We start from the raw sequence: 144,179 nt of genomic DNA on the forward strand, positions 1-144,179 counted from the left end.
AATAAATAAACACATATATACTGTATATATATATATATATATATATATATATATATATATATATATATATATATATATATATATATATAAATTCTACATGCATGAGTGTGAGTATCCGCCTACGTGTGAATCTATATACATTCAATTTGTGTATATACGTTTACTTTGGTATTTGCATCATCATTCCAAACTCTTTTCACTCCTGTGGCTAAGATAACGCTCCGTGTCATGCCCAATAGGATTGCTTATCGAAAGTGAGCTTGCTTCGTGTGACCAATCAGCGCGTGGAAGTTGGCGTTTGGCCCCGCCCCTCTGGCCCTATATAGCCTGCGTGTGCCGTTACCTTTCCCCTATTAAGCTTGAGAAAGTCGTCAGTAACGCTTCACGGGACACTGCAAGCACCTGCTTCATCCCGTCGCCTAACGAGAGCTCCGTCTAGCTCCAGAGGGAAGCAACACGTGATTCTGAGAATCAACAAGTGACTGGCGGGCGGAGACTCAGTCCCGTTTAGTGCCACTTTCGGTCTTACACTCTCGAGGAAACTTGACCAACTTTTTTATAGCCCTCTCCAACTCAGCTAAAAACAGGTAAGTGAATTTCAGCTGAATTCGCCTGTGGCGGGAATAGTCGTATTCTAATGTAATGCGCTTATGAATGATTGAACTTGTTGATATATTACCACCAAAACTTGAGAGAGTGTTAGATCTCTTAGGCTTATGTTACCATACGCTATTCGGATTGTTTCCTTTAGGGACGTGTATTTCGGGTGGTGGAATGCAAATGCCCCATTTGTAATGTACATGCACTGTATACTCTCCAAGGATTTATTTGTCATTAGAGATTTATAGACATTAAACATTTATTCAGAGACAATATTACTAATCTCGTTCATAGCAAATTCATCCGTTGCCTAAAGCCATTTCATACATTGTACAAAGCCGTTTCATTGTCGGTATCGTAATATAGTAAGCAAAGCTTTGCATGCTCCAACGGCAAGAGAGAGAGAGAGAGAGAGAGAGAGAGAGAGAGAGAGATAAAAGAAGCAGAGGGCAGAAAAAGAATGGGCGTGGAGGAGGGAGCGCGTTGAAATTTTCTAGCTTTCAGAAAACGAGATTAAGATAGAGCCAAAGCCAAGGAAATTCGATTACCCGAGATGCAATTGGGTCTTGATATGATTTGTGGTAACTCACCTAAAAGGAATAGCCCACAACAGTTCTGCGTGAAGATTAAAAAAGATCTCTCCCAATACGTTGGGGTTGCGAGTTCAGAGAGTAGAAGTAGCTAAAAACCGTTGTCTCGTTAACATACTTGTACAAATGCAAGGAAAGCAAAAATTTGACAGAACAGTAATAAATGGCAGGATGATTTATGTAAATTCCCTTGATTTTCATTATAGTGGAGAAAATCGATTGAAGGCTATAGTTTAGATTGTAATTTCTTTAGAGATTCTGCCTACTGAACTTGTGTTTTATGAAATGACTGAGAATGTAGTACCAGGAACCACATAGACGGTGTTTTTAAGCCTTCACGCCTCTCCATGTTAGTTTTTGTCGGTTAATTTAACGAGATCTTGCCATGAACTTAGTATAGCTTACGTAAGAGATGATACATAATGACACTCTTTTATGATACAAGTCAAGCAATAAATCAAATAGTTAGTTTGATTTGATCAGTATATCTCTTAAAGAAATGGAAAGGTTACGCTGTGAAGATAGCGATGTTCTGACGAGACTCAGATGAACAATGAGAGAGAGAGAGAGAGAGAGAGAGAGAGAGAGAGAGAGAGAGAGAGAGAGAGAGCAACTCCTGTATTTCCATTCCAGTACGCGCGATGACATTTTACTATCACAAAAATATGTATATTTTTGGCGCTCATAATTGAGAGCGTAGATACCAATGCTCGGTATAATTACCATCGTGAGATTCTAAAAACCCGTTACGCACTTCCATCGAGGTGTGAAGCACAGATGGAATAAATTGGCATCGTATTCAGAAGAAAGGGAAAGATGAAGAGAGAAATTAACAAAGGAAAATAATTTCATAAGTAAGCATAGCTACGCTGGATATTACTATCGAAATATAGACTATAAAACGATGTAGGAGAAAGCGATGTTTCCTCTCTGTAGTCACGACAAGAAGCTCTTTATCACAGGAAATGCCATGGACTGCCTTTCCCAAGTTTCCATGTTTTGCTTTCAGAACAACAACATATTCAGGTATTAATCAAGTGATAGGAAATGGTATACTTGTAGGGAGTCTACAGGTTACCAAATCGACGTTCAATTTCTTGCGAAGGAATACTTACTTAGCTTGTTGGAGAGAGAGAGAGAGAGAGAGAGATAAACAGTAATCGAATACCTAATGTCTTTTTTATCAGTTTCATTTTCCGTGTATAGATATATAGTTGTGCGCTGTAAAAGGAAGTTGCTGATGTCATCACGTACCGTTGACAGATTTCCGCTCTCTGATCAAAGCGAAAATAAGACGTGCTGCAAGAAATATACTTAGATAATAGAAACATAAAATAGGAATATTTAACAAAATTGTTTGGTGGTTTATTGCGAAACTCTTTTATGAAGATGTCATGAAGTATCTATTTGCAGAATACTAGTCAGTATTTTACGACACTGATTGGCTTAATCGTTTGAATGAAGAAATTTCAGTACAGAATTTCTTGTCCAAGAGCGGTAGTTGATAGCTGAAAATCCAGTTTAAGCAAGGTGTCCAAAAAGAAACGGTAAAAACGACATGAAATAAGGACGAAAGGACTTCCAGAACCCATAAAAAGCCGCAAGAAAAATCAGTTTCGAATTTTACCTGAGCAACAACTTTTCTCTTTATTGCAGTAATCAAAACCGTCTTCGATTTCCATATTTTTTGCAAGGTTCGGACACAATTTATTCATAGGACTTGGCTTCGTTCTAGAGAGGAGTATTTACTGTAGTGCAGAAGAGCGTCATTCAAAAATCTGTCACATACAGGATAAGTGCATTTGCTGCATTAACGACATTAGGCCGAATTCAATTGCCTCGCTTATCAAGTTTTACGAGATATAGCTCATGGATGAAAGCGCGTGCACTCTCGAACACACGCATAAGCAGTTTCTACAGACAGAGTAACATCCTTTATGTATTCTGAACCTGCCTTGTGTGTACCGTGCTCTTGTTTATTCAGTGGAGACTCCCACATCTTGAGACTAATGTGTGCACTGTAAAGCGCGCGAATATTTCAACTTGCATTGTATTTAAAAATTGTATTATTATAGTTAATAATTCGTGACTGTAATATCATGCAGTGTTTTTATTAAGGAAAATAGTTATTATTTATGCCAAAACGAACAGTTAGAAAAGTGGCAAAGGCAAAAATGAAATATTTTACTTCCAAAACCCGAGACTAATAACGACAATTACGTGACTCAAAAATTAGAGTTTTCATTACTAGTTTCTAGCCTGCCTCGCTCTCTCTCTCTCTCTCTCTCTCTCTCTCTCTCTCTCTCTCTCTCTCTCTCTCTCTCTCTCTCTCTCTCTGCCATTCCAATAGCTCTGCAAATGGATGGCGGGGTTGGTGTTATCTTTGGAGCTGCACTTCGTGGCTAACGGTCGACACCATCCTTCGATTATAGGAGGAGAGAAATCTTTCCGGACTTAGACGCGTCTTGTTGCGACAGTAGAAATGGAGTTTCTTCCTCATCCTGTCAAGAAAAATCTTTCTGAACGTCCGTAAATTTTCAAGAATCTTTTGTTCTTGAATTTCACACTTAATAGTGTGAAGTTCAAGAAAAAAACTGAGATGTAATATTAATTTAAATAGGGCGATTTCTGTGTTCACGGTCGTAGTGAGGTAACGTGCGTTACTTATACCGTAATGATGTAATGATGCATTCATATCTCTTATAAACAGCAACAATTGAACAAACTAAGCCGTTACAGTTTATTAAGATATCTTTGACCAAAAGTGAAACATCTGAATCGTTTTTGGAGTTAATAAACAAAAACGTAAATGGCTATGAATTCCGAGATAGTAGACTCTAATACATCAAATGACTTAATAGTTTTTTTATGACATCCTTAGGAAACATAGTGATAGAGACGGAACTCACGAGGAAAAAAAGATTCTTATCTTGAAATATATGGGGTAGAGAGAAATACTTTATATCTGTAATAAGTTTTAGTATCGATAAAATGGCCATTTTCTATAGCTACTCAATCGTCTTAAGTCATCACCATCATATTCATCATTTCAATAGTATTAAAGCGGTGTCTTTAACACACATTTTTAGTCTTCTGTAAAAGAAAACTATTGTGCCGGCTTTGTCTGTTTGTCCGCACTTTTTTCTGTCCGCCCTCAGATCTTAAAAACTACTGAGGCTAGAGGGCTGCAAAATGGTATGTTGATCATCCACCCTCCAATCATCACACATACCAAATTGCAGCCTTCTAGCCTCAGTAGTTTTTATTTTATTTAAGGGTAAAGTTAGCCATAATCGTGCTTCTGGCAACCATATAGGATATGCCACCACCGGGCCGTGGTTAAAGTTTCATGGGCCACGGCTCATACAGCATTATACCGAGACCACCGAAAGATAGATTTATTTTCGGCGGCCTTGATTATACGCTGTAACGGCTGTACAGAAAACTCGATTCGGCGCATTTTTTACTTGTTTCATAGTGTTCATAACTACACACATATATAAACTATATATATATATATATATATATATATATATATATATATATATATATATTATATATATATATATATATATATATATATATATATATATATATATATATATATATATATATATATATATATATATATATATATATATATATATACATATCATATATTCTTCCACGCCCAGTTCATAACGCTGACACTACGCCAGGTTTTTGGGATGATTTCTTTCAAACAAAACTCTGTCATTGCAAATTACTTTTTCCGGAAGATCTGAAACTTGTTAATGCTATGGCAACTTAGCTCACTAATAATCCCAACTGAAAAACCAAGAGTTTGGAGTGTTTCACCGTAAGGAAGAAGGGGCTAAAAGACGGTAGTATTGTCTTTGAAGCAAAAAAGACAAGTTGCTTTCTCAGTTTTTAATGTTGTTGGATTGTCATTTCATCGTCACTTTTATCCGTATTTCCCCGTAGAGGGGAAGTACCGTCAGTGCACCTCGCGCTGGGCACTGTAGGCATTACTTAAGGTTCTTTGCAGCGTCCTTCGGCCTCTGTCTGCAACCCCTCTCATTCCTTTTACTGTACCTCCGCTCATATTCTATTTCTTCCATCCAGCTTTCCAGCGTCTCCTAACAATTGCTTCACAGTGCAACTCGAGGTTTTCCTTCTGTTGCACCTTTAAACCCTTTTTGCTCCCAGTTTCCCTTTTAGAGCTGAATGACCTCTCACAGGTCCCAGCGCTTGGTCTTTCGCCTAAATTTGATATTCCATTCCATTTATCCATATTTTGCTAAAAATCCTTTTTTCTCACCCTGCTTTTCTTGCTGCCACGTTAATGGCCTTTGTTGGCTATTCAACATGACTGTTTGGAGATTCTGATTGATAATGATAACAATAATAACACAACAGTTCTTTTTCCTGGGAGGGAATAAGGTTGCAATGAATCTGCCTGCCATCAGGGCAAAGCGCATCTCTGTCAGATGAGAATGAGCTGGATGGTAAATAATTACGGAGAGACTCCTAAACCTTATGTGAGAGACCTAATATAAGTAATGTCACCATTTCTCACTAATCTTACGAAGGAGACATTGCGCTCCCTGACAATACCCTTGATTCATATTGGCCGTGGGATGATAATCTGCTCCGTAGCCAATTATAGGAGACTTCTGTAATCACAGGGACCTTTGCGTCTAATACACTAATACATAAATGCTTCATTTCTGTAAAGGCGTGTGTATTTGTAGACACGTAAATGATCATTCTCGTTAGTGCGCCAGCTTTCGTGCGTGTCAATATAACTGCGAGAGAGAGATTTATGAAAGTAAATCTATGGGAGTTTGAAAGTGACCTTTATACGTGTTGTTTTATGCCTTATGACATTTAGTGCTGCTTATATATATATATATATATATATATATATATATATATATATATATATATATATATATATATATATATATATATATATATATATATATATATTATATGTGTGTGTGTATATATATATATATATATATATATATATATATATATATATATATATATATATATATATACATATACACACATATGTATTGACAGCCGCAATGGACGTGACTACTTCGTGCCTTCGAAGAGTGCGGACCATGACGAAATGTGCTAAAATGATTCTCGTCTTGTCTCTTCCACAGATTTTGTTTGATTAAATAAAACTTCTCAATGTACGAAACTCGTAAAACGTGAATTTTGAATTAATTTTTTTTTTTACTAAATGCTCAGGATGACATACGAGTATATTCCAACCAAACGTCAAAAAGTTTTACTGAAAACTCTTGAGGAAAGCTCTTCAGAATATGACAATTAAAGCAAACATTTCTAGACGCAGGGCGAGTCATGACTAGAGCAGACGTGAGCAGTTGAGATCATATAATAAGTTTTGTATCGACGCTTTTGTTTCATTGCTGTTCCTGATGTGGAACTCTCCCCCTTCCTCAGTGTTCTCTATGAATTCGATGTCCCCATAAAAGGTTATTGGATACCATCATCGTTCTTGAAATAATAATGAATGAATGAACGGCTCCAACGAACATTACTGCTTATGGTGGGCGACGAGCGGCTTGGTCGGGTCAACTGGATTGAAGGGTTGATATCGTTTTTCTCCTGTAGCATAGGCGGTCAGACTAGGACCTGTCGCAGGCGCGCTTAGACAAGACCTACGGGAGTACGATCTTTAATTGAGAAGTGGGTCTAATTTCACCTCTGGCGTCTTTGGAAAACAGTCCTCTGATCTGAATGTTCTCGGCCATTTCGCATAAGCAGCAATACTTGAACATCATGAAATCTTTTTCTTCTTCTCCTCGGCTTAATCTTTTGAGTAAGACCTCTCCAGCTGTCTGTATCTTGTATGGCTCATTTCATAATTAGATACTTTACCGACGGATGCCCTTTCTGACTCCAGTCCCCCTTATTTATCGGGGCTTGGGACCACCACTGCGTTGCGGTGACTTGCCCCGAGTGGGTGGGATTTTTAAACATCCTGAAATACATTATTTTATTTTCAGTCTCTTTTTTTCTGGCTATTAAAACTTTAAAAAAAATGGCTGACCAGTTGGTACACTTTTCATAAGTCAGGTAATTACCCAGTTCATTAAGCTATTTTCAGATGAGCATTTCCATGCAATAACAGCATGTTTATAGAAAGATAAACGGTAAAAAAAGTATTGTATTATATTTCCCCAAAGATGAGATGAAATTTATCTTCCAGTTCCTCGACGGACTAAATGACCTGGAAGATGAAAACAGCTTCCGAGTTCTGTCATCGGAAAGGTAATTGCTCGCAGCGCAGATAAACGCGACAGTACGTTTGCAATTATACCTCAAATACCGTTGTAGCTCAATTGATTGCATCGCCATCTCTCTCTCTCTCTCTCTCTCTCTCTCTCTCTCTCTCTCTCTCTCTCTCTCTCTCTGTGCAAAGACCTAATGCCTTTACGAGCCCCAGCCAATTTGTTGGTCTGGGACACAGATAATGAAGTTCTTTTTTACTGGAGTACGAACAGAAAGAAAATAAACTACAGGTGCGTATCGGTTAATTGATTGCTTTGCATACGGTGGCGTCATAGATACGAATGGTTAGAGATGATCGAGAGAGTATCAAATAACGATATGATCTTTTGTTATCCGAAGCACAAAAAAAAAAAAAAAATATGAGTTAGTGAAGTAGACAAATATGCTGTGGGCGAATGCTACTGTATGTAGTTTACCAAAATCGGATTGCATGCAATACATCAAAGTAACCATTCATCGAATCAGTGTGTGATGAACTACCCCATACCATTGGTGAGAGAAGCGCTAGAAAATAATCTGTACCTTACAAAGGCCTTAATTACGTTCTATTTTATACTTTTACTAGTTGACTGGCGGTGACTGAAACGAGAAAAAAAAAATCAGCATAAGTACGTTTTAATTTTTGCGAATTAATAAACGACGACAAAAGTGAAATATTCTTTTTTTATATTTTAATTATCAGAGTTCACGTGACATTTTCTTTTTCTTTTACTCTTTATCGATCGGTTCTTAAGGGTCACCTTTCAGTAAAGGAGGTAGGAATGAAAACTCAGGCGAAAATGTCTCAGACAGGTTATTCATTTCCTCGAATGTACAACTGTTTCTGTTCACTCCTCCGTTCTCTCAAATTAAACATTTTTTTTTATCACGAATCTAATCTTTTTCCCTTGTATGGAAGGATGTCTAATTGTTTTTAAGTAATTCTCAGAATTCTAGAATTCAAAGGAAATCCCCGTAGTTTTTAACGTCTAGTTTTCTCGGCGATTGTGACGATCGAATTCAGATTTATTTGTACATCTGGTCTGTTTCAACGTAATTGTTATAGATAATCTTTTTACGTCTGATTATTTCAAATCATTTACATTGCAACTTTATTCCGATCAACAGCCTATTGTCGACATTTTCTTGTGATTTAGTTCGTATCTTTGAGACAGACACCATCAGTTAAGTCTCCAGTTAAAACTGGAAATTCTCTTTGTATTGAAATAATTTCTTGCTCCATTTACGGTAAAACAGCACGAGATCAAATCAAACCTCCAACACACATGGTTTAATTGGCTCTAGCTCCGCACAGACCTACTTTCAACAATCAGGTGTGAAACACTGCGCTTGCGATACACAACCATTAGAGACGTGATGGTTATTGCTCCCAAGCGTAGAGAAGCAAGTGACGAATGCATATTTAAAAGGTTACATTTCCTTTACAACACATCTAATGCATTTCGTGAAGTTGCCGTCTAGCCTCAAGAAAGGCGCGAATACCCTGTGAAAAGTTATGCGTGCCTTAGTTTAACCAGACCACTGAGCTGACTAACAGCTCTCCTAGGGCTGGCCCGAAGGATTAGACTTATTTTGCGTGGCTAAGAGCCAATTGGTTACCTAGCTACGGGGAGCTCTTCGTTGGGTGAGTCGGTAGAGCTGCGGACTGTCACTCGATGGGCCGGAGTTCAATTCCCTAGCCGGCTGATGAAGAGTTAGAGGGATTTATTTCTTGTGAAAGAAATTAATTTCTCGCTATAATGTGGTTCGGATTCCACAGTAAGCTGTAGGTCCCGTTGCTAAGTAACCAATTGGCTCTTAGCCACGTAAAGTAAGTCTAATCCTTCGGGCCAGCCCTAGGAGAGCTGTTAATCAGCTCAGTGGTCTGGTAAAACTAGGGTATACTTTTTTAACCTAGCTACGGGACCTACAGCTTATTGTGGAATCCGAACCACATTATAGCGAGAAGTGAATTTCTATCACCAGAAATAAATTCCTCTAATTCTTCATTGGCCGGCCGGAGACTCGAACGCGGGCCCAGCAGAATACCCTGTGACACATCCCTTGTGATACAACTGGAATTCTCGTTACCAGGAGGCGCCTCTCCTGATCCAACTTCCACGTAATTAGTATTTTCGTCCCTTCGATAACTTTTTGTCTTAACCTTTGAAGATTCCTTTCAGTAAACCGTGTTGAACTTCTTTATTACGATATGGTTTTTGGAGGGACCCTAGGCGATGTCTTTTCATTTACCCAATACGAGTAATTTTTCCTTTCTGGATTATTTGCGTCATGTTCCTTTGATGAGTTTCAAAAGTACCTCTTCTTTTACATTTTCGAAGTCCTTTGTTTAGGTTCGTTTTCTCTCTTTCTGATCATTTCTCGACTCCTTCCTTATTTCTTTGTTTAGACTGACGTTTCCTAGATTGAGAAAACCGCCTGAAAATGATTGACCTGTGGGAAAACTAATGAAAAGTAAAATCACAAAAGAACTGAAATAAAATGGTATTATAAAAAATTACTGTAACAATAACATTGGAGACACGGAGGGAGATAGAATGAGAAAAAAGCACTGCAGTGTACAGAGAACCTTAGGGGTCTGGGACCACAGGAGTGGCTTACGTATAGGCCAGAGAAGCCACCTCACAGAGTGAGTGACAACTAAATTAGTAACTATGCAGGATGTACGTGTCACTTCTCATTATATGAAACCACACAGGCATCTTGCTTTCTCGATTTTCTTAGACGTTGGATCCGAATGGCAAATATGTTAAAAAATTTTCACCTTTCCAAGCGGGATGCGAGCCCGCTTACTTTAGGTTAGAAATGTTGTATTAATACCCTTTTTTCACCTTACAGGGGATAGGGCCAGGAGGAGGTATTTTTCCGGTATTTAGCAATTCTTTTGAGATTCATTTGTTAAACTTATGCTCACTTTTTATTCAGTCATGCCTAGGTCAGCTAGTATGTATATATGTATATATATATATATATATATATATATATATATATATATATATATATATATATATATATATATATATATATATATATATATATATATATATATATATATATATATATATATATATATATATATACTTTTCACCTTCTTAAGACATCTCCAAGTTCTCAGGGCAAAATGAAAAACATCTTGAAGATAACATAACTTTACATCTTAACATCACGTTTTCCTATGGTTTCAAGCACGTATGTATGTATATACAACTTAAAAATACTATATGAGTTGGAACCAGTGAACCTTTGCCGGATGCACATTAATAGCTAAGAAAAAACCTTTTCTCTGTGAAGGATAATTTCTAGTTCTTCATTGGAGGGGTAGGTAGAGCTCTCGGCTAGCACGCTGTTGGCCCAGCGTTCGACTCTCCGACCGGCCAATGAAGAATTAGAGGAATTTATATCTGGTGATAGAAACTCATTTCTTGTCATAATGGGGTTCGGATTCCACAATAAGCTGTAGGTCCCGTTGCTAGGTAACCAGTTGGTTCTTAGCCACGTAAAATAAATCTAGTCCTTCGGGACAGCCCTAGGAGAGCTGTTAATCAGCTCAGTGGTCTGGTTAAACTAAGGGATACTTAACTTTTCTAAACTTGGAAACGGGAAATTCCAAAATACTTCATTGGATCCCAATTTCTTCAGTTAAAGAAAGTGAAAACACCAAAAGACTCAAAAAAAAAAAATAAATAAATAAAAGCCACTAATACCAACTAAAATAACCGAAGTGACTCAGCAACATTATAGAAAATCGCTTTAGTGTCTGTTATCAGATAATCGACATCACAATCGACATCACCTAGTAAATGACACTGTTCGAATTAAAACCCGAAATCGGCGGGCATTTGGCGAAGAAGATAATTCCAGGGACGATTCCGGAAGACTTCAGGGACGTGGACTAATTAATGCTGAAACAGAACGTGGCCGAATAGCGCCCAGAAAACACGGCAGGTCTAGAACTGCGAATAACGATAAATGGCCGAGTCATACTAACGCTTCGATGAAAAATAAGCATTGAGGAAAGACATCTAAAATGTAATGGAATTCTGATATTCAGTTCTTGATATCCGCCGTGGAACCATAGATTATTATATGAGAAAGAAGGAAAATTCTTCTTTGTGGATACGTGTATGCCAAATTAAAGAAGCAAATTAAAGAAGAAAATTAAAGAAGCAAATTAAATAATATAACTATAATATATATATATATATATATATATATATATATATATATATATATATAGATAGAGAGAGAGAGAGAGAGAGAGAGAGAGAGAGAGAGAGAGAGAGAGAGAGATACATTTATATACAATACAGACGTACATAAATGTGTGTGCACTGTAGCACAGTAATACAAATGTGATTAAGTGGTTGACCATGATGTTGAGGAATAAATTAATTTGTGTCTGAATGGCGGAAACTAACCAGAAAATTGATGAGGGATATAATAATCCCATTGTATGAGGGTAAAGGTGAAAGAGGAAACGAGGCGTTCTAGAGTCACATCAGTGGTCCTTTGTAGTGTATGTGGGGGGGGGGGGAATAAAGCAGTCTATGTTAGGAGATTCGCTGATAAAGTAAAAGAGATGACCGAAGGACTAACTGGGGAAGAACATTGTGGAAGAGATTGTGTGGCTCAAGGAATTTAAAAAAAAAATAATCTTGAGAGCAAAGAAAACCACGTAGGCTTTAGATAGGAACAGTTTTTATGCATATGAAGTAACAAGATAAAAATACTGTATATAGAAAAGTGTAGAGACGAAGAAATATCTTTTGATCCTTTTGAATAGGATTTACAATGTTAAAGAAGGCTTCCACACACACACATATATATATATATATATATATATATATATATATATATATATATATATATATATATATATATAATATATATATATATATATATATATATATATATATATATATATATAGAGAGAGAGAGAGAGAGAGAGAGCTCCATTCCAAATAAAAACGTAAATTAACTCAGCTCTAGCAACAAATGAATTTTATCGTGGTCCGCCGTCCCACGCAACACGGGCGGTGGAAGGGAAAAGCCAATCAAGAGAAGTAGAGGAAAACTGGAGCTCTAAGTCTAACTCGCAGATAAAAATGCTTATCAAGGAATTCGCTCGTAGCCTTTGCATTTTTGTAATTCAGTCGAGAACCCTCTTTGGAAATCACCCCCGTTCATTCTCAACCCTTTTTTCTCTGGTAAGTGATTCTCACATAAAAGGAGAGGTTTTCTATTGCTTGTCCTGCCGCCGTCAGTTGGTCACCGCAGATATTAACGAAGCAAGTCGGTCAGCTTAACAGCGCTGAAAAGCCCCGACGAAAAGCCCAAATCCCATGAGCTAAAAGTTTGAAGTTTCCAAAGGAAAGCAGAGCAAAGCGTTTCTCCCGGTGTATCGGAAGGCGCGTGCGGAATAAAATTTACATAAACTTGCTGTACGTTTACGAACTCTTGAAACTCTTTCGACAGACCAACTTACTCGAGTGTCCATTCCTTTCTCCGAGCTGACCAAAGATGTTCTCAAAGTCAATCACAAGAGCAACGGCAAAGGCTCTTAGATGTCTACAATCATTTTAGCTTTTAGATTACCTGACAAGAGTAGACGAAGTAACAGGGATCGAATGCTCTTAAAAGCTGAACATCTACCCATATCAAGGCTTCGAGACGAGACTGAATGACGTCCCACCTTTATCTGGAAAATTGGATGCCACTGATCTCCGCTTTGCCCAATTCAAGATACTTCTGACAAATTACTCGCGTGCTGTCTGACACCACCCCTTTTCGATCGGTTATATTAGTGTTTTGTCCTTACACGACTAACATCAGAGTAACTCAATAGAAGGCGCTTTTATGATTGATATGAACAGCAGTTTTTCATTTTTAGTTTTGTCGTTCTGAAAACGATCTTGGTATAGTTTTTTTTTTTTTTTTTTTGTCGAAGAAGGAAAATAAGTTTATGATTATTACCAGCAGTGCCTCAAAGCGATTCGCAAAGAGATTCCGGTGAGATGACAAGTATGGCTTTTATCTATCAAACATCGATAGTCAGTTCGATGCTACAATGTAAATATGGAATGAAACCTTTGAAAATTAGTTCATAATTTGAACACATGGCTACATCATGTAAGTCTAAGGGAAGCAGGAAATGGAATCTACACAGTTCCGAAGCCATACTTTTAAAAATACGGCACCAAATGAAAACAACAAAAGTGACTGAGTTGATAAGAGCAAACACGACCGCGGAAAACAGACCAATTTTTTTCTTCTGAAATACGGGGAGAGTTCCGGCCATGTAGAAGAAGAGATTTCCGATGTACATATCAAATCTAATAAGCTCTCGAATGCATTACTGCCTTCAAGCAGCAAGTGAAGAGGCTGATTTCCTCCCACGCACCTTGACTGGAGACACAACCCGTGTCCTCCTACAGACTGAGGCTGACCTCTCTCGCTTGCTACAGAGAGTTTCTGAATTCTGGAAATTCATCGCATTCCAGAAACGAGGCGAATACAGGCTTCTGGGAAGCGTGAATATGTAAAGAGAGAGAGGAGAATAAAGACAGGAAATGCCAGAATTTATATTTTAGGAGACAATTGTTTTCAAGGAACAAGTTAGAATTAATCCAGCCAGTAAACTTAAAATCTGGACAAGAGACAAAGATTGAGAGGGAAGGTTAGGATGTTCCACACGTGGAGTCAAACGCATTTATGCCCGTTTCCGCACAAGATAACTTGCTCCCACCAAACTCGATTAAGTTGCCCTTCGGAAACTTAGTGATTCTTGCCTCGCTCGACTTTAGCGGTTGGTGAGCGACCTGGGATGCCTTATGTGTGTGCTTGGATGTCACTGTTATATCCTGTTACTCTCTCTCTCTCTCTCTCTCTCGTCTCGTAGCTCAGTCTATCCCCGAATTGGGCGACCAGAATCCGACTCCCGAACCGGGCGGGGAGGGACGAATGAGTTCCCAAGAAAAAGGTTAGAAAGAAATTTGTACCTGTTTATTGGTCGACTGCCGCTGGTCGCAGCCAGGACGGAGACAGAGAAAGAGAGAGGAAGAGTGGTAAAACCAGACGTGAGTGTGTCTTGCTTCTTCTAAATGTATTCCATCAAAAACGAAGAGCCTCGGCGAGGTTGTCCTTACGCCGTCGGGGTGGAACCATTCATTAAATAAGATATTCAGATTTCCTCGTTTTAGATATTCTGTTCTTTTTTTCCATTAATAAAAATGCATCATTGCATTTGAATTTTGAAATCTCTCTCTCTCTCCCTCTATCTCTCTCTCTCTCTCTCTCTCTCTTCATTTATTCCTCATGCTCTTTTCATTGCGAGTATGACGTGCGTGCGAGCCTTTATCGAATTACTCATCCTTTCGCCACCTTTTCTTTCTACCCTTTTATTACCCTTCCCTGTGGTGACCCTTTCTCTGTCCCATAATCGTCAATTTTCCTCTTTCCTTTATCTTCGTCTATTTTTAAATCTCGGACAGGCCATATTATTTCTTCCTGAAACCAGCGTTCGCGGTTCTGGTGCCTGTTTAGCCCTCCGTCCTGGGGCCGTGTTTCTTTGGTGGGATTTTCCATTGCTCTTTTCTCAAATCATCCTGCTTCCTTATGTGCGTACTCACACGTAAATACATACACGCGCACACGCACACACTATATATATATATATATATATATATATATATATATATATATATATATATATATATATATATATATATTTATATTTATATTTATATATATACATACACACATATATATTATTAATTACATTAGCTTTACTGTGTTTTATTATACCCCTTCTGAAAATAATTTTCTCAGATAATGTCGCTATTTTTCCAACTGACTGCACGATAAGATCGAATAGGAATTTTTTCTTTAATTTCTCTTTTGCTTTTATGTTATAGCGACAGACAGATGTACAGAAATCGGCGTTCTCGAATAAAGGCGGCAAAGAAACTCGTGAAGAACGATAAGAACGGAGGCGCAAGAGCAAAATCCAATTCTCGGCTACACCAGATTTTTCTGGGGCTGTCACTCAGTGGATGATTAACACAAAAGGAAGGAACAAAAAATTTTTTTCAAAAGACGCAAAGAAAAATGTCGAATTTCCCCCAAGTCTTGTTTCAGTTCCTGTTTCAGTTTCCCAGAGTCGACGTCAGCCCGTTCGATCATCTGATATGACGTGCATTGCGCAAAATTTCGATACGTATCCGACTCTTACGTTGCATTTGCATGCATGCTTGCTCCCGTGTACTTAGGCTTTTGCATTCCCCAGAGGGATTTTAAGATGTATAAGGTGGCAGGGCACTCATGCATACATACATAAAACCGTTTATCGCTTAGCCTGAAAGTTGAGAATATTAAGCCCCGTATCTAATCCGCCCCTCCCGATAGTGCTTGAATATATTAATGCAATGCACTGACCTGAATAACAACGGCTCTTGCTTGCGTTGATGGTCTTCGAGATATTCAGGCAAATAGTTAAAGCTCCCAGCACACATACACGTTAAATAATCGCCTCTGAAACCGAGATGAAATAGAGCTCAGTTGTCCACGGTTGTCGTCATACCAGGTAGCCGAGGTGTGGGAAGCTGTGGCAAATTTCGAGCCGGTGGAAGCTAAAGTGAAAGCGAAGGATCGAAAACCAAATCAGACCATAAAAATCGAGGCACTCAGCGGCAATTGGGAGTGCCACTTCCCATTCATAGTTTCGAAATGATACGATCGCGTTGTGCGCTTGTTTTGCGTGGCAGTACACCTTGCTGACTTTATATATATATATATATATATATATATATATATATATATATATATATATATATATATATATATATATATATTGTAATGCTATATATATATATATAAATTGATATCAATATTACGTAAATTGATCAAGTTACGTTCGTGCTTCGCCTTACGTTTACATGGCGTACACGTGTAACCTCCTAAAACAGGCCGATTTATTTCAAATTATGAGAATTTCGCCTTTGAATTCAGGCAATTTGAGGAATGCTCGGCCGATATTGTTGCGCTCATTATGTTGTGGAACAATTCAGCTGTTGCTCAATTAGCAATGGGGGAATTGCCAATCAGAAGCGGCCTCTGAAATGAAGCACTTATGAGTTCTCAGGCGTTTCTGCTCATAAACACCGATATGTGAGTAAAAACGGCATTTGTTCCTTTCATCCAATATGCAAATGGATTGTAATATCGTAGTGCAGCGAAATTTTATAATGATTTTTAACTTCGTTTTGTATCGTTTGTTTTGGGATGTAATTATGTGGGGGCGAAATAAAGAGGAAGGCATTTTTTTCGGGCTGAATTACACAGTATGCTGGTGGAATGCCGCTTCCACAAGCAGTTCTGTTTTAGAAACGTTTCGTAATTGCGTGACGTCTATATAGTGCTCATTTTCCTTGTCGTTTCGCTTTAAACTACATGTCAAAATGTATTGATTTCATCTAAATGTGGTTATAAATCTAATCACAAATCCATGAAATTATCCGGGTACTTATGACGAAGGTGCATTTCTGTGTATAACAGATATGCTTTTCTCATTTCAGCCTTATTTCTTCGAGCTGATTTTTATTCTGAAATCACGGCTGTTTAATTACGCCATAATTTCGTTAATGATTTACTTATCTGTTTCTTATTTATAATAAAACTATTTTCCTTTCTTTACTCTATTTCATGCAAGCTTTTCATTTCATCAGAAGACATATTCTTTCTTTTCCTAGACGTAATCGCGTTTAATTGAAGTTTTCGTTTAGAAACCAAATTTGTCTAAACGCAAACATTGTTTCATTTTTTCCATTTGAAATCTCTCATTTAAGAAAAAAATTAAACATCACATGATTTCTCTTATTTTTTCACAATAAAGTATTTTACTTTCATTAAGTTGAAGGTCGTTCACTGATTATATATTTTTTCTTGCGCCACTTTTACTCACTCGCCTTACTTTTGAATTTTTAAAAATTTCTCAAGCTATTGTTAAGGAGATTACCCTTGCAAGAAGCTCTCGGGTAATCTCATGTAGTTAAATCTCCATTGCATAAAAAATCTGAGATGCCCATTAACTTCATCTAGGACACGTGCTTCATGGCTCTCTAGGAGTGAAAATTTCTTTGAAGACAGACAAATTAATATTGTACCTAAATTGGCAGGGAAAGGAGTAAAACTCCCCAGGAAAGACACATCGATATTTACCAAAACAAATTTTATAAACAGTCAAATTAATGTTTTATGCTGATTCAGAGACCATTTGGTTATTTATTCATTTACTTATTTCCTTTTGTGCTCTTCAGTGACTTAGGTGAAACTTTGGAAATTTCATTTCCCAGTCGTGGTTCTGGTGTTTTTTCAAGGTCGAGTCCATAGAAAAAGAACACTAAGAGCGTAATGAAATGCTTTACAAAGTGTGGAATCATGGTTAAGACAATTAAGAACAGTGCTTGTGTTTCTCTCTCTCTCTCTCTCTCTCTCTCTCTCTCTCTCTCTCTCTCTCTCTCTCTCATCGAGGTTATCAGAGCTGAAGATCTTAAATTGGCCAAATCACGAATGATGACATATACTGTACAGAGATGAAGTACCTTTCCTAAATACTCAAAGAGCTCGCGCGCTAATTGGTATTTATAGCCACTAACTTTAACAGCCGCCTTTGTTAGCCGAATAGAAATAGGGGTCAAGCTAAGGAGATGTTCTAGAATCCAGTGAAACTCGGGATGGTGCCAGTAAGGCATTATGATTTAAAATAAACATTTTTTTAAAGTTTGACATTCACCTTACCTGTTACGATTAATCTGCGAATTGCAAGGTAGATGGAATAGGGTTTGTTGGCAGCTACCAATTGCTTTTTCTTTTAGACATTGCTAATAAAGCAATGATCTATAAGTTTCTGGATGTAAAACCTATTAAAATATTAAAAACAGAATACTCTCTTTATGAAGGATTTAGTATTTTAAAAGCCAGTGACATCCAGTTGTGGTTGATACTTATTTTACTTGAAAAAAAAAACAGGTAAGCCAGTCCTAGCTACTCTGAATGACGAGTATTTATGTGGTAGGTACTGAAATAACGCTTAGGAAAGTAAATGATGTCATAAAATAATGAGGAAATAGAAGCACATGTATTGTGGGATAAGTTTTGTAACTGACAGCGAAAAAAGACTCCACTTTTAGAGAGCTCTGGTGGGACAACCAAGGAAAACGTTCTGCTTCAGCGGGTCTGCGAGGACCTCCAAGTATACTGACTGGTAGTGATCGTAGGAATATAATCATGCAGTTACCACAATAGTTCAGCAGCAATATTCCGTGAAGAGTGGATAGTTAGAAACAAAGCTGACATTTTAAGATTTTTTTTTTTTTGCTATCGTGATGGTTGTAGGATAATTGATACAAATAAAAGTGCCAAACACATATTAGTGCCTGGTTTCCTGCTTTCCATACTTATTAACTTGATACATTGAACGGGGTTCGTGTTGTTTCCAGAAATGATTGATTCTAAAAGAGAGTATTAAGTTCTTTTCCGGTTGTCATGAAAGACTGCAACACTCCGGTCAAATATAACTCGGGCTCCATGTTGACATCAAAAGAGTCCTTGTCCTATAAAAGCTGAGGGAACAATCTTCTCAGGTTACCTGAGAGGAAGTGAGCACAATTCGGATTCAAGAACGTTTCAAGCAGATCTGGTACGAGGTCAGTCTCTTGATTCCATATCCTAGCGCTGACGAAGGCACTGCAGGGAAATGTCTGTAATCTTTCATTTCCAACCGGTTCGACTTTCTGCAAGTTCTGGTTCGCCGTATTGAGTTTCAGTGCTGGAAAAACGAGTTCAAACTTAACTCTCCGTAGTCTGTCAAAGATAAGAAAAGAAAGGAAAAAGGACGATTGAATCTGTCGCGGTAAAATACGTTCATGCAACGTTGCACATTTCCCAGTGCTTCTGCCTGTAACTCCCGGAACAGCGTGGTCTCCTCCATTGTTGAAAAAGGTGGGCCAAAATCATTTCTTCCAGTTTCCCACTAAAGACGAGGAGAATAAAACAAAAATAACGAGGTCATTCCTTGTAACAAGAAAAAATTACAGTGCACGTATACTAATGCTTATTGCCCCGTCCTTTTACAACTGTAAGAACGCCATGTCAGCGCGTTAATTAGGTTAAAAGGAAGAAAGTAAAACAGAATGAGGTGTGTTTTATCATCCGTTGCTTACAGAAAATGGAAGTATCCAAATCTGACGAATTTTCTTACCTACTTTTTTTCAGGTAGCCTCCGAAAATGAGGGTATAGTCTAGTACCTTCTCTCTAGTAAAAGGTATCAGTCGCATACCTTGTTAAAATTGAGTTTTTCAAGTATTCCCGAAGATTATTTGCAGTGCGTAAGGAAACAGAAAACGTTGTTAAAAAGAACATAGTTTGGGGGTATTTTCACAAGATTTGCAAAGAAGGAAGATTAGCCTGTGAATCGCAAAACAATAAGACCTTCACTTTTAAGGACACGGAAACTTGACTCCTTAATGCTGTTCAGAAGACATTAGGTACACTACATATTCCGCATTATACAAATGAATGTACTTGAAGAAGCAGAGTGATGTTTAAATTGTCAATCCCACTGGAAAAACTTTCATGTTACTTTCGGAAGGCGATGGCTCTTGAAAACATATCTGGAATTCTTCATGACATTTGCCACTAGACGTCTCAAAATTATCAGGAATTTTATTTGCAATACACGTTCCAGTCTTCGAAAATGACCATTTGCAAAAATGAGAGCAAAGCAAAACCGAGAGGTTAAAACCCAACGAAAAACTTCTTGACTAAGAACACCCACACAGCACGCCCCAGCGTTCTTTCTCAACATCCAAGACCTCATTTTAGCTCCTCTAAGCTACAGAATATGAAACTTGGTAATTTCATAAACTTACCTTATCACGATGTAACAGGCGAGTGGTGGGTTCTCCTTTCAAAGGTACGATAACCGAGTGTTTTAGAATACCCTGCTCTTAACTAATGACGGTTCATTTGCAGCAAACTTTATGATTTTTGTTTATTGATAAGGACATAGACATCAACTTGCTGTTTTCGATAGTCTCGTATAGAGAATAGAACTTACTAGAACACCAAACAAATAGACAACCGGCATCAAGAACCTGAGGACTATGTCAGTACACGTTCACTTCGTGTATGTAGGTCGATGGGCCATCGCAAGTGACAGTGGAAATTATTGTCATCATGAGGCATCGCAATTAGTTAGAGCGCAAAATTGGAACACAAAAATAGAATCACATGCTGGAATTTCCAAACAGAATCAAACTTCGGCCATGACAGCAATGGCAATATATATTACTGACAGTGGGTAATGATCGCGTTTATCTATCTCTGAACTGTAAACAGCCTACGTCGCATGTGCGAAATCAATTAGAGGATGGAAAGTCGATGGCAAGAGAAGCTGGTGGCTGAGTGATACATAACCCAGTGCTCAGACCCTGGGGAAAGCACCTTCAACGAAAGGAAAAGATTTCCAAGGCTTCAGAAACAGCGGCATTTTGTAGAGCCGAGTTTCCTATAAAACTACTCGTAATGTTTTGCTCGATTTTAGAGACAGTCCAAGGTGGCCAAAACAACCAGCGAACAGTTACCTTTGATCTTGAAGCTTACTTAAGTCTCTCACTGAGGTTATAATTATGTTACCAATTTTTCTAGGAGAGAGGGAGAGAGAGAGAGAGAAGGAGAACAAGTGGAAGGAAGACAGAAGAAGAAAAATATAAATTTAAGCACTGATAGATATAAAGAAAGGGAGACAGAGAGAATCCGGAATAAGAGATGTAGTATACTCAAAATTAAAATCATTAGCACATTACAAGTACTCACACAGACACACTTACTTACGTAAAGGGTGGGGTGGTTGAGCGGGTAAAGAGCTCAGGCTGACGATCGGCCGGACAGAGTTCGCTCCCAGACTACAGCTCACAAGTCCACCCAACTGTAACTGGGTACCAGCATCAACTGTGGTAAAAAAAGAGAGACGTGAGACCTTAAGAGACATGCCAAAAAGACTGTTGAGTTACTAGAGCGCTGTAGAAGCCCGGGACATCCACTCCAAAAAGGGAAAGGCATATGCTTTCAAGAAATCCGTACATTCAGACAACCACATAAACGATCTCATGCCTAGATTTGCACTCTTAGACAGGCGAGTATGTATATAAGACTATCGTCATATGTATTTGTGTTCTCTTTATGTATGATGTACGTACGAATGTGGATGTGCGTGTGCGCGTGTGTGTGTGTGTGTGGGATCTATAAGTAGAGTCATCTGATCCGTGGCAGTACAGGGAGACAATGAAGGACGTCAAAAGCATCTTCCGAGAGTTTAAGCTTCGTCAAGTAAACTCGGGTGGCGGCATTGTTCTCTCAGGAGGGAAATTTCAAAAAGGCTCTCTTCGGGAGAGCCTTCGCTCACATAAGAATGATGAGACCCAACGCCTGCTCCCCTAAGGGAGGAGGCCGTCCGAAGCTATTTGCCCAATCTTCGACTGAAACAATTGCGGGAAAAATATTAACTGCATTCTTTGCAAGAGCGAAGTAACGTTTAATCGTTTTTTAATAATTTTTTTTTTATTTTTTGTTGATATTTTACCCCCTAAGTGACCTCTATACCTCGTGTGATTCAAGAAATATATTTAATAGACATATACAAATGAGATTTTTAAAATGGTTTTATTAGTTAACTTTTGAAGCAGGTCTTAAACCCCACTCCAGATAATCAAGTTATCTAAAACAGTTCCTGGACATTTTTAATCGTGTCTCTACACATACATCTGACCAGCCTGATCGAGGTATTCAGTAAGTAAAATGATGCATTTTCCCCTAAAAGCTTACAGTATTGGAAAGTCGAGGACGTAATGTTTCTGGTATTTCTAGAGTTTTTCAGTGTTTGAAAAAGTAGATGTCGTCGTCATACGAGCTTCCAGCGACAAGAAAAACCATCGCTTATTGATATTCTTCGAACCTATAAAAAGATCGAGAGCAGGACGATACCAAGAAAATAAGCCCCAAAAATTGGAATATTACTTTTTGACGTCATCAATTTGCACTGGCCTTTTAGGGCGATCTCTTTGTTAGCCTTAAAAAGGGAAGAAAAAGGACGAGTAGCAGAACGGGGAGGAAAGATTTGAAAGTTTTGGCCTCATCGAACCAATGGAAAGTACAATTTTCCTCTTCTACGTTGTGGAACTTTTTTTATATATATATCAAACTTCACCTTCAATCAAATGAAATCAGCGGAGCGTAGTGATGCAGATGGTGGAACGTCGCCAAGTTCGAAATTCCTCGACTACCAGTTGGACATCCTGACCTTTATGGGTTGTTCTTACTGTTGCTTTCTTAACTTGAAGGACTGAAGGATGAGGAGAGGAAGGGGAAAGGGGCAGACTGTAGGGAGAAGTGAGAAGCTAAAAGGCAAAGGCGTCATGAAGATTGACACAAACCGGTTTTTTTCCCCGTCCTTATCTTCGGCATGTCTCGGTACCCATAGCATGTCATAAAATAGTATATTTTTGGAAGAGAGAGAGAGAGAGAGAGAGAGAGAGAGAGGCTTATAGTGTTTTGTAGTACCGTAATAACAACTCAAACCTATATATAATAAAATAATGAATATTATGATGCATTTACAGAATGAATTTTTACCGTGAAAAATTTTAAGGGGTGACTGATGCACGATAAAACGAACAATTTGTTTTCTCTTTATGTGTTTCAAGGGAATAACAATACAAATTTTGTAGGTCATTGAGTTTAAAGACTGATAATATGAATCAAAACTCTGAAGCTCAGGTCCTTGTCTTTCCTCTCAATTTTCTCCATTTAACTTTCAGTTGGTCTTTTTCACTTCTCCGTTAGCCTCTAATTGACTTACTTATCTGTTCTCACCATCCCCTCCCACCACACTTTCTCAAGTGAATCGCAGATTTTTATGAATGTCATAACCAGTAATCATCTGGAAGGTTACGATATCACAAAGAGCAAAACTTATTATCAGCTTATTGAATTATTAATGCTAATTCCCAGTCAGATACACAAGAGGTCATTTAATATAAAATTCCTCCACTGAATGGAGGCAGCCCATCCTCTCTTAAATAAGTGTCAAAAAGGCAGACTTTCTTGATCAAACTTGCGAACATGCGCGCTCACTTCGTATCCAATCAAAGGTGAACCACTTTTATGATTCCTTGCGATCAGGACGCGATTGGTGTCAGAGGTTTTTGAAGGATCAAAGAGCCTACGATTTAGATTTTAATTTGGGAATACTCTTCGCAGGCGGAGGAATGTGCTTCCTCATTCTCTGTTGATTGTAAATCATCGAAAAAAGTTTTTTTTCCGTCTTTCCTTAGTTTTCAGCAGAGGGACGAGCAGAAATTTTCCTTTTTACTCTTCATCCTTTACAATCGTCCGTTGTTTATCCTTACGCCGTTATAAATATGCATACGCAAGGAAATGAAAAAATAAAACGGGTAAACTTCTGATACGAGTGGTTGCGTGTGCCTGTCGATTACAGTGGGGATTTTGAAAAGGATGAAGGAATCCTGAAGTTATGCGAACCATATGTAATGAAATTATATGAATGCTGATAATGAAAGAATTCTGTCCAATGTGGAAGAGAATCTTACACATTAAAATAAAATGTTAAGGTTCTGGAAATAAAAAAAAAACAAAAACAAAAAATGCGAGTTCTGAGTTCAGGTGTGAAATTAATACCGGATCAATGTATCGACTCTTGAATTCCTGATTGCCATTAATGCATTCTCTGGTAAGTTAAGCCTGTGGAATGCCATGCCATCGGAAGACAAACAGCGGCGCACATTCCACGGACATTCGATAGCAGTATTCGTTAAAGGTGCAACTGTTGAAAAGGCAAATGCCACAGCCATTCGTTGCCGATCAAAAGCTTCAGGAGAGAAAAAAAATATAACGAGAGAACAATTTTATTCAGAAATTTTCCGGGCAAACAGTCTACAAAGCGCAATATGCGACACAGTCTCTGGTACACCTCAAACAGAGGAACAAAATGAGGGACGTTGGCCTAATTTAGGCCATTTTGCCTCTACCTGAATGGACTAAGGAACCCCAAGGGTCATGCCCCCAAATCTCAAAACTAAAAGGACACATGAACATTGGTTAAAAATACGAGAGGAACCATTTTCTTCGAAATATTCAAGCGCATTGTACAACACTTAAACAAGAAAGAGAACAATATTTGTAAATCAACGAAAAGGCTTAAGAAAACGCAAACAGCATATAAATAAAATACAAAAAGAAAAAATGAAGGTAATGAATAGATAGCAGTGTTAACGATCCGCTAGTTCTCCAGTCTAGAAGATGCAGACAGAAATGTCATGTAAGATTAATTAACTGGTTTTAAAAATACCTCGACGTCACCTCAAAGGTCATCGACGCCGATTGAATAGGAGCGAGTGGGAGTCTCTGATGAAATGTAGATGACTGCTGATGACAGAGAGAAAGTGGATGGACCGATGAAGGTTTCAGAAGCCTCCTGCCGAGATGCAACAGATTTAGCCAAATGTTTTGAGAATTGAGGATTCATGAGGTGGAAGAGGCTGAACTGAGACACTGCGTTAAATATGTAGGCTAATGCAGCAGTACTGATAAATGGTAGACGAAGAACATATCCGAAAGGTGTAATTGAAAGAATAATAGCCTCTGTACTGACTTGAGAGAAATATTGATAGAAACAGCTAAGTGACAGCAGGTGATGAAACAATGGTATTTGAGAAAGAAAGAACGGGGTAGGCATCATACGTTATGATAGGTCAAATATCAAAAGACGAAAGCGGGGTTAGGTGAGGGGAGTTATGGGGAGTGGAAACTAGAACGGAGCCTAACTCTTGTAGAGTTGGGGAAAGAAGCAGGAAGAACAGTAGAGGTCGAGATAATGTGGCATGTCACCATGAACGATTCAAGATGGACGTCAAAGAATTATTGAGGTATCTGGAAAATATGTTCTCAGTGGGTCAAGACTATATGTAAAAATGAAGTTGAACAGAAGAGTCGTGGAAGCGAACCTCGAAATATGAAAAGGGGTTAAACGCTGAAGAGACATTAGGTAGTAGAATGCATAAAAACGAAACAAATTGAATCGGCGAACTGTGTAAACTCTTAAAAGAATTAGGAAGGGTTAAAAAACAAACGAGAGAAAAGCCACGAGAGTAAACTAAATAAAAAAGCATTCTTGATTCAAAAAAGAAGAGAATTCATTGTGAGGGATTGGTTGCACAAAGAGTTAGAAGACAATTTGATCAAAAAAATTGCAAGTACGGCAGACATTTTTTTTTAGCTAACATGAGAGGATTCCTAGAATGTAACCCGTAGGGGTTTAGTGCCATCAGTGTACCTCGCGCGGTGCACTGTTGGCATTACTTACGGTTCTTTGCAGCGTCCCTTCGGCCCCCAAATACAACCTCTTTCATTCCTTTTACTATACCTCCGTCCGTGTTCTCTTTCTTCCATCATACTCTCCACCGTCTCTTAACAATTGTTTCAACAGTATCTTCAGCGCTGAATGACTTCATAGGTCTCAACGCTTGTCCTTTGGCCTGAATTGTATATTACAATCCTAGATTGCATCCTTATTGTAAAATGTCTGCAATGATAGCATTTATGTTAATGCAGAGCATAACTGTGCCCGATATTTGAGCAAATGACACACACCAAGAGTGACGGCTTATTCAGATAACAAAGAGATATAATGTCTTCATACGATTATTAAATACAGAATTATGACTGACATAGAAAGGCTGGTAATTATGTGAGAATAATAATGATGATAACACATTTGTTGTGATTCAGTTCGTAAGTGAAATTACTGACGAATACTCCTCTTATGAAAGTGAAAGCTAATGATAAAATGCATCACTGACCCCAAACTCTCTCTCTCATTTAGTCAAATCCAGTCAAATTTGAATCGGTTATGTTTCTGCTAATGACACAGAACGGAGAGGGTGATCATGGTACCATCATCATGGTGATAAACTGACATGTATCCTGACATTTTGGATCGAACATCAACTAGCAAGTTGATACCCGACAGTCCAATACAGCCTCAGCCAGTTCCAAAGAAAGGCGAGGAAGTAAAACGAAATTATTACCATGTAAAATGTTTCCAGTCTGGCATTCTTACCGGGACAACTTTATGAGGAACGCTTGGAATTTAATTCACCATAAAATATACAGAATGTTGACTAACTTGAAATACTATACAAGCAGATCTCATAAACTGAATAAACTCATATAAATCCAATATTCGCTTGGGAACGCTCCCTGGTATTCCATCCGTATAACGCTGCGCAAACATCGGATCCTGGTCAGGGCTAAGAAGGGCCTATTGAGAGAGACCGCCTCCTACTGGTTGGTGACAGCGCGAAGCACACAGACTGTTATCCGTGAAGCGATTAGCAACGGGATATGGATCCCCGATAATGAGAGAGAGCGAGGTGAGCAAAGGCTGATCAAAGCCTCCTTCAGAGGGCAGTTTGCATTAAGCTGTTGGATTATGGCGCTGACATACATTTCGCGTTTAGCCTCCGTCCTGGAATGCGAAGCATTTCCTTGCGGTTTGGTCCTCATTTTCCTCTCCGGTCAACTTCTAATCTCGGTGTCAAAAATATGGTCTGTTATTTCATTAAGAATTCTGGGCATCTGTTCGTCTCGGTACATTGCAGCTTCCCGTGAGTGTATTTTATCTGTAAGAAAAAATGTTTGAAAATTATTCTTATAATTTTTGTGATAAAATTTGTCTGTCTTTCGTGCAAAATACTAACCGAAAACTTACTCACTAGACTGCAACAATGAACGCGACATAATAAAAAATCTTGGAATTAATACCACCAAGGAACTTTATTTTACCTGCCAAACTTCATGAAGAATCATATCATTACAAAAGTATCTCTTGTAGCTTTGCAGGCTAATTATGAATTGAATATAAATTTTATCGTAAAATTTAATAATTTTCTTTAAATTCTTGTTAGATTTAGCAGTCTTTAGAAAAGGAAATACCTCTAAAAGTTTAAGCGGAACAACTGATCGAGAGAATTTCAAAACCAACAAGGTGGTGTCAGCGCAAAACGTAAAACAAGAATGAACGCCGTCGCGATAAAGGCTGACAAATAAGCCGACGCAAAAAGAGAAAAGAGAACGAGTCTGTCAAATTCAGTCCTCTTCCGCGTAGTCCACTGGAAATTGCGAAAGAAACACGGATCGAGATATTATTTCCTTTGTCGGCTGCTTCAAAAGACAAGTTAACCTAATCACTCGACCGTTCTTCCGACATTGGCTCACAAGCGCACGGTGGAAATTTCTCTCGCGTCTTCCTATTCCTTACCGAGTTACCTTATAGGGCATGGCTCCTAAAGGTCGTTGACAATGTATATGTATTTTCGTTCAGTAGGGAATTACGGAATGGATGAAAGGTTTAGCAGACATATTCATTTCGGACAGAATGCTAATGATGATGGAGATTCAAATTCGCCATGGCTAGATCCAAACGCTCATTTGAATCCTACTGTTTGTATCAAGGAAACTGCGGTGCGGATAAATGCCCTCGTCAGTATCATCATTTACTAATAACGAAGTCTTCAGTAAAAAAAAAATCACCAGTGCAGTACGACTACAAGTATCCATGACAGAGCGAACATACAAATCAAAAGACGACTCAAAAGGGAAGCACGAGGCCTCTCTGCCGACCAACATACCCAGACACCTCAGGAGAGAGACAGAAATAGGCTGGAAAACATCGGGAAGATGAGACGGGAGAAGGAGAAAAGCAACAGATATCCGTTGTCTTTGTATGATTAATGACGAAGGTATCGAACTCATTAAGGCTCTTCTGGCTTAATTATTCCTCGGAGTTATAAACAAAGAAAAATGTTAATTGCTCATTAATAGCATCAACAGTCTTGCGGCTAATGTGACGCCTCTTTTCATTTCCCTCCCTCCCTCCTCCTCCCTCCCTCCCTCCTCCCCAGCTCTGTTTGTCTTACGAGTGAGAAATGTTTGCTTCTCAGATCGGTGAATTCGTTTACGTGTCGGCGTGTGTTTTATGGGACCTAAGGCTTCTTTTATGGAAAGACTCGTTAATAATAGAGAGAGGGATCAACATTATTTCTTTCAGGGGCCTTTGACATACCACGAGTCTTTCTACAGAGCCGAGGTGATTCAGAGATGAGTAAATACACAAATACCAAATTATCTTCTCTTCTATCTCTAAACAAACAGTTGCCAACTTTCATCCTCGTTAGAAAAGTTTCTGATCATCGGAAAATATTACGAAACTTTTTTAGAGGGCATATGAGATGTTATGGAAGACGTCGACTTTCTTCACCAAAGCACCTATTCGCTGACAATGTTTTCAAGTGGGTCAGTTTATTCCAGTTGAATATCTTGAGCACTAATCTTCTCCCTTGATCTGTAATGCAAAAACTTTTAGGTAATTCTGTTCAACTATAGTTTCCTGCGTTTACAGACGAGTTTCCTGTGTTTAAGGGGATGTAAGCATAGGGTTTGTCTGATTTATAGGAACTGGCAAACGACATTTGACATCACGTTTAAAAGTAACTGTAAGTTATTTCCGAGTAAATTACGAGCTTCTGAATCCCACCCACATACACCATAATGCTGATCCCACTCGTAAGAAAAATGGAAAATGACGCTTTTCCACCTTGACATTTAACAGAGAAACAGCATCGTCCGTTGTTTACAAAAGTCGCAGAGGCACACAGCAGGAAAATAACAAGAGTTTTTTTTTTTTTTTTTTTTTTTGTTTCATGGATTTTCAGTTTGTGAATTCAGTAGCCTCGCTTTTCCTAGTTTTTTCTTTTCTTATTTCATGTCTTGAGCCATAATTTACTTCGCTTTTCCGCGTCTTTTCATTTTCTTCTTAGTTCACATTTCTTCCTTAGCAATCCCAGTACCGCCTGTGTGGGCGTTTCTTCACGTTTTCCTTCAATTTTGATTCCTCATATTTCATCGTTAAGAAACCGTTGGACAGATATCGACGATGATCGATAGACTTGGGGAAGCCATGGTTCCGTAGCGAGCAGGAGATAAGTTGTCTCTTTTAACAACTATACATTATTTTACTTTATATCTTAATATTGAATAGCTGGTTCAGATTCTACAACAGAGAAGTGCGCTATGTTGTAAAAGCTTTGGGAAAATATGTATTTCATCTTGAAGGAAAAATGATTCTGAATTTTCCTTTTGGAAATGTATCTCTTACTTTGCAAGAAAGAATGAAATGATTATGGGGAAACTGCCAGTTTTTAGGATTCTAAGTACAGATACCCGAATTAGACAGGAGATTCGAAGTCGGCTTATATTTCTCTCGATGGCTCAGTGGATAAGCAAATACCTTTCACGAATATTCTCTGATATGAAGCTGAACCACTTTCTTCCGCTTGTTCGTAGCCAGTTTGATAATGTCATGTGCTTTAACTCTTGATTATCTCCCCCGTTTGATAAATCGCTGGTCATCCGATCAGCACCTGGATGGCTGACCAACAAGACAAGCCAGAGGTTGTCGGCATACAACCCTTTACACACTCATGGGCTGGAAATTCACTCCTTAAATCCTTGCTCAAAGCCGCAGTGGTTACACCTTCTAGTGTGAACCCTGCCCAAGAGGAAAACTTATATATATATATATATATATATATATATATATATATATATATATATATATATATATATATATATATATATATATATATATATATATATATATATATATATATATATATATATATATACTTATATATATATATATTATCACCTCTGTATAAAAATCATCTACATAAAAATCACTACATAAAGCTCGATTAAATGGAATTCTTTTGACTGCCTGGTGGTATTTTCCCCGGATTATGTATGACGTCCTTTTTTTCTCTAAATAAAATCGGTTATTTTTTCCGCCGAAGCTGCATTTTATTGCTCAATTTCCGCTCAGTAAAGAATATTTTTTTTTATCTTCGTTTGTTAAGCTTTCGAAAATTTATATGCTGAAATCATAAAAATACGTTTTGGAGATACTTTACGAACGAAAATTTTAAAATCTTTGGTACATTACAGAAAAAAAAAGTTTAAAAATCTCTTTGAGTTTTGCTTTTTCTCTTTTCATCGCCGGAAGATGTCACGGAGTATAGCGGCAGATTTCTACAAATAAACTGAATACTTTTTATTACTATTCGTCGTTGGAAAAGCAAAAAAAAACAAAATCCATGGCAAAATAAAAATTCAAATATTTTTCTTTCGAGATAAAATCTACATTTTGCTAAAGCGTTTACCACACACCACTCCTTCCTAGTTTGGATCCGGACTCTGTAAGCGAATGCACGAGTGTGTAAGATCGTCTGAATAAGGAAGTCCAGTACCTAAACCCAGATCATCTTTGAAAAATAAAACGCAGCAAAAACAATAAACTGGAAGCCAAGCATTGCTTTGCAGCTGATTTCTCCTCTTGTATGAGTTGGATCTATAATGTCTTTTAAGGATAACTTCCACTTCCTTTATCCGTTTTATTTCTATACTCCCTTTTTTCTTTCACCTGATTTTACACGAAAAAAATTTCATTCGTGTTAAATCGCTCTGTTAACTTTATTTTCAAATAATATCGTAAGCAGTCTTGCCCTTTCCCCATCCTCTGTCCTTTCCTCCCCCACACACCCATCCCCCTCCTGCATCCATTCCCATTCCGGTTCCTCTATGGAACTCTTTCTCATCTTTAACGAAATATTCACATTGATTGCTGCTATAGGAACCGTAGCTCTCGGACAGAAATTACGCACAGGTATGGGGAGAGAGAGAGAGAGAGAGAGAGAGAGAGAGAGAGAGAGAGAGAGAGAGAGAAAGAAGAGTGTTGACGGTTTTTCTGGCTGCAAGGGAATTGCCATTAAAAGTGAACAGGTTGTTTTTACACGAAACTCTCTTGTTCCGTAACCCAGTTATTGACCAAACACGTCATACGGGGAACGAGCCTTTTTTGAAGTGATTTCAGAATCGACTTTCTTTTTTGTTTCTGTTCACTGAGGATTCCTTACACACTCTGATTAATCATGAACAAACGGCGTATCGCAAATGGAGAATCAGGAGAACCTCATCAACTTACTTTTGAGAAACACTACTAGTTGTATTTAGCGAAAGTTGTAATGAGTTGCCAACATAAATCGGATTAAGCTGGTTGGACTTGTAGGTGTTAAGTTCAGTAGAAATAATACACAACATATTGACTTTCACACACACACACATATATATACTACATTATATGTATATATATATATATATATATATATATATATATATATATATATATATATATATATATATAAACAAATATAGGCACATCATATAAACAAACTATATAGGCACATCAATACAATACCATCATATAATAGCCCCCATTTGGGCGGCAAGTAAATGTCATTTGAAATTTAAAGCTATCAGGAAACATAACTTTCGTAGAGCAACATACAGCCCAAAAGCTAACGTTGATCCCCTTCCACAAACCGCACTAAGCGAATGTCTTCTTCTTTCCAGCATCACAGAGCAATGAGGCAGGGTTGCTGGGTCGCGTGTTTCTCTCTCCTGGCCATGGTCGCCGCAGCATTCTCAGCTCACGTCCAACCCGTGCCGGAAAGGTAAGTCATCTTGAAGGGACACTGCTGTGCTACCACTTTTCATCTTATCACTCCCCTTTGCACAAACGTTGTTTGTTAGTAAATGTTGTTTTGTCTTGGGCTCCGATGCCGTGGGTTTTCACGGACCACGGTTGTTGAATAGATGAAATGATATTGAGTGCAAGTAAATTTAACTGGCTTCGTATCCTTGGAAGACTATAATAGAGCCTTTGCAGTGTTGACACGTTAGCAGAGGCAATATAACTGGATATAAAGAGTAATTCCGTAAAGTGATTTTAACATTCTGATTTGTTTTACATTCACAAAATAAAAATTAGAAGTAACGGTTAGAAATGGACTTAAAAGTGGTACTTATTAGAATTCCTTGTAATACTTCACAATTAATACACGGTTATAAAATAGGAGCAATCAGGCTTTTGTAAGTGCTTAGGCCACACTAACTGATCAGTCTGTCATCCACCAATGGGGAAACAATCTTTCTATCAGTCTGTTTGTGTGTGATATATCCGGTACCTTTTGCTGCTAATTATAGATTTACTCTCTTTAGGTGTTTACACTACTCACTGGTTTTTCCATTATTTTCATTTCTCAGTAGTTTCTGGGAAGGGAATAAAGTTCTTCCTAAATAGTTTCAAAAAGAAACTTCTCTATTAATATATAATGTATCTATATATTGCTCAGTATTGACAGCACTGACATACGACTGCCCACTTGTGTTTTTTAGCAAATGTTGATATAACTCATAATAAACTTTTCTGTATTTGTGTTCTTGATAAAAAAAAAAGGTTCACTTGCCTTGTTTATCATTCTAGGCAGGGAAACTACCAAAAAATATTATATCTGTCAAAACGAAGTATAGCAATAAATTGCTTTCATTGCATCCTGATTTAGAATTACTTTTATTTAATTTTGGCCAACGCAAGATGAAACCCATCTGAAAGAAAGTAATTTGTTCCTTAAATTGTTCAAAGGATTGCCTTCTAAAGCGATTGGGCTTGTGATTGTTGCAATATCTGGATAAGCAAATATCCCGTAAACGTCGTCAGTAACAACGAAATAAAAAAAATCTCTAAAGGTAATAAAAATCAAAGTAAAAATCACCGGGGGTTATTTTTCTAATCCCGAGATAATTTGAAAAAAAAATTGAATGTTTATTTCCGAATGACAGTAGTCCGCGGCTTTCTCTTTTTATTTCGCCAATACGCAAATGAGGGGTTCCGATAGTATTTGAAGAGCAGGCATTAAAAAAAAACAAATGTTTCTGCAAAACTTAAAGACGAGTTGTCAGTCAAAATCCGTATATATGAACAAGAGTAAAAGTATATCTTCTCGCCCCTTAGTACAGTTCGACATTTCGACATTCATCACTTCGCCCTTTAAACTTGCATTTTGTCGTATTCGCGTATTTCATCCAAATCTCTTATGACGCGAGTAAATATCCAGGTGAATTTAAATGAGGATTTTCAGCCCTTCTCCACCGCGTAAGCGTCAGCTGCGAGCGATAACGGTGATGCATGTCTTCTCGTACCGGCCCTCCCAAAATATCGAACAGATACACTCTGTAGACGCTCTCTGGCTCGCTGGTTTAATCTGATTCTTATCGAAAGAAGTAAAGAGGAGAGTTCAGAAAACTTAACCTCTCCCTAAAGCTTTCCTAAAGCAGATTCGGTCCCAGTTATGATGCATAACGATCTGTTAAAGGAAATGCAAATTTTGGGGAAAGTTGTCGTCCTCTTGTGGTTTTAGCGGGCAAAACTCATTTGAGTGGGCCTTTGATATTCCCATAAGAGAACGCCATTTTATCCGTCATCAGCTTTGAATCGGACTTTGAGGAACTTTTTCTATCCCATAATTGATTTGCCGCGCAAGAAGTTTTGGCGCCTATTTTCGCTTCTTCTCCGACACACTTTTGCGAAGTCGGTAATAAGGTCGTTTCTAAAAGGCTCGTCTGGTGAGAGTAAGATCTTCAAGCATTGTTTAAAAACAAATCGTAAGAATTGGGGATTTTATGCCGCGGAAGTAGGAGACTGAGAAAGACATCTCTGCGGAGTGAAGTTTTCAGTTAAGCGGAGGGAAAGAAAGTTAGAGATTTCTGTTCACGAAGGAATAGAGATACTTGACCTAGGATTATCATATCTCATGACCAGATGAAGAGTTATCACCATTAAAGTAAACATACTCCAAAAATTACGTTTTTAGTAGAGAATACTCATTCTTCTCTCATAAAAAATATCCATAAAACTAGTCAGTTGTTTTTCCTCAAAATTCAACGGATTATTTCAGAAGGGTCACATAAATACAGTCCAGATGAAACCTCGTTTGTACCTTCAGAACCCGGCTGTGAAGCATCCCAGACCTGATGTAAAACGAAAAGAAAGGAATGTGGGGCATATCTCTAAAGGTTTTCGTTTGATCATAGCTCTTTTGAGATGTCAGGTCGAGATTTATAAAAAGACATCATTAAACAGGTAGAAAAATACGAACGCAGAAGTAGATGCACACACGAACAAGCAGGTATACACACTCTTAAAGATTGTAAACAGGTGAACATACATCGGACCACAGATTTATACACAAGAGGAATAAATATACATATTCTCATAAATTTGCAGTCACAGGTGAGCAAGCACAGGTCTTTCCCCGGAGTCAGAGCCGTTGAGACTAACTTAACTTTCTCGACACCATTTCCACGGCAGGTAGGGATTCCTTTCCGCGTCTTCTCCGGCACATCCTTATTTCTTTACCTGGGCTGTTCCGGCGAATGCGTTTTCAAGGTCACTGCCCACCGTCTGTAGTTAAGCAGAAACATCTATGAACGAAGTCCTTAACTCTCTCTCTCTCTCTCTCTCTCTCTCTCTCTCTCTCTCTCTCTCTCTCTCTCTCTCTCCTTTTAAGCGTTTAGTTTTTAACACGAAGCTCTTCCAGGGGCAACGTAAAGAAACACGACTTCGAAGAAATCGGCAACGATATCTTCTAAAGACGTTATTAGAAGTTTACCTTACGACACAGCTCCTTTAATTGTATTCTGTGACGAAGACCTACCCTCAGCCATTAGGAATAAGAATTATATATGATCTGGAGGATACAAGTAGTGAAAGATTTCGAAATCCATTATCTCATTATGGCGGTATGCAGTCGTCACTGGAATTTAGTGAAGATAAATAATATAAAAAAGAAATAGAAAATTTAACCAAATACTGTCACATGTAAGAGGTAAATGGTTAGGATAAGTTTAATGTGAGATTTACTGACTCTGAATGAAGCAAGTCCCATATTTGGAAAGAGAAACACAAACCTGAAAGCTGTCATGTTTTCCAAGAGCAGGGAATCCTTCCGATCATTGTGCGAATTGTGTTCATAAACTGCAAAGTGAACGAAGGTGACCTGGAAATGATGTTGCAGTTCTGGTATTTAAGAGGCATTAAAGGCTTGGGATGGGAGTTGAAATATGGCACACACTATTAAAACTGATTATTTCTGTGAGCTTGTTCCGTATAAATACAATTCTCTGTTAACAAAGGTCCTAACATTAACATGGGCTGTTAATTCCCTTTATTTTGAAGGCAGGGATATAGAAGTTACATGCTGTTATTTTCTGCTATAAGTTTATCAGCCATAACCTAAAACATTAAACTCAGTTTTCATAAATTTGACGACAAATTAATCTCCATCATTGCATTAGCCTGTTATTGTATCTAGGACATGAAAGGAAGGAGAACTAAACTACAATCCCTGTGTTAATTTGTTTGTCAGTCTCTCTCTCTCTCTCTCTCTCTCTCTCTCTCTCTCTCTCTCTCTCTCTCTCTCTCTCTCTCTCTCTCTCTAACACAAGCACACACACCCACACCCACAACTACTATACCATATCGCAACTCCCTTAGAAGCTTGGAAAAGCTTGAGACCCAGTCTTGTCTTGATCTTACTTCTCTGAAATGATATTGTTAATGAGAGACTTATCCCCGTCTGGCCTCCCTTTTTCACCTATCATGGGCGCTTTTATTTTCACTAACCCTCAGCATTGTTGTTGTCAGTCACAAGTGACGTCACTTCCGACACGACAACACTTCCTTTGTTACTGGGACTCGTCATTTCCCTTCTCTCCTCTCTGCCTGGCGCCATCCCCTTCACCCTTTATTTTACTTTCTGTCACTTATCCATTAGCTTGATGAAACTCGATCTCCTAGCTCTTCTAAGCACGCTTCTTCTTTCATTTTCTTCTTCAGACATCCGTGTTTTATTCGATTTCTCAGCTCTTGCGCTCTCCACCTCCCTCATCTTCTCATAACTTTCATCACGGGTTTGACTCGCCTCGTCACTCAGCCCTCCCGATGATAATCATCGACCCTCTCCAGCACAATTTTCTTAGAAATTAGTTTAGTCTCATTTAATAACCACGCAATCTCATGATCGACGGACCAAGCCTTCGTGTATGACTTACGTCTTGAAGTTATGAAAAGGGCGAAGTATTGATGCAGCATCTTTTCGCAAAGTTACGGCCTCGCGTGATTGACAAGGTAAAAGCATCTCATCGGATTAATATCCTAGACATAATGGGTATATAGACAAGTGCTTTCTCTCGCAAATATAAAATGAATTGGTGCCTGTACACACACACACACACACACACACACACACACACACACACACACATATATATATATATATATATATATATATATATATATATATATATATAAAACTATAAAATGGATTATATATATAACTATAAAATGGATTATATATATATATATGTATATATATATATATATATATATATATATATATATATATATATCTATATATATATATATATAGTATTTATATATATACATGCATGTATATATGTATTCCTATTATATATATATACATACATACATACACAAAAGAAGCACAGAGAATGCGCGGTACTTCCATAACACTTAATTTAGAGTGAATGTATTTGGTGACGCTCCCCAATGGCCTAAGCTTAATGAATTTTATGCCTCGCTGGGAACACATAGGCGTGGCGAAGTAAACAATAGCCAAATATGGCGAGGGATAACACGCAGAAATACAAGTGGACAGGCTAGACTTTGATCACATTGATTCTATAACTCGATAAGTTTGAGTTCTCGCTGCAGCTTCCTTTCAAAAGCAGAAATCCATCGTATAGGGGAACCGATTATCCGGAGAAACACACAATGAATACTTTACGGAATTATGCTTTGTTTTCGCAGTGTGGACACGATCAATTTCTCGTAAAAGTATATTCAACCAGAACCGTTAACGAAGTGTATTGTGGTTTCGACGTTTGTGAAAACATTGTTTTGTAACCCTGGCATTTTTTAAAACATTCATTTCAGATAATATGGTTTAAGATATATATATATATATATATATATATATATATATATATATATATATATATATATATATATATATCCTATATATATCATTAAAGATCTCAACAACTTGTACAAATCCAACATTTCCGCCTCTCTTTCATCTAGATGGATTTATAACCTGCCCTCATAGAGGAATCGGAGCATATTTGGGTCTAATTTCTTAATCCACACTCCTCTCGTTGTCCCCATTCCAACTGAGCCTCCTGCTATACCCAGTTCTAACGCAACGGTTCCCTTTGCACACTCTGCTTGTATAGTCTTCGTTTCTTGCAGTTTTTGAAGATTGTTAAGGAATTTGGTCTTTGGTCTTGATCTTATTTCTGCATGATTCTTCAAGGAGCTGATCTTATTTCTCTCACCTGCTATTTTGTCGCTTTTCTTTTCCTTGTCCATGAGTTTCTTCAGTCTGCCTCTTCTATTTATGTTTTGTCGAAGACTCAGCACGCCACAGTTATTTTACTTTTATTTTTCATCCATTTTTTTGTTTTTTACCCATTTCAAGTCTCTCGTTCTCCATCATTAACTTAATTTTGTGAATTCAGCACTTCATCACTTCCAAGAGATGTTGTCACTCTTTTCACTGTCTCATCTCTATTCAATTTTCTATTATTTTTGTTATAATATTATCAAATCCCTCACTTCTATCAATGTTATGAGTACCCATGTTAACTCCAGGCTGTCGCAAAGAGATTGTATACTGTAGCTCACATTGATAAATTTATGGAAAAGACAAAGTTTATTGTCTATATTCAGAAAGTTACTTTCTTTCATTCTGTTTATTAAAGCTTTATTTATTGATTCATCTCTAGTTGGAATATAACTTCCGATTTGCCTCCCTTTCCTCTAGAATTGCACAAAAGGTATTCATTTGATTAATGATTCTGCTCCTAACTTCTCTTCTACAAGCAAAATCTCAGTCAGTGACCTGTTGAGTACGACAATCGTTTCTCATTTTATCAGGAAGTTTAGTAACACCCACCAGATCACCTCTTCCCATTTCACTCTGTGGAGTTTAGCAAAGCTTTGGATGCATGGTTCAGAGACTGTTCCATTTTACCGCTAAGTTTGTGGACTACTTGCATTTGTCTCTTTTCCAACCCATAAAAATCTTCATCCACTTCGTTTTTCTTGGCATCGACGCGACGAGGCCAGTCAGGAGAGATATAGGCAGTTTTTTTTTTAGCTGATTGATTGATTGATTTGTGGCTATGAAAACTGGTGTCACGTTTTTAGCTGAAGGCCAATATTAACGATCAGTTGCGGGTGGTGACCACGAACTTCTGTCAGTCATGGTTAGCCTCGTCAATATCGGCTTAGGATATTTACTTTCAGTTCCCATAAACTCTAGTTAGCTTTATACCCAATTTACCTTCGAACTATAAATGTGTGCTACGTTTATGCAGAGTGTATGTGTGTTTGTGTGTGTGTGTGTATGTGTATGTGTTTTAAAGTTTATAAAGAACAGGGATACAAAGACTGTCTTTGCACAAATTGCAGCAGTCATTGCTGATTAGATAGTGAAATATGGGTGCCTTTCACCGTAGATTAATTTCATTGCGCCCTTTCATCTGTTACCTCGGTCTTGGTCTTGACCTTTGCTTTCATTGTTATTACGAGACTGTAAGAGATTTAGAGAACTTTGCCACTGAGTATTCCAAGTACCGAAGCGAAAACTCTCATTAGATTTCTTCCATATCATTATCCCCATTTTTTACGAACACCAGTCCATTAACATCTGTTTAATTCGTCTGTTTTTAGGATCCGTAGTAGAATCGCAGTGTGTGATTTTCGTAAAGAAATAAAGGTCATTGATATTTAGAAGGTATGCGTATTATTCGCTTTATTAAATATTTCACTTGAACTTTAGATCAGCGAACATGCTATTAAGGAATTATTTTTGTTCGTTCGTAAATGCTAATGAATATTGACAACCATTTCGTATATTAAGAAATAGATTTTATATAATGTAAATCATAGATTACCTGTTCATTTTTTTCATAATTAAGGTGAATGGCAAGATCCGAAAATTAAAATAAGATTCTGCGCATCAGTATTGTAATAACTGATGTCAGTAAGAATAAATGCAAATCACTACAAGTTATTATTCCCTCTTGAAGCAATTTTCAAAGAATTCATAATCAGACCTAAAAAATGTCATTCCCCAAAATTAAAGGGAAATTACTTTAGGGTTAAAAGCTTTCATCTGAGATTGATAAATACTAGGAAATATATGCTGACAATTATGGACGAGAGAGATGGAGAGAAAAAGAGACGGGGATAGATTGCATAGTATGGAGAATGAGAGCGTCTAAATCATGTATGGTTACTGAGAGAATGTATTATCAGAGAAAAGCCTTATTCTTACTGAGGAGAAGAAATTAAGTGGTTTATGGAGGAACAAAGAGAATCTCATTTACTCTGAAAATTGGACTGTGAATTGCGTAGAGGGATACGCTGATATAATTGCAATAAATCTCACCGCGTAATACAATCGCTTCAAGGCAAGTTCGTTTTGTCTTCCATATTATGTGAAGAAAAGTTTCAGCGACACGAAGGACTTAGTTGCTCTTTGTCAAGAGTAAGTACACTGAAAATTACTTTCTCTCTCTCTCTCTCTCTCTCTCTCTCTCTCTCTCTCTCTCTCTCTCTCTCTCTCTCTCTCTCTCTCTCTCTCTCTCTCTCTCTCTCTCGGTTTTGCACAATAATACTTAAAACCAGCTTCCCGATCCTTTTTTTTTTCTTCTGAGAATCTACAAGAAACTTTTTGCCTCTGGGAATTGATGAGTTTATAGAGACCAAATCCACAGCTTTAAAAGATCGTCCTCCACAGCCAACTGTTGCTTCAAGTCCCAAGCGAGAGATTTCGGAGGATTTTTCTCCCGCAATTTAATTCGTTCGATGGGCGATTGCCTCCTTAACTACCAGCTTGGCGAATCTGCCTGGTTGGACTGGGTGAAAGCACTCGTTAGCGTGCATGTTATGATACATGTTTGTCAGCGGATGTTCACGTCATTGTATAACTTACGAATGAACAATAAAGTGTTCGTGAAAATGTACCGGTATGCATTGTATAAGAAAATAACGTGAACAAGTGTTATGAGTAGTTATACTTACACAGAGCACTTTTTCATCGTCACACACACACATACAATATATATATATATATATATATATATATATATATATATATATATATATATATATATATATATATATATATATATATATATATATATCCCAGCCTCCTTCTCATAGCTCTCATCTAGGTAGGTCTGTGGCTCTCAGCTCCTCTGGTGGCCAGAGACTATCCTTTTCAATACTTCTATGTGTCCATTAATAGATCATTTATTTGATTTTATCCCCTATTCAAAAAATTCCCAAAACAAGTATGTCCACTGAGTGCAAGAACAAGCACTATTAGGAGGAAGGAAACATGTCCTGGATAGAAAATAATTTGTTATAAATTAAATATATAATCTGTGGAGCTTTTCTAAGAAGGAATAAAGTTATGGTTCTGATCTCCTGCATGTTCTGGCAGTTCAGATATATATTATATATATATATATATATATATATATATATATATATATTATATATATATATATATATATATATATATATATATATATATATATATATATATATATATATATATATATATATATATATATATATATATATATATATATATATATATATATATATATATATATATATGTGTGTGTGTGTGTGTGTGTGTGTATGTGGAGAGAGAGAGAGAGACAGAGAGAGATAGATTGTATTTGTGTACGCATAAATGAATCTATATAGAGGTTACAAATGAAACTAAATGAAACACATCTGGGTACCTTGGCATGTCCTATTCCTCCCGTCTGCATCTCGTTCCCCTTCTCTTCCACAGTGACGTCGGGGAAATCCCAGAGAGACTAAGAGAGCTGCTGCTCGTCCGGCGCCTAATATCGAGCCTCAACCCGGCGGAAGCGCTCCCCGAGTTACAGGCCCAGCCAGCTCAAGCCATCAGGTAAGTCCGGAGGGAGTGGGAAGCCCATCAGATTAAAGTGCTTCAGTCTCACCTCTTTTGGCCTTTGGCGTTTCGACAGCGTTCGCGTAGCCGCATTACATTGACTGCCTTGTTTAAAGAAATGCTTTTCCCGGACCAGTATCAAGTTTCTTCCGTTTTCGCGTTTGAAGACTATGTCGGTCTAGTTGCCTTCGCCTAATTATCAGCATTTTGTGTTTTGTTAGGCTTTTCATAGCTTTTTTTTACCTATTACAGGGTTCTTTGGTTAGATTTAACGAGCTGTCCTTTTTAATGCCTCATTTTTTATATGATTATCAAACCTGTCTCTGTGAGATTAGGTCGTACTAGTTTTCTTCTCTACATTTACCTACATGTTGTAATTTAAACCCTTACTTTATAGCTTGAAATTAGTTGTTAGGTATTGTCAAAATTATGCATATCATTCAAGCAGAAATACCACTTCACTCTCCTGCCTTATGTTTAGACTTTCTTGTGTCATGTTTTGATTGGTTAAAATGTTGTTGTTGAAATTTATGATTAGTAACTACTGCTTCCTTTCGACAGTGAGGCCAGTGCTTTGACTCTTCATGCATGCCAGAATTATTGTGCTCTTACAGCCTGTAGTAATGAACATTTTGACATCTCACTGTAGAAGGGGTATATTTGGATTACTTCTATTTTACAAAACGTCTCACGTTACATTTACATTTTGGGTAACTTCAGAAACTATGAAAACCCCCAAAAAACACTCTTTGAAATATATATAAACACACACGAACTCACTTTCTGCAGTGAACAAGAAACCATCAGCAGGTGTGGAGGAGAGGTTCACTAAGGTCTTGTCTCTTCTGCTGAAAAATATTCGATCATTTAGTCACCGGAGAAAGGTAGATAGATATATAATTCGTATTACATTTTTTTAATAAGTACTTTTCTAATTTTGGCTAAATTCCGGACTAAAGATGATTTTTTCCTGTGTTTGAGCAAAAGGCCCCAAATACTTGAACCCTCTGTAAGACCTTAGGAACCTCTTCTCAAATGTTTGCTAATACTTACTTGTGCTGGATTGTGGCGTCTGGTACTAGGATTAGATGATCTAAACTTGAACCCAACAGGAAACGAACGTGTTACATCAACGCCGGCTTATCTCACGGTTGTGACTACAAGGATCTGGTAGGCGCTATGGCGGAAAAGAATTACTGGGATTCTCTCAACTCTCCTGGCCGCAGGAGGAGGGCCGTTAGCGCCACCTATCCCTCTTCCTCTTCCAATCTCCCCCTCCTCCTTTCCTCTTCATCTTCATATTCACCTTCTTCCCCCTCCTCATCGGTAGACTACCAAGCTTCACCTGCCCTGGAATTTTCTGGGGTGATGCACTGAAAACCCAGGAGTTGAGGTCATAGACGACAGGAGATTTTAGACTAGACACGGTGAGCTTTGGTGGCGGGTAGTTCTCATGTCAGGAGGGCAGAAGCAGATTGCTAAGAGGGGCTGGAATAAATACAATTCTTCTAAAAGATTAGAAGACAGTGAAAAGCTGCTGTGTTGAACGATTACTTTTTGTTAAGTTAGAAAAATTTTTTAAAAGGGGCCGTCATACGTGTTTCCATGTAAGAAATTCCAGTCTTGCAAAATAAATAGTAATTTAAGGCTGCCTCTGCCTTTCTTCCATGTGTTGACATTGTTGTTTGCTTGATGCTATTATTAAAAGCATTTATATTAGTTCTCATATTCAAACTGATTCATTCGGACAAGTTTCAGTGTGAGTGACAATATTTTTGTTTTTAATGCCTGCGCTAAAGTGCGCATAATTTCATATAATCTTATTAATTATATTTTTCATCCTAATGTTAATTTTCAGGTTTTATATTCCAGATAATTTTGGGTTTTTCAGTACAAATTACTGTGGAAGATAATTATATGTCTTTTAGGTTTAAAATTATGGAAATAAGGCACGTACATTCACCACGACTCATTCATATTAACCTATGAAACAAATGCCCTTAAAACTAGAGCTTAGTGAACGATGTCACTGATTGATTTATATGCCTCATCAAGCAAGATGCAATCATTTCCACTATTTAAATGGTATCGAAAGCTAAACGCTGCAGTTATAAAGAAAAAAAAAACCGTAAGAGTGAAGCTTCACTGGAACTAGTTATAAACAGTTAAACAGACTGTAAAGAAAAGCTTTAGAATGATAAACAGACCCAGTATTTAAAGGTATTTTCCCATGATGTGCCCTTAATAGGAGAGGAATGATATTTCAGAAAAGTTCCTTATAAGAACCACAGCCCTAGAGGATATCTGACTTGTCTAGAAACAGAAGTCTCAGCAGTTGAAAAGAGCTTCCACTGTTATTCAAAAAATGTCCATTAGTTTCAGTGTTTTGAACCCACACTGTAATGATAAGTTTCTTAAACTAACGTATCATTATAGAATAAAAATATATATTTTTTCATCACAAATCTGACAGGTGATCAATCAGATTAATATCTTTTGATATAATTTATCCTTTACTTAGATATTTTTGACTTTGCTCTTGAATTCAACTTACAATTGATACAGTTGGCTCTTTACCAGTTCACAATGGATTATAGTGCGAAAATACTCTGTTATATTAACTAGAGTACATGCATAAAATCTGACTGCAACGCGATAAACAGCTCCATATTAGTATTTAGTTTTCAACTTTTCAATTCCATCTGTCGTTCTTAAATTCACTGAGCCGACAGGCATTCAAATTTTGGTGGTGATATCAGATTGCGGGTACAAATATCTGTTGCAAAGGGCGAGAGGAAGAACTGTACATTGAATGAACTGAGAACCCCCACATTTTGGAAAATCACTTGATTAATTAACTGTGAACTACTTCAAAGTACAAAATAACAACACCTTTGAAAATGCCAACTCATGCTGTGAAATGTACTCCTTTTACTCCCACCCATCAAAAAGTAACGAGTATTATCAAAAAGCACTGTGAGTGCTATAGTGAATCCTTGGAGTGGGGATGTCGTTTACTACTCGAAAGCTCAACCCGTCCGTCACTCTCCCAATTATACTCAGAGCCCAGCTTTCATCCTCTTACAGCCACTATAATTTGAAGAAGGACTTAGAGACTCTCTCTAAAGCTGCTGCTGCCGACATCGACTTCCGGGCCCTGCGGGTCTCGAAGAGATCAATCCGATCCTTCTGCAGTAGCAACAACTCCAACCGCCAGTGCCGCAGCTTCTGCTTCAACCTCGGAGACTCCGCCTGCGCCGACGGGGACCTGGGAGGCAATGGAGAAGATTCCAAATTCCTCAGTGGGGGATTGACCCCTGGAAAATAAGGACTTGTGCCCTTTTGAAAGCCTCCGGACAGCGCCTCCCCCCCTTGCCCGAAGTGAAATATTTTTGGTTGGTTTGCTTTCATATATAAACTGTGACTCCTTGTGGAAAGGTGGCGGGGCTTCTGTTTAGACTTGCTAATTTAATACTCTTCATGTTCCTTTGCGTTGTCCTACTGCAGTCGTATGTTAACGAGAGAACATCTAACGTTAGTCTGCTCGTGAGCTTACTTGTGTACGTTTCTCTTTATGACTGTTGTAGCCCTACTCGCTGCTTTCAGCAAATAAGGTCGTAGTTGCAAGAGAAAACGACTAAGAATTTGTGTTATTTATTACGCATATGCATTTCTGTGTACGGTAGCCAAGATCCAGATGAAACTAATAGACTGAAAGAGCAAGAGGTGAACGTTAAATATAAATTCTCAGTAGTCGAGAGCGAAATGAATATATTAGCTTGGAATAACCATCACATTTCCTAATGATAAAAACATTACCAAGTATATCCCAACATCGGAGGGTTAGAGCATCTGACCGTATAAAGAAAACAAACATTTCCCTTAAAGTAAATAAGGAAATTTCTTTATGGCAGAGAATTCTTGCATATGAGAGCAACATTAAATATATTCATATGAGAAGGTCTTCATGCGTGGCTAATCAAATGTAATGTTCTTTATTTGTCGATTTGCCTGTTTACCACAGAAAAAACTAAATTGCATTAAATAATATTCATCATAATTACAGTATAGAAAGAGGCAGCAATAATAGCTAGAGAGAGAGAGAGAGAGAGAGAGAGAGAGAGAGAGAGAGAGAGAGAGAGAGAGAGAGAGAGAGAGAGAGAATAATCAAAATAGCAGATTATTTGACCGATTAATTTTCTATAACTTTTTAAACTCTTTAAGAAGAAAGAAAGAAAGAGAAGAAAATAAAAAAAATCTCTCTGATGATCAATCCATGAAAATCAAATCAAAGAGAGAGAGAGAGAGAGAGAGAGAGAGAGAGAGAGAGAGAGAGAGAGAGAGAGAGAGAGAGAGAGAGAGAGAGAGAAGGGTATCGTGTGATCTCAAGACCAAAAGCAATAACTACCAAGGTTATTCACTATAATCATAAAAATATAGAAAAACAAAAGTTTTTCTAATGTGAAAAACAACAGGAAAATAGAATGCTTACAAAGAAATATGTAAAAAAAATTTGTGCGTTTAATTTGCATTTCGTGGACATACGTATTACATGAATAAATTCAGTGAAAGAAAATTGTGTGGCTACGCAAGGAAAACTTAGTGATTTCGCTTGCTTGTATATTTCCCTGTATTGTTTTAGATGTTCAGCCTCATTTTCTCCACTAAATTGCATTCATTTTTTTACTTTCATATATACACAAGAATAAGTTCCTGAGATTCGCGTGATGTCAAAAGATTAACATATGCCAGATTAACGGTGTCATAATTGATTTATTATACATGTTCATTTATACTAATAGAGATCTCTTCTTCCATTTGCTCTCCCACCAGGAAGCCGTATGGTGTGCTCATACTTGCAACCAGCTAGTCTACAAGATTCCTGCGCCTGTCGCCGTTAGACTCGCAACTTGAACTATGTACAATATTATGTAAACGAAACAACACGAACCCGCGACAAAGTTGGTACCACTGAAGCCCCGATGTTACCAATATTAGCTTTTTATTCAACCCAGCCATCGGGGGACTCTGACGCTGACACTGATGTGGATGGCCATTTAGTTTTCTCTTAATTGAATTCGGCCTATTTGGAATCGGCTTGCTTCAACAAATATAAGGAGCGTCGTTTCTGCCAACAGTAGAGAGTGCAATATTTTCCAAACAAATAATAAGATAACATTCAGTTTGTAGTCTGACACATAATATATAAATATATACAGTATTATATATATATATATATATATATATATATATATATATATATATATATATATATATATATATATATATATATATATATATATATATATATATATAATATGTCTGCACTCAGACAAATACGGCTGTATTTACTCACAGTAGATACGCATGCGCAAGAAAGGTTGCAGCTTTCCGTCATATGTTCCTTGTGGAAAAGATTACTTTCGACCTAGTGCTTAGAGGCTGGATATGTCAGTTTCTGTATCCTGAGAACAATTTCACACAAAATATGACGGAAAGAAGCAACTGTAACAGGATCTATGTTCCTCCTCCGTATGAATCCATTCCTCGAATACAGTACAGACGACCTTCTTTAATATCACTAAACCTGTACTGTATTCAAAACAAAGAATTCTCTTGCAATATAAAGTAGCCATTAAAGTCCCTGAAAGTCTTTTTTAAAATTTGGAAACAAATGCAAATCATTGCCTGCACGACTTGGAGCCAGTGATGTCACACTTGAATACATCAAAGGAGACATAATACTGTGTTGAAGAATCTCCCAGCTGGAACTGAATTGCCAGTTTCCAACCCAAGCCCGGTTCCAAAAGGAATTCAAATATACTTCGCGTCGACGTCAATCGATGGTGTTCAATAGCTAAGCTCATGTTTGTATTAAATGTATGTTTTGGCTTCTTAGCTTTGAATTCCCTTTGCAAACCTGTGTAGTAAGTTACTCCTTCATGCTGTTATTTGTAAAGCTAAATGTGAGCAATGTTGTCACTTTTACTTGAATCTTTTGCAAATACATTTCTGTCAGCGTGGGAGTTCCCGCACCTGTAAACGAGCACCTATGGAAGCCATCGGCACATCAAGTGAAAAGACAATGTACATAAATATAAATTTGAAATAAATGAAAACAGTAAAATGTTGAGTTTTGAATCAAAGGAACCTCCTGCATAATGAAGTTGTAATAGAACAAAAAAAAGGGGGGGCGGGGATTAGCTTTAAAGTGTCAATATGACATGTGAAAAAATCAAGAAACTGCACTTATTATGGTGAGACTCGAACCCACTTACGGTGGGTTCGAATCCCACCAGTGAAAATGAGAATACGTCAGTTTTGACAAAAGAGATATCAGTCAAGATTAGATGCATTGTATTAGAGAAGGAACCGTTCCATCTTCACCATCGTATTACTCCAGATATTTATGCATTTGTAATAGCCACGATGTCTTCTTATCCTCCCGATTTCTTCAGACTTCTTGGATACGATGGTCAGCAAAAGCCTTGAATCCAAAAGGGGACCAAATCAAGAAGCGCTGCCTCTACTTCTCGTGGTAGTTTGATTTGATTATGAAAGTCAGCGCCTAAGACTGAAAAGAGGAAGCTGGAGTGGTTGGACAGCAAGAACCAGGAAATAAAAGAGATGAAGTACAAGGATGTAAAGGTGGAACTGGAAGAAGACTCCACAGTCGCACTAAGGGGGTAACATTTAGAGAGGTTGGGCAGCAAGACTGAATAAAGGAAGCGGGAATGTAGGTAAGGTACAAGGCTAACAAGAGGTTAAAGCTAGGGGCTAAAGGGACGCTGCAAACACCCTTTAGTGATGCCTACAGTGCACCACAGGTTTCCGGACCAATTCGGGGTAGGTTAGAATGAGGTTAACCTAGATGAAGGCATTCGATGCTAAGCAAGTACTCGATTACTAGTATCCACAAAATAATTTTGTAGTGCCATTTCATTCTACTAATTTTAACGTTTATTCATCAACGACTTTGAGTTACAGGAACATTCTTAAAACGTATTTCTCAGAAGTTTCAACTGTCTCCTCTCCATGCCAGATAGTTTGAATTAAGGTTGGGCTAAGTAAATCATTGATCATAGATTTTTTTAAAATGCATTGAAATATTTATAAATTGTTTAAAACAGTTATCCTAAAATGCGATTGAAATATTTATAAATTTGTCAAGATTCAACAGCAGCATCAAAACCTTATTCTGTCAGTTAATACGATACGAAATTAAAGATGATTGTGTAAGAGAGAACGTAAGAAACGATAATGATAATTATTCCCGAGCCACAATAAGTATGACTCAAACAGATAACAATTCTGTTTTCGCTGTAGGCTGAAATCCCATTTTTTGGATTAGTCGCATTAAAAAGAAGTCAAAATCACTTCCAAAGATTCTATCTGAAATCAAGACTAGGATAAATAAAACGCTCTTCAAACAAGCACAAGATAAATAAAAAGAGCAAAGACAGCGCACATTATTAATGAAAAATGTTACACGCACTATGAAAGTGAAAGGATACCATCTAGATCTTCACGTGTCCTTTAAACTCCGTTCGAAATACTGAAATTAGATATAGATTATCAACATGGAATTGTTTCATATCTTCGATTAGGATGCAATGTGAGAGACCTGACGCATGGGAAACAGATCTCCAATAAAACAAGCTTTTCGTCAATATTAGAGTCACGATAAATGACTGCCGTCGTGTGTGATGATTTAAACGATATCTTACTCTATTCTGCACATCTACTTCAGGGGTAGTTTAACGCATATACAGACATGCAGAGATCATTCTTATATTTAGGTTAGTAAATGGACACAAAACAAAAGTCCATTAACTTTCTCCCATACAGCAGATTGTCCACATTATGTTGTCAAGGAGTAAAGGATCCGTGAGGTGAGAAATAAAGTGATATAATGATGAAAAAACTTATAATTACGAATAAACAAAAAGAACGATAGTTTCATAAGAAAATAAATAGGTTATAAAAAGATGAATACAGTAAGTAAAGTTTTTTTTTAGGTAGCTCTATAGGCTCTCTTAAACAGGAGAGCATCGACTTCCGTGGCACTACCAAGAAGACTGTTCCGTCTTACATTAATGGGTGAAAGACCTTTAAGGAGCGTGTTTATTATCGTAGACCGTTTTTAACAGTCTATTGATTATCAGGGAACCCACGACGTGTCTATTTTGAAACATCCTTCAGCCAGAGACCCTTTTTTCTCTGCCTATATTGTCATGTGGGTAGTGTACACAGTTTCAAATATCCTCCTTTCGTAAATAATTGTGCTTGAAGGTGGTTTTTTAGCCTGTACTAACAGATTCGGCGGCCGTGTTTACCCGTATGTTTAAAGACGGTATTGTTCTTAATGGCATTCCTGGCGTGTATTCGTGTACTTTAGTTCATAACGCCCAGGCTCTTGATTTTCTGGTACAAAAAGGATAGTCTTTACAAAGTAGACTGTATACATATTTGCTTGCTTACTGCTGCTCGAGTGAACGGGTGTGTGTGTCTGTGTGTGCGTGCGTGGGCGTGTGTGTGACAACAGATAGAGGGAGGACTGTCATATCCTTAATATTTATGCCTACCTTTCAAGCCTAGGATTAACTAGCGTAGCTCTTCCAAATCCTTATGAACAATAAGGGCAACTCGACGCGTGTCTGTGAATGCTGAAATTTAAAAGATTAAAACAAGAGGAAGGTCGTACACTGGAATGTTTGACGGAACGAGGAAAGAATAACTTGAAAAGCGAGAAGTGTTCTAAATAATGAGAGAACAGGTTTTTATGGTTAAACCCAACAATACGAACACATATATATACAGTATGTATACACACACATATATATATATATATATATATGTGTGTGTGTGTGTATATATATATATATATATATATATATATATGTGTGTCTGCAACTTCACGTAATAGCTGAACTCATACTGACACTTATAGCTAATTTCCTTGAAATATGGAAAATTTCCCTCATGTGTATTTATGCATAAACTCCACCTTCATTCGGACACATACCCTAATGAACCTCACAAATGAGAATGATTATGACTCCAGGTGTTCCATTTCAGTTCTCGAAGTTTGTGAAGAACAAATGCGTCCTTAATAGGACTTAACTTCGTAACAAAATTCAGTTCAAGGCCATGACGATGTTGCTCAGCAAGGAACTGTCTGGTAAGTTCTGGTCTACAGCAAGTTGCTTAACCTTTCTTTACACAAACCATTCATTTACCGTCCAAGAAAAAGAGGCTAAAGATTTCGTAGAGGAAATTCTCTTAATGTCAATCATGAGAGATCAGGCTGGCTGTCAGCTTCGGTAGCGTCATGATTTTCCGAGAAGTTTCACAAAATGTCAGTTCATCCAACCAGCAGACCTTGATGTGTCGATCAGGGGAAGGTGAAAATTGATCCAGACGTTCGCCGAATATTTTCAGATCTCGTAAATATCGATCAGCATCATTTCGTGGAATGCCAAAGACCCGATGGAATAAGTTCAAGTAAGAGGCGCAAGACCTCAAACTGTTATTGCTAACATGTGACCACTTGGGATCTTGAAATAAGACTCGATTGCAGCAATCAGTCTCCAAATTCACAAATCAAATCATATTATTTTTTCATGTACGTAAATAAGACAATGATTTCATATATGCTGTCACTGATGATTTCTTTAGTTCATCTGAGCTAAGCAAATATCCAGTTGTCACATGATCATATTGATTCATTTGCAATACGGTTTGCGTGCTTATGTTAACATAATTAACATCTTGCTTTATAGAACGACAAGAAAAACATACACAGATAGTTTCCTGATCTCATACCAAGGGGAAAATATGTTCTTTTACATAATGTTGATAGTGATAGTTTCATCAGCTACATTCATTTATATTCATACAGAGTTTTTTTATCATTATAATAATTGTTGTTTCAGGGCTAATGCATCTTGTCAGTAACTCGCCGATGTTCGTCATTCTTTTTAATTAAGAGGAAAATCATTGCAAACTGGCGTAGTCTTATTGATGAGGAATACACTGTAATAGCTACAGAGTAACTACGCTGGTGACTGAAATATGGCGCCCATCTTCCGTGGCGTTTTCCTTCTCCAGGCGAAAATTGTCGTTACCGCACAATGTAGTAATCCTGAGAAAAACAATTACTGTTTTATAAAAACAGATAAAACGCTTTATAAACCGAATGCAACTGATGCAGCTATCACTTTAAACTTAAAAGAGTGTCATTTACCTACATCTACTAATTATTTTAAATAACTTATAGTTACACGAAGAGCAGTACTAAGATCGAAACTGAAAACATTTCATAAAACGGCATCAGACAGCATGTCTACAGTAAGCCTTGTTCGGGGTTCTGTGCTACCGCGTAGTACTTGAAACGCGATGGAGAGAACGCATCCATAGCTCACCGCAAATCAGTAGTGATTTTAGGCCAAATTGCAGAGCAACATTGGTTTCCCTTTCATTCCGGCGTGGTTTAATTCAGTTCTAACTTCATCCCAAATAACTTTCCAGGATAATCCTTTGAAGTGACGCTGCCCACCCTAATAGTGTGCTCTTTTCAAGCGTGGGAGAGCCACATTACATTTTGCATCGGTTATAGATTTACTTTTCATGAACTGATTTCCGGAATCTCAATATACTAATTTCGATTATATATATATATATATATATATATATATATATATATATATATATATATATATATATATATATATATATATATATATATATATGTGTGTGTGTGTGTGTGTGTGTGTGTGTGTGTGTGTGTGTGTGAGAGAGAGAGAGAGAGAGAGAAAGGCTGTGAGACATATATCTAGTGACTGCTATACGAATGAAAATAAGATGAGTTATCGATAATTATAGAATGAACTGATAGAAATTCAGCTTAGAGGTATAGCAGTGCAGAGTCCTCTTAGATAGAGTAGGCCAAAGATTAAAAAACCAAACAAATAAGGTAAAATCAGAGGTATACACATCAAATAAGAGATTCGCATTGCGTCAAAATACGTACGTAATGTTAAATTATAAATCATAGTTACAAGAACGTTTGGCGAGGGCCCCATTAAGTAATGGAACATACCTTTATGCACACGCAATCTGAATCTTTTTCCACTTTTGCTAATCTGTTGATAACTCGAACACATAATACACACACATACTGTGTACAATATATATATGTATGTGTGTATACAGTATATATATGTATATATATACATACATATACATATACTTATATGTGTGTGTATTGATGCTTCTATTCCATGACTGTACGTTGCGTACAATGGGTTTTAAACTGTATTGATATAAAAAGTTTTAAATATTACTGGAAGTTTAAAGAACTGAAAAAGAAAACTAAATAGCATCAATGATTCTCATAAATTGATAAGAAATTATGAGAAAATAGATGGCATTAATACTGAAAATAGATAACATCATTAACAGGAAGAGAAGACAATGAATGCGGGATTAATACTTTTTATTGAGAGTAATGCTGCTGAAGAGTTGTCCACAAGGCGCACTGTTCTACACTGCCACCAGAGTCCTTATAAACCTCTAATGTTACCAGGATCCCTTCTCTGGATCCTAGATGTTACGTTTAGGTTGGAGATGGGGATGTGTCCAAGATAGGCGAGTACCCCAGGCCAGGTCAGGGCGCTAAATAAGCTAGGTTAATGGAAGATTATATTATGACGAATCTCTGCTGAAATGTGTCTTTGATCTGCTTTCAAGCAGGCCGTAATCCTTGGAAATAGCTTGACATGCGTAACCCTTCTGTACCTTTACCAGGTTAATTTTCAGTCCTTTCCTATTTATCCATGTCCAGAATAAAAACGTCTCTCTTTTGTCAGCAAATTTTCTTCTAGAGTTATGCCTACCAAAGACGGGTTGCTTCTTGAAATCTATACGTGAAGGGCATGAAAATCAAGTAACACTGGCGTGGCGCAATTTTTAAAAATTTACTTACTTACCCAATTTTCGTTTGAATAGTGCTTTTGCCAGATGCTTCTAGAGTTACCACGCAAACTTGAACTTTAGTCTATCTATTTATTTATTCTAAAAAATGAGCGACGGTGTCCTCGTTACAAGTGGAATACGTGGAATACAGTAATTCCACCTTCGACAGAGCGCCTCACAGTGCTGGGAAAATAGAAACTTATCAAAGGATTCTTTCGGTATACGTGTATAAAAGGCAAAATTATACTATACTGATAGCTAGAAACATTAAAGTAACTAGTCTCAGGTACATTCCTTAAAGAGTACATCGCAACATTGAGATCCATACAATGCGCATACTGAGATGGTTATGTTTCACAGCAGTGCATGATGGGACATTCCAGGTTTTGTTTTGGTTACGAGCCACAACATTTGAGTTTGACAAGTGAGTCAGCTGTGGCCGTATTGACAGGCGGCGGAGGTATCCGTCCGATCTTTTTCGCCGTCTGCCTCGTCCAGAACTTCTTTTCCCGAAAAGGTAGAGACGTTAAACAAGTCAGTCTCGGTATTATAGTAACGTGGTGTGTCCGTGATATTGGAAATGTCCATAATCGTCCCATAATGAGCTTAGTAACACCAAGGCCATTAACATGAAACAGTAATGCAGACCTTGGTAGCGTAACTACCGGGCCTGGGAGTTAAGCAAGTAACTTGGTAATGCCGAGTGTTATTAAGCTTAAGACGCTCGGGCCATGCACCAGTTTTAGGGGACATGATGCTATCACCATTTTCTGTGAGATAAATCCCGTAGGCCAGAATCCTAATAGATCGTACAACCTAGTTGATCAAATCTAAGTGACATAACCTGACGTACAGTGGGTTAATTTCTCAAGGTCACATAGCCAAAACTAGACCATTCAAAGGTCATGGTGCCTGTTATGTATAGTTATCCTTATAGGCTGACCTTTACATAAATTCATAGGTTAACCTTGGACATGTTCAAGCAAGGCCTGATCTGTTAACATTTTTTTCTGGGATTACGTGGATTATCCTAGCCAATTGTACTCTTAGTCTTCACCAGCCTAGCCTGTCAATAGTTAGTTAGGTAGGTAAGGCTGGCATGGTAGCCTTGACATATTGAACATGGCCAGTTTAGGCCTACTGAAGTAATTGATATGATGAAATAAACACCCTTAAACACCTTGCAAGCCTAACTTGTGTCTAACTAACCTCCAAGGCTATGGACTTCATAATTGTAAAAAGAAAAAATAGTCTGACAGTGGCAATTGAAAGGTGTATCCAATTGTTACTACTATTGCCAAGTATTGGGGAGAACTGGTTTGCCCATTCACCAGTTAATCCTCTGCTTTTCACTATATCCTACACAGGTAGAACTAAGCAGTAGCTCCACAGTGGCAACGGCACTGTAACATAGCTTTTTCTACAGGTTTTGGGTTGCTAATTACGGATTTACCTTTAATTTTTGTTGGGTGAATGTAATTAACCTGTAATTAACACAAAGTTCATCCAACAAGTTAGGGGACCCGATGTGAAAGCTGGGTTATTGGTGGGGTATACCCCGGGGACAGTTGATCTGCTCCCCCTCAACCAACAAGCTAGGGGACCCAATGGGAATGTGGGGTTCTGGGTGGGGTATACCCCCGGGAGAGTGTTATTTCCTACATACACCAGTTGGTATTTATTTTAGGTTGTTTTCTCAAAAGGCATTTCTGTGGTAAATATGTGTTAGTTTCTAGGTTACGTTTCGTTAGTACACACAATGCAGCTGCGTAATATATCAGTAAGTATTTAGGAAAACTTAAGTAAAGGTTTTAAGAAAGGTCACAATCTTTTTAAACTGTTGCTTTAAATCATAGGATGTTGTATGATTTATGATGCTCAGAGTCTGGTTTTTTGTTGGAGTCTAGGGCAGGTGGATAATCCCCCCCCCCCAACCTTCCAGGTTAGCTTTGGATGTGTTCTTGTTGAATTATAGGTTTTCTAGCGTATTTTCATAGTATAGTTATTAACAATTTTATAGCTGAAAATTCCTTGCCCCAGTTTGTTGATTTTGTGGGGATAGGAAGGTGAGTAGTAAAACATAGAAATAACTGACTGTGAACAAAATAAGGAAACAGTAAAACTACCACAAAAAATAATCTTGCAAAAGCAGTTGTGTAAGTACCTATGAAATTCTGTCAGTTTATAAGTAAATAATTGAAATGTGTAATTCTGTGACTGCATTAGGCTATTTCTCATTTGTCAGAAACTCATACAGAGCACAAGAAAAACAACAGGAAGAATAGCCTATGTTTCTTGACTGTCGGGTGAAATGGATGACAAAATTAAAAAGGCTCAAAGTGTAGCAATTGCTAACACAGGTATGCATCCTAACATAGCCTTCCCTAACCTAACATAATGTTCTAGACCCTACCTGATTGGGAATGCCCCCCCTCCCCCCCCCAACCTAACCCAAACCTTATAATTTCAGAGCACACACTCACACATTGAAACAAAAATTGGAGAATTATTTTTATACCCTTGATTTAACAATGATTTCCTGCTGAAATAACTTTGTTTCTTTTAACCACAAACCTTATAATTTCAGAGCACACACTCACACATTGAAACAAAAATTCATATAGTTATTTTTATACCCTTGATTTAACAATGGTTTTCTGTTCTTTAAAACACTTCTTTTAACCACAGATCTTAGAATTTCAGAGCACATACTCACACTGTGAAACAAAATCAGTTTTAAGAAAACTCATTTGTGAACCTGTTTTTATACTTTTGATTAAAAATAATAACTAGTAGTGATATTTCATCTTAAATACAAGTACAGTACATTACATATACAGTATACATGCAATTTCATTTCATTTAACCAGATATCTTAGAATTTCTGAGCACAACATTGGTAGAGGAAGAAAGGGTGACACTTTCATTTTTAATGAGTTACTTTTTAAGCATAAATTGAAGAGTGTACAGTAGGTACATTGCATCATGTAACTATATGACACTGTAGTTAGAACTTTTTAACACAAGAAAAATAACCACATACATTACTGTACTGTACTGTACTTTCAAAACCAAAGACCCCAAAATACAAAATACTGTATAATTTTTTTGCCCAGACTCAACAATAATGTATATCCGATAAAGTCACTTTTTTTTTACAACAATTTACTCATTTTCTATGTTGTCTTATCTTCAAAGGTAAAACTATGAAGGAAAAGACAAAAATCACTGCTATGTTGCCTCATTTATTTAATACAACTAGCTAATGGCTTTCTTCAGGGCTATACTAGTTTTACAGTGGAACTACACTGCAATATGTAGGTTAGTACAGTAAAAACTGAAGGTTAATATAAGACCCTGAACAATAGAAATTAAAAATGGAAAATTTCAGTGAACAGGATGATTTTCCTTGAAGCTTCAGAAGACTGGACCTTCCACCTCCATAGTAAGTGCCAGTTCTGGCAGAAGGGAGAACCCAGTTTGGAGACACCTGACCATTCAGAATAGACTATTGCAATGCAATGCTAACTCCTGCAGCAACCATAAGCTGCATATAGCCATCCTCTTGGTGAACTACAGTTTCTAAGATGAGGTTATTCAGAGGTGGCTTTTTGTTATGACATCCTCAAAATGGTGGTGTGTTGGCACCATTGTTTTTATAGAGTTGAATAGTGCTGGACCCTATCAGCTACCAGGCTGGGGTAATGAAGACTCAAAATGTGCAATACTTTGTAAAAGAGAACCTTCGGTGTTACCCCATTGATAATGATCCTCCAAAGAACATCTACCTCCTGTCTGTAGGTTGTCCTGTAGTCATTTTTATGGAATTTTTCCATTAATTTTCACAACAAAGGGTAGTCAGTAGCCTAGTGTTAAGAATGAGATTACTTTTCCTAAGGGATCAGTGAAAGATTTGAGATCTGCAGTTCACATACTGCAGTGTATGTAGTGTAACTGCAAACATTAATATTGAAGCAGAAAAAATGCCAGTTGTAGTGGGAAATTTCAAATGATTAATCAGTTGAATAGATAAAATTCATCCAATACATTGTCATATAAAAAGTTAAGGTATTGAGCAGTGTGAAGCCCACAATCAAGATTTATGTCCCTACTCAGAAAATTGTAGTAAATACTACTACTTCAAGAAGTAAACATGCTGTAGAATTAGTTGGCTTTTGTTTGCATGTGAGCCATCACTCATTCTTCACTGTGTGCTTCAGAACTGAACTTTTGAAGCTACTGCAATCCAAGCTGGAATTATTGGTAGTTTTAGCTAGTGACGGCAAAGCAGAAGCTACATTAAGTGTTTTGCAGTCATTAACATAAGCTAATTCCAGCCTTGGATTGCAACATCTTGAAAAGTTCAACACTGAAGTGCATTATGGAAACAAGTACGTAATAAATCCACATACATACAACAGCTAACTAATTAATTATATCTAATTAATGACTTTTTCACAATGAATAAGTTTTTCTATCTGTAAGAAATCTTGTGCAAACTTTTTTAGATGTTTGTTGTTGGTACATACAACTGCAGTTGTCAAATATTATAATTTCAGAGGTAGAGAATGAAGGACAGAGAAAAGGCACCAAGGCCTTCAAGATCTTCAGTTGATGGTGCTGAGAAATCAAAGCCCAAAGCTTCTTCTAGAGCACAGCCAACAAAATCTGGTCCATCAAAGTCTTCATCTTCAGGTGCTTCTAAAAAACCTACAACCTCAAGCTCTAAATCATCCACTGCAACCAAGTCTCAGTCATCTTCCCGAACTCCAAAGGCTGCTGCCTCCACTTCATCTTCTAAGTCTCGTTCAACAGTTGAACTAAAACCAGAAAAACCATCATCTAAGCCAGGTGCTAGCAGCAGCAAGGATGAGAGGTAAATTTCTTATTTATCATTCCATATTATTAGGTAAAGTAAGACTGGGAATTTTCTTATCGTGAGTACATGGCATAGTGTTAGGGAATACTAAGATTGATATACTGTATCTCTATCACATATGTACATAACAACAGTTTAAAGTTTTTGAACCTTTGTGGCAGTGGTGAATAGATATTTTAAACTGGGCAAACTAAGGATATTTAGTCATGATATGTTTTTATACTGACAAAAAGAGGGGCCAAATACCTTTCTTTAGAGGAACAGTTACATAGATATATACGTTTGTTCTGCATAAACACTTCTTGCAAGTTCTTGTCTATAGTCATTCAAACTGAGTAAATGGTAGTAGTGAACAGTTACTGCTAGTTAAGCATTCATATGGGAAATCCTGTGTCAACTTAACTTCATGGCTTATCATTTATGTAGAACTTCCCAAACTTTTAATGTTTTTTTTGTTTTTTGTTTTATGGAAAAAGGCTGGGATGCTGCTAGGAAATTTTTTAGTGATATGGGTACAGGCAGTCCCCGGGTTACGTCAGGTTTGGGTTATGTTGTTCCTGACTTGAAGCACTTGCCTCACGGCGCCGTTAACCCAAATTTTTCGGTGCCATTACCTGTTTTACGGAGTCGTTGCCTGGACTTAAGCGCATATGGCTATTTATTGGCATTATAATTATGATGCTTTGGGTTACAGCGATTTTTGGCTTATGGCATGCCGCTGGGGATGGAACCCCTGCTGTAAACCGGGGATGCCTGTGTATGTATAGTTACTGTGATTGTGTAAAGAAACATTTATGAACTTTTTGTATTACCCACTACACCTCTTAGAACATTAATAAAATTTATATCTTATTTTACTGTACAAATTGCCTCTGGCTTACAACCAGAATTCCTGAAAAGTGTAAAGGTAAAAAATCATGAGTTCCATATACTGACAGGTATTTTCAAAAGCAATTGTTTTATATAAGTGATTTACCAAGTACAGGCATTCCCCAGTTATTGGCAGGGGTTCCGTTCTGACGGTGTGATGACAACCGAAAATCGGCAATTTTCAGCGCCGAAAATCATCGATTTTTGGTTGTTGGCGCCTCTGTTAGGTATGTATCGGCGCTGATAAGCAGAAATCGGTGATTTTCAGCACCAAAAATTGCCAATTTTCGTCTCTAGACAAGCCCTGTAAAACCGGATCGCCAATAACCGAGCCCGCTGATAACCAGGGAGTGCCTGTACTTTAATTACATAGCTAACGTTTCTAGTATTGGCAGCTAAAATTTGAAACTCGCGGTAGTGATTCTTTTGTTTTGGCGTATGTGACTAACCCCACCCACATTTCGGGGAAGAAGAGGAACAACTGAGCAAACGGCTTCGATTTGTTTCTGCCAGCAGCAGCTGGATTTGGAACTCAATACTTTGCTGATTTTCTGGTTGTATCTTGATCGGTGAAGTATTTTTGCTTTCGGTAGCCCTTTCGGCAAAATAGATAGATAGGGTGTTTAATTAAAACCTTGGAATTTCACGGATTTGAATTCTTGATTGTGACTTTGTATTCTTCCTTGACTTGTTTAGTGACAATGTCAGACACAAGTACTACTAGTATTCAGTTTTGCATCAGAGGTTGTAATACGAGATTAACCAATGCTAAGTATGATTCTAATACCTTGTGCATGACTTGCAGGTGCATGACTTGCAGGGGTCAGGTTTGTTCAATAGATAAACCATGTACTGAGTGTGAGGGTTGGGATCCAAAACAGTGAAAGACTTTGAGTTCTCATCTATCAAAGCTAGAGAGGGATAGAAAGAGAAAAGCGACCATTAAGCATGACAAGACTGTACAGGCAGTCCCCGGTTATTGGCGGCCTCAGATTGTTGGCGATTCGGTTTTAAGGGGCTTGTCTAGTGATGAAAATCAGCAATTTTCGGTGCCAAAAATCGCTGATTTCCGCTTATTAGCGCCCATAATTGGGTATTGGCACTGATAACTGAAAATCAGCGATTTTTGGTGTTGATAAGGCTGGAAATTGCTGAAAAAGTGCTGAAAATTGCCGATTTTCAGTTATCGTCAGAACGGAACTCCCGCTATAACCAGGGACTGCCTGTAGCTAGTCAGGAATCTGCTAGGCCTTTTATGGATGTGCCTATTTTATCTTTACCTGTAATTTCTCCCATTCCCACCTCTTCAGTTGTACCACCTGATCCTTTATCCTGCTCTCTTGCTCCCAACCCCAATGCCATTGCCAGTCTGGAGTCTAAATTCGATTGTAAGTTCGAGTTACTAGTGAACACAGTGGCTCAGTAAGGGGCTTTGGGTGGAACATAAAGTGAGTGACAATAGTGAAGTGTTAGTGGAGGAGCTGGCTGCCCATCCCACCAATTCCCCTAGGCGAAGGTCTTTGGCATGCTCCCCTAAACCTGGGAGAAGCTATACCAGAGGCCCAAGGGAGGTCATTGGAGTCTGCCCTCAGGTAGTCAGCCCCACAGTCCCACCTGTTGTAAAGTTTTTAATTGTTGGGTGATGGTGTTTTTTTTTTTATTTTTTTGGTGTAGTTAAGAGCATTGTTATCTGGTTGTCTTGTTTTAGTACTGCGTCGTGGGCAGGGGCAACCTTGTATACTGGCCAGAGAGTCATAGAGGAGATAGAAGACTGTTTAACAAAAGGTTTTTACAACTGCCTTTTCATAGTACCCAAGTCATTAGGGGTTGGAGACCTGTCCTCGACGTCAGCACTCTGAATTTCTTCGTCTAGAAGATGAAGTTCAAAATGAAGACAAGTCAGTCAGTACTATCATCCATTCAACAGGGCAATTGGATGATGACCTTAGATATGTAAGACTCGTATTTCCATGTCCCTGTTCATCCGGACTCCAGGAAATATCTCGGCTTTGTCTTGGAGGACAGAATCTTCTAATTTCGAGCCCTGTGTTTCGGCCTCCCTACATCTTAAGTATTCACGCAAGTACTAGCCCCTCTTGCGAAGTGGCTGCACCTTCTAGGCATCAACATATGCCTGTACCTGGACAACTGGCTTCTCTGATCACCGTCACAGGAACAGTGCACGAAGGATCTTCAGAGAACCTTCTCCTTGCCCAAGAGCTAGGGGTATTGATACACTTACAGAAGTCGCAGATCTCTCCAACTCAGGAGATTCTCTCTTTAGGGATTAGGATAAACTCTCTTGAGTTTTCGGGCTTTCCCGTCCCCCAAGAGAATCGAGTCCTGCTTACAGACAGTACACCATTTTCTCTTGCTCCTGTCTTGTTCAGCAAATTGATGAATGAATCTGTTAGGAACTCTCGCTGCCTCACACTGAATTCATGAAAGTAAAGTACAGTAGTTAGAAGATACATACATGGAGAGCCAAGGTGAATATGTACAAGGGAGCTTATTTTGCCTAATAGAAAAAGGCTGGTGGACCTTGGCACTTGCAGACGATGAAATAATGTACCAGTGTATGTGTATGATTAATGAGTATGAGGAACATGATTTGTGTTATGAAAACATTATGTTCACTTAAAGTACAACCCATAATCCCTATGATGTTCGTGTTGACTTGTCCAGCATTTGGTCTAGAATGCCATTTTCAGGGTCCTTAGTAGTTAAGGCATTAAAAACTAGGAATACTTTAGTAATCATGTAAGAATTTTTTAATGTATACCTTGTACTTTTGAGTAGCCTTGGAAAACCAGTTACATTTGAGGTGTCAATATTGCTGTGTTACAGCTGCTTTTGGCACTGACTTTAGATGTCATCATAGCTCTGAGTTAACATGTTATTAGGCTTAGACACTGTATCATTCTTGATGCAATAGTTAAAAAAATATGTCTACAGTATTACAAAATACAGAAATTGTTTTAAAATAAATTTATACTTTTAATATGGTATTCTATTCTATAATTTCAGAGCAAAGCGAACTAGTAGTAAGAAATCCAATGAAGTACAAGGGTCTAAAGAATCTGAGAAGAATGACAGAACATCCATCAAAAAAGACAAAGCACCAAGTCGTAGTAGTAGAGAGCCTGGTAAAGGAGACAAAGGCCCCAGCAGAAAAACTGAAAAAGATTCATCCACTAGTCTCGGCAACAAACCATCAAGTCGGAGTAAAGGAGAAAGTAAGGAGAGATCTGAGAAGAAACCTCCAAGGGAAGACAAATCCTCAAAAAGTCAAGGAAAAAGCAAGGACCGTGGCAGGGCACCTGAAAGTGAAAAAGGCAAGGAGGGGGGGTTTTTATTAAATATTATTTGTACTTTATATTAAATAAACTAATTTGGTTTCTCCAGATATTCCATAATGCGTTAAAAGAGACATTTTGTTTTTTATAATACATAATAGTTATGACAGTCTAGTTGTGAATGGCATAATTTGGAATTCATATTTTTGAAAATGTATTTTGCTCTCAGTATTAATGATGAAAAATATTTCTTTAATTGGCTTCCAGGTGAGCGTGCCCCATCTAACAGACGTGTGGTAAGGGATGAAAAGCCATCAAGTAAGAGTAGTAAAGACTCAAATAAAACAAAGTCATCTGACAAATCAGATGCCAAAAAATCATCCCAAAATGAAAGTGAAAAAGTTAAAGACAGAAGCAAGTCAGCTAAAGGAGAAAAGATTGAAAAATCAAAGGAAGACAGCTCTAAACAGAAAAGTTCAAGGTCTAGAGAAAAATCTGCCAAGCGCAGCTTATCTCAAAAAGAAGAGTCTTTAATAGAAGACAGAGGTAAGGTTGATTCCTAGTTGTTATTTTTTTCTTCTTAATGAGAAAATATTAAACAACTAGGGGAAACTGGCATGTGATAGCACACTATGAAAAGTCTAGTTCGTCAGAAATAAATTGTTTTATTATTATATGAGACTAATGCTACTAATATTCTTTTAGATTCAGGTGTTGAGGGTCTTGGCATTCAAGGGTCGGTTATTGGACACAGCCCCAAGGGGCAGCTGGAGGCTGAGGTTGTGGAACATAATCAGAATAGCCTTGAAACTATGGAATCAGGTAATGTGCTTTGTGCAGTATCTCCCATTGAATGGAATAGCTATGCTGTAGATTGAGTGCTGAGTTTCTTATGCAAAACAAAATACAGGCAGTCCCCAGTTTACTGCATGTTTCATTCTTTTAGTCCTGTCTTACCAACTTGAATTTCTCCATTGTAATCTTTAGTCAATTTTTCTTCTTTCACAACCATTAATTCTTTCCCTGTCCACTTTGCTGTCCTGAAGATTTTCTTTTTTCTCTGTGTTGAGATTCTGTTTACATTCATCCCAAATCATCAGCCTTGAACTTTCCACCTTCCTTTTAACCTTCCTCCTCTCCTCCTTATGCAATTTTTTTTCCTTGCTTGTTCTCTGCCAAAGCTTGAAGGCTTCCATCTGCTATTCAATTGCCCGTTGCATAAGTTTATTCCACCACAATTCTCTCTCTCTCTCTCTCTCTCTCTCTCTCTCTCTCTCTCTCTCTCTCTCTCTCTCTCTCTCTCTCTCTCTCTCTCTGTCAGTATGAAGAATCCAGAACAATCATGATGTTCATTTAAGTATGGGGCTATTTGATTCATTTGGATTATGCAGTGGTGAAGTTTGATCAATTTGTAAAGGAAAAATGATGGAAGTTAGTGGAGCTAGCTCTATAGTATTTGCACTTTTAGAACTATAGTCTGCTGCAGAATAAAAAAGTTCAGGGTTATGGCTGCAGTAGGGGCCAAACTCTTTCTGATGATAGCAGCAAGAATCCTCCTAGGATTCAGAGCACCTCAAAGGAGTACCACTGGTCCCTCTATCACCAGAAATCTTACTGTTCAGGGAAGTATCAAACAAGGGGTAGGTCATTATCTCCTGGACCATCAAATATTGATTCTTGGTCGCAGGAGACAAGTCTCAACACTTCAGCTTGATAGAGTTGAAGGCTGTTTTTGTAGATCTCCAGGCCTTCTCTGAGCATTTAACAGGCAAGGTAATATGTTTAATGAAACACAACTAGACAATTGTTGCTTACTTGGCAAATCAGGGCTTGAACATGGTTGCTACACCCAGATATTTGCAAAGCTCTTTGGCAGTGGCCATGCCATTAGTAGATATCCTTGTCAGTCAACTGCTTTGCCCAACTAACCAAGCAGCTGGAAGATCGATATCCTGGTGTCTTTCTGGGACAGCCTTGAAGTTACTGCTTCTGTCTGCTCAGGCTAATCAGGATACTCCTGGCACCTGAAAATGACACTGGTGACTCCATTTTGGCCAGAACAGGAATGATTCTCCAATCTCATGTCTCTTATGGTAGACAGCTCCATGAAGATCCTCAAATGAGAGCAGGTTCTTTGCAATTGGTGTGCTGAAATTGAATTCAGTCCATTCGTTGTCTCTACTACTGTGTTAAAATAATTCCTTCTTTTTCTGAGATGTCAGAAGTTGATGGTCTTGGCTATCTAGGGCTACAGATCTAGTCTTTCTCAGGTTTTTGAGCTGCTTGGACTAGATGAGGGTTCTTTAGTGGAAGTTAAAAGACATGTCATCATTTTAAGGAGGAACCTCTGAAGTTATCTAAGCCTCCCAGTTTGGGTATCTTGCTAGTTTTAAAGAGCCTTGCTAAGCTTCCTTATGAACCTTTTCACAAGGCTATGTTGTTGAATTTAATACTGAAGACACCTGTACATTTCGCATGAGAGGGGTCAGCAAGCATCATGCTGTCTGTCCAAGTCACTCATACTTACAATGTGAACTTAGTAGAATTGTCATTTGCAGCTGACTTTCTAACAGTCACAAACTCCTCCCATGCCAAACACAGTCAGAACCATTCATCTTTCTTTCAGACCATTCCATTAGGCAAGTTCCTAGAAGTTCAGTCTTGTACTGGCTTAGACAAATAATCTTTATAGTCTATATCATAACCTTGATGTCAACAGGATTATCATGGCATGCACCTGGATGTATCAGTCAGCTTTTGCTAATGTTTATCTCAGAAACGCAAGCCATTTAATTTCTCAATTATGGCATCCTTAGAGACATAGACTTCCAGGGTTCTTGCCATTGTTTCACATTAATGATTAGTGCTTTTCCTTTCATGAGGCATATGAAGGGGTATACATCCACAACCACCTTATCATACAAATCCAGGGACTTTTCCATACTTATGTGACTCCTAATTCCTATCATAGCCTTAGGTTCCTTACTAATCCTCTCCCCCTGGAGCTTTTGTGGATCTTGCATGTCACAATCGGCAACTGTGTGGCATTCCACAGCTCAGATCTTTCCATGTAAATGTCAGTTTGGGTTATACATGAGTGATGGGTTCGTGTTGAAAAGAATGAAATTTTGTTGTAAAACAAAATAGATTTTTTCATATAAACCCATCAGTCATAAAATTTTCTTCTCAGACCCGCTGCATTTATCCAGACTTCAAGAATAGTGAGGTAGTTGACTAATGTGAACTTCTGTGTGATAGACAAAAGACTGCACAGTCCAGGACTTTTAATACTACAAATATGGTCTGTATAAATGGGATGGGTTTGTATGAAAAAATAAGTTTTGTTTTATAAAGAATCCAAATTTTTTTATCATATATTTCTTTCACAGACAGATCCAATTGCTATCATTTGTATCCTGTCTCTAGTAAAATTTGAAAGAATATGTTTGGAAGATCAATAAGACTAATTATTCAGATTTTGAATTTTAATTATGGGAGAATCATGTCTAGTTATCACATTTTTTTTTTTTTTGCTGATTGGAAGTAAAGTTTAGCACAGAATGGGAGTAAATAATAGTGAAGGGATTTTGAAACTTTATTATACTGTAATATGATTTACATTGCAACAGTGGACAACAGATTATTTCATCATACTTAGCTTTATTATGTTATTCCAGGAATTTCTCTCTCAACTCCTAGAGACTTAAGTGGTGATGAAGCGGAAGTTGAAGAATCCATATCATCCAAGATGGTAGAGGTTGATGAGGTGCCAGAAGAGGGTCTGCAGGATGATGAAGACGAAGCTATGATTGATGACAGTGTATCTCCAGTTGATTTTCTAGATGAAACATTCCCTGCTGATTTGCAGTATCGGAACCCTGTGGATATACCTGCTTCCCTTGTTTCACACAGTGATATAGCTAAAGATAATGGCAATATAGAAACAGAAGTTATTGAAGAAACTGAAGAACAACTTGAGGGTGACAACGATGTTGGGGTGTCTAATGAAAATGGTACTGAGGAACCTGATGTTGAAGAGGAGTATTATGAAGAAGATTTTGAGGTAGAGTTAATTTCTTTTACTAAATGAATTATTATTATTATTATTATTATTATTATTATTATTATTATTATTAAAGTAGTTTAACTACACCACTGAGTCAAAACTCAACTCTCTCAGGTCTGGCATTTGTATAAAAAAAAGTTACGTAAACCACAAAAGATAGTACTGTAGTAGTAGTAGCTTTCCTTTATTCCAAGTTGCCTGCAATGTGCTCTCTCATTGTGTCATTAAGTATTACCAAGAATAATATTTATCAAGGAAAAGTCCAGATGATTAGATCTAAGATCTATTAAAAGCCAGAGGCTGGGATGATAAAAAATTTGTGCTACCTATAGTTCACCTAATCACTTTGTGTAAAAACCAGGAAATTTATTGTTCTGCAGCACATAGAACCGATTTACCTTAAATCCATTATGCAAAATGTAGTAGGAACATGAATATGCTGAGGTCACTGATTTACAAAACAAGGACAAAAGCTATGGATTAACTTCACAGATATAGAAAATGTAAATTTTAGCTTTAAATTTTCTGTAGCTTCTGGTTTGGCCACTGTACTAGAGAATGATGGAATCGGAAGGAATACCTTTTTTGTAGACACTCACAGTATTGGCGCCGATAATTGGGCATTGGCGCTGATACATACCTAACAGAGGTGCCAATGACCGAAAATCAGCGCTTTTCGGCACTGATAAACTAAAAATCGCCGATTTTTGGTTATCTGTGATTTTCAGTTATCATCACACCCTCAGAACAGAACCCCCACCAATAACCGGGCACTGCCTGTATATACTTAGCAAGTGATTACATGATTGGAGCCCACCCATCTCCCTGCTGATGGACACAAGGCATGAACAGATTGAGGTTATCTGCTAAAGTCGTTCCTAATATTCCCGCTAGTGGGCGGAAGTGGTCACCCACACAGACGTGTGAAGTGTCACCCGCAAAATTTTGAATTCAAGGTGCCGTGTAAGTGAACTAATAGCTATGTAATTATTTAGTAAGTATATATAAAACTTAATTTTATTATAAAATGTCATTTTACTTAACATGATGACTGGAGTCTCATCATGCTCATCCTTATTAACAATATCGTATCTAGATTTCCTCTTTTCAGGGTTAGGCGTTAGATGAGTTTCCTACATCCTTGTTGGTGTTTGCACTTTTACCTGAATTTCCATTTGGGTCAGGTCTTCATTGATTCATGTTCTTCATGATTTTTTACCTTACCAGTCTTATGTCTTGCTGTTTCCATATCTGTTACTTTGTGTGCAACAGTAGCTGCTGCTCTCCTTATCTCATCATTTGTCCAACCCATTTCAATCTTTGAGGTCTCATTTTATTTTCACCCTTTAAATACCATGTCTCTCATCAGCTTAAGCAACTCCCTCATTTGAAGTCTGGGGTTATCGGTGTTGTTTTGTAGTTATCGATAGCAACTGTAAATTATTGCAGTGTATTAACTGGGCTTGTAAATTACATGCATCTTAATTCAGTATACATTATGTGTGGGGAATCATAAGTTCTAATATATTAGGTTATAAACCTTCTACTATAGTAGCATCTTTTTTTATTAGTAATTCTTGTGATTGAGTTTGTTCTCATTAGAAAGAAAATTAGGGTAATCATTATATGTTTAATAGTGTTGTTGTCAAGAGTGACATCTTTTCTGTGGTGAAGAAATTAAAATAGGCATGGCTTCCCAAATCAATAAGTGTATAGAAAATTAGAATTTAGTTTGCACATCCTGTGTCAAAATCGTGAAGTGTGCTTATTATTTTGGCTAATTTGAGTTTCACTATTTATACTTTGATGTTACAGGATTATGAATCAGACTTTGAAGATGATACAGGTTCTGGCAATGAAGATGAAGAAGAATCAGAGGAATCTGCCTCAACAGCAGAAGCATCATCTTCAGGCTCAGCATTGTCATCATCAGCTGAAGATAGTGATGATGAAATTAAAGACCCTGATTTAGAGGCAGTCCTTCAAGCCATGGCAAGAGAAAATAATTTCACTTACCCTTTGGAACGTGTGAATACATTTGATGACCCCACACAAGATGAAAGACCAGTACCTTCTGGGGAGGAAGGAAAGCAAAGTATGTACTCTGTGTGATTTTTGTTAAAATAAAACCTAAACAATCTCCTTTAATTATGTATGCTCTGACATTACTGTTATCTCTTAAGTCTAATGATAGTGTGTACATAGTGATGTCAAAATGACTTTTTTTCTTATGCTCACCATTCATTGTTGGTAGATCATTATTTGACTTTGTTTTGGCATAATTAGTCGTGTAGTGGAAAATGAGACACTCTAGAGTGGGAGCCTCCCCTCACTTGTAAGCGTCAGGCTGTTTTTGTTACTGTGGTCAGTTTCTAATGGAATGAAATACAGCTGGCAGTTATTATGTCACCTCATCACTGTTGTTGACTGTATTGAATTCTGGATATATTCTTTATCAGATTGATTTTAATTTATGCAGATCTTGCATTATTCGAGCAATGATTAATCCTTGTTATTGTTAACATTTGACCTGGCCTTTAACTCGTATCATGTCAAGATGTCGCACATCAAATGTCGTGCGTCAGTATGTCATGGACAAAAATGTTGCCCGTCACAATGTCGTGCTACAAAATGCAGCGCTTCAGTATGTCATCACTGTCAAAATGTCGCTACAGTCAAAATGTCACAACCAAAATGCCGTCAGTGTTTGCATTATGAAACACCCTCATCCACCCAGTTCCACTAGGAGGGATGCATTAGGATTTCCTGAGCAAATATTTTTTTTAATCATATCCTTCCAACTTTTGATATCAATATCATATTCTTCATTTGTTTTTCTATCAAGTATTTTCAGAATATCGCAAGATAATATACAGTGAACCACCCCCCGTATTCACAGGGGATGCATACCGCACCCCCTCCGTGAATAGCTAAAATCTGCAAATACTTAAAACCCCTCTAAAAACACTTAGAACTGCCCATTTTGATAGTTTAAACACAAGAAAAACCCTGTAAAAATGCTTATACCTGAGTATTTTAAGTTTTATCACAAAAAGTGCATTTAGTCATGAAAATACAGTAATTAGTGAATATTTCTCAGTGAAAAATACCACAAATGGGCAAATTTTCCATGAATAATGGGTAGATACGTTTCACAGAGAAATCCACAAATACCTGAGTCCGCAAATAGCGAGACCACAAATACGGGGGTTTACTGTACAAGAGCACTCATCTTTAGTGGACTGATCTCCTCCTTAGCACTGTATTCAAGAAGAACTTTTATGTTCGTGGAATTTTGAACGATGGTTCTTAGTTCTGCTAAACCACTTTCACTTCCAGTAACGATGAAATCTTACTGACAAGGACAGTGGAATTGATCGAGACACTGATCTGTTTCTTTTCTAGTTGCCTTTTTTTTTCTTTACTGAGATAGATAAGAAGATAAGACCTATTAGATGTTGGACTTTTAGAATACACGTGTCTGAAGTATTGCAGAAATGATCAAACATGTATTAATAGATACCTTAGTCTCTTGTCTGAACAGATATATGTATCAACTAATTTGGAGAGTAAGTTCTAAAACTTAAGCTCAGTCAAGGAAGGGTGTCTTAATCCCCTTTCCTTGGTCCTCGTGCTGTTATGTTACTCCTGTGAGGAGTGGGAAGTGCAGGCAATAATTGCTGCTTACAGTCCTCAGTATAATAACGACACCACAATACGAACTTGGTCCCCAAATGTCCTAATGTCCTTCCATACTGGGCCTTGAACCAGCCTGACTACCTCATCTCTTGAAAAAGGGTCACAGTTAGGATCTGAAAGTGCTCAAGATCAAAGTAATATGTAAATATTTACCAGTAAACAAGTTATACACAAGAATCTTTTGTTTATAATGTTATATGGTCATAAATCATGGTGTGAAAATGAAACTATATCTGGAAGATTTTGTCAATTTGAGAATAAAGCTTTAAGAAGAATGTCTGTATTAGGAGCCAGATGGCAGGATAAAGCTAGAAATGATACAATATGAGAAATTCCATATATAGATGAGATAATGATGAAAGGGAGATGGAGATGGTTTGGACATGTCCTTCACACAACTGGGAGAATAGTTGATGATTTTTAGCTGGGGTTTTGTGGACACCAGAGGGGTTGGAAGACCCACACCAACTTGGTTGAGGAGGATGCTAGAGATGAGTGGAGATTCGTGTAAGATTAATTACAGGAAAGATATGAGCTGCAAAATTTCACAGAGGCCCTTGTGTCATTCAGCATTGGAGGCAGTGCAGATGGTAATTTTGTGTTATCTAAAATAATGTATATAAAATTATTTACAGTATATGAATAAAGTAAGGGTTTCTCTGTATCATGCTTAAAATGGGCAAAAGTCATTTTGCTTTATTAGGAACCACTTAGTAGAATTGCATTTACTATATTTTTAAAGAATTTTTGTTTCATAGATACAGGACCATATTTTAGAAGATTTCTCTGCCTTTTGCCCCTGTAATTATCTGCATATCTCTTAAAATGAAGCCACCTAGTGAAGTAGAAATTACTCCACTGGCCTGTCTCACCCACCATATACCATACAAGTTATGCTGCTCTTGATGTAATTCAAGCCTGTTACCTACTGAACTTAGTAAAATAATAAAGAAAAGAAAATTTGTATCTGTGAGACATACATGGTGTTTTAATTAAATCTCTGCTTTTGTTATATTTTAGGTGTGGCGCAAGAAGCAGCATCTAAAGCAACCAACAAGGAAAAACAGAACACCACTACTCAGAGACCAAAAACATCTCGCACTTTTGTCAATTTTGCTGTGGCGAAGAAAAAGCAAGAGGCAGCACATGTAAGTGTCAGTGATGCTGTATGTTGAATAATCTAGATATAAGACGGCATGCTTATTATGTTTTCATGTTGACAGCAATTTTGGGCCTTGTAAGTGCTCTTGACAGTGTTTTATATGATATTAATACTTAGGTTTATACAAGATTTGTACTGTCATATGAGAGTGATATTTAGTACAGAAATGCTGAATACCAGCATTTGATTCTGTCAGAAGACATGAAAGTAGTTTAGTTGTTATTCTTCTGAAGGTAGTTTAGTTGTTATACTGTCAACCCTTGTGTATTCGCGGTTCTGGATTCACGGCATCACCTATTCACGGACTTTCTGTGGAACATATATCCTCATTAGTCGAGGAAAATTCACCCATTCACAGAATTTTTCATAGAGAAATATTCACTAATTACTGTATTTTCATATTATTTTCATGACTAAATACATTTTAATTATAAAACTATTAAAATAGGCAGGTATATGCATTTTTAGAGAGGGTTTTTGGTGTTTGAACTATCAAAATAGTCAGTTATGAGTGTTTTTAAAGGAGTGTCAAGTATTCGCGGATTTTAGCTATTCACTGGGGTTTGTGGTCCCTATCCCCCATAAATCCTGGGGTGTTGACTGTAATATAATTCTCTGTAAGACTGGAGTTTTCAGTAACAAAACTAATTTTTTGATACAAACTTATCATTCACATTGGCCTTTGTGGCCTTTCATGTATTCTAGTCACTACATTCTTAATTTGAAAGAAGACCTTTAGCTGGCTGGGTAGTTGTACTGTGCATGCACCTTTATGGATTCTAGATGTAGTTATTAGTTACAAGCAGTCAGTGGTATTAGAAGTGAAGCATTTGATGTAAAACATGGATTTTTGATAAACTAACAGTTTATTCTTAATAACTACATTTCTTTCTCAACAATTAAGTAGGAGGAATGAGCTGCAGAGGATAACTCTTAGAATTAGCTGATCAGAACCAAGGATCCAACATAAAGAGCATAGAATTGAGATTATTAAAAAAACGTCAGGCAATGAGAAAAAAAGGAGCCAAAAATGAACTCTTAATCTTAAAAACTAAGCGTGCTGTGATTTTTGGAAAAAAACTTTTTTTCCGCTTCAGCGCTAACTCCCGAACGCCGCCGGCATACGGCAGACACTTTTGTAAATAGAGGCTCGGCGTTTAAGGGCTAATAATATAGATTGCCTTGTATCACTACAAAGTGATTTTTGTATTTTCTGTCAGTAATAGAGCTAAAGAAGATTTTTTTTTCAGATAAACTCAAAAATGAATAGCCGAGGTCGTATTTTACTGAGTATGATCCAGCTTGATACAGTTAATGTAGATGTACTGACATTAGCACCAGTGTCATATGAAGCCTATATATCCAGCTTTGGACATTCAAACAGACAGCAGGTAAGTTTTTTGATGATGTAACTGTACAGCATTAATAAATAGTGATTCTTGTAATGAAAACAAGCTGAACTCTTTATTAATGTACTAGCAAATACATATTCAGCCTTTCTTACTCATGAAAATTGAATAATCATGAGTACAGGCGGTCCTCGGTTATCAGCGGGGGTTCCGTTCTGGGGGTGTGATGATAACCGAAAATCGCCACTAACCAAAAATCGGTGATTTCCGGCGCTTTTTTGGCGATTTTCGGGCTTATTGCCACCGAAAAGTGCCGATTTTCAGTTATTGGTACCTCTGTTAGGTATGTATTGGCACCAATACCCAATTATCGGTGCTGATGAGTAGAAATCGGCGATTTTCATCGCAGAAAATTGCCGATTTTCATCGCTAGACAAGCCCCATAAAACCGGATCGCCATTAACCGAGCCCGCTGTTAACCGGGGACTGCCTGTATACTTATAGAAAAAGGTTCCCAAATGTTCACTGGAATCACTAATATAGGATTACTCTATTAACTTTTTCATAAGTCAGTAATTCTCTTCTCATCAAACATTGGTGTTTATTTCATTATTTAATAGTTACTGTATTGCATGTTATGGAATTTTCAAACTGGAATACTTATGAATGCAAAAAAATATTGTTAGACGAGCTAAGGGTAGTGTTCTTGGTCCACTGTTATCTTTAGTATATACAAGTGATACGGTTGTTGGCCTGGAAAACAAGATTTTTCAGTATATGCTGATGATGCAACACTTGTGGGTGTAGTAAAGTCTCCACTCATGAGACATGAAGCCGCCCTCAGCCTCAATCAGGACATGGACCGGATCAGGGAATGGAGTAGTCGGTGGGGTATGAGGCTGAACTCCAGTAAAACAAAAACACTATTGATTAGCAGGTCTCATACAGATTTCCCACCCCATCCTCCCATTCAGGTGGATGGGAGTCTGAAGCTTTAACTATTCCAGGTGTCAGTTTTGACTCACATCTAACTTTTGAGAAACTTCTAAAGAAAGTCTCAGCAAATGCTGCACAAAAGTTAGGTATTATTTGTAAGGCCTCATATATTTACAACAGTGCAACCTGTTTTAGGTCATTTGCGCTTCCTTTACTAGAATACTGTTCTCCGGTGTAGATGTCTGCTTCAGCCAGAGATTTATCTCTTTTAGAGTGGTTTGTGATGGCAGGTTTCTGTTTCCTAATAGTTAGCAGTTATGACTTGGACCATCGGCAGACTGTCTCTTGTTTGTCACTTTTTCATAAGTTGTATTTCAACAGAGATCATTCACATTCACTGTTGATCCCTGATCCCTTTTCCTGCCGAGAACAACCAGATTCGCTGAACAGCAGCACCACCATGTAGTAAATCTGCTTCACTGTTGAACTTCTCAGTTCCAGAGATCCTTTATTCCTCACACTGTTGGACTATGGAGTAGCCTCCCAGGGATGTTGCAATTGGAACTTCAGAAGTTCAAGTGAAGATGCAATGCATTACTACCCTAATACTCTTCTTCTTGCATTTTAATATATTTTCATCTATTTATTAATTTATTTATTTTTTCTTTTTTAATAAGTGGGATCTCATCTGTATGTATTTTCCTTTACCTCCTCGTACTTCTTCCTGAATGAACAGCATATTCTTTGGAAGCTTGAATTTCAAGTCAATGGCTCCTGTTGGCTTGTTCCATATGAATAGGTTTCATCTTCTGAATAATAATAATGAGGATGTTCTAGGACCAGATTTTTTTGTGCTGTATAGTAATACATTCCCATCTGTTTTGCTCTTCAAGTGCATAGCAGGTCGTTTCTTGTGTAATTATCAGACTTGAGTTCATAGGTAACAGAATTTCCCAGGCAGCTGATATTTAGATGTAAACACTTTCTGAAATATATGTATAAATAAAGTAAAATATCTTGAGCATACATGTGAATAAACAAACTATCCTCAATTTAGTAATCAAGATATTAATAGAATGATAATAAAATATTTAGTAGTTCACTGGTACCAAGTTTTCCTTTTTGGGGTGGGTGAATCATAATTTTAGATTTAACAAAACTCAAATATATAATTCTTTAAGTTTATTACTTTTTTCTCTGTGACATAATTACCTGAGCAATTTAACAATTTATTCACATTATGGTCCTGTGAAGCTCCTAGGATCACCAGGCTGTTCTCTGTTAAATGACAGGAATTAGTCTCTCTCTCTCTCTCACCTCAAATACGTATGAATCAATAACTTTGTGGGGCTGGGAGAAGGGCTCTCATTATATGATTTTACAATAGATCTGTATGAAGACTGTTGTGCTGTAAAAAAGTGTTTCATTGCAGTTCAGTTACAGTAATCATATTTATCATGATGTTACCTTGTAATATGTATGTTTTTCCTTAGTTTTGATATATTTACTCTTCTACTTATCATGTATTGTGTGTAGTGATAATGATTGTTGAAAATATTGTATGTAGTGTAATGTCAGATTTCAAAAGAGTTAGTGATTTAGATAACCTAACAGCATAATTTAGAATTAATAATATTATTCATGATAATAGTGTAGTAGCGGGAGAGAGAGATTCGAGTTTTAGATCAGATATGTCATCTGTCACCAGTTAAGATAACACGTTGACAGGTTGACAGGTCAGGAAACCAACTCAGGTTTTTTGCTTTGTTTTAATTCACGTGTTGACAGGTCGGGAATAACAATTGAGTCGTGCTGAGATTCTGTAAAAGCTTTGTCTTATATGAGAAGGAGGCGAGTTGTGTCATGTTTAAGATTGCATTGCTCTGATCACGTATGTCCTTTTGAGAGTGTACATGTCTCAATCAATTATGTCATCTTCCTTCTAGAACTTTTGTATCTCGTTCCCAAAATGCCGTAATGACATCACTTGAGTGATTCATGTGCTACTGGAATCCCAAAAAATTTATTCATTCCAAGTTTCGAGACCGATCAGTTTGGTTCCCTCTCTCTCTCTCTCTCTCTTTCTTCAAAAGAGAGTAATTATTAATGTAAAGTGTTAGTGTGATCACTAGTATTAATCTTAGCTTTAAGACCTGAGTATAGGAAAAGTGTAAAAATTTGGTGGTAACGGCGCCTGACAAAAAAAGTGTGTTTTCTGAATTTAAAGCAGCTGCGTGATTTTACAAAGGTTTTCACAAGCTTGTGTAAGGTAAAGTGAATTTTACTTATTATTGCCATGGTATAATAAGGTATATTAAGAGAATTTTTGCCTTAGTGAAATTATTATTAGTAAATCTTGTGTGTATTTTTGTGTGTTCTTGTGTTTGCAATCTCTTGATTTTTTCCCATTTTTTATGTTGGTGATTTTACATTTATTTACTTAGCATTTTAAATCTTTCTTGGTAATTTAATATTGCATACTTTATTTAATTTTCATTTATTAAGATTGTAAGGACTGGGGTATGAGCGACATACTGGCTGGGTGTTAACTGGTTTATTGGTTGTTCCTTACTGAGATAAATGTACAGAATCTTCGAAGATGTTATTGACGCGTGCGAGTGGTAATGTAGCGTCTACACACAGACAGGTAAAACAGACATAAAAGGTTTAGACATCTGTGTTTGTCGGCAGACAAACAGATGGCGATATCAAGAGATATGATTAACATACAGTGATGAAACATATATCAGTGGAAAGGCCAGGAAATTCTACATGTGGCCAATTGCATGAGATTCAAGACAGATTAATGGATACAATGCAGTAGCATAATATATGTGAAATGGAGAGACATTTGGCGTCTTCACAAACAGAAACACACGTACAGTTTGATACAGAAGATTCGTTGGAACATTATGAGTACATGATTAGAATGCTTGCATGGCAATGCAAGTAGTGGTGATTGTACATACATTAAGACAACAATGCTTAGGGAGAAGAGACGGAAATATTGTATGGTTGAAATCGCGTTCCTGTAGAGAAAGAAAACGAGACGGTCCTGTTTGGTCCTGTCCATTCCGATGATGACGATTGACGAATACACGAACACACACGTGTTTGGAAGAGACAGCGTCGGGGCTCTTACAAGATTTTGTTTTCAAATCTTGAGTAATTCTTGATAGCTTAAATTTTGCTTGATTAATTCAATTCAAGAATTAATTAAATTTTGTGTTGTTTTCAAGTAAAAGTAAATTTTTCAGAATGTGAATTCTAATTATAAATTTTAAATTTAAAAATAAATTTTTATATTTAAAATTTTTAAAAAACATTGTTTAATTTACTGACCACCTGTAAATAGGATAAATTGTGGGTTTATAAGGCAAAGTGATAAACATGTTTTGTTCCTTTAGTTTTGCTGAAGTGAATTAAGACCAGGGAAACAGTTAAAGTTGTTTGATGGAGTGATGCCCTTTTACTCTAGTATATTTCTTGTTAAATTGTTGATACCTCACACTAGTCTTGATAAACTTAGTTTGATTTTTCATGTGATTAATGAGCTTTTTAAGGGATCACTGTTACCTTTAGAGTCCTCAGTCGTAATTCTTATTGTTATGAGAGTTCGGGTATCTGGCTTAAGTGAGGTAAATTTTCGAAATCTGTGATTAGTTGTGTAATAACGAGTTACTTGGTACACATCATGACAATATATAGTATATGATTAAGTGTGAGAAGAAATTGCTAAGGATACCAGTGTTTTTGTAAGGCTGTAGAGTGCTGCTGAGAACTGGAACTGTAAGGAGTTAGGAAGAGAGTCTTGGTTAACTTACAGATTTATTAAAGTTATAGACTAAAACTTCGGAATGTAAAGCAAGATACTCTGTATCTGATAAGAGTATAGAATTGAAAAAGAAAATCTCACATCTTCAAGTAGTAGCCAGTCTCATAAGACTTATGTTAACCGTGCTGTGAATGACAGTGGAGGGTGAGAGTGGTGAATTTGTAATCTATTTAATATATATAAATTTCTCTTAATCTTCACTACTCAATGCACTACAGTATAACTAAAATTACTAATGTGAAAGTTGTCCTGATCCCGCAAGGAATTTAGACTAACCCATTGACATTCAAACAAATTTGATTTTTGTACTCTTCAGTTCAGTTGACTATATCACCAAAAGTACAAAGAATGTAAGAAAAAACATGAAGTAATTAACAGACACATGTACAAATGAATAAACACTTATTTTTCAGCATCTACAGTAGATTTAAATCTGTTTTATCTCCAAGCCATGATACATCATTTCTATTGTATAATCTTAGTAATATGTATCAATTATTCGTTGAGACCATCATTCCCAGTGCATAGGAAGGATTTCTGGTGCTGGCTGCCTCAGTCCATCGTTCTGACAAAATTAAAGTAAGCTAGATTTTATTGCCTATTGTGTTATAAACCTATTTGAAATATGTAACACAATTAAAAAATATCCCAAGATGCAATCCCTTTTTTATACATAATATCCTCCTCCAGATCCAAAGGTTTTTTTTCTGTGTGCAGCAGAGAAATGAATCATTACAGGTTATTTGCCAGAGGCTGCTTCAGTGAAACAACTCATTCTATGCAATATTGAATTGCCTCCAAGGTACCCATGACAAACCCAGCACCATGACTGTTTTGTCATACTGATAGTATAAGACATCTTAAAAAGAGAGCACTACACTGTGCATAATAGAACATTCTTAAATTTATTTTTGTTTTTGAAATTAGATTATTCAACATTTGCTCAATTTCCAATATGTAACCCACCTTTCCTTATGCTTATGTATGGTATTTACAGTACCAGATTCCCATCTGAACCTATTCATTTCAGGAGATAATTAGGTTTTAAGGGGAATTCATATGTTATGTTGTGTGAGGAATATTTCAGCCTGATTGGAAATTAATGTTCTTAACAATACAGTAACTAGAAATGACACTAGGTATTCTGGTAAGCTATAAAATTTTTTATGATGACTTCACATCAATATAAACTAAAATCTACCACTATAGCAAGGTGTGTTTCTTTATACCAGGTTAATGTTCAGACAAACGAAGATGCTCTGAGTGAAGAAATCCAGACAGAACCTGTAGAAATGCGTAATAAATGGACTCAGAAGCCTGTACACATTAGTATTGGGAAAGATGATGAGTTACCAGGACCTGAAGATTATATGGGAGTTGGAGGAGATATGGGCCCATTAACTTTTTCAGGAGCAGCAACGGGAAAATCTAGCACTTCTCGTCTCACTTCTTTCCTTACATCGGCATCTCAGGTACAGTCTGATAGTTGTCTGGTTAAAAGAGGGTTTACATTACAGTAATGTCTTGATACTGTATATATATTTAGTATATATGGTAATTTTATACAAGTAATTTACCAAATAATTGCATAGCTATCAGTTACTACTTTATGTGGCAGCTCAAAATTTAAAAATTGCAGTCACACTTTTGTTTTGGGTGTAGGTAGCTTGCCACCTACCACTCGCAAATGAGGACCCCGTACTCCATGTCCCCATGGAAGCAAGGCTCCTTCATTTTTGGAGCAGATGGAAGGCCAGGAGCATGGAATCTTGGGTTCTAAACGTTTTGAAAGAGGGCTATGTGATCCCTTTTAGGGAGAAATCTCCCTTAGCAACCTCACCTATCAGCTTGACGGCCTACTTGATAGGCTCGGAGAGGTTTTCAGCCCGGTCTCGAGAAGTCTTAGCCCTACTTGAGAAACAAGCTGTGGAGGTGGTCGAAGATCTAAGCACAGGGGTTCTACAACCGCCACTTCTTCATTGAAACAACAGAGTTCAGAATGGAAACGAACCAGTCAGTCCTGTCAGCCGTCCACCAGGGAAACTGGATGGTGACGATCAACATGCAGGATGCATACTTCCACATTCCAGTACAGCCGGACTCCAGGAAGTATCTGAGGTTCATCTTCCAGGACAGGGTCTTCCAGTTTCAGGCACTGTGCTTTGGCCTCTCCACAGCCACTCAGGTTTTTAACCATGTTCTTGTCCTTCTGGTGAAATGGCTCCACCTAATGAGAATAAGTGTACAGTATGTATATATGTATATATACATATAATTATATATTATATTATATATTATATATATATATAATTATATATGTACATATATAATCCCTCGATTATGTGGATTAATAGAGCCCTGTCGGATAATGGCGAAATCCGGGTAAGGGGGAGTAAAAAAAAAAAAATCTAAAGGTGTTCCAGGGCAGCTTTCTACCCTTCCTTATTTAACCTTGTCAATACCACATATCTGTAAACACTCAGTATGCATATAAACTGAAAACTTAATGCAATAGGCAATTCTCTACCTTTCCCCCCCATATTTATAACAAAATATACCGCATAAACACAATTTGAAAAAACATACTTGAAGGCTGTTTAGAAGAAAACCACTCATTACCTCCAATATACTTGAAGTTGCAGTTATTAATACAGTACTATGAAAATGTCTGTGATTTTATGCATGACATAAAAAGGGCAAATGAAAAATAATGGCTTTATGAAGAAATTACATCGGAGTCTTTTCAAATATTATGTTGTGTGGTGAGGTTTCTGGTGTGTATTTCTTATCAGGAAATCTAAGTGTCAGTTTTGTAGTGCCCTATACTCAAATGTTTTCATTAATGTCAAACTCATGTTTCAGGTGATGTTAGCTCTTTTAGAAGAGGAGTTAGTATGGGAAACTGGCAGAATCAAACAAATCTGACTCATCAGCAACATCAGAAGGACTAGGATTTTCACAACCTCCTGTTACTCTGGGACAAAATGTTCAATCTCTTTTGGAAGGCCGAACAACACCCTTTGTCAAGTTCTGCCCAAGTGAACCAAACTTATTACTTTCTGGGCATGGGTTTCATTCTTTGGTAAATTTGGTTAAATATATTTTGCCATGTCAAAAGTTATAATGCTTATATATTGGAATTCATATATTGCCCTTTATCACTTCATGTTAAGATACAAAAATTCTTCAAATGTTTTGTCTTTTCAAGTAATGAAGAGTGATTTGTCTTAATTTTATATGCTTCATGTTGGAAATTAGTAATTGCCACATTGTTATATATTTAAATTTTACAAGATTGAGCTTCTTTTTGTGTATACAACACTAGCCATCTATATGTCCTGAATAATTTTTACAAATGTTACAGGGGAGGAAAATATTGAGGACTTTAAAGATGGTGGACTTTTGTGTGTATGGTGGGTACAGGAGCCATCCAGACCACAGCACCTTCTGTCATGCTGTTCAACCCCCACTGCAGCTTCATTCAGTCCTGCTAGGCCTTCTCTGATAATAGCAGGACTTGAGGATGGCTCTCTTTCCACTTGGGATTTAAGAGAATCACTGCAGTTACATACACTGAAGATAAACATTGATGAAGACCACTGGAGAGTGAGGGTTCCATCCTACATTACAGGTATGAGATGTTGAGTGGTAGGTTGTGACTACAGTTTACAGTACAGTGGGTCCATGCTAGATCTTGAATCGGCAATTGTGCTCTCAGTTAGTTGTGGGTTTTTCTGTGGAACTTATTGTGGCGGAATTCAAACCCACAAACAAAACAACGAACAACACTCACCCCGATCTTCGGTTGCTGGAGATGGATAAAGGTCGCAACAACCACAACCGCAAACAACCACAAACACAACAAGGAAATACAAAAAAAAAGAAACTGGGTCACACACAAATAAACAGCACACCAACAAGAAAACCAACAACTCCCGGAAAAGCATGACAAAACTGTCCCACACAAGAACCACTGACCAGCACTAGCTCTGACTAAAGACTCACTTAAAATCGTCCTTCACATATTCCACAGACAGACAGCGCCGTTTCATCCCTCTTCCAACAACCAAGCACTCACTAACGAACTTAAATTTATTCATCCCTCTATATTATCTCCAAATATATTGTGGAAAATTCACTAATTCGCGAACATTTTCTGAGAGCAATATTCACTAAATACTGTATTTTCATTTTATTTCCCTGACTAAATACATTTTTTATGATAAATTATTTACTAATTTTCAAATATTGATATTAATGTAAACAGCAAAATATCAATAAAATGCTAAATTAAATTCCTGCTAAATCACAAAACAGCTTAACAATGTACTTAACTCAGTTCTCTCTCTCTCTCTCTCTCTCTCTCTCTCTCTCTCTCTCTCTCTCTCTCTCTCTCTCTCTCAATATACATATCCTTTAATGAAAAAACAGCAAAATATCAATAAAATGTTATTTCACTTACAGAATCCTTTTATACTGTATTACATTGATCTATTATCATCATAATATGTATAAAAAAAAAAACAATCATCCTGACATTTGTAATTGTTTTTACTGTAGGTACATGTTGCCATATTTTTTCTTCCTCTGATTTACTGAACCATACTTCATTACAAGTCTACAGTAGTTGACTCTATGATTATCACACATATTATAATAGTACACAAGAGAATATTTTATCATTGTTGATGTTTCATCTCTAATCACCGTAAAAATATTTAAAATCCGAATTTCTTACGTAAGAAACACAAGGTTATATTCTCCTCCCCATCCTGTCAAGTCAAGTCTCATTCCCAGCGACTGTGCTGAGATTTCAATTGTAAACACCACTTCTCTCTCTCTCTCTCTCTCTCTCTCTCTCTCTCTCTCTCTCTCTCTCTCTCTCTCTCTCTCTCTCTCTCTCTCTCTCTCTCTCTCTCTCTCTCTCTCTCTCTCACATAGCTGGTAAGGATAATGTTTTAAGATGTCTTTGACATTGTATTAAAGGGTTTTATGCAGTTAGAAGCATTTTTAGAGGGGGTCTTTGATGTTTGAACTATTAAAATAGTAAGTTATAAACACTTTTAGAGGGGGATACTAACTTAACGTGGATTTTCACTTAACATGGTTGATTGTGGTCCCTAACCCTGCGATTATGGGGGACATACTGTAATAGCATTATGATGCAAAATAATGCAACATGTTAATTTTGTTTTCCGTAACTATGTGTATGGAAAAATTTCTCTAGTAATGAATGCCTTATATGTTTTGGTTCAAATTGATAGTATATTTTATTAGTGTATCAAGATATTATCAGTAGAATCTAATGCTTATCATTTTCAGTTATGGTGAACAAGGACAACATAGGGTCTCATGGTCCTGTGTTTGTTTTCCATATTTGCTGTTAATCATTGACAAATCATTGACATGGGTAATTTACTCTTAGTTTAAAAACCTAACTCTTCATTCATTATTTATTGCTGAAATGCTAACTCATCAATTTCAGTAACCCTTATTACTACTTTTGTGATTTTTTTTTTGTTTACGCCATTGATGTTTTGTACTTTAAAGTGATCTTTAAAGTATGCCTTCTGACTTTATTATTATAATCATATGGTTTGATATTATTATAATCATATGGTTTGATATTGTATTAGTTTATTATTGCAGTTTAATTACAAGTGAGGAAATTTGTTTTTGAAGTCCAGAAGAAATCTGTTTTGTCAAGTCTCTTAATAAAGTACTTTCTGATACTTCTGCTCATTTGGTCAAAGATAGTCAAAAGAAGGCTTGTTATCCCCTCACTGTATTTGAGTATATATGTGATACAAAAATGGCAGAAATTAATCTTTACAGTAATAATTCTCAACCTAAATTTAATAGTCATATTTTGAATAAAATTGTCATCTCTGTGATCAGTAATTAATAGAGACTTTACAACACTGAGCCCAAAGATTCTTCAGTTGGACAAAATAGAATGATCTTAATAATAGATATTTTAGTATAGGGGTATTTCTCAAATGTAAGTAATTGGACCATGTGTTAAATCTTCTAGCCTGTGATGAAAGTGGAGAAGGAGAAGGCAGTCCCATAGTGGCCATTCATACAGTCACAACAGAGGAAGATCAGATGTCAGATACCCATGGAGCTTTTCAGGTGAGCTTTAAATTCTGTCTTTTTTTTCCAGGGTATTCATGTATATAGTTACTGTATTACCTTTCAGCCAGCTATAAGCATTTTAATTCTACCTAAGACCTTTATTTATTTGAAAATAGAAATGTGGGATGCTGGGATATTTTCTGCTTTATTGTATTCTCTTTATATTCTCAGGTCGTAACACTAACTGCAAATGGCCGTGTGACTTGGTGGGTTGTAATGCATGTTCCATTAACAAGTGCGATGGGTGATATTAACTTTGGAAGAAAGTCTGCCACAGTTAGAACTATCAGTAGTAACGTAGCAGTATCACCACATTTGGGTGCTTCACCTTGGGCCAGAATTGTAATAAATCGTGCTGCTACAATCAATGTTGCTGATACACTGTATGGGTAAGTAAGATGTAGGAAATTTTTTATATATAAGTAAAACCAGGCAGAATGCAGGCAGTCCCCGGTTATTGGCAGGGGTTCTGTTATGAGGGTGTGATGATAACTGAAAATCAGCTATTTTCAGTGCTTTTTCTGCATTTTGCGTGGCTTATCGGCGTCTCTGTTAGGTATGTATCAGCACCAATACCCAGTTATCTTAAATAGAGGTTGGTCTTTAGTTAGCTTGCCTTCATTGCCACGGACCAAATGGCCAATAATCATGATCACACTGCTGCTCATTTGCTAGCTGGTCTTAGTGTCTGTCTATGCTGAGACTCTCCTTTGTCCCTTTGTCGAGTGAAGGCTTGCTCTCACTGTCTGAAGAGATTGAAACTTGTGAGAGTGAGTAACTCCAGACGTCCTGTCCACAAATCAGCATTGCTAGCATGTCAAGGAATATGATGTTTTGTGTTACATAGGTAGTTTTTTCAGGGATGTGTAAGTTGCCTGCAGACAAGGCTGGCTAGATTAGAATAACTGTTTGAGATGGTGCAGTCTCAGTTTATGCTGCCTTCAAGAGAATTTTGAGTTTAAGGACATCCTAAATGCAGATATGTTCAGATAATCAACCTTTGCTTATTTTATCCATGGAAAATTAGTCATAAGATATGAAACCTCATCCCCCCCTCAATTCTCCAGAGACATGGTCTATTCTGAATTATTTACTGTGAATAATAAACCAGAAAAATAAACTAAAATTTAATAATAAATTCTACAGTTTAATTTATCAATTCATTTTCTATCAAGCTGTTGTGAATATCCTTGCTTCCTGGTTTGCAACAGGTAATCCCAAACCATACGAGGTAGAGGGATGGTGCTGGCCCTGCTGCTAACTCACAGTTTCAGAATAAATCAAGAGAATCTGAAAATGAGGGAAATCCTAATGTAAGAAGGGACTCCTAATCAAATTAACTTCATAAAATTTCATGTAAAACTATTAAGAAATTGACTCAAGTAATATATATATATATATAAGTAAACCTCTAAATGCTCAAGAGCAATGCAAATATATGGGCGTGTCCATTCAAACATACGTAAGAACAATGAGGCAACGAAACACGAGATTGAGAAGCTAAGCAAAATTAACTGGGATGAACAAGTAGTTACTGGGTTAACCCAGCAAACCATAAATAGAATATTATGGTTTGAAAAATATAAATTACTACCTGGTAAATATAAGTAAAAGTACTATGCTAGCTCCAGAAATATTAATGTTGCCTTTAAATGAAAGCCCAAAAGACGGTTATATAACAGGCTTACTTGGTAAATATAATTACATACATGGGTACCAATCGAATATGATTCTCTGATAAATTCCATGGGGAAATTCTGTTAGGACATTATTGTTCAACAATTACTGAAATTGAAATCGCAAATGACAAGCACCAAACGAAATTTGCAACGAACCTTCAAAATTTCAGCTATCCTTTCTAGGTCCAAATTAAGCCGAATAGTCTTAATGGCAACTAGATGACATCGGTCGGCAAGTTGTTCTTCGTGGAAAATGGTGGCGGCCTAAGGTGGATAATAGGCAGCATTATTCTCCTCCCCACCCTCGGTACATGGGCCAGGTCACAGATACATGTTAGCTCTTCGTAGTTCCTTTATAATACACTGCACGAAAGATTAGTATGATCGTAATAACGATCTCAAAGTCGCGCTGTGCTAGGTAGTGGTCACGTCTTCACTGTGCCTCTCCTTCCGAGCTACTGCTGCTCCAAGGTATTTTGGGAATGGGGTCGAAGCTGGAAGATAACCAAACTAGGCAGTAACTAGTTACAGGGTTAACGTAATTAACTACCTTCGTTGCTGTTTGCTTGATGCTTGGTAGAGTTAAGTTAAAGACAATCAATTTACCAAACATTTATTTAAATGATGAAGGAAATGCATATATTTACCAAGCAATTACAATAGAAGAACAAAGACACCCAAACAGCAAGATATAACTTTAATAATTAATGCTTATTTTAGAGCATAAGGAAGCAATAAAAGCAAACTACATGAAGAATACAAGATTAACTAATAATATTACGCAAGATAATGAAAATCTCTTCAATTAATAAGAAGGAAAAACTAAGGATAAACATAACTTTCCAAACATGGTCTTCCTAGGTTAAGAACTTCTATCTCATCTGAATTGACCCTTTTGCCATGTTGGAGCACCATAAAGCACTCTCTCTCAGGGTTTTGCTATTCACAGTACCCTGTGAGACTGTATTGGAGACTTGGCTCCTTACTTATTCTGTCCCCAGGTAGTCTGCTAAACTCATCAATTAGACATTCAGAGAAGCTGTAAAAAGTGACTTCTCAACCTCCCACTTAAATAGTGATTCAGACAAATTAGGATAGATGGGATTGTCATCAAACGAATGAAGTTCTCATAAATTATTTCATACAAATTCATCAAACTCAAGCAGAGCTTATCTTCCAGTCTCTCTTTGGTTGGTGTATCATGTCATTTAATGCAAAGAATGAAGAATGCAGTTGCTACCTACTGATCAGTCAGTCAAAGGTGCACATATAAGAACAGTTGCTCTTATCTCTTCAGCTTCTTTTGTCTTCAGGAGACCAAAAGATTTGTGTCTGGTGGAATATGACAGTACAAATAAGGCTATGAGTATGACTGATAGGCATTTATGAAAAAAATGCATATTATTTTTGTAATAATTATAATTTTCTTAATGTGTGTGGTGTTTAATATTAAGATTATCCTGTATATATGAAAAGAAGCATTTTTACTCATCATGTAGTCATTCTTCTTTTTTTTTTCCAGAGACGAAGCAATATCAAATGAAATTATTTGTCATGATCTGAAGATGGATATGAATGATTCTAGTCAACTTTATGTTGCAACTGGAAGTGGAGCAGTTGCACATTGTTCTCGTCACTCCTCTAGAATACACCCAAAGGCATATTATCCAGAATTTGGTAAGTTTTCTACACTTAATTCTTACTAGTCTGTAATGAAAGTAATTGAAATTGAAAACTGAAGAATTTGTCGATATTCCTAATAATTTCAGGTGTATATTTCTTGTTTTAGAGCTCGAAAAAAATAGTGAGTATTTTTATTGCCCTCTATTTCCATGGCTGCATCTACAGTATTGCACTTATTGCCACATTTATGCAGTATTTAAAGGAGTGTGGAAAAGTAGAAAGTTCAGGTGATAGAAGTTAATTCACAATAATATTGTAATTTTTTGTCACCAAAGCTTTCATATAACAATCTTTTATTTTGTTTTTTATCACTTGTAATTTTTGCTTGACTGTATTTTCAAGATTTTATTCAGCAGAACAGTAGAGGAGTTTTTGCAATATGATCTGGACACTAAAAAAGTAATAAATCACTGCAAGGGAAGTGTCACATTTGCTTCACAAGTGCTGCTTCGTTCTGACCTGCAATTACTGTATTTTGGGGAGTGGCACAGATTCATAGAGAGAAGAAACACATTTCGCAATTACTGTATTTTGGGGAGTGGCACAAATTCATAGAGAGAAGAAACACATTTCTTGTCTTTGCCAAAATGTTTGATACACTTTCGTACGTGAGTAGTTGTGTAAATAAAATTGTCATGGCTTTATTGAGGAGTTGTTCTGCAAGTCAGGGATGTCAGAAGTTAAATTTCAAACTGTAATGAATGCCGTAAACCAGCAAGTTCCAGGAGAAGTAATTCACAGACAGTTTTGATTATACTGATTCAGTGTTATCCACACTGAAGAGGAAAATTGATTTATCAAAACTGTTTGTGACATATATTTGATTTGTTAGACTTGTGGTTTTACTGTTTTAACAGATGTTATTTTTAGGCAATTGTACTGGTTTATGCATGCTTAGCAAAGTAAGGCATTTAGTTTGAGGATTTGCTCCTATTTTCACAAGGTAGCCTGAAAAACAACAATCTTTACTTTGTACTCATTGTGTGTACATAATTGTCTGAAAAGTAAAATATATTGTAAATTATTTCATATAGGATGATGGTATTGCTATTTGTATTCAACTTAGTAAAGCAAGTTAAAGAAAGTCTTTGTATGTTAAAATCAAATGCTCTCCAGTGAATCATTTTTATCTTGACTTTATTGCCTGTATGTGGATAGGCTTCCAAAGAAAGTACAGTATATGGCTGATATCCAAAGGAGTTAGTGAGCTGATGGCCAAGAACTGAGGAAATGCCTGAAAAAATTAGCAAGCTTAGCTATGGACACACAATGAGCCAAACTGTTTCTCTAATTGCTTTGATACGAGATTAAATTTATGAAATGACGATAAAGTTTGTAAAGGTGAGACCTAAAGGTCAGTGATAATGAAGCTAGAATATGACAGGCTTAGCAACTAACAAGACTACTGGAAATTCATATTTAGGATGCTTAATTATCATCTTGGGGACTTTTCCTCAATGTTAACATAACCTCTTAAACTCCACTAAAGGATATACATTGTCCATAAACTTAAAGATGAGAGAAAGTGTATACCTGCATTCTGTAATAGCTAAGGTCAATAGTTTTTCTCTAAAATCGCAAAAATAAAAAATAATCTTTCAGGAGTGAAATAAGAGCCATGATCAGGCCAATGCTTCTTTCAATGTCAGCTGCAAAATAGGTTCCACTTCTCCTGATGGAGGTTAATTGTTGAAAACCATTTTGGCAGCCTCTGCTGAAAATCTTCTACCTCTAAGACTTTGCTTTGTCACCTCAGAGTGTTAAGGTGTAGAAACTAGTCACTTGAAAAACTTCCTGTGGATATTTACCAACAAAGGAAAGGTGAGCTGCAAATTGTTTTCGTTGTGATCAAAGGAGCACTGGTCATTGACACACATGTGGAGCTCAGAACTTTGCCTAAAACTACAGTAATCAAGCCAAGTGGAAGAAGCATAGACTTCCAGGTCATTTAGGCCTCTGAATTTAAAAAAAAAAAAAAAAAAAAAAACTAAATTTGGATCGTCCAGTTGAGGTTTGTTGCAAATAGGTCCACTAAGGGGGCTCTAGCAGAAATTGACAAAAACAATGGAACTAAAATAGAATTTGTCTAAAATATTTATTCTAAAAATAATTTGTCTAAAATACAGTTTGGCTAATATATGAAAATTACTAGAATTGCACATGTCTACTTGATAAATTTGGAATGAGTATGAAAGTGAAAGACTGAAAAATGGGTAGATAAAAAATGAGTTCATAATGTATAAAAATATTTACTGAAAGGATTTTATTAAAAGTTAATATTTACTAAAAAAATTAATTAAAATAAAAAGAAAGGTTGTGGGCAATACTAAGAATATAATTAGTAGAATCGAGATAAAAACGTTGAACAAGACTTTTATACATTTTGCATTACCTTGCCACTGCTTCATGAGTTCTAGTTCTATTCTGTGGAAACTGCTCTTTCTGTAAAAAGTTTATAAATTTCCCTCTATTGGGGTGATGAGCATCATATTGAGTTTCAAACCCTCAATGCCATCCTTCGAAGGAGTTGTATGTTTTGGGCAAAAGAGAAGTGGATGACAAGCATTCCTTTTCTTAGACCATCCTATCCATGTGTCTTGAGGGAAAGTATTATCACATAATAACCCAAATGCATCTATAGCTGTGCCTCCTGAAATACATACAAATACTGGTAGCCTCTGCATGCATAAATCAAAATTTGGACCTGTTTTATACTTGTTTTAAACCACTATTTTGAATTGCACAAAAGATACCTTGGCTGAAGTGGAAAAAGCACTTGTTTGTACTGGAATTCTTTCACGCCTGCTGTTATCGTTACTTTTTTTTTAAATTGATCGTTATTGACAATGAGGTGCATAAGGGCTCAGAATTCTTTTTTCTGCTTTAAAAGCATTACTGTATATATATTTCTTCTGCTGTGTTGAGTAATAACGCAAACATGAGCAACAGCAAAGCTTTAAATTTTAATTCATGCAGGGTATATAATTGGTGAAATAGCAAAGGAATAGTTTTAAATGTACTCAAAATACCAGTGAGAGCTTTGTGAGAAACTTTGTAAGTTACATTTTGTTGCAGTCATTAATATACACTTTTCAACTGGTCCCAAGTCATGAAGCAGAAATTGATCACCTTTAAAAGTTTTTTAAGGTTTAGGGGTGAAAATTGTTTCAGTGTAACTCAACGGTTGGGCCAGGCCACCAAGAGCTTTGTTCCCTTATAAATCATATTTTCTCTGAATACTTTTCATCTTTGGAAGTTTGGGAGCAACAGTTTGATAGCAGTAGTAGCAACTCAACATAACAGACACTTTCGGGGTCTGGCTTTCTGATAAGCAAGTCCTTGAAGTTAAAAAGACTCTACAGCTGTATCTTATAGCCTGCACTTGAATGTTTTCAAGACATCTTACAGCTAACTGCAACTTCACATAGTTCCTAGCCTAATCTAATTTTTACTTTACTTTTAACATTCAGTTCAAGAGTTTTGTTCAAATATGTATCATAACTAAGATGGTAGCAAAGCAAAAAATAATCATAATATCACAACTGATAAGTACACTAGTCCACAAGTTGAGGTCCGTGAAGTTGAGGTATTACTGAATAGTGTACATATCATGTTGATTTAGCCAGTTTATGCATTTTTGCAACAGTTTCTTTAGCTGCAATTTCAACGAAGTCTAACACATGACTGTGGTGTGTGAAGATTTCACAACTTCATCATGATGGTACAGTAATTACACAAGCATGACACTTTGTTTCAGGAAATTTATCACACTTCCAATAAATATCTTCTCTATCTTCACCAATATTTTAAAATGTATATGATCATTGTCAAACAACTTTTTACTTCCGAATCAATAAATTGAACACACATCTTGAGCTTCTGGATTAATTTAAAAGTTCAGATGCAAGAGTTAACCTTTTCTGATTTGTCTACTGGTCTGATCAATTTGCATGTTTCTGCACAAGTGTTAACTCTTAAAGACTACGTGAAGCATTATGCATTAGGCAACAATTTCTATAACACAGTCTGTCCCCATATTCGCAGGGGTTAGGGACCACAACCACCAGCGATTAGCGAAAATCCATGTTAAGTTGGTACCCCCAGCACCCTGCACGGCAGTATATCAAAATGATTGACGGCTACACTCCTCTCCTGCTTATCTACCAGAAAAAGACTGGAATCCCACAGAATTATGCTTTACCTAATTTACTATATTTTATTAGAGTATCAAAATGACTGACAGTTAGGGCTACACTCCTCTCCCGCAGAAGAATTATGCTAAAATCTTACCTAATGTACTATATTTTATTATATTTTCCTAGTTATTGAAATGCAAAAAGTTGTAATTATAACATGGAAAATATTAAACAAATTACAAAGAAACATCATGTTTACGTATAAAACTATACAAAACAAATAACATGTTACTTACTCCTAAAAAATCTCTCTCATCTCACCCTTCTGACAGTATATACACAAAGAATCTGTCTACTTCCAACTCCTCCAGCCAATAGCGCATGGTCAGAGAGAGAGAGAGAGAGATTGTCTTACATTAAATATCAAGAGTGCATTAAAAAAATACATTTTATTCATATTTTAATATTAAAATATTCATTAAAAGAGAGAGAACTGGGAAAGGAAGAGAGAGAGAGAGAGAGAGAGAGAGAGAGAGAGAGAGAGAGAGAGAGAGAGAGAGAGAGAGAGAAAAGGAAGAGAGAGAGAGAACTGAGAAAGGAAGAGAGAGATAGAACTGAGAAAGGAAGAGAGAGATAGAACTGAGAAAGGAAGAGGGAAAGAGAGAGAAAAATAAAAATACAGCTCATACACTTAGCACGAACTTCCATCAGAGAGAGAGAGAGAGAGAGAACTGGTATTATGTTCACATCAGTAAAAACAATTAAAAATGCTCGGACGATCATTTTTCTTATACATATTATGATGATAGTGTATGGAAAATATAATAATCCAGTATAAATCAATTCTGGAAGTGATATAACATTTTACTGATATTTTGCTGTGTTTTTCATTAAGAGATATGTATACAGAACTGAGAGAGAGAGAGAGAGAGTGAGTGTGTGTGTTGAACTGAGGTATGTTTTGTGATTTTGAGGGTTTTTATTTTAACATTTTTTTTTTATATTTTGCTGTGTTTACATTAATATTAATATTTGAAAATTAACAAATAATTTTTTTATCGTAAAAAATGTATTTAGTCACGAAAATAAAATTAAAATCAGTAATTAGTAAATACTGCTATTGGAAAAAATCTGCAAATTAGTGACTTTTCCACAATATATTTGGATTTAACTTCCACAACCCGCAATTAACTGAAGGCATGATTGCTGATCCGCAATCTAGTGGGGACCCACTGTATATTGTAGTTAACTGGCCATTTGGACAGATTGTATTTTAGACAATTTAGATGAATCATATTTTAGACAAATTGTTTTAAACTGCTTTAGACATTTTTTCTACCAATCACTATTGGAGTGCTTATGGTTGAATAGAGCCTTGCAGATATCCTGATGTAACAACCACTCCAGGGGAAGGTCATGACTATATTTGCAGAGACTGTTGGTGACCACGTTGTGCCCTCTGGAGTGAACCTCTTGAATAATTTCTACTGTGCTGCCCCCCACATAAACAAAAATAGTGACTGTCAAGGGACAAAGGGTCAAATATCATGTCCATTAACTGTATAGATATGGATTCTATTACTTCCACTGCATTGCCATTCACATGAAAATGAAGGCTTGAAAACTTAAACCTCCTGAAACCTTTGAGTTTATGTGATGTGTCTTGCCTCATGGAAACCACATGCCTGCAGCTCTTTATGTGACATAGTAAAAAGTAGAATCTTTAGAGAGAGAGAGAGAGAGCACCAGGCCCGCCCCAACCATAATGTTTTAAGTGTTGTCACCACTGAAGATCCTTTCTGAAATTGTTTGATATGGTGACTAGTTGGCATCTGGCTGAGATGCCACTGTCCAAGACCCAGGAAATTGTAGCTGCAGAGACCAAGCATATGATGACAGTCTATGGATCCTGGATTCTGTTGGATGAACCAGGGCATTACAGTGTCCACATCCATCCCTAAGTACATAGGCTTTTTAGTCAATTCCATATCAAACTTTTTCCAGTTGACCCGAAGACTCAAGTGCTGTCATAACGGAAGGGAAGACAGTATTGACAAAGTTCCACTGGCAACTGTACGGCTATCATAACTGGAAGGGAAGACAGTATTGACAAAGTTCCAATGGCAACTGTTTTGTTTTGGGTGTAGGTAGCTTGCCCCCTCCCACTTTTGGGGAAGAATAGATACAACACAGCTAAAGAGCGCACTTTGTTTCTGCCTGTCAATGACTAAACATTGCTTGTTGAGCAGTGCTTTGGATTCGTTTTTTCACCAGATGATTGTGATTTTCTCTTCATTTGGTGAAGTATTCTGTGTTTCTGGTAGTGCGCTAATCTTAATTAACTCGGCTAATATTCGGGACTTTTCCAATTATGACTCTGTTTTTAACTCAGTATGTCAGACTCTAGCTTGTCTAGTGTTAGGTACTGCAGTAAAGGCTGCAAGACCAGACTCACACTGGTTAAATATGACAGCCACACTATTTGTTGTTCTTGTAGAGAGCAAGTTTGTTCACCAGACCTGAATTGTGATAAATAGTATAACACGTGCTGAAGTATGTAATGGACTCAAAGATAAGAGGGCTCTTTCCCTTATCTTACAGCTAAGCTGTACCCAGGATATTTCCTTCGTCAAAGCTGCTAGAAGAGGAAGTGATTATTGCGCATGAGCAGTCTGCCATATGGTCAACAACAGACTGGCAAGAGACCAGGAAGCCATTACTTTCTGTTGGTCAGTGCAGGATGATCCCTTGCCCAAACCCTATGCCTTTTTGTCAGGGAAATGGGAGGGTTATGAGGACTTGACAGCAACTACCAAAAATAGGTTTTTCCTACATCAAACCTGTGTTTTGATAGCATAGTTGCTTATTTCATCCTCAAGGAGCTTTAAAAAGAAATTGACTGGTAACAAAATAGCTTAAGCTCTTAAATTTTAATCCCAACACCCCAAAGAAAAAATTTCTGATCTGAGGTCAAGCCACAAGTTTCAAGCCAAGCCCCATTCTTTATTCCAAATACCCCTCAGGTTTTGGTAACAAAGAACAAGAAACTAAACATGAACTTATGTTTTAGGGTATAGTTCTACAGTGACTTACCTAAGCAATCTGGTTTTCATTGTGGTACTGTCACACTTTCCCCAGTGATAGTTAGCAAACTCACCATCAAGAAGACCCCTGGTTTTCTGCTGTAGTGCCTATGGGTTTAGGACTAACCATACCACCTATTGAAACACAGTGTAGTCAAATTTGTTCGAGCTCGTGGCGTAAAGTTTTAAGAATACTGTCTCTGATGACCCTGTACATTCGGATACTTCTTCAAAAGAGACATTTCTGAAGAAAGCCAATGATGTACATTACTTACTTCCCTAATATCATGTGACCTAGGAAAGGAGTGTGGATTTGCCTTTTTAATGAGGGACACTAAAATTATTCTCAGTCCTTGTACACAGAGTGGTTTGTTTGTGCTAGGGTGTTGGAAAATCAGACTCTCTGGGCTGTTTGCCGTGACCTCTGGGTAAACCTTAAGTGCTTGAACCGGTCACAGTATTTTGTCTGCTAAATAGATTTCCTTCTTGAAGGATTCTCATTCTTGGCCAGGAATGATGGGCCAGGGGACAATAATAATTATTGGTCCGCTGTTTGTGTGATGTATCGTCCCTGTCTAAGAGAGCCCAGCTCAAGGACCAAGTAATTGGGAGCCTTTCGGGAGTGGGTCTTTGTAGTGCAAAAGACAGGAGAAGGGAAGTGACAATTTGTATACTAGAGTTAATACCGAATCCATAATGCTGCCTTTATGCCATGATTGTTGTAACAGCAAGGCATTTGTCTTCAAAAAGGTATATGAGGAAATTTAAAAGTGTTATATAGAGATCTCAACTGGGCTCTCAGTCAACCTCCGTATTCATGGGGGATGTGTACCACAACCCCCCGCGCATTTAAAATCCACAAATCCCCCCCTCTAAAAATGCTTATACTGTAATGGTTATCTTGAAAGTTCAAATAACAAATGTATACAACACTAATTACATATCTATATGTTTAAAGAAATTCAAAGTACTGTATTTTACATTGCTGATTGATATCTGTTGGTAATAGATGTCCTCATTGACTCATGATATGCATAATTCTTAGAACACAGAACTTTTGTCATGCTTATTTACAAATTCTCTAGTCTCTAAATGTTGAAAAATACAGTACAGTAATTGGTAGGTTATCTTCAACCATTTTTATATGACAGAAAGAGGGATAGAAATAGTTTGAGTATGTTTTCCTACATTTTACTTATTGTATACTGAAATGATAAAAAGCAGGAGAGAGTATGTTATCATGACTTTTTTTACCAAAACATACATGCACGCTATTTTACAGAACCTGGATGTGAATCTTTGTGTATTGCTTTGTGCCCTCACGATTATCGGTACATGTTGGTTGGAAGCAGTGATGGTATGGTCAGGCTTCATAGCATATCTTCAGAGAGACCCTTAACTACCTGGCAGTCAGCTCCAGACTGTGCTCCAGTAAAAGGGTTACAGTGGTCACCTGCTCGGCCTTGTGTGTTTTATGTGCTGGACTCAATGGCAAGGTAAGCTAATCACTAGAGGTATTTATATAACTAAAAATGCACAATATGGTTTGTTTACTTTGTAAATCTGTAGGAATGGTTAATTTCCTAAGTGCTAGTGATTACTCTTTAACAATCAAGCTTACAGTGGTGTTTTTATTCCCTTTCCCCAATCAGCCATTATGGCGTTCTTGAGCACATTGATCCTTCCTACTTAAATTATAATTTGGGCTGTTGTAAGTGATTGTTTTATAGTGTATTAATTTTTTACAGTCAAATTAAAATTGTTCACGCAACCCATTACTTAAATAATTCCCTCTCCCAACCCCTCTTTTCATGCACCTATTAGTCTTACAAGACAAAAAATGACTATCTGGCTTTATTATTCATCTGAAATGTCAATATACTGTAAGCATTAACCTGAATCTTGCATAAAATTTGTCATTTTAGTACCTTCTACAAGATGATACAATAATCAAATGCTATATTACATAACTGATTATTTGAACAATAAAGAGGATCAATGTGACAGTTATTTTACACCCAAAATATAGCTGCTAAGTAGGTGCGCTTGTCAGAATATTAAATTGGTTCATAGTGTATGTTTTTGATCAATTTATTTCCTCTTCAAAGAAAATTAACATGCAAGAACTGTTTTAGTAGTAAACTTGGTAAGTTATAACATAGAATTATACAGGATGTTTAAAAGCTTTCTGTGCAAATTCTAATTCACATTCAACTTGGCCTTATTGCATTGCAAAGCCCAGCATCTGTCACCAAAAAACATGTGGCAAGCCACTGCTGATGCTTGTTGTTATATGTTGACTGTCATTTCCAGAGTACGATCAAGGAAGACAGAGATCAGCTGACCATGCCCTGTATGCCATATGTCTGGATAACACCTTAACCTCAGGTGTTCAATAAAAACAGCTTTTAAAGTCTTCCTTGAGTGTGTGACCTTGGAATCCCTTACTGTACCATAATTGACTGTTTCAAATTTAAAAGTGGTGCAAGTGGTGAGATGGAAGGTACTTTTTGAAGACTGGTATACAGTACTGTTCGGAGATACCGTTTAACTTCTGTTACATCCATTGTCTACAGAAGGTATCTGGATTCCCTTAATCAAATATGGCTTCACTGTCTGCCATCTAAAAGAACTGGACTCATTACATGTGGATCTTCTGTGCTCTTCAGGGGTTCTGCTTTTCCCTCCCTTGTGAATAGTGACTCAAGATAATTATGATTATTGGGAGTTTCAAATAACAAACTTTGTGTTTTACACAAAAAGTTATTATACAACCTATTTTAATTATAACCCTGTGTGCAGTCCTGCCTTCCCTTCAGTCTTCCAGATGGGGGTTAGCAGAGAAAAATGTGAAACATCCCAGGCTGATGATGGATTTTGGGCAGGGCATGCATAGTGGAAACTTTTACCTTTCAGCTCTTCAAGGCAGTGTATAGTAGTTGGGTCCTCTTTGTAGGAAAAAAGGCTAATTATGGTTAATGGGCTCGTATAAAAACTTTTGTTATAGTTTTATTAATATTCTGATTGAATTTGGAATATATAAAGTATTTGACAAAAAGATAAGCTGCTGATTTCAATATACTGTACTGTATTTTGCTTTCATTCTTAAAGCATAGTATTTATAATTTCATTCTTAAAGCACAGTATTTATAATTCATTTATTTGCAGATTAATAATCAAAATTCATATTTTAAGTGGTTCACAAGCTGTTCACTTGTATTTAACTCAAAAATATATTGTTTTTTTAAGAACACATCCAGTCACATGTGCATGGCATGTTATGTACTGTTTTCATAATGTTTTGTAACATTAAATTATTCATGACCTCAGTTTTTGCAACATCAGGTGATTGAACAGTCTGTTTTATTGCCTCCTGTTGTTCAGACCTCTTAAGTTTTTCATAATAAATTTCTAGACTTAACCTCAGGTATAGTTGTTTTGAACTTCCTGGTTGCTTTCTTAAATTATCATATTTCTGTACATTAGTGCACATTTTACAGTACATATTGTCAGATAGTACCTGAATCACATTTTTTCACCTTTCAGACTCCATATATGGGATTTAAGTGCTGGTGACATCTTCCCAATGTTGACAGTAGAAGCTGGAGGATTAGTGGGAGGAGCTTTACGTTCATTTAATATTGCTCCTACGAACCCAACATCTCGTCATCCCTTGTATGCAGTAAGTTTGCCACATGTTTTTTTTATGGATTCATCAAAACTCAACACTTTCTAGGCTCTCTTGTTATCCAAATGTTATGCAAATTGAATCTTCATTTGAAACTTTCAAACCATCAAGTACTTGCGATAAATTTTTTTTTTAAAGCCATCACTTGTACGTTCCTTAAGGGTCTGAAAAAGACTTCTAGCCTTTGCCAAGATGGTAATAAGGCGTAATGGTGTTCGTTTTTTAACCTGGTCGTCTATCCACACCATTAATAACTTCAGTTTCAATGATTGGCCCTTGCCTTTGCTTTGTAATAATAATAGAGTTCACTGAAGCAAAACCCTTTCACAACTTCACCAATGCATTCTCGATCCTAAAGATTTGTTGACAATGTTGAACATGGAAGTTCTGGGTCACGTGCTCTTGTGCTTATTCTTTTTCGTTCTTCATACTGATTAACCACATTCAGTTTTAATTCCAAGTGTATATCCTTTCTCGCCATTTTAGCCGACCAAGTTGTTGACGATGAAAGTTCCCCTTCTGTCATCACACTGCTGCTTAATAAAAACTTTTCAACAGTAAATGAAGCACAGTCGGCAGCTATTGTTGAGAGACAGTGGTGAGAGAGAAATGAAAGCAGATGTCTCCGTGTACATACATGTTAGGCGGGCCACAAACTATCAAGATGTTAGATTGTACACTGCTACAGATGCAGCTGGTGTACAATTAAATGTCAGTATTTGTCAGAGATCTTTGGCATAAACATTTTAACTCTTAAGTGTGGGGTAAATATATATCAAGCACACCCCAGACTGGGCAAACTTTAAGGCTGGCCAATTTAAGAAAAAACTCATCAATGGAAAGAGGAAGATAGGCAAATGCACATGGTGTAAAAAAACAAATTTAAAAATTTTCCCTACCTTCCACAGGAAGTTGAAAATGACCATTTACAACCCTCCTTCCACAGGAAGTTGAAAATGACCATTTACAACCCTGTGTGGGCCTCTTTTACAAGACACTCATAAAAATATGTTAATTTTACCAAGTTATGCATGTTTTTTCTAATTATTTTTATTTTGTAAAATTATAATTACAGCTCACACAGTATCGTAACAGATAAGAACTAAAATCAGTGACAGATTCTGAGTATATTTGTTATAAAATATTTACAAGATTTACTGAGATGGAGAGATGCAGTAACTTTTTGTGAGGTATACATGTTTTTTCTAATACTGTACTGTATTTATTTGCAAAATTACAATTATAGCTGACATACTATCATAAAAGATGAGAACTTAAACCAACAGCAATCCCTAGGTATATTTATGAGCAAATAAAAAAAAAGATATCCTGGAGCTGCAGAGAGGCAGTATATTCCCCTCTGAAATCTCAAGGCATACTGATCGATGTCTCTCCCGTGCTGAGCTATTATAGTTGCTATAAGTCATTTATGGACCACTGAAGTGCTATGAACATCTTTCCCGCTAAATTCATCCAAACTGAGTGGCATGTAATATTAATACTAATATGAGTTATCCTGTCCATCACTCAAAACTGCTAAAAATGAGAAATAAAGTGATGAAATGCTTACCTTTAATCCCTTGGTTGTCTTGAAAACTTCTCAACTGATTTACCTTGCTTCTAGTAAAGTGTGCATCTTGTAGAATTTCCTCCAAAAATTTACAAACATTCTTCTGTCATCGTAAGACTGAAACGATGTAACCTCGGAACATCCGCTGTAATCCGGAACAGATTTTTTTATTAATATATTTGAAAAGTGCCGTAAGCTTAGAACAACATAAGACGAGGCCAATGTAACCCGGGGACTGCCCGTATGTTAGTTTACCTTTGTATACCTGTTTTACATTTATTTTATTTACAAAAATAAAAATAATAAATCCAGTAATAATCCATTTCTTTTATCAACTAAAAACTGATTCTCCTAATTATTTCAGTAGTAGGACTCAATCAGCTGATTTTGAGAACATAAAGTATTAGTCTAGCTTGCTCAAACACATTGCTAGATGATCAGTTTTTTATATTACGATGATGATACAAGATGATGATAATACAGCATAAATGGATTCGATTAGCAAAATACTGAGTTTCATTACCATTACCTTTATCTAAAACACAGCTGTTATAGGCTGTTTAACATATGCCATTGGGTATTGTAAGTGTTACACCCAGCCAATAGTTCACACATACACATTTTGTATCTGGGGTATGGTAATACAATATTGCAACAAATAAAAATACATTTATAGTGATAAACACAATTTGATAGGTAGATAGCCTACCATGTGTTAAGAGAAAATTTTTTTAAAAAGTGCATTTATATAATACATTTTGTTACAAATATAGGTTTAATTGCCTTTTGCTCAAAGATTTCAGTTTAAAGTGTGAAGGTTGTTATTCATAAGCGTTCTGAGTGTTTATGGTAGGAGGAATAAGGGTATGGAGTTGGTTTTATTCCTGTAGTTTTTTATTTGCCCTTATCCAGATTTCACCCTTATTTGACAGGGCCTTGGGTAATTGAGAGATGACTGTACACATTATACTTTGGCTCATGAACTTAATCTGTTCCCGGAAATTGTTCAAGTAAAGGAATTTCTCTTACAATATAATGTAATATGGATTAGTCAGTGTCCCCCGCCATTTTATATTAGGTCTGTACCAATCAGACAAAAAGTCCAGATACCTGCATTTTGGTGGAAAATTCCTACCCTTTTGTTGTCACCATGATGGCTAAATTATTTATGTTGAAAAATCTGTATGAGAATTGCTCATCTCTCTTGCTTTTCTCGTGTATTCTGTCGCCAGATATTTTAAAATTGGCTAAATTATGTAATACCTTACTTTTGTTTATTTATAAACAGGTATTTGCAAGTGATGGTGGAGAAATGGTCCTCAGACAAGTTGGTCCCGAATTTTCTACTCATCATTTGCAAGATGATTACGATACAGAACTGGAAAGATTTACCTATTATGTAAATATAATCTGAAGCTGGTAAAGAAAGAGAACTTTTAGGTGTGAATACTTTTGTTGAACTGTTTTGATGTAACATTATTTATTGTCTGGTTTTCTTGTTACATTTCCTGAATTGACTGAAAACTAATGGTGCTACTGAAAACCAGAACTATTTTATGATTAGTTTAGAAGCAAAATACTGTTTGTGTAACTTATCCTAGTCACTGACAAGTCATGTACAAATGGTCTGAAACACAACTATTGTTGCCTATCAGCAATGCTTGCATGAAGTATTTTATGCTCTAAGTAAAGAATAAAAGTAACTATTTTTTCTAATGTAAATTGTGATGTACCATTTTCCCTTTACTGTAATTAAAATGTGAAAATGAGCCAAGTGCACAATTCTAGTCATGTGTAATCTTATTGTATACTGTAGGGATATTTGCTCTTGTTTCTAGAAGTAAGAAATTGTGCTGCAGTAGTCTATTTCAGTTTCAGGTGGTTAATATTTTACCTATATAGTATATATGTTTTGTTTTTTTACAAAATCAGTGAGAAATTATGGCTATAATTTCATCACTTAACCAGTTAAGAAATGTTACTTTATTTCACATTGTTCAACTAGACTGCAAGACCAAGGTAGAATTGCTGATCTATAATTACTTATATATTAATTTTTGTATCTGATAATGACAAAGATAACTTTTCTATTAAGAAATTACTTCCTGCTCACCTAAGTACCATGGGAAACATAAATATCATGTTATTTTTTTATATGGGGCATAAGTATCAACTGTTAATCTTGCTTATGCCAGAAATTTTCTTGTATAAGTTTTATGATGCATTCATCAATTTGACCCTAGTGAAAAATGCAAAATGTAAACTCTTTTAGAAATTGAAAAATGTTAAGTCAGTGGTCTGGTTAAACTATTAATAAAATGTCTGATGCAGGAGGCAAATCATTTTTATTTAATAAAATGACTATTTTCTTTACATATGTTGAGAAGCTAAGTATGTTGGAGCATTACCCTCTCTAGGGCATGGCTCTCTAAGTACATGTCAGAACATTACCTTTTTCAGGGCATGGCTTTCTTGTATAACCTCATGACACAGGTACAACTCAACAAATGTAGAATGTTTCATTAAATAGACATTTATTTTCCAAAAACACTGAAATTCAAAGAATCAAATGGAATATGAGATTTAGGCAAAAGGCTACGCACTGGGACCACTGAAGTCATTCAGTGCTAATTGGAAAATAAAAAGTACTTTAACTCTTTCAGTCAGTCAGCCTTTTGTAAGTCCTGTTTTACCCAGAGCCTGGCTTGCTTTGTATACTGTCTGTGAAGTTACTATTTATGTTATTACTCGTTCTGGTGTCTTTTAAGGAAAAATATCTTTACTTCATTGTGATATTTTCATTAAAAGGAAAAAATTCAAGGCGCAAATTGGAGTAAAAATAAGTTAAAATATGCCGAAATAATATATCAGCTTGTCTTAACTAAATCAGCAATTGGATCTTGATGATGCATCAATGTGTCATAATCACTGAACTATAGGGTTAAAGGTACAACATACTGTAACTAGACATCTGATTGTCCATGACATTTAATATACAGTCAGAGAATAATCCAACTGTCTCAAAGATCATTGCTGCTAAATACAATATCAGTTTGAAATTTCCTGAGAAAATCATGTAGAATTTGCCCTGGACATCTGAGGGAATTGACACAATTTTACTAATTTTTTAAAAACTATTTCAGATTAGTCTGTGATATTTTATTTAGCTCATTAGAGGGGTGAATGTCCTTAGTGGAGATGCCCCAAGACCTCTTTGAGATGAAATATGATTGGAATTGTTAGCCAAGTGAAATAATTTGTTTAAAATGTTTATAACTAGAGATAAAAAATGTTTATAACTAGAGATATATGTGTACAGTACAGTATTAGGTTTTTGATGGTTTCAGCCATATGCAAGTGATTTCACTACCTTGTAGGTAGGTCTGTGTAGTAATCATTTGGGTCAAATAATCTGGGGACCATGGGTTAAACTTCCTGCCATATTTAATAAAGATCTGATGAAAATGGTTAATTAAAAATAAGCATAATAAAGATCAAAGACAAAAACAAGCTTAACCAGTGATGGTGAAAATTAAATAACTAAAAAAAGTGTAGTAATGGAATTTAGATTGTTAAGCAACATTTTCAAAGTGATCATTTTTACTATAATGCAGCTACAATTGTAAATAGTCTTCTATACAATGTATCAATGAACAGTGCTTAGTTATTATAGTATACTCCCAAGTATCTAAGAAAACTTGTAGAAAATACTGAGTGAATATAACCAATGAGTCATAAGCTGGTTCTTATTAATAATATTTTCTGTATAGAATACAATACCGTCCATATTTCTGAGAGGGTTTTAATCATTTATTCAAGATAGATATATTAGACATGCATCTTGCATGCATTTCTCTTACTCTGTTTTAACTGCACATATCTGAAATTTTAATTTGAAAGAATTTTGTGTTCTTGTGAGGCATTTATTGTATTATGAATGACAGGTTAATTTATTTAGTAAAGTATTTATAGTTTATCATATTTTTTACAGATGGAATTACAGAGCTTAATGTACTATAGTTTATTTAAGGGTCTCCTCAAGTATAATTTAAGGCTTTCTTAATTATATTTCATACAAGATCTGATTTAACATTTGAAGCAATGTCGGGTTCCAACTTTGAGTTCAGTAGATTTTATTACTTTAAAAATACTTTAAAAATACAATCTACTGATATACTCTACAGAATAATAAATATACAGTAATACTGTAGTATAATAATGTGCTCTTGTATTTAGTAATGACTATTTTTAGCTTCATTTTTTCAGTCTACTCATTTGCACTCTTTCAGGAATGTAACTATTTTCAAGTCACAAGTCTCAAATACTACTGTGCCTTTAATAATGACTGCACCCTACCTGATATTTAATGTTATGCATTTATACAGTGTATTCTAATATGAATGTTATCTTAAACTGTAAAAACCTGCCATGTTAAATCTTCATACCTGCAATGATGTAGGGCAAACTCGTGGAAGTTTGCCCTACTTAATTTACCTGTGCAAATTATGGCAGATTTGAAGAATATGAACTGAAATATGTTGTAAATTACAAATATATTTTACTCTACAAGGTACAGTATACTGTTTCTGATTGTAAAAAGAATCATGGGGTCAAAAGGGTTTAAATGCATTTTTATCAAAAGTCCAAGAAAAATTTAATGATATATATGCCTGATATGCTCCAGTAGCATATTTAATTAAGAGTGCAAAGAGCCAGAAGCATTTCTTGATATTCTCTTCCTTCTCTACCTGTCTGTCCAACTTATTTGTCGCTGGCAAGACGGTGAGGAATTTATTAAGAATTGTTAATTCCTTGGTTGTAGAGTATTCCATCTCAAATTGGCCTCAAGTTTCAAGATTGCAGCAGTTAAGTTAGCCAATCTCTCTGATTAACAAACTGTAGCATGTGATTATTTACAGCTCATCATGCCAAATGAATATATATGGTGCACAAAATTTTGAAAGTCCTTACTTTTCTTATGGGATACAGATTGCATATTACACAGGACATTACTGCCAATTCCCTAACCCCTTCTTTGGTTTTGAGGTTCAAGGTTATCATTCTCTCTGTCTGTCTGCAATACTGTTGTTTTAGCTTAATTCTTGTGCTTCTGTGTAATCCTGGAATACTACTGCTCACCCTGATACAGCAGTCATACTGGTGTTTTGATACTCTGTGCATCTATATGATTTATGTTTTGGTTACTTGGAAATGAGGTCTAATTAAAGAAAGCTGGACTGCTGTATGTACTGTTTCATCAGCTGATGTATATACAATTCTGCTTTGAAGTTGGCTAACTTGTAACCTCATTGGGGATATTATAAATGTCCCACCAGAGGAAAGGTCCAGACTTTGATAACTACCAAAGAAAAAATTTGGCATCTTGATTACTTGAGTAACTTTCACAAGTACTATACAGTACTGTAGTTCAATTATTTCCTTTCCATTTACAAAATGTAATAATTACATGCTTAAAAATAACATAAAAACAGTAATGTTCTAATAATAAACTGACAATTTTTAAGTGTACCACAGGAAATTTGTAATTACAAGTTATATTTAAGAGAATGTAAAAAATTTAAGTGCCTAAAATAAATCACAGTTCAGTGCATGGTTTTCATGCGAGCTGAATAATTCTAAAATTTTAAATACAGCATAGTACTAGTATGTATGCTTAATAATGCTAAAAATTTTAGCTCAGTAGTCTGGTTAAACTTATTTTTTATAACTATAATAACTAAGAACTAATATTGTATGGTTCCTCCACAATTTATTTATTTTACTTTAATCAATTTACCAAGTTATTTCATTTTGTTTTACTTTAACAATTGATTTTATTAATTTATGGGTTAAATACTTGTATTAATACAGTATCCCATATCATCATAAATCAGTTAACTATAAATTACAAGTGTCTCCTTTTCAAGAGGCACAGGAAAAATCAGATCTCCAGAGAACATTTAGGAGTTTGCTGCATTTCTTCTTATGTACTCATTATAATGTTTATCATAAAGCTTTGTCGGCAACCAAGGAAAGTACTCTTAAATTGTGTTAGGATAGTTCCTGGCTACTAATTGACCTTTTCTTTTCCACTGCACTGATTGATTGATCATTTTATATCTCATATACTGTCAGGGATGGGGGTTACTTTTGCTACCTGTCCAAAACCCTCAGTGTCTATCACAGGAATTATTCCACCTTACTGGTAGTCAGAAGGGCGAGATATTCTTACAAAAGAAGCAAGAGAGGCTGTTCTGTTACATGTGAAAGTCCAGAGAACCTAATTTTTGTGGTGAAATACTGTCAATTACCTCAGTGGCTTTGATGAGGGACTGAGTCTGTCTGCTGTAGTATCCTTCCACATATGAACCAAAAGAGAATCGCCACCCATGACCAGCAGTGCCAGAACCTTTTCCTCCAGAAAAGGGGGCTAACGAATTTGTGAAATTGATAAAAAAAAAAAAAAAAACACTGACTGATCAGCAGCCAGGAACTATCTTATCTCACCATAGATTATCGTCAATTTAGCAAACTTTCCCATCAAGAATGACAAGATGCATATTGTACTTACTGGTATTTGGATGTTGGGTACCTATACATAAAAACATAAAATGCTCTTTAAATGTCCTTTGGATAAATGATGATTTTTCCTGTAACAAGGGAAAGAAACTTGCCTGGAACATCCGGAAAATAAAAGATCCTAATAACATCAGTACAATGGTGCAGCAATATTTTTCAGTGAGACAAATAAGTTATTTCAAATGACTGCTCTCACTTAAGCTGTAAAACAGATGAATTTCTATAGTCAAAGATAACATTTATGTCTTGTACATATATTACATTGGGTTAGTGTTTTTCAACTATAGATGTAGCAATAATAAAATCAACTATAGATGTAATAATAATAAAATGGTGTTGAAACATTTGACATTTAAAGGAGAAATAATTAGGAAATGGTGTTGCAATATTTGACATTTGAGAATACTAATTTTAAGGGATATAAACAATTAGCATTTACCTTAATCACATGTACATTTTTATACTTCTAATTTTTTTTTAACGATTACTATAATATACATTAAAATTAAGTAATCTTTTTACATGCTTTTCAACACTAGTATCCAGATGCTGGTCTCAGTCTGAAATTGCTGAATAGCTGTACTGTATTTGACGTCTGTAATACCCAGTGTAGTATTCATTTCATAAGAGAACTAGTATTAAGCCTCTATAAGCTCTATAAATACCATAACTCTAAATGCAATAAAGTGAACAGCTGTTGAGCACTGTAGGGGATTTATTTTATTATATGGGAGTATGGAAGAAGTATTCACATGTCCAGATTCAATATTTACAGTAGTGTACATTTGAAAGATGCCTTATCCAAGTACCAGGCAGTCCCCGGTTATCGGCGGGGGTTCCATTCTGACGGTGTGATGATAACCGAAAATCGGCAATTTTGGGGCTTATCGGCGTGGAAAATAGCTGATTTTCGGTTATTGGCGCCTCTGTTATGTATGTATCAGCGCTAATATCCAGTTATCGGCTCCGATAAGCAGAAATCAGCGATTTCTGTCACTGGACAAGCTGCGTAAAACCAGATCACCAATAACCAGGGACTGCCTTATATTACCTTTCATAAATTTACTCTACACATCTAAATATATGCTGTTATTTGATTGTTATCCATACATATTGTGTATGTTAGCAAAAGCTGAATATCAACTTTACTCAAGAGTGAGCAGTGAACTCAGTAACTCTCAAGTACTGTCTCTTTTCACTGTATGTCATAAGTAGCTGGAAATTATAATACTTTATATAACATGTTTCTTTATTATTTTATCTCACTGGATTATTATTTTATCTCACTGGATCATTTACAAATATGTACTGTACCCAGTTTGAAATGAAGTTTGTCTTTATTTTTGTTTCTCACACATTATAAAGTTGTAATATTATTGTCTGACCTTTGGTTTCAGAGTCTGTATGTTTTATTTCAAGGGATGAAAATATTTGAAGGGCTCAGCCAAATATCAATTACAAAATGTTTATATTGCATACTTTGTGTAGAAAGTAATCTGCAATACAATATTTTACAGTATCTAAATTAGTGGCCAAAGCAAGCCACTGTAATGCAGTACTGTGCTGGCTTGATTTAGTTACCAAAAAAAGTTCAGTACAGTCATACCCTGAACATATGCGAGGTTAGGTTCCAGACTCCCTCGCGCAAGGTGAATTTTCACAAGTTTGGCACAATCTCTAAAAATGCTAATAAATGCTTATTTCTAAAGTTTAAACACTAAATATGACCCTAATCATGCTCCCAAAGTATTAAGCTAACTTTTAAATAAAATTAAAGTTACTGTAATTTCATTTAAAAGTTAGCTTAATGCATTACCCTTAAAAAAAGAAATAAATGATGTAAAAATATAGGAGTGTGTGAAGGTTACGTATACTGTACTGTTTCCCTCTCTCCCCAACCCACCGATCTAATTTTAGAAGTCTTCTCAACCTCGTTTTTAAGAACAACTTTATTCTGTCTATTTCACTTTGTTCTGAAATGCTCTGTCTCCGTTTTATCATTTTAGAATGGCATATTTACAGTTTTTAGATGGCACAGGTAAAATTAGATTAATTTAAAATTATCTACCTAACAGGTAGAGAAGTACAGAAACAATAATACATAGGTTGTAAAATATGTGTGGGCACTAACAATGAATGAGAGAGAGATAAGAGTTGTTCTTACTTAAGAGAGTGCAATTATTTATGAATTATTACGGGCAGAGAGAGAGACAATCCTTTGAACTGCTAATCGGCAACACTCCCCCCCCCTCCCTTCCTGTCATATTAAATTGACATATTTGACAGCTTTGCCTTTGAGCTTCTCTTCAACTAGTTAAACAAAAGATGAGGGAAAGATATTTGTTTGTTGAAAATACGTATCACATACGAATTTGTAATTTTACAGTTATATTATTAATAATATTACTATTTAATCTTATTATTTGAAAATTAGTACAGGCAGTCCCCAGTTTACGACGGGTCCAGCTAACGACGTTCCGACGCTTTTCAGATATATTCATCAGAAATTATTTCCTGGTTTACGACGCATGTTCCAAAACAGCAGAATAATCAAATAATCAAAGCTTGGAGTTTTTAAAAAAAAAAAACTCAATAAAAATGCAGTTTACATTGTTTTCAATATACCCAGAGCATTAAAAGTAAGGTTTTCTTATGATTTTTGGCGATTTTCGACTATTTTTTGGTTTACGACAATTTTCGGCTTATGACGCGGCGTAAGAACAGAACCCTGTTGTAAACCAGGGACTGCCTGAACTTATTATTAGGTAAATCATTTATTCATTATACAAAAATTCTCTCATCTCAGTAAAAGAGAATGAGAGAGAATTATTATTTAACATTATTTAATTTGCACATAAAAGCTTGAAAACTTATAAATTAGACAAAAAATTAAACAAACACTTTTGCAAGGTTTCTTGAGGATTCACAAATGTTCGCGTTTCTGTGAAAAACTTGTGTATGACAATTGGGTTCCAATGAAAAGTTCATTTGTCTGTGAATTCACTTATCTCGAACCGCGCAAGTTTGGGGTATTACTGTACAGCTTATATTAGTGAATATAGGCTTCTTTGTACCACCAGACTTAAACCTATTAGGTTTGAGACATTTTATGCTGTACTTTAATTTAGGTTTTGCAGATCTTATTGAATTGAAGATGTGAATATTTTTCCATACAAATTAGGTGTACCTTGTAGTACATGTACTTCCAAACATCAGTGCACAACCTTGATACAGTACCATAGGATCACAGTTTGCCTCAAGTCAGTTTCATTATTCCTCACCTTAACTCGAGCACACATACAGTAGTTGTATATAACTAGCTTACTAACAATAGTAATCCTCAAAATAAAAATAATGGTCTTAACTTTTTTAAGGCACAGTTCAGAGTCCAACCAGTTTTCATTGTAGAATACTGTTCCACCCTATCTCGCTGTTAACATAGTAACACCACTGGATAAACCTCCTCTTAGTGCATAACTTAACCCCATTCAATGAAAAGAGTAGGTAGTCCTCGGTTTACGGTGTTCTAACTTTACGGCGCTGTGAACCTGATTTTATGGTGCCATAAACCGATTTTACAGCGCTGTAAGTGCCATTCATTGACATTACAGGCACTCCCCGGTTATCGGCGGCCTCGGTTACTGGCGATCCGGTTTTACGGCGCTTGTCTAGAGACGACGAAAACCAGATTTTCATTCGGCGCTGATATCCGGTTATCGGCGCTGATCACCTCTTATCGGCGGCGCTGATCACCTCTTATCGGCGGCACTGATCACCGGTTATCAGCGCCACTAACTGGGGATCAGTGCTATTGTCACCGATTGTCGGTTAGCGGCGATTTTTGGTTGTTGTCACGCCGTCGGGAACGGAACCCCGCTGATAACCAGGGACTGCCTGTATTATTATGATGTTCTGGTTTACGGCATTTTTCAAGAACAGGAACCCCCCCCCCACCATAAACTGGGGACTGCCTGTGCAGTGCATATTCTTCATGAAGTTTGTTTGTCAGTACATAAGCACATTTATTTGTCTGAGAATCTGAATCCCCTAAAGTTTTATATGATTTAGCATGATTCATTTCAATAAACTTATGTTAGAACATACCAGACCCATGACTTGAAGCTTTGAGGCAACAGTATCTTAGTTTTTCACTTTAACATTTTCTCATACAATTACTACCACTAAAACCACAAGTTATGTTCATCATACTTTTCTTCATTTCTAGTAAGTTTAAATGCTGATTAACTTATTAATGAGACACAAATAATTTATGAAGCACATTTAGATTCTCAATGATAACAATATTGGTTTTTTCCTATGGGATTACAAATACAATCTTTAAGAGTGAGCTGGAAACCGGTCAAAACTTGGTAACAAGATAGTTAACCAGATGGTTAACAGGTGGAGAAAGGAAGTGATCAGGGGAGCATTCCTCACTCACCAAATGTTGCCTCCACTACACTGCACTTCATGTTGCTGACTGGTTGAAAGGCTTGGACTGCATAAGTCAGCCTCTTTTATTCCTGTTTTTGGTATGTTTTTCTTGTTTTTTTTTTTTTGCCAGTCTTTTTTTTCATTTTATGGATAAAAAGTTACATTGCTGTGAGGGACCTGGTCACTCTTGTGGGCAGTTGATGTTACCTAGAGTAGCAGAACCTTATGCTGTACTGCATGTGCTTCTCACAGATGGTGGGATTGCTAAAGGGCTTCTCCCTGCAAGGAATGTTTATTATGGGATTTGCCTCAGTGTTTTAGGCTTGGGAAGAGAAGGAAGAAGGACAATAAGCATTTGCCACCTTCATTTGGGGAAATAATACCCCAGCAACACCACTGAACACATCTAGCTCCTCCTTACCCCAAATTTCCATTCCACTTCCTTCTGTAAATGTTTCTCCCTCAAAGGGGAATTACACTAGGCCTAAGAATAAGACTGATCATGTCCTCTCACCCAAGGACAAAGCTGCTTCTGATGAAGGAGCTCCATCAGTAGTGATGTTGCTCACGGACAATTTAACTTTGACACTGATGCTCCTAATGCCCACAGAAAGATGTTAACACTGCAGTATTTTAGGAAGATATGGCCTTTCCTTTATATCCCGGGGAGCCCGTCATTCACTGCCTTCTTGGACAACCTGGCCAAGGAAGAGAAAGCTCTAACACCCGAGAACTCCTTTATGGTCCAGAATGTATCTTCTGCTGTTGCTACAAAGGAAGGGGATCTTTCTGTTGTGGTGATTCTCTTGGTAGCAGACCACAGCTTCTTACTAGGCAACTGTCTCGCTGACAGTTAAACCTCCAAGTCAACTCTTGAAACAAGACCCTTGTTCCTGTTGTCCTGATCACAGCTTGCTTGAGGTGTTGTGGAGATGAATGCCCTGCTATACAGGTCAAATTGGAGTTCCCTTGCATCCAGCAGATCAAGCTTACTTATTTCCCCACCACTTTCATGCCAAAGGTACTGCGTACCTGAGGGTGCAGACGCTACTCCACTGGAAAGTGCTTCCTTCTCTGCTGCAGCCAAGGCTGCAATGAAGATGACAATAACAATGAAGCTCCAGACTGTTTGTGGATTGACCTATAGTTAAACTCACTGATGGTCTATGCCACTTCAGGCATCTTTATTAGGGAAAGGAGGGCGTTCCAAGGTTGCTGGTGTCAGGAGGCAAAGTTCTGACACCTTTGGCACGCCCCAGTGCCAACCAGTGGGCAAATCTGGTTCTCCATAAGAGGGATAAGAGTGCCTCTCTCTAATCTCACTACATTTCACACAATAGAGTTACCTCACGCTTTGGAATTTTTGGCTCCTCTTTACTCCTCCCTTGGATACCACATCCACTCACTTTTGTGGAAACTGAAGCAGCACTGGAGGTCCTCCCGGGATCTTCCCCTCCCATCTTGTCCCCCTGAGTTGGGAGTAAGAAAGTACTTAGCATGGTGGATGGAAGACAGAAACCTGATAAAGGGAGTTCCACTGAACCGTCCAAAGCCAGAAATGTTTCTGTTTTCAGACACATAGAAGGAGGGATGGGGCACGCAACCAAGAGGCAGGTTTATTTCATCCTATAAGTGCAGACAGCGTGGCTAGTGGTGCATTTCAAGAGCTGTTGTCAGGTCACTTGGGATGATATTCCTGTGCATGTCAGCTGGCAGTGTGGTTGCACGAGTGGGCAGTGTCTCGTGCTGTCAAGTTGCCTGTGAGATATATTCTGGGCAGGCAGAATGTTACTGCAGATCAACTTAGTCACCAGGATCAGGTAGTGGAGACAGAATGATCACCACACCCTCAGGGGACAAAGTTGTTCTAGCTTTGAGGGTTCTCCTGGCTTGTCTTGTTTGCAACCATGTTGAGTGAGAAGCTTCTAGTCTTCTGCCTCCCAGTTCCAGATCCTTGGATGATGATGGAAAATGCATTCCAACGTCCCTGGGACAACCTGGACATATATGCATTTCCACCTCTCAAACTTCTTTGCAGGGTGTTAAACCAAGTGTCTGTCACCCCAGGTCTTTGGATGACTCTAATGGCTCATAGTTGGCCACATGCCAATGGCCTCAATCTGTTGTCTCTTTTGATTGAAGCACCAACAGAGTTGCTCCTTTGGCCCTTTACTTTAACAGCTTGAACTAACCTGCCTTTTTACATGAAGTCTGGAATGAGGGTCATCATTGTTCTCCAAAGCATTGTTACTCAAGTAATCACTTCTTGCTTTAGGTGGGGCATGCAGGTCCAAGGGCCCTCACTGCTCCGGCCAATTTTTTTGCCAGACCAGTGGGGGTTACAGGAGTTGCGCCTCCAGGATCATGATAGGCAGTCCCTGGTTAACAGTGGGGGTTCCGTCCCAGCCAAGCACTGCTAACCAAAAATCACCGATAACTGTGGTAATAAATGGCATTTACCACATTGTGTGTGCCAATAAACCATTTATCGGCGCTGTTAACCACTTATCAGCGCCGATAAACCGGTTACCGACACCAATAAACCGGTTACCGACTCCGATAAACTGCCTACCGTCGCCGAAAATCTGGTTAATGAAGCCATTAGCCAAGCGCTGTAAAACTGGAACACCGTTAACTCACGCCACCAATAAGTGACGACTGCCTGTAATTCCATGATGGATTTAACTCCAGTCAGTTTTAGGGACTAACCTTCCTCTAAAGGAATGTCTCCTATAAAAAAAAAGGCACTGGTCTGTATTCCTATAGGAACAAATAACTATTGAAGGTAGTTTGTACATTTCCACAGCCTTTTACATTTAATTTTGCGTCAACCATCCCACTCAGTCCCTGTGGCCATAGGAAAAGTGAAGGCAACATTTGATGAGTAAAGGGTACTCTGCCACTCACCCGCTTCTCTACCTGTTAACCACCTTGTTACCAAGTTTCGACCAGTTTCCAGCTCGCACTGAAAGTTACTCCTATATAAAAGGCTCTAATTTGTATTCCTAGGAAAAATACAAATTATTCAAAATTTGTTGTTACATGTGTGATTTCCATGGAAAATTTATGTAAATTACTTTACATACATTTTGTTGAGTATTTTAAATGGGTAAGAACTGCAAGTTTATGAAAAATAAAAAATAGAATGACAACTTATTCCAGAGCAGTATGTTAGCTGAAACATAATACAGGTACACTAATTAGCTCAAGGAGGCACAGGCTCCACTTCTACCAAGAATTTGTATTCTTTAAGCAGTTTGTACATTTTTAAATTTTAACAATTACAGTATGAATTTGTGCAAGGATAGGAATATGCAATGCACTTTTTGCACTGATTTTCATTTGTGTCTTATTTTATACCTGTTCATTTTCAGAATTTGTCTTGAATTGTGATCATCAGATATTGCAAGAATTTATTTACCTTATTTTCTTATGTCTCACTAGATGGACATTACTGTAGTATATCTTGTCCAAGTATGTGATTATGCGTTATATGTTCCGTCCACTGTTTTGAGATATATTTTTAAATATAATTGTAAATATATATTCCATATATATAGCTTAACAAATTAAAAATAATATTGTCATCTCTGATTTTTCTTTCGCTGAATCCTCACATTTAAAAAAAATGACCTGACAAAACCGTATCATAAGTTCTGAATTGCAGTACTGTACATAATTTTTGTAAGTTTGAGATATTCTTTTTTCCTATATAGTCTAAACTTAATTTAATATAGCTTCAGTGTACAGTATACCAGCACTGAATTTTGGAAATTATAAGGAACAATTAACTTTATTTCAAGAGTGCTTCCTTTAAACCTAATCAAGTGCTCTGTTTATTTCACAAGCGCTTCCTTTAAACCTATTCAAGTGCCCAGTTCTCATCATTAGAACATTTCATGCATGGCAGTTGCTTTAGATAGCTGTACATTCTGTTATCATCCATTTGGCTCCAATTCACCAATGTACTGGATATGCTTAGGTAAACTTTTACCTCTTTGTTGGAAGTGTCATCTTGTACCATCCTGCTAGTTTTGCAAGCAGCACTTAATAAAAAGATTGAAGCAATATCTATAGTTGGATAATCATGGTGGACAGGTGAGAATTGAACTGAATACAGAATTTAGGCCAAAGGCCAAGCACTGGGACCTATGAGGTCATTCAGTGCCGAAATGGAAATTGACAGTAAAAGAAAACCACGCAGTTGTACTATGAATCAATTGTTACGAGAGGGTGGAAAGTAAGATGGAAGAAAGAGAATATGAAAGGAGGTGCAGTAAAGGAAACAAAAGGGATTGCAGCTAGGGAAAAGGCAAAGAACCTAAGACAGTGAACCCCCATTGTCAACGTCATGACTCGGTGTGAACATATCTAGCCATCATTCGCAGAAAATTCGCCAATTCAAGGTATTTTTCAGCTGAGAAATATTCAAATTACTGTATTTCCATATAATTTTCATGAATAAATGCACTTTTTGTGATAAAACTATTAAAATATTCAGGTATAAGCATTTTTACAGGGTTTTTCTGTGTTTAAGCTATCAAAATGGGCAGTTCTAAGTGTTTTTGAGGGGTTTTAAGCATTCAAGGATTTGACCCATGCCTGTGGACGATCCCCTGCACTGTAATGCCTACAGTGCACCGCATGAGGTGTACTAATGGCACTACCCCGCTACTGGGTGTAGTGGTGTGGAGCAGAGCACCTCTCTTCGCCGCAACTCTTTAGGTTCCCACAGAGATGATTTGCACAACCCACTCAGTGTGGGTTAGAGCCACATGTTCAATAGTCAAGTCCCCGGACTGGGTTTCCCGCTAGCAATGGGATGCGTGTAGTCTTCTCAGTCCTTTCATGATCAGATAATCATGGTAAACAGGTGAACAGAGCAACTCAGCTCACCACAACTCTTTGGGGTCACACACACACAGTTTTGCATGACCTGCTCAGTGTGGGTTCGCATGACCCATTCATTAATCACATACCTGGTCTACGTATTGGTTTTGCAATGACAGCAAAGAAGGTTCTTCTCATTCTGCTTCAGAGGGTTTTTGGGTTGAACCTGCATCATTTTCATGCATAGGACATTTGCACTTTTCAGAGCATGAGTGGTCCAAGTTAGGCTTCTCCAGTGAGAGTTCTTTGAACTCTTCCGCCTTGCATGGGCATGGCTATCTGTGTAGTAGTACTGTAAGGGAGTTGGAGGAGTGATGCTTAGGCTTGTTCCTCTCCTTCTCACCTGTAAATTGCAAATTGTCAAAAAGTTTTGGCTAAACCTAGGTAAATGTCCACAGATGTTGTTGTTTTGTAAAGTTTTTAATATACCATACCTCCATGTAGTATATATCGTACGCCTTTTCAATGTAAAAAAAAGACAGCTATAGTGATTTGTTTTCGTTCAAATCCTCTTTGTATATGGTCTTCTAAGTTAGATAGAGAATCCAAAGTAGATCTGTTACATTGTGACCCAAATTGTGCAGGAGTCAAAATTTTATTTTCTCGAATGTGCCATGTTAGTCAAGCATTTACCATTTTCTCTAGTAATTTGCATATGCAACTTGTTAAAGAAAATGGGCTGTAATTGTTTACATTACTGCAATCCTCTCCAGGTTTAGGGATAGGAATAATTATAGATTTACCCATTCATTAGGAAATAAATTTTGAAGCCATAAGCTGAACAAGCCAAGCTGATCTCGCAAATGCAACTGGAACTGGACAGGGCGGAACTCGTCTGCTGTGAACTAGCACTAACTTCCCAAACTCTAAACTCCTTTGAGGCTGGGGCCCCTCGAGAAGAAGGTTTAAAGGGGTATTCTGTGTCTGCTATTCTGCATGCTCGAACCCTAGGGTTCAAGACATGAGGATGAAACCCGACTAAGCAACCGAAGCAGCTGGCAGGCAGTACTGTATTGAGACACCTGGGTGTCTCGGCAATTTCTCTCGTCCTGTGATGTATGCCACTATTGTGGTAAAGGTAGTGCTTGAGTTACGATAATTCCCCCCATTTTTAGATGGGGTTAGCCCTGCAATTAGTTCCGATTTTTTACACAAAAATCATGCCCCAACACCATCTATTAACAAAAAAATAACTAAATTTAGTCCTTAATGAGACATATTTAAGTCATAATTTGACCTAAAAATACTTTAACGAAAAATAACTTTGTCCCAAATAAATAGAGTACATTATCTAGAGATTCATTTATGCTAACTAGAATTAAGAAAGTTTGCTCTGAATTGACTTAAATATGGCAAAATAAACTTATCTCATAAACTTACCTCATAATTACCGTCAGCTGATTTCCAAACCAAAACATTGATCGCTAAATTTGTATTTTATAATACAGTACTTCAGAGAAACTGTGCTTACTGGTGGAGTATTTCCTTTCCTCAAAGATCCTGAAAATGTGTTATCTGCTGAAGAAGTCACATTTTTGCATTATAAGGCACAGATGTTTCAAGGCTCTCCAGACACAGGAGCTTTGTTTGTGATACAGTGATATAGATTTCTTCCCATCAAGTGAATTTCCAGGTAGCTCCCCTGACCTTAATATGTGTAAAACATTGGTAGTATCTTAAAGGATCGTGCTGAGGCGCGATACAGTGAACTATGATGGTATACCAAGCCTCTAGTGACCTGCAAAGAAAGGTGACAGAAGTGCTCAGGAAACTGAGTTTGAGTCTCGGCTTTTTGTAATTTGCTAAAATCATACCCTCAAGAATTCAGGCTGTGGTACAGGTAGATGCAGGCCACACAAAATATTAAATACTCGGAGGTGGTGCAGACTAGAAGTGAAGTAAATATCCTTCCCAAAGGACATTCACTACCTAGGTCTCCGCTCCCTATTGCTGTCATGTTGCCCTCTCCCGGCCTGGGAAGGGGGCTGAAAGGGGAGCTGTTGTGCATCCTTCCTGGCGGGGGCAGAAGAAGGCTGGGTATTCCTATTGGGCCCCTTCAAAGTCTGGGACTGCTTAGGACCTGTAGAGGAAGTGCCAGCCTGACCCAAAAGTCGGGCCACAGTGACATGCGAAGACCTAAAGGTCCTTGCCACTGCCTGGTGGACAAGACAGTCATTGAATTTGTCAGCCCTCTGTCTACTGCGGCATCTACTTGCTCTCTAGGGAAGAGAGAGGCAGAACCCAACAAAACAGTCCACTCCTAAAGATCAAAGCCAACTCAGGAACAACGAACTTGGGATTCGAGTCAGGACCGCATCCCTCCTTTTCAACACCAAAGTTGCCCACAGGTTTGCTGTCTGGTGGGCTAGGATGGAAATGGCCCTACCTCCAGATAGCATTAGCCTCTTGAATGTGGCTTCCTCCTCAGAGTTTCTTGAACCCAAAGAAGACGAGGAAGCAATCCTGGACACAGACAATGTCCATCAATCTAGCTAAGAGACTGACTGGAATGCTGCCATGGCACTGATTCCAGTGCCACTGACTCCTGCTGCGAGAGGGAGATTTCCTCTGCATGAAGCTGGTCCAGCGACAAACCCAGTCCTAGATGAGCCATGTCCAGTCAACCTGTTTGGTCAGCAGTGGCCCCTCCGACTGCATGTGGAAATGCTTCTGATGAGGAAGAGGAGGGAGGAGGTCTTGTTTGAGGGCCTAGAACGAAGTGATTTCTTCTGCCCAGGTACCAGAGAACTCACTTGGCCTAGAACCTCTGTTAGCAAGATCAGCCCACGGCAGGCCCAACGAATCTTTGGGTTCCTTGTGCGGTCCCCAGAAACCTTCGAAGGTAAAAGAATGATCGCAGGAGTGACCATGATCTCTTCCCCTAGTTCGTTATACTGATGGATCAATTCCACGATCTCAATATAGATCCTCTGTAGTTCAGGGATGTCCATGTCCTGAGGAAAAGGACCCTCGAGCCCTTCCAGGTCACGGTGACCCCGGGCTACTCTCTCAGTACAAGAGAGACCCTCATCAGAACCCCTTTATTCCCTCTGCATCACTTCAGCATATGACCGTTCCGATCCTAGGACCGAACCATGGGTGTAAGCTATTATGGGTGGGCTGAGATGGAAAGGTGAATGATCCCAACCTCGAACCCTAGACCTGCCTGACTCACGTTTCCTGTTATAACCCCAGGAGGTTGAGGGGACAGGTGAGAGGGCATAACACTTTCCAGACCTGTTGAAAGCTGAAGCCCCGGCAGGAAAGGAAGGCTATGAATGGGTGTCAACCCATGGTAACGAAAGCTCCACGGGTCTGGAAGAGTGGACCCATTCACATGAACGAGCACAAGGATTGCACGAACATGCATGTTCACACGGACATAAACGGGACTATTCCAAAGAAGTGCTACCATCTTCTTCAAGGCCATGGCCTCTACAAGCAAAGAAGACTGGACAGGGGACCTCCTCATTGCTTTCTCAGGTGAGCGGACCCATAGGCCAACATCTTTTCAGGACCCTGGCACTGCTTCCTTGCTGGAACTGTGGGCTCACTCTCTCTTACTGGGACAGTGAGCACTCACTGATGCCATAGGAGTCTGTGGGACCCCATGCAACAGTGGAAGAAACTTTTACCAGTCTGTGAAGAGGACTTCCCAAACTGGTATTGGTGAAACTGGGTTTCGTAGAAACCTGTTTACCTTTGGTGATGTGGGGACGAGTATTGGTGACACAAGTATCCGTGCAGGCCCGTGCACCTGCTGCTTCCACGTCATGGGGGTCCAGAGAACCCTGTGGAACAGTTCCCATGTCCTCGGACATGGGAGAGCAATTGAGAGATCCCCGTGCCTCTTCCATGGAAGAAGGCTGACCATATGAAGGCCTACAGGCCTTCTTATGGTATTGAGAAGCTACCTTCTTCTTCCTCTGGTGTCTAAGTAATGGGACCTTTGCAAGAAGGGGAGGAGGCACTGAACAACAAGGCTTGAACTGCAAGTCCTCTTCTTCGACTTCTTCTCAGTACATCCCCTGAGGAGGAGGATGTCAGAGCGAGCATGGAGGTCGACAGGATCAATGCAGGATGCATGACTGGGGGCCAATGCCATGGCTGTGGTCCCAGTCAACATCGTAACCGTGGCCATAGTCATGGTTGCAGAAGCAGCAGTCACAGGAGTAATCACAGAGGCAAGAAATCAACCCCTGGACTGAAGGCTCCCCAGGGAGACCTAGAGAGGGCCAGAGTTCCCTAAGTTTTCCCAATGAACAATGAATCTCCTCCAATCCTGAAAAAGTCAGGTTGGTTGAGGCTGTCTCCCTTCGCTCTGAGGGGGATTCCACACCGCCCCCATCCCCCCGACGAACAGAGACCGCATGCGAGTCGTCATCCTGGTCCAGCGTCGCCCCCCCCAACCACCGACCATCTATTGACGGGCAATAAGAGATCACGAGGGAGTAACCTCTCCCTGAGGAGAAGCAGCAACAAGAGGCAGTTCCACAGGAGGAACGAAGGAACCAGAAGGACTGGCAACCTTCAGTGTCACTGGGGGCGTTAACCCTCCTCTGATGTGCAAGAAGCCTTCCTCTTGTGCTCCCTCTTCCAAGCAAACTGCACCCATTGCTCAGAAGGCCAATCACAACACTCACCACAAGGGATACCTTGGTTGCACTCATGCCAGTGGCAATGAGTGCATAAGAAGTGAGGATCAATTTCCAGAGGGGATAGGAAGCATTTGCAAGGAACATTCCCTGTGCCTGGGCAATGCCACATGACACAAAGGCTTCCCACTTCTTAGGCTGAGATGACTCGAGGGTTTGCATACTAGCAAAACAACAGTAAGTCACAATACCACAAAGAATCACACAAAATAAAAACATGGGAAAAAACTAGGATCATGGGCAAATGAAGAAAACCAGCCAGTGGGCTGAGCAGAACGGGATGTGTGCAGCTTGAGAGATGGCCAGAAGGCAAGTGAACACATCGCCGGACGGGAAAGTGGGACTCGCCACCCGACCGTCTGGTAGTTAACTACCTGGCAACCTTGTTAAGATTTGAATGCTCAGTTTCCAGCCGTGCTGAAGGTATTCCCATATGTTAAGAGAGAAGGCTTGTATTCAAGTAGGAACAAATAATGATTCTGTAGCAGCTGCAGCAAAAAAAAATTTCATTAAAGAACATACTACATGCAAAGGCCTAGGCTACTATCTAACCTCAAGCTTGAAGAAAATCAGCAATTCCAAGAGGCAAATGCCAATCAAGAGTAGGCTAGTAAATGAGAAACTTTACTTTCACTTGTCAGTGACATTTTAAGCAGTCAAAACCGAAAGCATTGGAAGTAAAAATATACACATAGCTAGGCTATAATGGGACTTTTTGGAGATGGGTAGGCTATATAAAAACTTGCCAGGTATATAAGTATTTGGAAAAGAAGTGATATAGGTTAACCTCGTAAGAACAATGTGTGAGGGTAATGTGGTAAAACTTTACTTTAAACCACTAGCCTATTGCACTGAAACAAAAATACCATTTTTCTAAGGTTTAATGTTGCTTAGGTAACAAGTTTGAAAATATTCCATAAACTTTATTTTTCACAAAGAAAACTGTCGATGAGATTAGCCTAAGGTTCTTGTATGTTACTTATGCGTTTTCCTCCACCCACAAACCACGCTTTCCCACGAAGGTCCCCAAAATTGTAGGATACTGGCCTAAGGTGGGGTCCAATATCTTTAGAAGTACTCAATTGCTAATGCTTGTCAGAAACGTTCAAAATAAATATTTAACCAGGAAAATTATACACATTTTCAAGTCCAAAATGTAATAGGCTATTGGTTTAAGGTAAAATAATATTTAACATGAATATATTGGCAGAACTAACCTTACATGCAACACTGTACATTTATAGGACCAGAATTGTTTTCAAGGTTTTCTTGTGTACTTGAGGTAACTACCTGGGGCAATAAGAACTTCTTTGGCGAGTTGATGGGCACCATGTGACAATGCTTAGCCCAAGCTCTGGAACTTCCACCTGCTGTTTTGCTGACAGAGTTTATATTGGACAGACGATCTTCTTTCTTCAGCATTCCTGGTTCTTGATTTATTACTGTATTTGAATTGCCTAACGGGTCGGAATTCTAGATGAACGGTGTTATAGGGTGAAAAACTTTCGAGAAAGTTACAACTAACAATATTACATGGACTCTGGAGACCGATTGATGAGATGTATCAGCAACAGAGTTACAGAGGACACAGGCCAGGGTTGCCAGATTCTTTTTCCAACATAGTGTACAGTACATTACCTTCAAAATTATAATATTTTTACCAAAATTATCTTACATTTATATATATATATATATATATATATATATATATATATATATATATATATATATATATATATATATATATATATATATATATATATATATGTGTGTGTGTGTGTGTGTGTGTGTGTGTGTGTGTGTGTGCGTGCACTTTTTAGAACATTTTCCTTTTGCTATTAATGCTAACAGCAGATCTTTAAGATTAAATCATGAAAAGTGGTCTGACATTGAACTTTTGCAGGAAGTGAAGTGAGCTTTATATATGGTGTCAACTTGCCTGTTATGTGTAGCTTTGGATTTTCCTTCTCTTTATGAAATGAATGCAAAATTTACATTTTCCAAAAATCTATATAAAATCTGTCTTTATAGAATCCAGATGTCATTCATGACAACTATTATTTTTTTTTTCTTAGGAATAGGAAACAGGATGTAGGTACTAATTTATTCAAGCAAAAAGTAAATAAAATGTAACATAAAATCATTCAATTTCCTTGCATTTTGTAAGATATTTCAAATTCTTCATTGAAAATTAGCTCCATCAAGTGAGCAATTTTTATCTGATATAAGATTGGATATACCATTTCACATTAGTATGGGGGACTGCAGAATAATCAAAACCATCCAGTTTCGTTATATATTTGGCGTGCTTGTCGGTTTCTTCATTTCCTTGTTTACCAAAGTGGGCTGAGCAAAGCCAACCCTGAATTCTCTGTACAGTCGGATGGTAAGGGCATAACTGTTTATATAATGGCTGATAGAGCACTAAGTGTCTGAATAAAACCTAAAGTTATGCCATCAGTTTTATCTGTAAGGTCCTAAGATTTGAGAGCAGCTGTAAAGATTAGGGTGCTGTCAGATAATTTTACTACATGGGTTTCCTAATTTTTGTATTACCGCAGTCATCCTGGGTCTTTAATCCAGCGGAGTGGTTCTTAATGGAGTCTATATGATTCCCGTCATAAGCTAAAACTGGGATTTTACAGCCTCCACGGATAGATTTTTCTTACTTCCTAAGTTTGGGCAGATTTTCCGTTCTTGAATCATCATTGCTGGACTGTCTGGATATTCCATTTTCATAATTCTTTGCCCTGTTAAATTTATTTGAGTTACATTAGTAGGATTATCAAATTAAATTTTCAATCTATTCATAGATGGGAGTGCCAGTGCTTCTCTTCTCAGGTCTAGTGGAAGTTGTTCAGTGTCTATTTATACGCTTTCCACAGTTCAGTTTCTGAAGGCTCCAGAGCAGATAAGTAAAAATTACTTGAGCAAATTTGACAGCCGTAGTCTATTTTAGATCTGATAATGCATTATATAGGTTTAGAAAAAAATTTATCTGGTGCCTGATTAAAACTACGATAGATATAACTTTTAGGATAAATAGAGACTTCTTAGCTTTATCCTTTGCGCAGTTTATTTGTGAAGCGTAAGTTAGTTTCCCGTCAAACATTAGTCCCAGAGGTTTCACTATCTTTATATTGGAGGATGCTACCGTTCAATGTCAGAGTAGGTGGCACCTTCAGCGTTCTTCTTCTGCTGAAACAAACACCTATAGTTTTGGAATCGCAAAACTTTAAACCATTTTCAGAGGCCCATTTAATGACCCAATGAACGGCTCTTCTAATATGCCTCCTTACAATCTGTGGATCAAGAGCAGTGTAGTGGATGACAAAATTATCAACAAAAAGTGAACTCCTAACAGGAGCGGGGACTATTTCTATGATCTAATCGTTAATTGCCATAGAAAAATATGTGACACCAAGTAGCCTACACTTCCTTGAGGTACCACCTCCATACTGCTTGTATAAAGACGATATATTATTTCCCACTTTAACTCACAGGGAAAGCCTCGATAAATTTTAACATATTGCCTTTTACTCCTAATTGGAGTTGTTAACTAATGCCCAGCTGCCAAAAAAATATACCAATTGTTTGCTTTTTCTCTCCAAATTCTTGCTGTATCGTATTCGAGAGAGAAAGAAGGGGATCTAGGGTACTTCTGTTCTTCCTAAAGCTAAATTGATTTTCAGATATTACGTTTTTTCCAGAAACCACGTGAGATGGTAAAATTTATCATTTTCTCCATAAATATACACACATAGGCAACTCGTTAGGGCTATTGGTCAGATGGTCTGTAACTGGATGGTTGCAAACCAACCTTTTCTTGCTTGCAGCTTGGAATTATAAGCCAAATTTTCCATCTAATGAGAAGGCTTCCCGTTTCCCATGTTTTGTTAGAGATTTCTGACAAAAATTAGTTGACTTCATCAGGAAGGTGTTTTATCATACCATATGTGGTGCTATCTTCTCCTGGGGCAGTTTCTTTTGTGGTAGACAGGACATGTAGCTTCCTCATTGTGAAGTGGCATTGTACTTTTCTGAATTGTCATAGTTTCTACTTCAGACTCTTATGACCTTAAATCTGATGGATATTCTTGGGTTTCGAGATATCTGAAAAATGTTCCCCAAGCCTATTAGTAACATCATGTGGTTCCATGGTCAACTCTTCGTTTATTGTCAATTATTATGGTATAGGGGAAAGTACGGATTTGCCACTGATTTTTCTACCTTTTTCCTTATCAGACTTAGGGAAGTCTATTGTCATGCCTGAGATCATCATATTTGTCAAGGGGTCATAGGGTACAAATGTCCATATTTATACCCATATAAAATGGGATTCTTTTTATACAACTAAATGAAGCTGTCTGGAAATGTTCAAAGAGAAGCTTAAACTTTTCATGTAGCACATCCCTCCACTAGTGAGAGCCAACTCCCAATATCCACTCCTTACACTAGTCGAATGGGATGGCACCAACATGATTAGTGTGGTACAAGCGTAAGCAAACCCGCATGATGGGAGTTACAGCATTATGTAAATGCAGCCATCCCCACTGTACAGTAGCCATCTTGATGGGCAAATCAGACGACAGAATGCCAAGAGCCCTATCCTCAGAACCTACCAACCGCTGGAATCTAAAACCTAGTTCTAAAAAATAGTGAAACGGAGGTGACAGAGAGGTTTGAAAGGTAAATGAAATGAAAATGATATTATACTGAGATGATTTACAATGGATAATGTAACAGAGCTTTAAAAATACAAATGTCTCCTACTGTAGATCCATTGTTGTGTATGTATCTACTTTTGATACATGAACAAACCCACTGAAGCTGGAACAACTTCACTGACATGGGAAATTCATACTCTAAAGTATCATCTTCTTTATTAATACTGATATTCATCTAACCTATGTGACACCTTTTTCCTTCACAAAAAACTGAAAGTGGCAGTCGTTCCTTTATTACAAATACAAGACAAAGTACAGTTTGACGAATTATAAAAATACTATAATTTTCATAGGAATAGATTTACATCTCTAAGTAATATAGCATTTCATCTTAAAATACAGTACTCTAGATTAGGTACATCTCACTTTGAACAGATACATTTTAACCCTTCTGGCAATGAAATGATAATTGCAATGACTGCACCGGGCTGTGAGCTGATATGTAAACTTTGTGCCAACTGGTATAGAGAGTGGGAGGATTCAGCACCTGCTAGATGCGCAAGGAGCTTAACTTGCATCCGAACTAGGCAGCTAAAAAGAAACAGTCCCTGGCTGGGAATACTTACTGAAAAAGTAGGCATCACCAATGTCATTATACTGATCCCAGATTTTATGCAATCTCCTTGTTTGATGACTGAAATAGCAGTTTGATCCGTTTGCTGAAGTAAGCATTCAAAAGCCAGAAAAACAGGGCGTTTTACATTCTACGATTTTTAACAAAACAATTGTTTATGTAATTTCATAACTTAATTTTGTGAAATTAGCATTTGGCTTGTAAACAAGTTTTATAGAAAAAGAAAACACCTTTCCTCATCTTAATATTACAACTACCTGAGAAAAGTGCGTAACTATGCGTAATGATCATTAAATAAACTATAACAGATAAAACAATTATTTTGTAATAATTTGCTCCTAGCCAATGGCTTTTCGAGATAATGGCATAAAAGTTCTCCTGCTATAAGTACAAACCCTATTCGTAAAGCTAAGGGTAAAATATTGGCCTAGGTCGCATAGATATGTTTTGCCAAGTGTTCAGAATTAATTTTTTTAATCCATTTCTTTCTTAAATCACCAGTCCCCACGCCCCAATTCAACTTAGGGACCTAAGGGACCCCCAGAATTCAGAAAAAGTGTACGCTTTCCAATACAAAAAAAAAAAGCATTCAATTTCCAGATTGGTTTCAAGTGAAATTATTTTAGCAAAAATCGATTTTGATGAAATCATGGCTACAGGTTTACCTTATGCTTTGAACCTTCGCTGAAAAAAAATGGTAAGCATTATAGGTGAGATATGCATAGGTATTGGTAGGTCATTCATTCTACATGAAAAATCTTTTATTCTGATTGAAAAGGTATTATATTTGTGTCCATGCATGTTATTTATGACCAGTAGGCCTACTATGGTATCTCACCCCAGAGGCATTCTTGAAAACTTCATTAGGATGGGGTTATGTTTCGTTTTCTGTTGCCCTTCAATAATGCTTTTTTTTTTTCTATTCCTAACTGACAGAGCAATTGCTTTTTTGCTCATTCTTGGCACTTTCGAGACGGAAAACACGCGCACAACAACGATAACCTTTGAACTGAATATCAAATTTAGGCCAAAGGACAAGCACTGGGACCAATGAGGTCATTCAGTGCTGAAAAGGAAATTGACAGTAAAAGTCTGAAAGGTGTAACAGGAGAAAAACCTCAAAGCAGTTGCACTATGAATCAATTGTTAGAACAGGGTGGAAAGTAAGATGAAAGAAAGAGAATATGAAACGAGGTACAGAAAAGGGACTGAAAGGGGTTGCAGTTAGGACCCGAAGGAATGCTGCAGAGAACCTTGAGTAATGCCTACAGTGCACCCCATGAGGTAAACTGATGGCACTACCTCTTAAGGGGAATAGCTTTTGAGTTGCCAGGCGAGCAGGACAGACGACTTCTACAACCGCATGCATCGCTTTCAGCTCTTACGACTGTTCTGAGTGGCCGAAAGTTTCAGGCTGGCATAATGTACTGAAAGAAATAGCACACTTTTTACACAAATAATATACTGTAGTCAGTATAAATGTAACAATCTGTCATGACGTCCTATCTAAACAAACGCATGTGACTGTATATAATTCCATAAAAGTGGTTAAAATCAATAGCAAGAACCGAGATATGGTGATGAGACTTTGTGTGATTGTTGCCCACACATGGGGCTTTATCTTGGTCAAGTTTCGTAATTTTAGCCAAAACTTCAATTTTCAACACCTGAAAGTGGACGTACAGGTATGTCCTTGAATGGCATGATTGTTAAATAGATAAATAAATGACCCAGTAAATTTCGTATGGTCTGTCTATCCACCTATTTCTTTTCCTTTGTATTCTTTTTTTATTGTAAAGCATCTCTGCGTGTGTGTGTGTGTGTGTGTGTGTGTGTGCAACAGGAGTTACAAAATTAAACCATATCAGTCTGCAACACCCAAGTGAGACTGTTCCTTTGACTACGCCGAACTTAGGAAATGCGCAGAAAGGGTGAGTGAAGTGAACAAAGCAAAAAGAAGAATTCTATCCATTAACCAGACACCTGAAACAAACAAAAACAAGAGGCAAAGCACTGCCAAAGTTGTGTCATTCTAAGGTCACTTCATAAGACAAACATTCCTGGCATTAGCTTGCATATCAGTTCTCAAGGTTCTTGGGATATCAGCTCAAACCAGCCCAGGCGACCTTTTCTTTACATATTGCCTCTCAGGCTCCACCATCTTTAAGTCCCATGCTTTAGGGGTTAAGTAAAATTTTACTCTGAATAAACTTGGCACCTGCAACAGTTCCTGCATTTATTCAACTAAGCACTTGAATAGCTACTTTTGTGCTTCTTTCTCTCCTTGGTGTGTCTACCACTGCATCGTGTTTTGTAAGTCTAGCTGCAAGCCTTGTTGGTGTATCCTGAAAAAAATTAGTAAAAAATGTTAACCTTACAAATAGATTTATCACACTGTATGTCTCAGCCGTAATTTGTTACCAAAAAAAAAATGTTTGGTGAAGGAGTACACTTAATTAATGGGATTTTTCTGGACAACAAAATATTGCAAAGAGTATTACTATATTATATCACACACACACACACACACACATATATATATATATATATATATATATATATATATATATATATATATATATATATATATATATATATATATATATAATTTGTGTGCTGCATTTTCAGGAAAATATGGCGAAAAAGCACGGAAGCCAATTTTGGCAGGCCTAATCCGGGAAAAATAAAAAAATTGCTGTTAACCCCTGGCTGAATGTCACACTTTCGCTGCTCGTCCCAGTTACCAGTACGTATCCACTACATAACTATTTCTTTTAAACCGTGATTTCATGCTGGACTTGAAAATATTATTTTCCTATGCACTGATGTATGCTTCTGATTTTCGTTCCGTTTGCAACTGAATACTTTTAGCCTATAGCCTACAATTCGGAGGCCATGGTCGGGGGGTATATGGGCTGGGGGCGGGAAACACAAAACGCCTGAAATACAAGGATCTTAATCCCACTAATAGTTCTCATTCAGATTACGGTTAGTTAATAATGTGTTCTATCTAATACCAAGCATTAGGGTACGGACCAGTTGCACTAGGATACGTTGGGTGCAGAAATTCAAGGCATGCATCAACATAAAAAATGACATTTGCAAGTCCAAAACGCGATAATGGTTTAAATTGGTACAACCAAGACCCACCATTAGCAGGTCCTATGTAAGGCTGAAAAATACTACCGCCGCCTGGTTCCCGCGAGTCGCCTATCGGAATATACATTTTTTTATGCTTTTGATTATGTTAAAATGTCTTTTTTATGTTTATGATACTTAACTCCTTTTGTTTGTGTTTTTACGTTTATCTCCAAGGTGTTGCTACTAAACACGGCGCCTATTTTGTACGTAAACGGGTAGTCACCGAACTTAGAGGAGAGCGTCAGCCGTCTTCAGTTTTACCTTGAAAGTTTAAAACCATTAATGAGCCGTTTACAAAATTTCCATATCCAGGAACCATGAAAATTTTTATTGACACCCTTAGTAGTGCTCATGGTAGGCTAAGTTACACTGCTTGCCTTAACACAACAATGACCATCATCACCCGTATTGGCCATCGTTAATAACACTATTATGAACGAACAACGATAAAATAACCAATCAACGCCATTAATTTTATCAATATCCACTGCTGACACGACCAACAATCATCGATATCACAGCATGACGGGGCATCAACACGTGACGTAGTCACTTGTAAATAAACGTGGCGGTGTATGTTGTAACGTCATCAGAACGAAACCAAACCGCTGAATATTTAACCGTTTTAACGTAGTTTATTAAGCCGTCAGAGTGACTGAAGTACGCTTGTTGAAATGTATACCTTTTTTATTATTATTTTTTCTCAAACCTATGAGAATTGCGATATATTTTTATTATAATGAACCTTCCAGTAAGCACAATCAACATTGGAACAATAAAGATCCTATTTGTAGGGCGAATAGATACCGGAATTTTATTTTATTCTTATTTCAAAACTATAACCCTGTAGGTTTATATACACTGATAAAAAATTAGGAAATATGAACAGAAAATATTTTTTATTTATAGTACGTTAAAAGTAAGGATAATGCAACCATTTTATTCTTCTTCTTCAAAGCCTTAGAAGTTTTTCCTAACATCGTCTTAAACAACGCTCAAGAAATTCACTGCCGCTTTCTTCGACGCTGTTCGAGTCATGAGTCTGATTCCACTGCTGCGGACAACTGTTTCCTTATTATATACCGAATAACTATGTTTTTAATTTTTAATATCTATTTGCAAATCATTCTATAGAAATTTGGGATATACTTTTGTACGAAATTATTTGGTGCTCGTTGAGGTAGGCTCCTGTTAGCAATAGCGCAACACTGAAACTGTCACACGCCAATATATATATATATATATATATATATATATATATATATATATATATATATATATATATATATATATATATATATATGTGTGTGTGTGTGTGTGTGTGTGTGTGTGTGTAATCAAATCAAGACTGAGAGTTAACCGTCTTACCTTTTAACATGGGAATGAACGTCTCGAAGCCCAATATCATGGTGTGTGTCCTTCTAGTTTTTTCTGCAAAAAAAGATCTAACGTGAATTTCAATAAAGCGGAAAGAATTTTCTTTTTTTTTTTAAATCTTTATAATTCTGGGATTTTATTCAAGGTACTGAGAACTCTCTGTCCTTTTCTGCTTTAAAAGATAGTCTTTCATAACAGCATGATTAGGCTTATTAAACGCCGAGAAGCTGCAGGAAGAAGAAGAGGCACTACTTGGCTATAGTACTGGAGGTGATTATTTTATTCCTCGTTGATTTTGTGAATGGATAAATGTAGCTCATATGCGATTGTGAGAGCAATAAAAGATGGAACACTGAGAGGAAAATGAAAGCGGAAGGCGCGACTAACAAAAAAACAAACAAAAATAATAAAGACAAATGAAATAGATCTAGAGAACTGCAATCATGGCGATATACTGAATGTTCACGCGTTGATATTCCAATTAATTTTACAATATTTCCTGAGGATTTTGTTCTCGAGATTGAGGAACCGCTAAATTTTCAGACTTACATTCTACCACTGAATTCCTTTATCATTAGTACAAAATTCATGGTGAGAAAATTCTAAAGCTTTTAAAACGTAATGTGAATGGTGAAGGCAAAAAATAATACCCATTACTACACGCAACGGCGACAGATAAATGATAGATAATTTTTTAGCATAAGCTGAGAAATTAGAACATTAGTACTATTTTTAATGGTTTTAGCTTACTATATACTATAAAATAGAGAAGAAATTGATATTTCTCGGAGGGTAGTCAGGTCATTCGACTGATGTTAAGGCAGTTGGTCATATCCATGGCTTCTCTGAACCCGATGAGAATGAGACAAAGACACTCGGCAAGGAAGAAGCCACACGGAGAACTAGTTTCTATCATCTGAGTCGCATACAGTCATTTGGAATTTTCTTCGGGGCAAAAACATGTATATAGTGAAAAAAGCGCCAGAGACACCCTACCAAACCCAAAAATTTTACTATCATCAAACGATACCCATTGGAGTGCAGTGGAGATGTCAATTCGAAGTACATCGTTAATATACGTTTGCAAGATCAAATATTTCTCTCAAACAACATAGCTCCTTTCAATATTATAAAATCACAGTATACAAGCATATTTAGCAAAATTTCATTGAAAAAATCTCTCAACTACCCTGCCTCAGTCATTGTTGTCTATTCATTTTCTTCAGAAATTAATTTTTAATGTTGGTAGGTGCTACCTTTGAGGCTTGGACTGACGTTACTTTTATTCAGAGTAATTTTTGCTAACAGGTATGAAAAGAGATAATAATGGCATATGTTTTGCAACCGTACAGTTTCGTTTCCTCATAACACTCCTTTCCAAAGACGTTGAATTATTCACCTTAAAAAAAAAAGTCATTCCACTTACTTGTTTTCATCATCAATCTCTCCTTCTCAGAAACTGCTAAATCCAGGGCAGTTTTACCTGTTGAAGAAAGATTTATTTAAAAAAAAAAAAAAGCTCGTGCGTCTTTTAATCAAGTAATATCAATATTAAATATAATTTCCTGGGGTGAAAAGAATCATTCGTTTTTACCTCTAATATCTCTGATCCCGTCGTCAGGGCAAGACTTCAAGAGTTCTTTCAGAGTCAAGGTTTTTGCTCCCTTGGCGCAAAAGTGTAGAGGCGTTCGCCCTGAAAAAGAGAGAGAAAAAGGATCACCTTGACCTCTGTGGTAACTCGATTTCGACTGTATCTGCTCTGAGGAACAGGTATTGTATTCTCATGTACATAAGGCAATCGCATTTACATGAAATAATTACCGCACATGGCTTTAAACTGTGTTTGTCCATATGGCTAAATTTAAAAAGAAGAAGGGGTGAGTTAATTCAGCTTACTTTATGAGTAACAGGGTTTTGGAGGAGTTAATGGAAAAAGATTTTTCAGTAACTGGAAGCGCATGAAGTACCCTACTCTTAAAAGCTACTGTTCCACACTCAGAATTTAATCATCATTTGCCTTGACAAAGGTTCTGAAGACCTGAGAGTAAAATGCTGTGTTATAGTTTCCGAAATCTCAGGAAAAGGTCTAACGATTTCGGCCCTGAAATTCACCTCTTTGAAAACTGAGTGTTCAAGGAAAATCAACATCAACTCAAGGTCTCACGAAAGAAAAATAAATATTTGTCCTTTAAATATTATCATTATTATAACCTTGAAAAACAGGAGAGGATCAAACATATTTGGTGAAAATTACCAACCCCATACGCGCCTACCTTCCGAGTTTTAGCACAATCAAGGAAGAGAGAGAAGGAAACTTATAATAATAATAATAATAATAATAATAATAATAATAATAATAATAATAATAATAATAATAATGTCTCAACACAGTGAAATAATAACAACAGGCTGTAACTACCAAACATGACAAGAAACACAACCCCTCCCTTGACTAATAGATATATTTCATGATCCTAAATCATTAAATTCAAAGTGTCCTGCATCATTTATAGGCTAAGAAGTATTATTTTGTATGTAATATGTTACCAGTTTTCTGTCCTTGAAAGTTTACACCATCGCCACAGCCATCAGCCATATTGCGGGAAATCTCCCCGGCCATTCCTCTTCAACACTGGTTCAAATGCTATCATCCTTCCTTGCTTATATCTCGTCCACTACTTTGCTTCGGTTTTACTAAATTCCCTATTAATCTTGACATTTTCTAATAAACTTGATAAGTCAAGTTATTGATCTATATTGAAACGTTTGGTTTAGGTACACAAGCAAACCAAATAGCAGCCATTTTTTCGGTAATGACACTGGTAAACATTCTGACACAAGGTGAAATGAAAGCTAGATGCGAGTATAAAACCAGAAAGGCAAGATGCAGAGGGGGAGAGATGAGGTTAGCTATTTGGGCACCTTGAAAACGTGACTGACAAGCTAGCGGCATGTGCTAAAAATCTGCTGAGATGGCTAAAGTGAGCTTGAAGGTATCGACAAAGAAGGCAAGGACTGAAAAATGTATGAAGCCGAAGCACAAAAATAGAGGAACCAACAGATGTTCCTGGGAGTCTTAGTGTTTCGTGGTAGCCATTGTGAATGTTATGACTGACTTCCAAACGTCTTGATAAATAAGTAAGAGTACTTATTTTCAAAACATGGTTTTCACTATACATAGGCAGGTGATTACAAAATGTGTTAGGGCATAGTAAGCATGGGAACAACCTGAAGATGTAAGAGAAGCTGGTCTTTTTTACATGAATGAAAGAAAGAACAGAGACTTAGTGAAGCATAAACGGGGAAAAAAAATTAAAACTACCAAATTTATAAGACGATCGGGGAAAAAATGTACCAAGACGGGGTGGTATGTTAGAAATTCGTGCAGAGAAGCAGTCTGAAACACTCTTTTGGATGTCTCTAAAATGAAACAAGCAAAAAAACTGCCGAGGCCAGTCTTGAGATATATAAACAGCTAGCGATCTACTGATAAAATTCCTGTAACAATAATGCTAAATCTTTTCGTGCTGTATCGAGTTCCAATTATTCCAGCCTCATACTTACTGTAAGCCACAGTCAAAAGGTACAAGTGTAAGCTCTACTTTCTCGTGACTCACCCTCAAAGTTCTGGGCATCAACTACTGCCCCTTTCTCAATCAGTTTCTGAAGGATGTCTGTATACCCGTAATAGGCTGCTCGATGAAGTGCACCGGTTTCTGAAGTAAGAAAAAGAAATGTGACAAAAACACTGAAAGCGAGGAACACAGGAGCGAATGATTTGTGCTGATGACAAATAAAATTTTTTTTTACTCTTGTGACTATACGAATATAAAGCTAACCGTGAATTAGTCATTTTATTAAATATGGTCCAACTCTGCGTTTGTCAGAAGTTCTTCTAAACATTATCCAAACATTGCATGAATCCTGAGAAACTGATTGCAAATTCATTATCATGTGGATTTTGCCTAAAAAAAAAAACTTGGGTTATGCAAAATCAGAAAATAAAATGTCGTAAATATCTGATGAAAATTCTGTTAAATTGTACTCTTTAATGCTTCTTCTACTAGTGGTAAAGATATAAGAAGGATTGGCTGTCAAAAAGTAAAACTATATACATTGTATCCAGTAATTTCTTACTAATGAAAGCCCAACGTTATTTAAGGATAAGTGCAAGAAGACCATTAAAATGTTCAAGAGTCTACGTACATAAGACGGAGATAATAGACCAAAGTGAGACAAAGTAAACGGATGATAAATATTAATAGACTTACTTAGTTTATCGGCGACGTTAGGATCTGCGGAAGCATCCAGCAACCTAGCTACGGTGGGTCCCCGATTCCAGGCCGTTGCGGTAATCAGTGCAGTTTCTCCTGTATAGATGTAAGAGAGAGAGAGACACTGCACTATTAATTCACTGGGTATCTGTGGTATGTATTACAAGTGGTTAGACAGAATTTCAAAATCTGAAAACACTAGGCATGAAATTTAAATCTAAAATCTAACTCGCGATTGACAGTGATCTTACCGTATAAAGTTCGATAAGTGACGTCCGCCGTTGCTTCCAGGAGGAGATTGACCATATCCAAATTACCCCATTTGGCGGCAAAGTACAGAGGGAAAAAACCTGCCGAGAACAAGATTCAGTGTACTGTAAGTGCTGTAATTAAGGTTACGCGAACCCCACTGAGTCTGTATTCAGGTTGGAGATAAGGAAGCTCAGTTAAAATAAAGGTGGAACAATGTACATGTGTGGTTTTCAGAATTACCTTGGATAAAACAAACTGAAATTGAGAAACATTTTGGTATCAGTTACCGACGGGTGAGAGGCTAGTTTACATACGATATATATATATATATATATATATATATATATATATATATATATATATATATATATATATATATATATATATATATATATACACGTTATCTTTCCAAGTGAATCTTTCTTGTCCGGGTCTTTCTTGTCCTCCGGGGTGACAGTAGGGAATCTTCTTGAAGGTCTTCAAAACAATCTCCATGCTGTGCAGCCTTTGGATTTCTTGCAAAGAAATCGGAGACGAAAGGCTTCGGAGATTTCTTTGGGGGAAGCCCACGTTCTTGGAGATGAATTCCGGAGGCTTCAAGACGATCTCCAGGCTCTGAAGTCCTTGGATTTTTTTTACGGAAAAGGAATGGGATTTGGTCCTTCCTGGAGACGAAAGGCTTCGAAGATTTCTTCGGGGGAAGTGGATCCGACAGGAGCTGAAGACGGCTTCACAGGATCCTGGAGTCTTTAGGAATTTAAGAAGACGTTATAATCCAACTGGCATTTCTCCAGGAATGCTTCAGGAGCTGAAGCATGCTTCAAAGTATCCTGGAGTCGTGAAGACGTCTTCAAGAATATGTTTTAATCCAGTTATTTAACGACGTGATTTTCAGTGAGCCATTGTGATATATATTGTGCAATCTCGCTCCTCTGCGCTTCCTGAGGCCAGACAGCTGGTATAATTACGCAAGCTTATTGAAAACTTACAAACCATGCCTAAAAGAAAGGGATGGCTACAGGTAAATTTGATCATTATCTTTTTACGATCTTCATTGGAGGGGTGGGTAGAGCTTTCGGCTAGCACACTGTTGGCCCAGCGTTCGACTCTCCGACCGGCCAATGAAGAATTAGAGGAATTTATTTCTGGTGATGGAAATTCATTTCTCGTCATAATGCGGTTCGGATTCCACAATAAGCTGCAGGTCCCGTTGCTAGGTAATCAGTTGGTTCTTAGACACGTAAAATAAATCTAATCCTTCGGGCCAGCCCTGGGAGAGCTGTTAATCAGCTCAGTGGTCTGGTTAAACTAAGATATGCTTAAACCTTTTGAAGCTAAACAGCGAATTGAAACAAATGTTTCTTGGAGAGGTAGGGATGAATGTGACTTTAAATGTGATTAAGATAAGCTTGATAAGTATCAATTTAGAATTCCGCATAAGGAAAGACTTTCAAAGCAGGAGTATATGAGAAGTATGTCAAATTTCAGGATGGAGTCAGAGATTCCACGGAGAGTAATTGTAGTTATACTGTAAGAGAGCAACAGGAAGAGACTGCATCTGTGCAGTGTATGGGGGAATGAGGACAAAGGAACTTTACGAAAGGAAAAAATGAGACTATGAGACGCAGTTGCATGATATAAGAGATAAAGTGAAGGATATACAAGAGATAATATGAGCAAATACTTTTGGGAGACAAGAAAATCTTCTCTAAGAAAGTTATGCCGAGAGGAAGGTTAATTTGCAATTGAGTCTTAGTATGTTCATAGAGAGATGTTGTCTGAAGAGAGTGGAAGGATTTGAACTTAAGTACATACATACATACATACATACATACATACATACATACATACATACATACATACATACATACATACATACATACATTCATATATATACATATGTGTGTGTCTTTGTCTTTGTCAGTGTTTGTACATGTAAACATTAACAATGAGAATGTTACTTGAATGACAATATTGTGTACGAAACCTACCTCTTACTTCGGACTTAGCATTAGGATCGGCGCCTTTCTCTAACAGGAGTCTAACAATTTCAGTGTTTCCATTCTGTGCTGCTACAAGGATTGGGGTGGCACCTGTAAAAAAGGAAGGTAAAAGATACTACACGTAATTCTATAATACTCTTAATACATTATATACATTTCATGCATTTTGTGGTATAGGATAATGACGTAACTCCTGATGTATTTACCGTTGACAATGATAACTTTTCGTCTTCTAAAACACATTTTTTTTTTATTACATCCAAGTTGGAAAGTCTTAAATGTCGTACTAAGATTTCAGCTATCGTTAGTTTCATTTGTATATCTTTACGATACGTGAATAGAAAGTACCTGTGTCTTCTTTCAAAGGAACCTGATAATGATATACAGTTAATTTGTCAAACCGCTTCATTTTGCCACGAAAACTGTGTTTCTGACGGTCAGCCTCTGAATCTCCCCCTTCAGCACCTTTCAACTTTCTTGTTCAAGAAATATATTACAGAAAATTTCAACTGATTTCACTCATTTTCCGGAATGATCAACTTCACGCCTCTTTATAAAAGGAACTTGTTTTTATAATCCCTTCGAAATGTTTAAAATGTAACCTTTTGGTCTTCTAATCTTGTCAATCTGCCGCCTTTTCCTATTCGCCAGTATGAAAATTAATTTTCCACTCGCTCTACCGTCATTGGCAACACCGTCAAATAATTGCTTTTGGCCGTTCTTCCATTATGCAAGGAGCTCTAAGCTTCTCTGAGGTCCTGCGTTGTGGTAAAAGTATAGCGTTGATGTGGAGTGCTTTGAAGTGGTTTGGCATCGTGGACAGAATAGTGAATAGTTGGACAGAGAAAAGGGTGCATAATTCGGAAGTCCTGGTTAGATGGAGTGATGGTCTTAATCACTGGGAAGCACAAAATAAAGGTGTGTTTTAATATGCATAGAGGGTTTGGTGTCTTGTTGAAGAGTATATTGAGTAGGTGTATGAAGCATTCAGTGTCCTAGAAGTTTTGTGCACACTGGTTTCAGGCCTTACTTAGCAATGAAAGTATTATGTAGCAATGGGTGGCTTCAATCTTGATTTTCTCAAGAGCCACCTCGTATTATGTAAAATGACTTCACCTTGGTAGTCCATCGTGGTCCGACGATGACGAATCTGCGCATTCAGCGATGTGAACATCTGTGGCTCCGCAGGTGTCAAATCTGTGGTTTGCGGACTGTATTGCTGGGGTACTGCTCTGTGACGCCTGTCTCTTACATCTGCGAGACGGCGTCTCCTATCCTGCTCAAATGCGGCAGCTGCTGTTTGGGTGAGGGATCTCCACAGTTTTCTGTCTTTTGCTGAGGCCTCCAGGTCACGAGGTTCATGCCGCACCAAATAAGGTTGTTCTTCAAGATGCCTTTGAACCTTAGTCTGGGTCTTCCTTGCTTGCTCGTCCCCTCTTAAAGCTGGCCAAACATGAGTTGCCTGGGGATGCAGCTGTCTTCCATTCTGATGAGGTGGCCTGTCCAGCGAAGTTGGGCCTTCAGGAGCATCGACTCGATGCTAGACGAATCAGCTCTGTCCAGCACTTCTTGGTTTGTAGCTTTGCCCTGCCAGCCCATAATAGAGCACAGTGATCTTGTATGGAATTGTTCCAGCTGCTTAATGTGTCTTTGGTATAGGGTATTTACTATTGACTTCATGATAATATATATATATATATATATATATATATATATATATATATATATATACACACATGTATGTATGTATATATATATATATATATATATATATATATATATATATATATATATATATATATATATATTCCAATAATGTACTTCATTTATGAAAAGTGACTTAAGGTGAAAAGATGGCAGTCACTACTTCACTGATCAAAAGATTGCCAAATCAAGGATGAGTTCCCTGTGCAGGAACCTTACTTAGAATCAGCAGCTCTACATAGCTATAAAGAAGAGTTTTCACCAGTACGTTAACAGCCAACACCCCAACGCAAACTGCATTACTTTCCTCGATCTAGCATTTTCTTTCCTGTTTCCTTGGCTACGACGGCCGTGTCGTTCCAATGCAGCACCTCTTCTGCATCACCGAGCCAGTAATTTTTGAGCCTTGCTCTCCTGGCTCCACCCAAAACTTACAATCACGTCCTTTTCGCTAACCTACCGTCCTCCAGTCTCTGCACCTTACTAAATATTTTCAAAACATTTTTATCCATTTTTTAAACTCTGCTGTCTTTTTTGCCAAATATTTGCCAATCTCTGTATTTCCTCACACTTTAATCCCTTTCTCACTTGGCTTGTGAAATGAAAAAGTTTCAACAGCTATTAGCCTACCCTTTTTCAGTCGTGGTCAACATCCGAGCTTCACTTCCATTACGGGGACTTGGCTCAACAGTTCTTTTTTCATCTTACTTTCCTTTTCTTAATAAGACAACTCTTTTTTTCTATTTTTTTTTAAACCAAACCTTTTGCAAGGACCGTACTTTCTTCCTTGCCTCCCCTTTACTCTGTAATTCACCATTGTGTTGTGATGCCAGACACTTTATTAAATCCACGTCATCTATTACATTAATCCTAAATACATGTATGAACCATATATTCCCGCTAATATTCAGTGCTCCATCATTTTAGCTTCCACTTCCAAATATCTGTGAGCTTCCTGATTTTAATCTTCAATTACCCCTCTGACAAAAACTTCTCGGCTCTTTATCGTTTATCTGCAGCTTTTCTTCTCTGTATCATCCGCAAACTCCAGCAATTCTCCTTTGATTCACAGCTTTTTCATCCCACAAGGCACTTACGTTGGTCCTTTCCTAAACCACTGCCAACACGTAATCCACAGAAACATTCAATTCACATGGGAAAATAATGCAACCTCGTTTGAGATCCCCTTTTACGTCAAATATGTCCCTTTCCAATTTACATGTTTTAAGATAAGTTTCACTTGCTTAATAAATATTTTTTTTGCAATCACCTTGCAAATTGATATTTACCCTTTGCATCTTCATTGTATTTGACTAAAGTTTTCTCAAGGTCCTTATATACCACTCATATACCACTTACCTTTTAAACTTGCTATAGCTCCTTCCTAGCAAGTACAAAGTTCTACCCTCTTCCTCTTGTAAACCATCATTGTTCGTCCGTTATTGCAAAGACAACAGGAGGAGTCCTCTTAAGTCTTACTCAATCAAAGCCCAACGCCGAGCATTCCTTGGTACACTATGATGCTAAGAAATGTTTTGCTTGGAAATCTTTCAGTTACGTCAGCTAACTGTCTTGTCTACCTTAAATTCACGGACAGTGAATATATTATAAAACTCACCTTTTTTTGATTTGACATTAGGATTGGCATTATTCTCAAGAAGAGACTGTACTATTGCAGTATATCCTCTTTCTGCTGCTATGAGAACTGGGGTGTAACCTGCAAAAATCATATATAAGTAAGTAAAATGTATATATATACTGTATATATGTGTGTGTGTATGTGCGAATATACGTATATCCGGTCATGTTCAAATATTAAGACAATAAAATTCTAACATTCTCACCAACTATTATGAATCATTTTGCTTTTCATTTGTTTAAAATCTAATGGCATCAAGGCACTGTTAGCTCATGAATACATACCATTAGGAAGTGCGGTATTCACCTTAGCTCCATTTCTAAGGAGCATGTCAACCGTCTCCGTGTTGCCATATTCTGCCATGTAATATAATGGAGTATAACCTGTAGGAAAATCATAGTCGCGTTAAAAAAGGAATATTGTTTAAGATTCAGTAATGAATATAAAGTGGCTAGCTCAGTGAAGATGTGTATCCCATGGGTGGTGAGTGCGTCATCTCAGGTACTGCCTTCAAATACCTTTTACAGGGTAGTAACAAAAACCAATTTTCTCAAACACTGGCTGTGCCCTTAGTCTCTATAGTATGACCTCCAAAATTTATACATTTATTTATTTAATTATATATTTATAAATTTATATACTTATGTATCCATCTATCTATATACTTATATATTTATTTTTAATTATTTATTTATTTATGAGTAAAGGATCAGCACCTAACTTAAGAGGCTTTGTCCTTTTTCTCAAAGGTGGTCTCGTGAATATCCTGTAACAGGGCGTATTCTGATACGTAAGGAGGAATGATTTACTTGTGTTAACATAAGTTTGAGGAGGCTTAGCCTCTGAATTATGGTGAAGTTATAAAGAAGCCTCCCATTTTTGAGGCAAGTGATTATTGCTTTTTACTCTGCCTCATACCCAGCATTATGTATTTTATGCGATGTCTCATGAAAAACATTATTTATTCAAAAAAAGCGCAAAAAGGTCACTTTCTTCACACTATAAGCTCTCTCTCAGCCCCAAAACTAACCAGAATTTCTACACTCAAACACAGCAACCCATTCCAAGTTGTAAAACAATATGAGAGGACAATATTGCTAATTCACTTTAGCCTTATCTAAGAGCTTTCACAAGACTGACTCAAATCGGTGGCTGCAACACTGCAACATTTGTCCTAGCTGTGTCTTGTATTTTACAGAGAACCGACCTCCTTTTCGCTTTACTCGACAAATGGTCAAGTTTTTAATGACTATCTACCTAATCCCCTTTCATCTTCACCTAATGAAAACCCTGCTGTCCCATGAAGCCTATCAATCTTTATTACAACCTTTATTCACGTTACCGTCTTCAAGGTAGAATCTGTGTCTAAGTCATGTGCACGACTACACATACAGATCGAATCTTCTTTATCCCAGTATAGGCCTACCTAGCTCAAAACCCGCCTTATGCCATATTATTGTTGCTGGTTTTTACTTCTGCTCTCTGAACTCCACAGGCATTGTCTGGTTTCTTATCTTACACCAGTTATTTTCGACCTGCGTTTTTTGCAGTCTTCTCACCCACGAGTTGAGTTCTGCTCTTGGTGGGTATCTTTTATCATGGGGAGTAGCTCCAATCTGTCTACAATGATGTGAGAGTAACTGAGAACTCTGTCTCTTCTGCCCCACTTTGCAGCAAAATTTCTACCTGATCTGAGAAAATCTTATGTCTAGATTTTGCCTCTGATAAAGTGTTCAGTACCTTCTGACAATAATTTCCTTCTCGCTTCTGTCCTAATAGATCTACGGCTAACCCTCCTACCCTACGGAAAAAGATCAATCTTTCTCTCTCATTTTTGTTACCAATTCATCCCACTCAATAACCCCAGTGATGCTGACCCTCCTACTCTTCTTCTTGACTTCTTCTGTAAAAGAAAACTGTCGAGATGGCTTTGCCTGTCCGTCCGCACTTTTTCTCGCCCCCTCAGATCTTTAAAACTACTGAGGCTAGAGGGCTGCAAACTGGTATGTTGATCGTCAACCCTCCAATCATCAAGCATACCGAATTGCAGCCCTGTAGCCTCAATATTTTTTAATTTTATTTAAAGTCAAAGTTAGCCATAATCGTGCGTCTGGCAACGATATAGGGCAGGCCACCACCGGGACGTGGTTAAAGTTTCATGGGCTGCGGCTCATATAGCATTATACCGAGACCACCGTTAGATAGATCTATTTTCGGTGGACTTGATTATACGCTGCACAGAAAACTTGACTGCGCCGAAGAAACTTCGGCGCAATTTTTACTTGTTTTACATTAGTTTCGAAGGTTTCTTGCTTCCTTAATGACAAAATTAAGGGTTTGGACTGGACTACTAACCTATAAGATTCAAGAAAGATCTTAAGGAAAAGCTGCCCCCCCAACGCCCCCGTGATTTGTCTGTGAATTCATCTACTCGTTAATCCCTCCACTTCATCTTTTCTTTTGCAGAATCACGCACAAAGAGGCAGTTTAGTTCTTTTAACTACTTCTGTCATTACTCTCTCAGTCCCTGAATCTAAATTTCTTCTTCTAAATGCAAGATCCACTAACGGCCTGCTTCCTAATCTTCCTGATATTTGGTTATCTGCTTTGGCGGTCTTGATGCCTTTTAGATATTTGACATACTCTATCATTGTTAGATAGACTTCCTACATAGCTTTTAATTCCTCTCTCGTCTTGTTTATCTCCTTTACATCTCATGCTGATAATATGTAATGTGTGTCCTTCCTTCCCCGTTTCTGGAGATTTGCCTTGGATTCTGTCTGTCACTTATCTTCGCGTGTCCTTTTAATTAAGTCTATCTCTTCTCCTGTGCTTGTATTCACGTATGATTCAACTCATTTCTTTTCCTTCATCGACTACAACGTATTATCGAAATGCTCTTGAACTGAATTGAATTGAATGTGAAATTTAGGCCAAAGGCCAAGCACTGGGACCTTTGAGGTCATTCAGCGCTGAAACGGAAATTGGCAGTAAACGGTTCGAAAGGTGTAACAGGAGGAAAACCTCGCAGTTACACTATGAATCAATTGTTAGGAGAGGGTGGAAGGTAACATGAAAGAAGGAGAACATGAAAGGAGGTACAGTAAAAGGAACGAAAGAGGTTGCAGCTACGGGCCGAAGGCAAGCTGCGAAGAACCCTAAGTCTTGCCTACAGCGCACCGCATGAGGTGCACTGACGGCATTAACCCCCTACGGATCGAAACGTTCTTTCTTCACCTTAGAACCCTGAGGATTTTTTGTTCATTTACTTTTTTATGTGTCAGGTTCACTGCCTTCAAAGCACATTTTCTAAGCAGTTCTCTGTCCGCTCTCCCTGCAGTTCCTTTTAGTACTATTGGTGATGATAGCATTATTCGACGTCTTTCTGTCAAAAATTGAATGATCTTACTTCATACTAAATTGTTTGGACAAAATGGTTCAGATTGTTCTAATTTTATAACTTAATTTCTTTATCTCAGTTCCTAAAAGTGTATATTACCCTTATGTGCCACCATCTGGTATGTTGCCTCATTCGGAATGGCTCTTTTTTTTATAGCCCTTGCAATAGAGCTTAGTCAAAGAAATTTGTGCAATCATAACCCCCGCTCTACCTCTTCTCTGCATCATTTCTTTCCCCCATCGGGTTGCTCAACTATCTCTTTCATGCGGTTATTGTAGCTATTACTGTTCTGGTAAGTTGAGAGAAAGCCTCTTATTCTCCCACCAGGCAATCTCTAAAACCCGCTAAGGCCACCTTATTTCTCATTTATTCTGTGGGGATCGACAAACCATCGTTCATTAATCCCCGAAATGTTCGATACGGTAACTTCGTTTTCTTCTTTCTTCTTCTGCAAAGTTTTGGAATTCCGTCCGTGTTTCAACTTCCCTGCATTGTATAACATTCTATGTTTCGGGACGTGTGCGCATTTCCCTATTTCCTTTCCCCTTCCTATTTCTTGTTCCATCAGGCCTGGTTTGAGAATGTCATTAGGTTAGCTATTGTTCACATTGGCCTTTGCTTCATAAACAAAGGATTTCGAAAGCTATATCAGTAGAAATTTTGTGATAAAGATTATACCAGATATTTGGGCCCCCAATTTCTCTCATGAATTCAATAATGGTGGCAAAAGATACTTAAACGCTTGTTCCGCAGACCCACAGCCTTTTGTCACTGGTATAATAGCCTTGATGCAGTCAACAACCACACGTGTGCAAGATCACGAGGCACTGTTTTGAGGTGTGCAAAAATGTATTGCATTTTGTTTTGCTG

General features: G+C 37.3%; 3 protein-coding genes and 1 long non-coding RNA gene across 11 annotated transcripts in view; 2 read left to right on the plus strand and 2 right to left on the minus strand.

Annotated features, from left to right (window-relative positions):
- Positions 1–339: 339 nt before the first annotated feature.
- LOC136849013 (uncharacterized) lies at positions 340–45,035 on the plus strand. The gene is made up of 4 exons (XM_067121856.1): positions 340–587; positions 32,107–32,207; positions 41,493–41,612; positions 44,703–45,035. The coding sequence occupies exons 2-4, from the start codon at positions 32,119–32,121 to the stop codon at positions 44,941–44,943; spliced, it is 450 nt and encodes a 149-aa protein (XP_066977957.1). The 5' UTR covers positions 340–587; positions 32,107–32,118; the 3' UTR covers positions 44,944–45,035.
- An 8,961-nt stretch (positions 45,036–53,996) lies between these two features.
- On the plus strand, positions 53,997–103,167 carry LOC136849014 (cytoplasmic dynein 2 intermediate chain 1-like). The gene is given in 19 exon segments (XM_067121857.1): positions 53,997–54,108; positions 58,151–58,467; positions 62,368–62,675; positions 62,904–63,182; positions 63,342–63,458; positions 66,314–66,699; positions 68,518–68,797; positions 71,422–71,549; positions 72,814–72,954; positions 78,916–79,155; positions 80,546–80,586; positions 80,588–80,765; positions 81,047–81,314; positions 83,718–83,818; positions 83,993–84,210; positions 87,023–87,177; positions 95,685–95,898; positions 97,949–98,084; positions 100,949–103,167. Coding segments are annotated over 18 exon segments (3,624 nt in total). The 5' UTR covers positions 53,997–54,108; positions 58,151–58,159; the 3' UTR covers positions 101,075–103,167.
- On the minus strand, positions 84,936–85,794 carry LOC136849015 (uncharacterized). The gene is made up of 2 exons (XR_010856200.1): positions 85,657–85,794; positions 84,936–85,111 (listed from the first exon to the last, which is right to left on the minus strand). It is a non-coding gene; the product is annotated as an uncharacterized lncRNA (long non-coding RNA).
- Positions 103,168–125,088: 21,921 nt separating the features above from the next.
- The window catches only part of LOC136849016 (ankyrin homolog), a 41,366-nt gene continuing 22,275 nt past the window's right edge, over positions 125,089–144,179 (minus strand). For all 8 annotated transcript variants that reach the window (XM_067121862.1, XM_067121861.1, XM_067121859.1 and 5 more), the window contains 10 exons: positions 140,194–140,292; positions 139,889–139,987; positions 136,555–136,656; positions 134,563–134,661; positions 134,309–134,407; positions 133,655–133,753; positions 131,632–131,730; positions 131,464–131,520; positions 130,029–130,091; positions 125,089–127,864 (listed from right to left, as the gene is read on the minus strand). In XM_067121862.1, coding sequence (XP_066977963.1) covers positions 127,839–127,864; positions 130,029–130,091; positions 131,464–131,520; positions 131,632–131,730; positions 133,655–133,753; positions 134,309–134,407; positions 134,563–134,661; positions 136,555–136,656; positions 139,889–139,987; positions 140,194–140,292 — 842 coding nt within the window. In that variant the 3' untranslated portion in view covers positions 125,089–127,838. The remainder of the gene's footprint in view (positions 127,865–130,028; positions 130,092–131,463; positions 131,521–131,631; positions 131,731–133,654; positions 133,754–134,308; positions 134,408–134,562; positions 134,662–136,554; positions 136,657–139,888; positions 139,988–140,193; positions 140,293–144,179) is intronic.

The sequence above is a fragment of the Macrobrachium rosenbergii genome, chromosome 20 (genome assembly GCF_040412425.1).
Source record: "Macrobrachium rosenbergii isolate ZJJX-2024 chromosome 20, ASM4041242v1, whole genome shotgun sequence".
NCBI lineage: Eukaryota > Metazoa > Arthropoda > Malacostraca > Decapoda > Palaemonidae > Macrobrachium > Macrobrachium rosenbergii.

Bases quoted from the DNA above. Each gene is read 5' to 3' on its own strand.
- LOC136849013 (XM_067121856.1), top strand. From the start codon at position 32,119: ATGAGGCAGGGTTGCTGGGTCGCGTGTTTCTCTCTCCTGGCCATGGTC. The intron at 32,208-41,492 runs GTAAGTCATCTT...TCTCTTCCACAG, and splicing joins GTCCAACCCGTGCCGGAAAG to TGACGTCGGGGAAATCCCAG. The intron at 41,613-44,702 runs GTAAGTCCGGAG...ATCCTCTTACAG, and splicing joins CAGCCAGCTCAAGCCATCAG to CCACTATAATTTGAAGAAGG.